Source organism: Dreissena polymorpha, chromosome 4 (genome assembly GCF_020536995.1).
Source record: "Dreissena polymorpha isolate Duluth1 chromosome 4, UMN_Dpol_1.0, whole genome shotgun sequence".
NCBI classification, from domain to species: domain Eukaryota; kingdom Metazoa; phylum Mollusca; class Bivalvia; order Myida; family Dreissenidae; genus Dreissena; species Dreissena polymorpha.
Window position 1 is genome coordinate 46,015,919 of NC_068358.1, and position 141,166 is coordinate 46,157,084.

The window sequence follows — 141,166 nt, forward strand, 5'->3', positions numbered from 1 at the left end:
TTATGACAACAGAGTCGTGCTTCCGACGCTGCCCGAAGCTAACCTTGCGTCCGCTCGTAAATGTTGGGATATCGTCGCGGGAAATACAAAGGAAAGTATTGTCCCACAAAAAGAAAAAATGAGCATTTTGTATCTCGTTAAACCAATTTTACCATATAACATCTAGCGTTAACGTATATGGCTATTGCTATAAGGAACACGGATTTTCTTTAGGTTAACTTTATTTTGCGAAGTATTTGTTGATTTTGAGTGGTTATGTATCTTAAAAGATAATTAATCTAACGTGTTTTGTCGCGCTGAGAAGTTGGGCTATCTCAGCCATGGTTTTATCCTATTACAACAAATGCTGATCTTATATGTCGCGCTGGGATTCTGAGCACAATCAACGTTAGATATAAGATTAGATAACGAATTCTAAGCCGGTAAGTCCCACTGGGATGTTGAGTTAAACCAGCATTCGCTTTCATTCAAGATATAGAGAATTATAGGTAAGTGTTGATAATTGATCAGGTTTATCATGCGAGGCTTAGAAAATAAAAAGCATGAGCCTTGGCGAGTGCTTTTTGTTTTCGTGCTGAGCATGATAAACCTGATTTAAAATCAACACTTACCTATTATTCTATTTAACCCACTTTTGTATTCAGTAAACCTTTTTATTTTAAGAAAATTAGTTTTCATGAGTGTTTGTCGTACTTTGATAATGACTGTAGTGTAACCAACGTCAGTGTATTACTCCTCGTTCCAAAAATAACCGTTGATCAAATTGTCATTTTTTTAAATCAGAATATCGTTCTGTGACAAAGAGTCGTGCGTTATTAATAACACTTTTATTCATATTGAATTGCAAATCCAAAAGTTGTATAATATCAATATAACATTTAGTTGTTATATACAAGGAACTATATTTGTATACAACGTAGCCTAACACCAAACACAATTTACTTTCGAAATTCAAACTATCAACTAGAACACGAGGTGCAAAATAGTTGCTTCTTTGTTATAATACGTGGTAATTTCGTGACGAAATAACAATAATAACTTGGATTCAAGCTAATTATACACATTTAAATTTTGAATGTGGAAAGTGGCACCAAATAATTGTGAGGCAAAGTTGTTCGAACGAGAGAAAGACATTTGCTGGTGAAGTGACTGGGTGGGGCGAACATCAAGATCAACTTGTTCAACGGTAGACAGTGGTTGTGTAGGCTGCATTTTGGCCATAGTTTCAGTGCACGAAGGTGAACACGAGGAAACTGTTGGGTTGTTACATTTACTGGACTGAGCAAGAATGTTGGAACACTTTTGCTGCTGTTCAACAGATATGATGGAATAATAGGTTATTGACTGGACATTTTTGTGCCCTGTTATGGCCATGATTTCAGTGGGTGGAATGTTTGCATTTCGAAGTTTTTGGACCAGGAATTTGCGAACTGAGTTGTTTGTTATTCTCTTGTGCTCGGGAAAGCCGACGTCTTTTGCCATGGCCTTCAGCATCTGACCTAGCTTGTTGACACCCAATTGTTGACGCAAGAACCACTGGGATGCACTGTCAATTGTGCGTTTTGCCAGGTAGAAAGGGTGCTGATCTGAAGAAAAATCAGATGGACGCATATTCGAGTACAGCCTGTAAATTAACACAGGATTTCTTGGTCCAGAAGGGCTGAACATCTTAAAAGACACTTTTCTTATGTCAGCAATGTTCTCTCCTGTGCGTGTTTTCGTTTGGCGCTCGTTTAACTCGAGATACTCCACACCATTCGAGTATACACGGAGGCGAACGTCTCCCCACATAACAAGATACAAGAATCTTTATTTTATGTCAGATATGAACAACAATAAAAGACAGCATTTAAGTTAAAGCGGATGTACTTTGTGAAATGGGATGAAAAATAATAAGAAATATTGATACATATTTTGTGTGTTTGTGTGTTAAAAAGGTTTCTTACCGCAAATTGTATTGCTCCGTTGTTCCTCGCAAGCCGAAATGAAGGCAGTTGTTCAACCAGATTGTATTTAACAAGGCCTGCGGAGACTCGGTGCCAAAGATCCCCTTCTCCCAGAGCAGATTGATGTCGGTATCACTCAGCGGATGGGCCTCCCTAGGACGGTTTCCCTTACCCTTAATTGGTGATTTATATTTCTTATACTGTTTCATTTATCTTTTCGACCATCTTTTTTTAATTAAAATTTTTTTTTAGTAATTTATATTTCGTAGGCTAACAGTATTACTGTATTATGTGACTTTTCGACTTTTATTTATTAATTGCAACTTTATGTGTCATCGTAATAGTTTTGTACAGACTACACTTGCGTATTTTTCCCCAATTTTGTCATAAATGATACGTTTTCTGCTCAATATGTTATTTTGACAATTTCTTTTAGTTATAGCCGTTCATCTCCAAGGGAGCTTGGTTCAAAACCTGTGCCATTTGACTTTTTACGGGACAACAGGAAAGTGACCAAAAACTCATCAAGAAGAGTTGGTTCTATGTGGTGGATTTCTTTTGATTCAGCTTTTGACATTAAAAACCTTTTTAATTTGTTTGTGTCAGACAAGGTCTTCGCTACAGTCTTTTTATTTTAATTATGGACAATGATATCACCAACATAATTGGGGTTAATATCTAAGAACTTTATTGTCAGGCATGTCTGGAATAGGATTTAAAGGGGATGGTATTGCTACTTGATGGTGCAGAACCAAAGTTACTACTGGGGCTAGTTTTATTCTCAGTTGTCAATTCAATCTCATTTGTAAACAAAATAGAGCGATCAAACCCATATTGTTCCTGGAACTTGCTTAGTGTTAATTCCATTGTTTCAGTTGCTTGTTGCTCATTTTCATTATTTAATTCACCCCAAATTAATGAGAAATTGGCTTTGTTAAATTCGTCCGACATTTTGAGTTGTTACAATTTCGCAGACGATTGTTTTCTTTAGTCAAAGGGGAGCAACTCGAACCGACTCCGTGAAAGGGGAGAAACAATATCAGAACCTTTTTGCAACATAGTGTTAAATTTACCTAAAACTAGAAGTTTATTGACAATAAATGACAACAAACACGATTTTTTCACTACTTTTATTTGTTTTAAGGTCATTAAGATTGACAAACATTTGAGATTGTTTTTATTATTGATGCACTTGACAATTACAGGTGACGAGGTGCGTGGGAAAAAAGTTGTCCGGCTCGGCAGTTGATGACGTCATTTCGTGCTGTTGATTATAGCCGTGCCGTTGATTGTAGACGATATTTAATAGACACGGCTTTATCAACCGAATTCGCTGTAAAAGTGGGATAAAATATATGCTGATCTGATATGTCGCGCTGGTATTCTGAGCTACAACAGAAATCACTATTAATATAAAACAAACGCTGAATTGATATATTGCGCAGGTTGCTGAGCTAAATATTAATTCGCTTTCACTAAAGATAACGAACGCTCGTCTGGTATGTCGCATTGGGATGTTAAGCTAAATCAGCATTCGTTTTCATTATAAATAACGATTGTTGATATGATATGTTGCGCTGGCATTTTAAGCTACATCAGAAATCACTAGTAATATCAAAGCGCTGAAGGCACTGACGTTGTTCGCTGTTGTCGTCCTTGATTAGCTTATGCGCATAGCACAGGCTAATCAGAGTGCACAGGCTTATCTTATTTGACGTGCTATAAGCCCCGTTTTCCCTGAAAGCAGCCAATAAGTACAGATTTCAATGATAAACACTAGACTGGCCAATGTCGACTTACAAGCTGGTATATAAACTCACTGCTAGAGGGTATATACACTCACTGCTAGAGCAGAATCGTTTGTCGTCTGCTGCAGACAGGCAGCGGTAATCGTCCCTTGCAGGGTGAGTTGTGGTTCTTACCGTACTTAAGGCTTCTAAGCGCATACTGATTTGCAAAACATGCTCTGTAAATTTAGCTGGCCGCTAACGCGACCAACTAATAAACTAATGCTGACCTGGTATGCTGCGCTCGGTTGCTGTTCTAAATCATCATTCGCTTTGACTGAAGATGACAAATGCTCATCTGGTATGTCTTGATGCCATTCATAGTTTGATCACATTCCGCTTTCACTTACGCAAACAAATGCTGGGCTGGTATGTCTCACCGGAATGCTAAACCAGATCATCATTTGGTTGAATTGATGTCGATTGCGTAAAAGTGTGGCAACTTAACGGACTAAAAAACTAACGTATGCTGCTTTGGTATGTCGATGTGTGATTTTGAGCAAGGTCAGCATTGACTTCTATACGTATAACTTATGTTGAGCTAGATCTGCATTTATCTCGTTCAATAATAACGCACACTTATCTGTAAGGTCATCCTGTGGCGCTGAGACAGCAGTGCAATCACTCATACATGTCTAGTATTGTGACGATTTGTCGCGCTGGTACGCTGAGCAAGATGAACGTTTGCCTTAATTAAGAAATTTCAATGCTGGACTGGTATGTCGTTCTGTGTGCTAAGCAAGCCAGAACAGCACTGGCTTCAACGCGCATGGATGCTCAGATATATACAATATTAGGTTAATGTCTGTGTGTACTTGTCTTAAAAGCGCACGCAGTGTAAACCTTTCTTCGCCATTCGAAAAACTATAATACGATAACAAAGTACTAAAACAAGACAAAATATTGCTACATAAATCCATTTAAGTTAAATCAACAAGCAATATATTAAACAAGCAATAAAACAAGGCTTTGTTCAAAGAGTATTTTACCACCTACACGAAAAGGCTGTCTTATGGTTAGTTTACAATATTGATACGAATGCGTAAACACGGCGGGTAATAATCTGTCAAAATGAAAAACATATGAAATAAGGCATATCTATGAAAATATCATGATATACAGAGACAATCTGTTTGAATTTAACATTTGGATACATATTGCTGACATGGAAACGTTAACCTTTTAAACATTAACCGGATAAGGTCAATCGAGCTCAAATCAAGACATGAACAAAAGGACTAACAAAACGAAAATGGAGCAAAATGTCCAAGTATTACCAGTGGGGAGTCAAGCCGGACAAATGCAGGTAAATCACGTGAATAAAACGATAGTTTTAAAGCAGTAAACAGCTTACACAGATTTCAGATGTACCTGATAAATACACACACTTTTACATGGGCACGGTTTATTCTCCCACAACGTCATTATCGTTGGCAGACTCGGACATCTTGACATCTATGTTGCAGGTTTGAAAATCGGTAAAAAAAATACTTTGTCAACTTAACCTAATTCGAAAATGTCGGTAAAAGTGTATCGGATCGACACAATAAAACAGCGGATGAACAATTTGATAAGATAATAAAAGCAATAAGAAAAATCATGTGATTTAAGTGCGAATGTGATAGACAATAAAAAAAGAAGCAGAATCGATACTTTAATCCATAAGCAATTTGCAAAGTGGCAAGGAGTCAGCAAACGTGAAAGAATCAAAATTGCAAGCAGAAATAACTAACCTCAAGTGAAAGAGTATGACGGCCAAATGTTTTTATTTTTCAAATATACCAGATGAAAAAGACGATAAATGCGATCAAAATATGTTGGAATTCATAGAAAACTGACTCTACGTGAAAAACAACGGACAAGAAAGAGAATTCGCAAGGAGTCGATGCAGGTACCGGTACCCCAAAAATTGACAAACTGTGCATAAACAAACAAGTGTATGTTTAATTGGACGTCCGTAAGAATTTCGAAAGGACTTACTGCACTTAAATGTTACGCTGGTAAGTTTGAGTTGTTTCTGTACTATCACGATATCATATAAATAAAACTTTGACAAATACAGACTCTACAAAAGATAAAAATGGGTATAGCAACCATATTCATGCATACATACTAGTTATTGCGCCAGCATAGATGACAGCGCACGAGTGTTGACATTGTGAATTATATTTAATACTTAATCGTAAAGATGTCACAACCGTAAAATCAATGGCATTGATTGCATTGTTTGGCTTTAATTAGATGATTAGAAAAGCTATTTTTTTATAGAGAATATGATGTACGGCTAAAAAATCACAAAACACATTATAGAACATGTATATATATATATATATATATATATATATATATATATATATATATATATATATATATATATATATATATATATATATATATATATATATATATATATATATATATAGGTGCACAGTATAAGGATATAGATTTAATATGGTTAAAAATTGTCTCATGTGTATGCCTGTTATCTTCGCAGAGACCAAAGAGATGTCATTAGTAAAGAATAATTCGTCCAACTTCTTGCATTGTTTATACTGTATCGATGCACTACTTAATGCAGAATTTCTTATCGTGATCGCTATAACTCTGATTATGTGTCTTCAGCCTGACAAAAATGTCCCATATCTTTTGATCTCTTAAATGTTTTGTACGCCGCTACTTCACTTGAAGCGCCTTTATGTTCTGTATCTATAGATATATGATCAATTATTAACAATAATGTGAATCAAGCCACTAAATCTGGCGCAACACCTTGTAATTTATTTGCGTGTGATGCATCTAGGAAATGTGCAGAAAAAGACATTCGCTATCATGGATCTTATTGATATAACTCTTTATCCTTCATCAACACTTAGCACGATGTGATCAACGCCGTATAATTTTTTTAAAGATATTTCATGGTTCAATTTTGTCAATTCATCAAACTGTGAACAAGCCCTTTCCCTTCTTTCATGTAATAATTGGATTGTCGCCTACTCAGATTCTCTCATTTACGTTACAGCCGAAGCTTAAAGTAAAGGACACTGTTGCCCATGAAGATGAAACCAATGGAACCAATGGCTATTACAACAAGGGCTATGACTCCAACGGCAAAGTAGTATTTGAACTATAAATAGCAAAAGCTATAAATGAACTATAAATAGTAATAGTTACATTTTAGCTATTGAGAGAAACACTAGGCTGGTATTTGTGTCGATACAAAGAAGAATATACGTGATGCATCATGTTTTCTCCAATAACGGTTTAAGTGTGTTTCAAACGGTGGATCTAGAAATCAAAAGACATGGTTGAGCACTGTATAACAAGTGTATTGTGTCTAATAGTTCAAACTGGTTGTCCGGATTTTCAGGTCAATTGTAGAATGTATTTGTAGACTAAACGAATTCATGTTAACTACAACAGTTTGTTTAAACTGTATTGTGATATGTGTGACCGCCTGTGTGTCAATAATTTATAGCCTTTTTTTTAAATTTGTTAAAAAAAGTTAAGTGACGGTTTGATAGTTTAAAGTATGGGCAACAATGTGCCTCATGGCAATGTTGCTGAAATTCTAAAAAAAAATAAGGATTTTTAATAACCTCGATAATCACTCGATGCATTTAATGTGTTGTTTATTTATTTTCATATTAATGATTCATTATTGATGGCAGTTCTATGAGGGCACAGCAATTTTATTTCACTATAAGGGTAGTGGCAAATATCGACCTCGTTCAATGACGTTCACACTTTGAAACTTTGATTTATTTCGAGTTTGTTTTAATAAAATTTAAGCTTCATAAAGTAAGATTTAGTAAGGATAACGTTTTAAAATACCTTATGCAAAACTGTAGTTGCTATTTTTTTACAATTTAGTATTTACTGACACATAACTATTGCGAATAATGATATCACGTAATTACACTTGATTTGAATTGTATATAATATATATATATATATATATTTATAATATATTTACCCTATGAGTTTCAATAAATTAATATGAAAAGTGTCCGGCATACGAACTAAGTTACTAAATTATTGTGATAGATATAAAGTTTGCTTTACTCTGTACAATATATTCGCACAAAATTGAAATATTTAACATAAGGTGAAACCTCTATAATTTTAGTTACTTTGCAATAGTGGGTGTGTACTTCAAATACACAGTTCTTTATATCCAAAGTCCATGCATTTGGCAGCCATTTACAAAGTCAAAAATAACTGATACATTTGATTTTTGGTCTGCCGTTTTATTTTAAGATGTAAAATGAAATACTTATTTATATGCATGTTTATTGCAGTGTTAAAGCGTAATTTTTATCCTCAACGTTCTGTGTGAATATTTAAAGTTCCACAGAAAAGAACCGAATTAATATGGTTGTTGTTTTAAAGATATATACATTGTAACATAGGCTGCCAAACAAGGAGCTTTAGTGGTTGCCGCCATAGACTTTGGGACAACCTACTCTGGTTGGGCGTTTTCATTCAAACATGAATACAAAAGGGATCCGCTCAAAGTTTCTGCAAAACTATGGAGTGGAGGCCAGCTAACTTCTCAAAAAGGTAAACGTTAACGTGTGTATATTTTTATCAATTTAAATCTTGGTTCTTTTTAGTTCTTTATACAATATGATATTTACAATAAGTACTTAAAGGATAGTTTCAGATTATCTGAGTTATTTCAAGTTATTTGATGTATTATTTCTAATATTGTTACTAATATGTATTGATTCTTTGTATTGATTGCTCAAATGCAGCGATCGCAATGTTTGTCGAATGTCCGAAACAGGCAATGACTTACTTTACTTTGCTAACGTACTTTTGGTTGATGAAGAAAATTTCGTTGCTAGGCTTGTCTAGCGATGTTTTTAAATATATACATGTATTTATCAATCTGATACTTTCTCTTATTAATTTTGAAATATACGCAATTATTGTACTCCAATATCAGGTAGTGTTTTGGGTTTGGTATGTAATTTGAATAAAGCATTAACTGACGATTTTAGAACATATTTATTAATTTGTTTTTGTTTTTCTTTCCGACGTATAGTATTAAGAAATAAAACTGAATGCAACACTATTTTGTCGTACAGGTCCAACATGTATTCTGATCAGACCAGACGGTGAAAGAGTTGAAGCGTTCGCGTTTGAGGCGGAAACTCGCTACAGCGATTTGAGCGTGGACAATGAACACAAGGAATGGTACTACTTCCGAAGATTCAAAATGGTCGCTATGGCAAAAGGTAAATCGTAAGAAGTAACATGTCAAAATATTGGTGTGAATCATTGGAGAAAGCTCTTGGTGCGATAACCAACTTTCAAAAGATTCCTGTAAGCTAAAAGATCCAGACACGGAGTAATGATTTACAAACGCATATCGAATTTGTAAAAAACGACTTCGAAAAAACAACGCTAAAATACAAATGACTTTATTTATTATGCAGTTCATGTAACCGTTTGTGTTCCATTTATTTTTAGTCCATTCGCAAAGACAATATGTTGGAAGACGAAAGTGGTCGAGAGCTTCCAGCGTTGACAGTGTTTTCATTGTCAATCAAGCAAGTTTTAACTGTCTAAATGATGTTTGATATACCTTATAGTAATCATACAGTATCGTTTCACCTGTATAACTATATTATATCCGTCTCCATTAATTGAAAACGTTTACAGTCCACTACATCAGCAAACATTCAGACTAACGTTTGTTCAAGATATGACTTGATCCAAATTTTAATGATATTGTCAAGAAAAACATTACTATCATGATTCGTCAAGATTAAATCTTAAATCTGGCTATTAAGTGTTTTTTTTACCAAGTTTAAAAAAAAAGAATTTTACCCCTATGACCTATGTTTACCTCACTTGAAATAAGATCAAACTGTCTAGATAGTGTCAATATAAATAGTCTGTACCATTTTAAGTAAGATTGACTTAACAATAATAATAATAATAATAATAAAATCTTTATTTAAAGAAGATAGACTTGTTAAGAAATACATCAGATGAAATTCCATAATATGCAATTTATATAATACATTTCTTATTTTCAACAAGGTCTTCTAACAAGATACAATTTACAACAAATACATCATATTTCATCTTGAGCAATAAGAACAAAACATAAAGAATCATATATGCATACATATATAATGATATATATTATAATTAAAAACAAATGACAGACATAAAACTACAATAACCATTTATGCAAGAACAGTATTTAAACATTAAACTAATGTTATTTACTAAAACAACATGAAGCATGTTCAGTTTATTTCATAAAGTGTGGAAGAAAGATAAGCTTTTAATTTTTTCTTAAATGTAATTAAATTGTTTGTTTGACGTATAGATTGGGGTAACGAATTCCAAATTGTTTTGCTAGAAAATTCAAACGATTGTTTGAAATAGTTTGTTTTGGGTATTCGCACTAGCTTTAAATCCCCCTTTTCGCAAGATCGCAAGTTATAGTGAATATTTTGTGAAGGTGTCAAAAGGTCACGTATGTATGTTGGGGTTTGATTGTGAAATGCTTTAAATACAATAACTGACATGAAATAGTGATTACGCTGTTCGAAAGTCAACCATTTTAGATCTTTAAATAGTGTTTTTGAATTAGTGTTGTACTTTTTATTTAAAATATGTGCACCACAACGCTTTTGTATTTTGACTATTCTATTAATTTCCGTTTTGGCCGCTGAACCCCAGGTAACGCATGCGTAGTCGGATATAGGTGAGATATAACCATTATAGAAGAGCTTACGCATTTCAAGGGTTAAATATGGTTTTATTCTTTGCAAAAGAAACATTCGTGATGACATTTTTGAACAAACGCTGTTAATGTGTAGTTTCCAAGATAGAGTATTGTCAATATAAAGGCCAAGAAGTTTTTGACAATTTACTGTTTTGATCACCGTATCTGAAATTTTAAGTTTTAGATCTGTCATGTTTTGAGCTTTACGTTTTGACCCTAATACCATACAAGTAGTTTTTAGTGGATTAATAATCATGTTATTAGTTTGGCACCAATCATTTACAATTGAAAGATTTGTTTGTAGCTTATTTTGAAGTGTTTGAATATTTGTTCCCACAGTGTGCAATGTTGTATCATCAGCATACATTGCAGAATCACATGTAAGATCTAGCGAAAGATCATTAACGTAAATAAGAAATAGAAGAGGTCCTAAAATAGATCCTTGGGGAACACCAGCAATGATGCTTTTACAAGTAGAGGTAGTGTTTTCTGCTTTGATAAACTGAAATCGATTGCGGAGATATGAAGAAAATAGGTCGCATGACCTATCATTAAAATGATAAAGTTTTAATTTGTGTAAAAGAACCCTATGGTCCACAAGATCAAATGCTTTTTTAAAATCCAAGAAAATTGTACCTACCAGATTTCCATTATCAATTTGTTTAAGCCATGAATCAACTATATTAATCAATGCTGTTTGACAAGAATGATATTTGCGAAAACCCGACTGGGTTTTGTTTAATAGACTTGTAGATTCTAGATATATATGCAATTGTTTAGCTATATGCTTTTCAAATATTTTAGATATAGTAGGTAAAAGTGATATTGGTCTATAATTATTGGGATCTTCTACCGATCCACCCTTATATAAAGGTATTACGTTTGCAATTTTAATCATGTCGGGAAAAGTTCCATGTGATATACAGTTATTTATAAGAGCAGTGATTGGTTGTATAATGAAATCTTTGCAAAGTTTAATAATGCTGGGTCCTATACCATCAGCCCCAGCAGATTTGTTTGAATGAAGTTGATTAATTAAAGTACTAACTTCTGATGTGGTAATAAACTGAACAGAGAAATGCTTAGACTCTAGCTTAGCATCTAGATATGTTTTTAGTGAGTGGAAATCGTGTTCAGCAAATTTAGTCTTTTTAATAAGTTTCGAGATGTCAACAAAGTGATCATTAAGTGCATTAGCTACATTTGTTTTACCAGATATTATCCGATCATCCTTCCTTATTACATTTGGCAAAATAGAGGATTCTGTGTGTTCATTTGATGCTAATTTAATAGTTTTCCAGAGCGATTTCGCACTTGTTTTGTTTTGTACCGCATTCGAAAAATATTCTTTTTTAGCCATTTTGATTGCACTGTTACATTTATTACGCCACAACTTATATTGTGGCCAATTAGATTCACGTTTATATTTATCCCTTAAAGACCTTGCTTGTTTTACGTTTTCGTTGTACCAACCAGGTTGTTGTAATCTCTTCACTTTTTTATATTTGATAGGGGCATTCTTATTAAGGACTGAGTTTAATATGTTATAAAAAACTTCAAATGCCTCATTAGCATCCTCTATTGTTTCAACCATATCAAAATTAGCATTTGCTAAGTCATTTTGAAAATTGATTTCATTAAATTTGTTAAAACATCTGTACTTAATAATTTTATGATCATCTGTTTTAACAATTTTACCTTTGACGCTTAATGTAAAAACTACTGGGTAATGGTCACTTATGCCTATTTTTGGTATGATTACCTCAGAAATGTTGTCATATTTTGAATACAAATGGTCTAATATTGATGATGAACGTTCCGTAACCCTTGTTGGAAAAGACACGTGTTGTTTTAAATTAAAATCAGTGATAAGTTTTTCCCATTTCTTATTGTTAAATATGTTTTGGCTTAAACAGTGAAAATTAAAATCCCCGGTTGAATACATATTACAATCTTCCATGTCTGCCTTATTTATCTGTAATTCAAATGAGTCAATCCAAGATTGAGGGCTATTTGGTGGGCGATAAACAAAGTTAATTAGATATGGTTTGTACTTTTCAATGTTGATTTGTAGCCAAATAGATTCAATATCGTCACTTTCTAAATCATGTCTACGTACAAAAGAGATGCTATCTTTTATATAAACTATTATACCGCCTCCAGCAGAAATAGCCCTATCACGTCTTACAATGCTGTAACCGGATATGGATATTGTATTAATCTCCGTTTTATCATTTAAAAATGTTTCACAAAAGCCTACTATATCTTAAGAACTATTTTCGTGTAAGTAAACACGAATTTCATCCAATTTAGGCAATAAATGTTGGATATTCAAATGCATAATATGCAAACCTTTATATGTAAATGGAATATAATAATCATTATTTATGTTACATTTTAAAGTAGATTGTATGTGAGATTCCATAAGAACGTTACTATCCAGGGATGATATATCGGTGTCTAAGTTATTTATTGTGCTACATTTAACATTATTCAATCTTAAGCAATGTGGTTTATGTTGATTTGTATCATCATTAGCAATAATTAAACTACACTTACATTTGTGCGAGTCACATTGGTTACATACCGACGAAAGAATGTCAAATTTATTTGTGCTATATAACGATGTAGTACGTCTGTCATCAGTAACCTATTGTCTTTTGGGTAGTCTGCAGTCACGTGTAACATGATTTTGACGTCCACAGTTCGTGCAGTGTCGACTGTTTTCATGATTGACGTGTCGACGAACGTACCGGAAGTCACGATTTTCATTATGACAATCCTGATATTCACTCCGGGTGTCCAGGTGTGCGTTCCTTAGATCATGCTGCCTGAAGAAGTTATGGTGCCCATTACGGAAGTCATGATGCCCTTTCCGGAAGTCATGATAACCGTTCCGGAAGTCACGATGCCCGTTCCTAAAGCCATGAAGCCCGTATTGGAAGTTCGGTTTAGCGCTCCGGTATTCACGATGCCCGTTTTTGAAGTCACCGTTAGAAGTTCGCCTCCGCTGATTTTGATCAAGTTGACGATGTTGTTGTTGTTGCTGCTGCATTCTTTTCTTAGTTATATGCACTACTTCATTGATTGCTGCCACAAGTGAACTTGATCCATAATTACTTGGGTGAATTCCATCAGGTCTGAATAGTCGATTCGCCAATTGTCCGTTTCCGTACACAAAACAATTATAACAATCGATCAGCTTTACCGGAAGTTCACTTGATACATCTTCTAGCATTGAGTTGAAATCGCGTACATCAACATCACGTCGAGGACTTATTTTACAAATAAATATTTCACAATTTGTTTGATCTTGAATGCATTGCGAAGTCTGCAAGATTACATCTTTGATTATTGAAATTTGCTGGCCATTCGAGACATCATTCCCACCAGCAAATATTATTATTTTTGATAAGTCAGAGATATTCATTTTTCGCAGCTTTTCACAGATATCCAGCATTGTTTTCCCTGGCAAAGTGCATATGTCCACAGATTCGCATAATCCTCGCTTATTTATGCCTCTCAAAATTGAATCTCCAATCAGTAACGTCTTCGACGTTTGTGGCGTAATGTTCGATCTATGCTCGCCTTTATTGGTTTCTTCTTCAAAATGCACAGTACTTTCTTGTATATCGGAGATCGCTTGTGGGCTAGGCTCAAGTGTCATTTGTTCGGTTTCTAGTAATGTGTCATTTTCAACGGAATCATCGGACATCCGTTTACTTGTGGCTTCTACAGAGCCATTCCTATAACCTTTGGAAAGAACACTTGGTAGGGAGTTTGCCTTAAGTATATCTCCGAGCGATTGAAATTTTTTCTGTACAGATATATTTAATTGGTCTAGTGTTTGCTTTAGGTATTGAACGTTTTCCTGTAAACAATCGCATTTGTCGTCCGTACCTCGGGAATTCGTTGTACTAATTACTTTTACACTATGGATAATGTCTTTCAACTCATTGAATCCGCGATTGGTGTTTAAGCTGTGCTCACATACATCTTTGCGCATATCACTTACAGACTTTTGAATGGTTTGAATCAAACAAAAAAGTGTTTCAAAATCAAATTCAATCCCAGTGCTCTCCGTTTGAGTACTTGCGTCAATTTTCACGTGTTGAACTTTTAACACCGATTCAAAATGTTCAGGCTGCTTGGTATTTACCATGAAATTGAAATCATTTATTTCCGGTCTCAAACAACATACATCTTTTTTCTTCAGTTTGTTTATTTGTCAACACTAGCATGCATTCCTGAAGAATTTCTTGAAATTTTGCGTTCACTTCATCGACGGTCAGGTTTTCTGATATTAATTTATTTGAAGTGAGTTGTATGATTTCTAATAAGTCACTTTCCGCAAACTGATTCACCATTTTCCCATTAACCAGACACGAACATTTTGTGTGATACAAGTTAATTGTATACACACCATTTCTTCCGGATGATAGCCTGTATTTAGTTTCCACTAAACTACCAATATTATCATACACTGGTGTTTTTTGACATTTAAATTTCAAAGTTTCAGACTGGTAAAACTCATCAGCACAGCATTTGAAAAGTTCATACATACCAGTACTAAATTCGATTTTCAGCCCACCACCAGTCACCTTGACAATCGCGTGGTCCCTTGTGGTCGCATAGAGTTTCTTTTTCATTGCATTTTCACTATTTAACTCGTAGTCTCTTGTTTCCATCGGTCCACTTGTTGTTTCAAGTCCGGATTTTTTTGTAGCGATCAACGCGCAATTCTGTATCCGTTCTGCCATGTTCAATTGGTATCAAAATGACCGCTGTCAAATACTCTATTATTTACATTAAATTTCACATTGATATCATTGTTATTTTCTGTAAAATCTTAGATAAAGCGCATAATTTAACGGAGCTTTTAAAAACTTGTTATGCCGGAAGTAACGTCATGACGTCATCGAAATATGGTTCCTTAAATGGTTAAAACATGTTTCTAATTTTGTAAATGGTATATTTCTTAAATTTTACATGGTAAATTAGTTTTTTTACCATTCTTTACCCAAATATGAACTAGGTATATTATAGACATTTTTAGGTTTAAGATTTATGCTCAAGTATTTTTCGGGTAATCAAAATATAACATACAAATGCAATGATTTTGTCTGTATTACCACTAGATTAATGAAGAATGACTTATGCAAACTATCTGAAAGACAAGTATCAGGATTGAAAGCAGACGACATTCACTGGGTTTTGACTGTGCCTGTTATCTGGAATGATTCAGCAAAACATTTTGAGACTTGCCTCTGAACAGGTATGCTGTAGACATCTAGATATAAAATTACGATACGTCCACATCTGGATAGTTTTACTCAATGACATGTATATTACGATAAGAAAAAGCTTATTCAACAAAATACAAGATTTTACAATAACATACGTTGATTACAATGCTTTCCGTTAAGTTCATGCATAAGTTTCATTCCTTCTACAATACCGTTGATTATTTGTGTATTTTAGACGTAAACCAAGCTTTACTAATATGTGTTTATCATTTAAGGCCGGGATTTCATCTGATAAACTTACCCTTGCATTAGAACCAGAGGCAGCCTCTCTTTACTGCAGACACTTGCCCGCGCAGAGAGAAGGGGAATCAAGTCTTTCGACTTTGCGAGTTGGAAAAAAATATATTGTGAATATTTTTGTGATTTTTTAAAATAAATTTGTTAAGCCTCTGACAAAATGATTTTGATTTTTTGGTAGACTGGTTCAAGTAAATAAATGTATCTGTATTTAACACTTACCTGGTAATCTATAAAGCGCATAACTGTCAACTGAGTTTTGCCTAAGTTTGAAAAAAAAAGTGGCTGAAAAACTCGACAAACATAAAATGACTTAATGAACATAATAACTATATAGTTATCATAACGCGCGTTTGTGTTTGCTGTTCACAAAAAATATATCAATTCTAAAACTACAGAAATGATGTGTTTAACACACTTTATTTTTCAAAGATTCTAACTTTTGAAATCGGTTTACAAATTTCAATTTCGCGGTTATACATAAAACAAATAAATCATTGCAGGGGGAACCATTGATATAACAGTGCATGAGGTTTGCGCAGGGGGAAACCTTAAAGAGGTCCACAAGGCTAGTGGCGGTGACTGGGGAGGAACAAAGGTGGATGAAGCGTTTTTGGACTTTCTTGGAGAGCTTACAGGTACTTGCAATATAAATTTACTTGATACTGGAAAAATTAAATGATTATTATATTTAAGATTGATTTTTAGGACATTGGTATTAACTCATATTATTTTATTGTGTGTTTATGCAGATAAATCAATTATGCAGAAATTCAAAGAAGAGAATATGGAACATTACATTGAACTTCTTCGTGACTTTGAAATCAAAACGAGAGCCGTAGATACCACAAATGGTGGTAAAATTACAATTAAAGTACCAGTATCCTTTCTTGAATGCGTGCAAGATACTACGGGACAGTCAATGAAGAACAAACTACAAACAGCAGGTTACGGAAAAAGGGTAAGCATTTTGTGATGCTGATCAAGCGTTATTTAAGACACACAATTTTTTTTTATCGGCAGCCTAAAATGACAATAGACTTAACATCGATTCTCGACTTGAATGCCATTTGAGTCCGTTGGCTGAATGACTTTGACATTTTTTCAGAAGGCACATCAACAGAGCGTTGTATGATCAATGCTAAAACTACAAATTTCAATTTTTGTATAAACCGTGTTGGTAATTTATTTTTATTAGACTATGAGACTATCAATGGTAATTGTTATGCATTAAAATATGCATCTCGTTTTCACTTGTGCTCGGAAGTTTGTAAAAACATTAATCAAAATAAAGAATGAAAATATGTTTATGTCACACTTTACCTTAGGTAAGATTAAACACGAATACGTATTTGTGTACAAGTTCTAGTAATGATAATTCTTAATATGCTTTGATTGTATTTGCTATGATACTTTTGTAATTTAAGATAACCATGGCTTCACTTGGATGCAGATATCATGTCTTCCTTCTTTACCACATCTTTATAAAAATTGTGGAGCATTTGTCTGATTTGCTTCAAAAAACCGGAATGTAAAAGCGTTGAAGACATACTGATGGTTGGAGGCTATTCGGAGTCTATGCTTCTCCATGACACCGTCAAACAGCAGTTTCCGCATGCTAAAATCCTCGTGCCACCAGAAGCAGGGCTTGCTGTTCTTAAGGGTGCAGTTATTTATGGCCATTGTCCGTCGGCGATTACAGAGCGTGTTTCAAAGTATACCTTCGGAATTAGTACAACAAGAATATTTGACGAAGAAATACATCCATGGTCTAAACGAAAGGTTTATTCCAATGGAGAAATTAGATGTGAAGATTTGTGGCCCGTTATTGTTACAGCTGGCGACAGGCTTGTCGTCGGTGAAGCACAGAACGAACAGTAATTTACCCCTGTTTTGCAGATCAGGAGTCGATGGGATTCCGATCTTTGTAACAAGTGACACAGATCCTGAATTTACAACTGATGTGGGTAGCAAACAGGTCGGCTCTGTCAATGTCCCACTTTCCGGAAGTGGCACTGATAGATCCGCAGGGGTTCAAATGATTTTTGGCGGAACCGAAATTACTGTTGAATGTGTTGAAAAAGCAACAGGTAAAATCACGCAGTTGAATATAGACTTTCTGATGTTATATTTCATAAGAAAATAACTGTTTAAAGGGTACTTTGATACCGCTTTGACCGTTTTGATATTTTCGATTTTGCGCCAGTATGAAACCCATATCCAAGAAAACCTATCTATCATTCTCGATGCTCATTCCATCCGTCCGTTCGTCATACCCTCCAGTCGTGCGACCTGTGCTCCGTGCATGCTTAATAGTTTATATTCAGATTTTTTATACTTTAAGCATCCCGTAAGGTTGAACATGCCCCTGTTGTCATTCCGCTCCTATCCTTTGTGAAGGGGTATTGAACTGTGATAAACAATTAAGTTTTATATAATGTGTCTTTGATGCGTGAGATCTTATGCTCGTACTATCCTGATTCGATAGAACTGTTATGTATTTTTATTTAGCGATGTGCGCATGTTGTCAACGATTTGTGCAGCGGTTATACGATTTGCATATTGACAACGAATTATCTCCATGTGATTATTCATAAGTCCATTTTAAGTTTTTTTCCTTACAACCTTTACCTCCCCATGGACAAAACTAATATCCCCTTCAGATATAGACAATTACAATTCATAACTTATTTACAGTATATATAGTTTCGACACCAAAGAAAGTAAAATGATTTGATCTACTTTCCTCAATGTAATAAAACAAGATGGTAAAGACGTTTGTAGAGACAAATTGAAACATTTTATATCAAACCATATACCATCTAGTACACTATGTGTCGGTTGGTATGATTTTATTCTAAATTATGATTTATACACGGGCCTTTATTTTTCCCAATAGCTGTTGCTATGGTCGGTTCCGAAAATTTACTGGTATTTTACAATTTAAGACAAAGAAGGATTTTGAAATAGCAACATATTGGTCCGAGTATTAACCTTTTCGCTAAAAGGTGGTGTATTAGGCGAATAGCCGACCATTAGGCAAGGATCGCACCTTGAATTCAAAGGTTTTGGCACAATAGTTCACCATTTTAAGTCGCGCCAAAAAGTATGGCTATCTTTAAGGTTATAGGCATGTATGACATTTGTTTTCATTTGCCATGTGTGTTAATAAAATCTGTCTGATTATTGTCTTGTCGTTCAGAAATGTTTAAAGAACTTGTTAGTTTGATTGGTTTCGCATCAAACATGTATAAAGAATAGTTTGTATTTTTTAACAGTTTCCCCTACAAATTGGAAGAGAAATGTCACACATACCGTCAAATAATATTTTTTTGTGTTCGATGTTTAATACAAACATATTTATAGGACGTACCTGTGCGATGTCGTTGTGTGTCTTTTGAAATATTATTGCAATTTGTGATGTGTTGATGATGAGAGTGTTAATGTATGTGTATCGGTTCGTCTTTTCGCCATTCCTATGTCTGTATAGCAACGATACGACATAAAATACAACGAGGTGAATACTACTTTTTAGTTTCGAATTTTTATTTTTTGTTGTCAAGTAATTTATGCATATAATCATTGTGAAATATGTATAAGAGAAAGTTAATCATATTATTTAATCCAATGTCCAATCGGGTATATACGATCTTACACACACATTAAACTTTCATCGATAAAAAACTGGAATACACTTTCCAAAGAAGTACCACATAATACACGAAGGTATTGTTTAATTCAATTGCATTTTTTTCTGATGTACAGAAAAACCCTTTTGTGCACTGTTGGGGGAAATCTACTTAAGTCTATGCAGATTCGTGCTTACGTCAAACATACACATTTTATTTACTTTTTTACAAATACACGTGTCGAAATCGATGTTTACTTATTCGATATGCATGTTTAAAAATTATTGAAGTAAACAATACTTGATTAATGGTACAATTAAGTACTAGATAGTAAATTTGAAGAATATTACTTGGCTGTGTATGTTTTTATTTGTTATTCAATATCGCATGGGATGTATGTTAAGTAGTTGCAATTTTATGTGTACATGTTCCATTTAATGATTAAATCACTTAAATGCTTGCATATTAAATTTATTCTGAAGAACAACGAAAATTAATAAATAAAAAAGCTTAGTCAAATACACGTTATTAGTTATGTACACTTACGCGCTTAAAATACAGGATGCCACTGATTCAATGTGTTCTTCAAGGTGAAAATAATAGTCATTTTATGAAGACGTGGTGTGCTTTACAGGTAAAACACACATTTAAGTGTTGTAAGAACAGTTATGCTTCACATCTCATTAACTTTTGTTACCAACTATTCGTATAACGAAAACAAATGATCTTATATTGAAGCTAGACTGTTTATCAGCAAACGTTACTGATTCAAGAATGTACCAAACGTTCGAAATGCGGCCACAATCTGGACATTTGCAACGGCTCAACGGCCCTCAAAACAGCCTGGATCGGCCAAAACACATTTATATCAACAAGATGGCGGAGAATCGAACGCTTATTCCTCTAACAAATTAACTTATATTACTTAAATTATTTACGTATAACCACCGGATTATGAACATTATTTTTCAGAAGAAGGATAAAACATATGTTTCATCACAAAGGTTTGAGAATTCGCTGGATTCATAGTAATATTTGTACAAAATGCTAGACTAATTATGCGTAACCACAAATGCATGTGCAATATGCGAAAATGGTCAAAGAATGTAGAATAATATGAATGCACTTCAGACTGAGATGACATGCTAAAATGCCTAATCATAAAACTACAGTGCAGTGTTTGCTAGTCACCTTGGTAAGTTTCAACGAAGGAAAATCGTTGAAAAGTTGTAAGGTAAGGCATTTCAAAATAAAGCGGGTCGTACAGATTTACACAAAACTTTGAAAGAATGTCACCCGCATATCATTCCTTTGAAGTTTGGGGAAAATCTGTCCACCGGATTATGAGAATATGTCGTTTAGATCAAATTATTGACGACGGGAAGCACACAATTAATAACGACGGTAAATATCGCCGGACGCCAGATACTCAACAACCACAATACATCAAAACAACAACATGCAAAACAAATTTGCAAAAAATACATACAGAAATATTATTTTTACTATGATTGCGTAAGATATTCTAGTTCTATTATAGAAATCGTCTATGTAATAACCGTTTCTCGGACTTCAAAGCGCAGTATGGGAAATTGTGTTTCACAAACACAGATCTTGTGGTCAGTTGACTGTCCAGATGGTTTACCAAATTCAGAAAATGTATTGACAATTATATAAGTCTTGTTGTTTATTTGCGATAAGCAAGAACATGTTACGTACTTTATTTGAGATTCGTACAGTAGAGATACTTGGAGTACATACTACCTACTACTACTACTTCCACCACTTCTACTACCCCTTCTCCTACAGACTTTTCTGTCGTTAAGTTTTATTAAAATGTAACTTCAGTCGAATTTATATTTTAAAATTAATCAAAATTGACGTTTACCATGATATGTGCACAGTAGATATTTATCGACTTCACTAGGAATTCCGCATATGGCCGTCGCCCAAAGAAGAATTGTTAATTGGGTTATGGGGGATACTGTGAGGTATAGATGCTGCATTCCAGACCCCTTATTTTGCAGTGCCTCGTGTGCATCTCCATGTACAACGAACCCTAGTTTAAGTCTCCAGAGACAGACCAGTTATAGGTAAGGGTAGGGAGGGGGATCGAACATTCGACCCCGGGGGTCAGGTGCCTGTTTATCACAACACGACCACGGATCAGCACGAACGACACATGCTTAATAGGTAATACGCCAGCTTAAAAGCATCATCAAATCGTTCATTAACACAAACTTTCCTCTTTGGCTGTAGATAAAAGTTATCTTCGCAATCACTCTCCAGATTTTCCGATTGTGTAGAGAAATGCACCAACTGTAGTTACGAACTCTTCCGAAAATAGTTTGTGTCGCTTTACTATTTTACAGCAAAACGGATGTCGCTATATTATGTCGAACAATTTAATTTTATTACTTCTTTTATATTTAAGCTAATATTTCAAGTATATTACATACATTTACGACGTTATGTACCCGACATCCCGCTTAAAACATTTAATCATTAACAGAGTTATTTACCGCAAAAACAACATACATTACCTTTTTACTTGTACAAGATGATATAAGGATTAATTATGCGTTTTTCTAAACCAAAAGTCAGATGTGTGCTGCCAAGTGGAAACCGACAATTAAAAAAATTCAGTTTTCTAAATATCCAAATGTGTACTGGTATTATTTACTAACAGACATGTAAAAGTTGAACTAAAACGATTATTTCAATATTTTGTATATTTTGTTCAACCAAATTGACCGAATTTAGAAACTGCTCAACGTTTACAACAATATATATCGGATATTGTCTCTCCATTATGAAATAATCAATGTGATCTTTTAATTATACGCACTATTTTACAGAAAGAAGGCAACGTATTGTTCCATAATGGAAGGATATAGTGCTACTATAGCATTCGCATATATGCTTATCAGGCGCATAATTACTGAATAATTGTACTGCTTAAAATAAGATTTTAAATGTTGTTACCGATATAGACGTTAGAAGCGAATAGAAAAAGCTATAAGATACGAAATATTTTATATACAACCGTTTTCTATCCGACAAGTTTGTTAAAAAATCCATTAATAAGTTGCCTCAATTGCGGCCCAACCGGCACGATTTAACAACGTAATTGCGACTGAAAGGCGTGAAATTTCCAATGCGAGTCACAGAAAGCTTCGCAATGAGGCGCCTTGTCCATCGAGTAAACGCCGTTTTCTCCCCCAATCATGCTTGTTTCATTTGCAGGCACGAAATCATCTGTGAAGTAACTGGCAATTGGAACCGTGGGACTACGTTTCCGAAAACACGATGGTTGGACTTCTTTTCTTAATCTTATCTCTAGCAAAGTAAGTAAACTTTTGTTATCTGTATCTAAATCGTTTGCCGTCGTTATTATTGTGTGTGAGATTTTGTAGTTACGTATTTGTGAAAGAATGGTTTAACTTACAATTCATGTACATCAGTTTAAGACAGAATTAACAGAATTAACTAATAATTTACATTGACTAACGTTTCTATCTTGTTATGTTTAACCCAAAATATTTTTCTGATATATCTAAAAATAAAATATGTTCACGAACATATAACTTAAAATATATTTCCGTCGTGTTTCTTTATTTTCTATACATGTATATAGATTTTTACACGAGAAGTTGATGCTATTTTCTTTTATATTTTACTTAACTAGTTTGTAGTTATATTTGGACCGTTATTCAAGTTAAATAACATTTCATAGAATAGTTCACAATGATTATTTTACGAACCAATAAACTTACTCGTCACACAATAATCTTTAATAACCTTTATTAGGAGAGAAATTCCTGTTTTTTAATTTGAAAAAAAAAAAGATTGAAACTTGGATCGCCACATTGAAACGGTCAATTTAAAGCATTGATGGATTAAATCGGTTGAGGGCTAGCCGATACTCATTTTTACCTAATAAAAATCAAACGCGCATCTAAATCTTCATCAAATATTCGTATGCAGATAGAAAACGTATGATAGCTCAATCGTTAGGCGTTAAGCATTTCTACAAGCACACAATTAAAATGCGTAAGTTTCTTAAGCGTCGGATATCTTTTTTAAAAGATGACATTAGTTTTAAAATTAAATATATAAGTAAATACTAATCTACTAGCATAGAACGGTCACATTTATAAATATTCTTAAATATAAAAGCTTTAAAACTATATTAAATCTATTAAAATATACATAACACGTTTTCAAAGGCGAATTAATATGATCAAAACCGTCCAATACATGTAACCTCTAATTTGTTCTTTTTTTACTATTAAACAGTTTTGCAATTTTGCTTTGTTACATGAAATTTATAACTTTTAAGTCCCTCCTCAGGGAATGAATCTTGTACACACACTACATTGACATTTAGTATTAACCTACTGTTTGTTATTGCTATAGTTTTACTTTATTATCAACTATGTGCTTGTAATATACGATTGTACTGTATTGTATTTTATATGTTATATTGTGTGTATAATTGTTTTTCGTTTGATCATGTTATGAGGAACATGTTCAAGTAACTGAATTATTATTTTGTCGTGTTATGTTCTTTATTTTTTCTGGACAATACAGTCTGCAAACGTAAACTGAGTCCGCGTACATTGTTGTTCACAATAATCTAGCTACTTCAAACTAAAATTATAAATCATTGGGAAAAGATCCTCGTGTAGCATATACTTAAAACACATATGCCCCCGAGTGATTTGAAACCTATCTAAATTATCCGAAAAAAGGTGGAAAGAAAACCCGAATCCTGACACGTAGCCATTGAGTTTGCCAAGTATATACTTGTATCATGTATACAAACATACTGATTTAGTCTTTTAATATGAAATACATTGACACATTACTAAAAATTAAACTACTTAAAATCAACAATTAGTGGAGAAAAGTTAAATAAGTAGTGTAGTATGAGTAGCAGTAGATGCATGTAACTATAGCATATGCAGTAACAAAAAAGCAGCGCTGTATTGTGATGAACTTACTCTGACGAATTATATCATGGCTATACATTTATTTCCATTCACTATTAGATGTGTTCTCTGTGAATGGCCTACGTATGCAGAAAACACAACGGAAGTACTGGACAAGCTGCTAACCAACTACCGGAAGGAGATCCGACCGGGACTGGGCGGTAAGTTACCTACACGACGCAACGAGTGTTGATTACGATGTTGTTCTTTTTTAAGTCCCTTATATTTCACGTTGTGGGTTTAGCCACGAGCATTTCCATTTGCGGTATACATTTTAACCTTATCCGCTATGTTTGAAAATAATAATGTTTTCTGCTGTCGAGAACAAATATATAAATTCGTTAGACATTTAATTTCAGAACAAAATTGAACTGTGATTCGTTTATAAGCGGGTATAAAACATGAAGAATGGCTAGATGGTAAGGCGTTGATTTTATTTTCTTGATGCCCGATGTCATCTTATGTTAGTTAGAAAACAATCACAGACGGAAGGGGAGGCGTGGAGGCTTACTCTGTCTCAATATTCTGCAGACTTGAATAACGAGATGATAATGAAGCATCAAGATGAGTATCCACAAAGAAAACACCATGCACACAACGTGATTAATACGTATAATGTCATTCAATTCATGACTTTTGTTTATGCAAAACAATGAAACGGAATGCATGTTCTTAAAACAATAGGAAATATTGAAAGAATGTCGTAACTAAAAATGATAAAATGTGCTTCCATTCATAATGATTTTGATAAAATGTTCATTATGTATGTTGCCTAATCATGTACGGTTATATTCTGACGGAAATCATCAGGGACAAAAAGTTCATGAAAATATATTAACTGACACACTGTTATTGTCATTAAGCTATTTTTTAACGATTAACCAAAACATCATGGGATTAAACAGCGGTTAAGGTATCAAGAAATTCAGAAAAGTGGGAATTAGTTGGAAACTCGTGTTTTGTTCAAGAATAGGATCGCAATCGAAACTGAATGCTGAAAATATAATTTTCCAATAAAAAGAGTTTGGTGGTTTAGCACATTGCTTTCAAAATAAGTCCTTATGGTAAATGTTATTGAACGAATATACTTTTATCCATGTATGTGCGTTATGCAAGTTGACACGGGAAATAAACATAGCTCAATGAACCGTCGAAACCAGGTACAATCTATAAAAAATCAAAAAATATGGTAAATGTTCAAATTGTTCGCTTAAATGTTTATATATTCATTTGTTTACCCATGGGGAAGAGGGTGACTATAATTATTTCCTCTATTCTTTCTTATCTTTATGTTTTTTGTTTATATTTTACTCAAAAATGAGACATGGTTTATTGCGCCTTGTGTCATACCGCAATGTCATCCTTGCGCTTGTATAGAGATCTCCAACTTTCAATTTTCGGTTTCTGGGATGGCATTATTCAATACCGTCTGATGGCTCTAGAATGTTGATAGATCATCCCCTAATTGGACAATATCCCCATTTCTTTCTCCTCAATTTCACTTACAATCTGTCTGTATCTACAGCGGTGTTCCCCAGGCTATTCGGAGAGGAAAATAATGGAAATATCGTCATTTGTGTTGAATATTGTTAACACGATAGAACGTCATTATGACTTAACTAAGTCAAATATGAAAGGACTCTTAAGGGTCAATACATATTTCTGCTGATGCTGTAACGGAGAAAGAAACATAAAACAAAGCCAATGCAATTATCAGTTGATTGGTCTACATTAAATTGATATAACCTATTTTAAAATGTTCCAAGATAATATTTACGACATTGACTAGTAAAATAAAATCAAAGCTTTTATTATCACTTACGTAGGGGCAGCGCATCAACCAGCTTTTCAGATAACGGGAACCATATTTGACCAATTTTACCAAATGTTACCATCTTATTGTAATATCAGTATAGAAACCAACGTACTTAACTATTGTATATTTACATTGTTTAATACTGTCTTGTCAGAAACTAAAGCAATTATGTCAGGCTGAGTGTTTACAGAAAGTTGTTTATATCGCCTGCATGTACCATTTACATATACCTTTTTCGTTTTGATTTTCCGTGTAGTTAAAACATCACTGGTGGACGATTTCATTTTGCAATATTTCATATACATGATTCCATTTTACGTACCATACCAATTTGTTCTGCCAACAGGAAAACCACTTGTGATAGAAACTGACATGATGATTCGGAGCATTGGTCAAATTTCAGAAAGTAACATGGTGAGATTCACCTTATATACAATTATACTATGCCTTTAATAACACATTTAAAAATAAATGTTTAAAATGTTAAATAAGATATAATGAAGCAAATTCGTATGATTAGTGCTTGCCTATAATACTGCAACCGTTTGTAAAGTGTGGCAAGTGTTTGCTTTAAAGGGATCTTTTCACGATTTGGTAAATTGACGAAATTGAAAAAAGTTGTTTCAGATTCGCAAATTTTCGTTTCAGTTATTATATTTGTGAGGAAACAGTAATACTGAACAGGTACCATGGTCTTATATAGCCATTATATGAATCTTTTGACGATTTAAAAACCTGAAAATTATAAAGCGTTGCAACGCGAAACGATTGAATACTTTGGTGAGTTCTGTTGTTGTCGTTTAATTTTGTAAAACTACGAAGATTACTTGTATAAAGTATAAAATACCTCATCCATGTATACTTGGCAGGATGGCCGAGCGGTCTAATTGGTGTTTACTAGTTTTTTACTCCAGGACTCCGGGGGTCACTGGTTCGAGCCCTGCTGCAAGATACTTTTTTTTTCTTTTTTAAAATTTTATTCTTGATTTTTTACTGAAGCTTTTTAGATCAATATAAAGCATTTAATATCAAACTTCAAAACATGCCAAAATCTGTGAAAAGGCCCCCTTAACAAACGATGATTTAACTCTAACAGCTTATCGAAGTTTCACTAAATTTGCATTACACCTCGAGGTTCGTATTTAAAGGAAATATTAGACTTTCATATACAGAGGTATTTAGAATGCAAATTAATCATATATTTTTCAGCAATATTGTGAACAAAGAAATGATTTGTCATTGTTATTGGTAGCTTGATAACAAACGTGAAACATCTGGGAACAAAACTAGGGAGACTCTTTAATATTTAATATCTCAAATTGAATGGCAAGGAATGTTCAAGCGACATAATCATAATTCCATTAACAAACACAGACAGTAAATATTTCCTCCGTATTTTTCTGCTTAAAGAAGTTGGGGTTTGTAACAATACTGCGCAATTCATGTATTCTGTTTGACCGGGGGGCGTTTTATTTGTTCGAACCAAGTCCTTATTACTTCTTTATATCAAGAACAAACAGGCAGTGCAGATTACTGTTTATCTCTTTGGACAGCTTGATTGATTAAATGACCTCGGCAAATCTTCTCTGTGATTACCATCAGTTCCCTTTAAATCCCGTTAATAGGGCTTTAGTGCTCAGGGTTTTTGTTTTAATCAACAAAACAGCACGGGGATGTCTGCGCGCACCACTAGCCTCACTCAATGTCGGCAATAAAGATCCAATTTCACATAGACGCTATTTGACCATTTGATCGACTATGCGACTTATTATATTGGTAGATACATGGGACGAGTTAATGAAGAAGCCAAATTGCGCAAGGATGGGTGATGAGTTGATCGAAGGAAAATAAACAATAAACCCGACAATGAATGTATAAAATTCGTCTCCATACAAAACTATAATTCGGACAAAAGTGTTTCTACATTTTGCAAATTGCAAACATTGATAAATTGTTTATACAAAGACCAGGTCACATTTCTCGTTTATTGGCCAGTCACATTTTAATACTGTACATATCGGTCTTCGTTAGATCAGTAATTTCCATTCATCGATAATCACAATAGGTTTTACCAGGTTCTTCTTTCTGTTTAAATATGAAAAAATTAGAAGATCTTTGGGCAAAATAACTTCATCTACATACACAAGGTTGAATTGTTGATATTAGCTCATGCATCATCAAATAGAGTTACGGCATACTTTTTTCATTTGTGTTTATATTATCCGTTACAATTTTACACGTATTCATAAGATAGTTTGCTTTCATATGAAGGACTATTCCTTCCAATGCTACTTCCGGCAGCGTTGGACAGACGAAAGACTGAAATTCAAGATTCATAATATAACGGAGGTAACGTTGAATAACCTCTTCCTGTCGCTCATCTGGAAGCCCAACACGTACTTCCTGAACGGACAAAAGTCACATCAGCACAATATCCCCAGACCGAACCTCTTCGTCCGAATACGTAACGACGGAAGGGTATATTTGTCAAGAAGGTACGTAACCATAGAAGACGGAAGAGCCTTATTGTCTTATTGCCATGTATGTGGGTCACAAGGGCTGCTGTAAGGAAATAACTTTTATCTGAGAAGAAGAACACATGCAAAATATAATTTTCTTTCAACGGGCTATGCATGCGTTTGCATCAAATAGGCATTTCCCTCATTTGCTAACTATTTTCATTATTCATACCTACCTAAGTTATCAGTATAAAATAAACCACAAATTCTGGGGAAAACGGGATTTCATGATATGTTAATCATGTGGGAATTACTCAGTTTTGTATCCAGTAGGGATAAATATAAATTTACACAGAACAAATTCCACTCTTGTCTAATATATTTCGCCTACATAGATACATTTGCATCATATTTTGCATGATACATGTCCGTGCATGAATAATCACCATTAAAAATTGATAAAACTATATAGCTACAGATTGACAAACAATTGTCCAATTTGTATCATATATTTAAATCTATTAACTGTGTACACAGCGAGCACAATGACACTCCGTGCATAGCCATACTCTGTATTATAAAATACATGATCGAGCATGGGTAATCACCATTTGAATTTATAAAACTATCAAGCGTAACAATCGTGAAAAGATGGAAGAATTGGGAATGCTACAGTTGTTTTCCATACAAGTTTTGTCAAACATACATGCCCATTGTATAAAATGACATGTGGCAATTGACAACATTCCTCGGCGCAACATATTTACAATTTAATTATGTCAGAAATTCCAGCGAAATCAAATGAAGTCGTATTAAAATGTTTGCTGCGTAAACATTTTTGTTTAACGCTATCTGGATGTATTTTTAAAATGTATGATCGTGTAACGAAATTGAAATTTTACTCCATATCTTAATAATGATATATGACGTTTAGATTAACTTGTATTGATTGTATATAAAATCTTAAAATCTAAAACAAATATCATATATGCTTTGAACCAAACGTTTCAACCTATAAAATACTTTCTGATCGCATACGTGCATGCCTCTGTCCACAGACTGACGGTGAAGGCAGCCTGTCCGATGCGGCTGGGCCTCTATCCCATGGACAAGCCTGTGTGCCCTCTCGTGCTCGGAAGCTGTACGTAGACGCAAACTGTGGCTGTTTTAAAGTTTACGATGAACTCAATTGCATCGTGAGCCTTGGGCTTATAGAAAAAACTTTCCAGGTCATTGACAAAGTGGGATTCAAACTCATGACTCATCGGTTGGATACAATAATTCCACTTCAACACTAGTACAGAACTGCTGCATTAAAATTCTGATTTAAATCCGAAAAGAAAATCGTTTAAATGAAGTCTTCAACCTCTATGAAACCCAGTTTTGTTGTATAATACTTTCTCTATTTTTCACCCCATAGACAAGAATTGGAATCCTTTAGATTTCGGAATATGTACTCTTACACATTCTGTTGTCCATCGTATGCTCTTAACCAAAGTTAAAAGACATCCCACAACGAGAAAGAAGTGTTTGTGTACACATATTTATTGCATATGCTTTGATTGCTTTAGGTTAATTTAGGATGAAGCTGAAATAAAATAATAAAGTTTATCCGACACCTGTACTCAGACACAACCTAGTGCTGTGCTAAAGGCGGAAATAATGCGTATGACCGCTTGGCCAATGCGAGTATACCTTTTGAACAGCTATGGCCTAAATTCTTTTTAAATTACAACTGGTCGGATGAAATAAAATATCCTATAACCTAATGTTATATTTACCATTCGTATAATGTTTCTATAAAAATGGTGATGTAACATTAATTACAATAGGTGTACACTTTCATTTAAATCTTTCACATTTGACAGTAAAAGCTACTGTTAAATAAACACTTCTCATCATCAGCTATTTACTCAAAATACTTGCAAAAGCCCTCCTGTGTATTTTTATCACGCAATAAGTAAGAATAGAACGTTTTATTTAAAATTACGATTATGCTAAAATGTACAAATGTTTTACATATTTACCGTTGCTCTGTTTAGTAGTAAAATTGCAGTTGAATTGAAACCAATTATCTTGTATTGCAAACTTATTTTAATCTTGATGCTATGTAGTTATTTCTAAACGCTAACATATTTTGTGAATAAATCTCGGCTAAACGTAAGTTTTTTGGTGTCTTGAACTCGGGTTGAATCTCAAATGATATTCTTGACATTAACTTCCAAAGGCGGTGACCCCAGTGTTTATTAATTGGTGTTTAATTCATGCCTTGTGATTTTGTCCTGTGTAAAGGTATATGCAAATCGGTCACTTTTCTTTAATAAAGGACGTCATACTGGTGTATTAAAGTTGTTTCAATTGGTGTTTCACTTCGTTTGTCGGAGGATAGTCAAGTGCAGTCTAATAAGCCAGCAAAATCATTTATGTTAATGTTTTTTGTATAGTGTAAACCTATACAAAATGTACGGCGTCCATACTGTTGATACATGGTATTGGTTTGCTTGCAGATGGCTACACGAAGGACGACGTATTGTACATGTGGAAATACGGCAACAACGTCTCCGTCGAGTTGATGAGAGACGTACGTCTAGCCCAGTTTGACATCATTGACGTCACCACGAGTAATAACACGGAGGCTACACCATTCGGTATTTCATATTGCATGAATGGATATCATACGGTTACTTTAGAAGTATGGTCTATCACACGTTTTAATCACTGATGATTATCAATGGTGCTTTCTCAAATACTATATTCGCCATATAATTATATAATAATATACCATACCATAGTATTACTACTATATAATCATTATACTTGTTGTATTGAGTATTCTATCAAACGTTGTATCGCCGAACCTTTTACAAAAAATATGAAATAAGTTTCTCGTGACATTCACAGACCCTGAAGACGAGAATATTCGATAAACCTTCTTCACTTAACTTACAGGGGAATTCTCCATTTTGAAAGTGTACATTTACTTTGAGCGCCGTATTGGGTTCTTCATCCTGCAGATTTACCTCCCTTGTTCCATGATCACGTGCCTCTCCTGGGTCACGTTCTGGATAAACAGGGATGCCGCGCCTGCACGCGTTCTTCTAGGTAATCCTGAAGGAACTTGGCAGATTGCCAAAAAAATCAAAATTCTATAAGAAATTTAAATCAATTAATTGTGTACACTGCCAGCACAATGTCACTTCAGGCATAGCTATACTGTGTATTGTAAAATACATTTTTGTGCATGGGTAATCGCCATTTGAAAACTATTACGTTACAGATTGACCGACAATTTTCGTTTTTTATCAGACATTTAAATCAATTAGCTGTGTACACTGCCAGCACAATGACTACCCATGCATAGCCGCCATACTCTGTATTATAAAATACATGTCCGTGCATGAATAATCACCATTAAAAATTGATAAAACTATATAGCTACAGATTGACAAACAATTGTCCAATTTGTATCATATATTTAAATCTATTAACTGTGTACACATCGAGCACAATGACACTCCGTGCATAGCCATACTCTGTATTATAAAATACATGATCGAGCATGGGTAATCACCATTTGAATTTATAAAACTATCAAGCGTAACAATCGTGAAAAGATGGAAGAATTGGGAATGCTACAGTTGTTTTCCATACAAGTTTTGTCAAACATACATGCCCATTGTATAAAATGACAGTTTGAATGGATCAGAGGTGGTGGCGTAAGCTTTTTTAATCCAGACAGCCCGGTCCGGTCACCAACATTTAAAAGCATCTGTGGATCGAATTATTTCTTGTTGGTATATCTACGCCCTTTAATTAATTTCATCTGTTAAGGTAATGCGCTTAATGACAATTTTTTAACAAATGCAGAACTCTGGAAAAAAAACTGTAACATGCATTTTGTATTACATGTTATGTTTCAACATAATTAGTATAACAATATTGTGACGGCCAAATACGAAACAACCCACTTAATGCTATGTTTTTGTATATTCATTGGAAAGCATAAAATTTTTCTCAGAGTGTATCGGAGTATCATCTGTTATTACTTTTGGTTGAACGCGCCTGTGGTTATAACGTCACCCCAATTCGCTTCGACTTGATTGACTTCGCTCTTAAAGATGTGAAATAATGTTCCAGCATGGAATCTTAAGCCGAATGCATGTTCAATATTAATTTTCTGTGAGAAATTGGAAACAAATACTGCCGTCATATTAGGCAGTCTCTCTCTTTGTGATTTATGAGTTTCATTTAGTAAGATCTTAGAGGAAGTTAATCGGCTAGTTCAAATACTGTCTTCAAGCGGATGCGAAAGCTGTTAGAAAACAACTCTTGACATTTTACATAAATATGCTTAATATTTGCATCTAAAATTGTAGTTTATAGACAGAATCTTTATAGTTTGCCTTAGTTTTCCATAAACATGCTAATGCAATTATGTTCTTGTAAGATACATTATTAACTACCCATTTGCCCTTTATCCTAACTGAGATATAATATATATAGCACTACAAATTGTAAAAATGGGTGACTGCAATATACATTAATTATACTAAGTATAAAATCTAATGATTTTAATCGTTCACATGTGAAAATGACAGCATTAACTTGTTTAAATGATACAATGACACTAAACACAAGCATTTAGATTTTACATGGGGTATATTAAATAATACTTATCAATTATATTATTATATTATATTATATATACAGATATAGTAAGTGATTTTAATCCGCTTGCTGTATGGAAATTCGCGTTATCGGCTCACCCTACATAACAAACCTCGAATAAAATACAATTCCAGAATAAAATCACCTACATCGAACAGTTAACTTATTTTCTAACTTGGCAGCGTACTTGACTGTTTTCTAAGACTTGAAAACTTTCATTCATAAATTATAGTCAATTGTTCACTGTAATCATCTTAAGGCGTCACCACGATTCTTGCGACGGCCGGTATAGGAATGACGGTGCGGGAGGGCCTGCCGCGCGTCTCCTACGCGACCGCCCTCGATACATACCTGAATGTCTGTATCGTCTTCGAGATGGCCGCCATGATCGAGTACGCTGCCGTCAACTACTTCACCAAGGTGCTGCCGCTAGAGGGCGGCGCGGACAGTGATGAGGAGGCGGAGGCCGGGCCGCAGGTCGGAAAACACCCGGACACGGAAGAACAGGGCGTCCTGCATCAAACTGAGGTAAATGTATGTATTTGTATCAAAACATTGCTCAACGGTTTCATAGGTCTCGTGTAGACAAACTGTATTCACAGCTCGGTTGTCGTAAGATTGATCTCCCGTTATTGCTTTTAATGACGACACGCATTTCGTAAGGAACATTTAGCCAAGCTGTAGATCTACTTGTGTATGCTCAACTGAAGGCGATCAAAGATCAAGGGTCGCATCTCGAATGGGCTATCAACAAGTTGTAGCTAGAGCTTCACTTAAGGCCTTTAGGTGTATATTCCAGTGCACAATGGCCTGTCTATCGCGTCAGTTCTAGAAACAAATGCCGGTAGATCAGTATTCAAGACAAGTTTAGTCTTTATAAACACGAAGTGAACTTTATATATGCACATATTTTAGTACGAGTAGTTATACAAGTTACTGTATACTGCTTAAACCATACTTATGATAATACAATTATTACACAAACAGTTCCTACCCACTGTTATGCAGGTATAAAATATAGGTTGCTTTAAATATTTTCAGAGCAATGACAACGGTTCTACGGACAAACCAACGATCAGCACACAGAGTGCGAAAACGTCCTTCAAACTGCGCACTACGGATTCTTGTCGAAAGAATAGGCGGCGGCGCAGGACCAGGTTCGGAACGATGCTGCTGTATTGTCTGACCGGAGACCTAAAGTATAGGTCAGCTCTTAGAGGGAAAGGAAACGCGCAAGCCGGGAATGCAGTTAGCGACATCGACGTGTGGTGCAGATACGTTTTCCCCGGAACGTTTTTGTTCTTTAATATTTCTTATTGGATTGCTTATCTGTTCATATTTTGATAACCGTTCGCCATTTATATAGTTTGATGACTTATTATAACGACAGTTATGATGTGATCTTACGACTTTAATTTAGGTATGTGCGTGTGTGTTGTATTGCTCGGCTGAACAGATGTTATCATATGATCAATGCGAGTTGATAACTTGTTAGTCATATATTAACTATTAGTAATAATTTTTTCAATCTGTATATCAATAAACAAATAAATGTACAAATATATTGCACACATCTGGTAATTGTATTATATTCATTCGTAATGGAAGCGTCCTGAGCAGTGCGTACATCAAACGCTTATGAGTATATTACAAACTTAATGAAGTTAATGAGGTCCTTCCTTCCGCGGCTGGGGCGGCATTAAGTGTGGACACAAGGTGTGTCCTAGCACTTCTTCCTAAATTATTTGTTTCACCAACTATTCTACTGACACTAAGTTAATTTTGATGTCGTTTTGTGCTAAGAAGAGCGCGATAGAGTACCCGGAAGTAAACCTTATCTGGTATAGTGATCACCAACCAAAGTTCGGGAGCGTGGATCGAATCCTTGTTGCCATGATGAGAAACGTGTGTACCACCCATTGCGCTTATCGGAGAGTCCAGGGCGAACAGTTTTAAGTGGACTATTATAACATAACTTCTTAACACGAGCATCATATATTCAGTGTGAATAAAGCACATCTAAGTACAGCAGCACCTAGCCGAGCCTAGTGGATAGCGAGCAAGTACATGTATTTCAAAGTAGAGGGCGTGTCTTAATATCGATTCAAAGTACTGCATCTTGAAATGGGGACGGGGGCTAATAGTTTTATCAGTGACGTGATAACACATTTTGGGTCAGCGTTTTCAGCGTTATTGCATAATAAAAATTACTTTAGCCAATAATTAACATTAGCGGCTTATATTGTAACATATTCTCACAACAATGTAACAGTATCTTTTCACACGTTAATCTTGAAACAGTTAATGAAAATTATATGTAAAACATGTTGCTTTTGTATGTATATAAAGGCCACACTTCCATAACTTAGTAAAAGTAAGTAGTTTGGTAAGCAAGCTTTTAGCGCAGACATAATGCTTGCACGGACAAAATGTCAAGAAAATTAAAGAATACACAGGACCACCCTTTGTGTTTGTTTAAAACAATGTTATATTGCAAACTCATGTCTGTTGATTGTAAGGTAAAACGAGTATGTTTGATTTTTGCACTAGTTTCAGTACAGGTTGAACTTTAGCCACACGATAACGCATTTCAGGAATAGAAAACAATAAACTTCCGCATAGAGTTAAGTCAGGCCGTCATTAATATCGTGTCTGGTTTTCAGAATAAATAGTCCATATTTCTGTTTTATCTTTTCGTTCTTTTACACAGATATTTCTTACACGTTTCTTTGAACATTTTATCAACGAGGTGAACGCTAGCATTGGATATATACTCCTTCAAACGTAAACATCTTTATTCCGTTGTAGACGATAGGATATCGAAACTGAGCGTATATCTCACAAATCGAATATCTTCGGCTGGATAAAATTTACAATTTTATACAATGTCAAAATAATTTATATGTTCATAAATGCTAGTATTTGGAATTGTTTTAAAATGCAAAACTAAAATCATTAAATGAATATTTATTTTTAAAACAAATCGCACAAGCAGACATTCATGTTAAATAAAATTTAAAATTGTTAGACACAGAGGAAGAAATTAAAAAAGCGATCTTGATCTACTTATTTAGACACAAAAAGGACAACGAGTGGACCTTTGAATAAAATTGATATATCGTAAAAATACTATTAATTTGTTTAAACTAACCCGACCGACCTTATTTTGTGCCGACCGGTCTGTTACATTCCAAGTGCGTTTTCGTTGATATTTACATCATTAGATCATATTTATGGAGTTTGTGATCATTATTACTACATTTGATCATTTCCGCCCAAAAATCCATCAATTACAAAATTAACTTAATATGTTAGTGGAAACAAAGGACTTTAATCTAGGCCTATAAATGGTTAAAGCAGAAACCAGTCGACAAATTATTATATGAATTCGGCGGTAATTTACTTCCGCCTAGAGAAGTGTGTAAGTCATCTTATTTACATGTAAAGGGTAGCCTTGCTTTAAACATGGTAAGTTATACATTTTGTTTTATATTTGTTAATTATTATTATAAACATATCGCATGTACCATTTGACAAACATATTGTTTTATTTGATTTAAAACGATTTTAAACGCGTGTTACAAGCATTCTTTTAAACAAGCCTTAAATACACACAACATTATTGGAAATCGAAACGAAAAGAATAAACAGCTTTATAATGACATTTAAATCACAAGTTTGCGTGTGTTAGTCTTTTGATATTCATAATTGTGAACTTCTTGTTCAAATGGTAGATATCATTGATTTAAAAATTAACTCAGAATTAACGTTGAAATTCGGTTAAAGATACACTAAAATCGAAACTGACATTTCTCTGTCTCCGAATGTTAATGAGAAAATGAAGTGAAACAGCTGCCAACACCAACAATAATATAAAATTTCGTTGTAGGAACGAAATGATATCGTCTTTTGACCGGTTTATATAATGCCTGAATCATGAAATGCAATTTGATGTTACTTTCCGCTGAAACTAAACCGAAACTGAAAAAGTACAGTGCTATAAAAAAAATGTTTGCATTGAAAAGCTTATTTATGTTAATATTTGATTACTTATAAATGACGCACATTCTCAATTGTATTTTGCTTATTGTGAACTGAGGCTTTCTAAATGCTTTATGCCGAATGGTTACCCTAACAATATATAAGGTTATCCTACAAATTAAGTTTTGCTTTTCAAATTAGTATCGAAATATGTGTTTGCATCATATATTAATGACACGCTCATAGATAAGATATCTGACATTTCTTCAAACCTGTAGAAGACTCAATATACTATATCGTTTTGAACGGAATACGTGATTAACTTGAAGCGTCTCTGTTGTTTTCTTGTAATTATTTTACCACCGCTGGTTCACTTATATGGGTTAAACATATATAACGCCTCATTTCTATACGACGGAAAAGCAAGCAATACAGGAACCAGCCTATGGATTAACATGCCTTGGGTTCGAATTTGGAAATAATAATATTTGTTAAACTTTCATTTTTTAAGGTTGTATGCTTACACTTTGTATTATTACCCTGCTATACGTCAAGTGAAGACATCGAATGACATACTCTAAAATATAATAAAAAGTGTATCAGGGGTGTAAAATTTTGCCAAAATCAACTCGCCCTGCTTGTAAAAGCAGGTCGCCAATACTGATTTTGCTGTCGCCCTGCATTTTTCACAGCAAATATGTATAAATAATATTAGTGTTAAACTATACAATTGTTTACTTGACAAACTATTCTAATTATGTTTGTGAACATTAACCGAAAGTTGACTTGTGTAAATAAACAATATGACCACAAATAACCAAGTTTTTTTCCTTTTATTCACCCATTGCCCTATAATCATTCAAGCACGGTCTCAGAAACATTTTGTGGCACAATAAAAATAAGCATGATTTTCTGAGACAGACTTAAATTCTTACAAGATTCGGTAAGTCAAAATTGTCACTTTATTTTCATTAAAACTATCCAGTTTGAAACGTATACCTGACGTTTTCTGTTTGACTGCTCGTATTTTTTGTTCTCGTTTGCGTTTGTTTATTTTGTCAGATGTTGGTGTGTCTTTATTATCCTTAAAATTCGATCCTAAAAAGTTTAGAATGTCGATTTGTTTATACGCATTTTTGCGGGAATATAAACGGTGTCACGATAAACATTACCCCACGCGCTTTTCAGACTGGTGACTGTTCTAGCATAAAGCGCAGCATAAATATCGTTATAAATTGACCGCACAGTCTGTTAACATGACAGCCAGACTAGCACCTGTTACTTAATCAAAGCACTGGCTGATCTTGTTATGCGGTCGCCCGGTCAGGCGAGTATTTTGGGATTCCTTTCGCCCAATGCTAAGATACAGTCGCCAATGCGAGCGGGCGACCGCTATTTTACACCCCTGTGTATACCTGTCCATGTCAGTCTTTATAATGTTTAGTCTTTGCCCAGATGAATTCATATACATGAAGTGTATATAGCTTTTTTGTTGTGCTTTGTGTTTTTATTCCAAAGGCTGCGAAAGGAGAAGCTCTAGTGGTTGCAGCTATAGATTTTGGGACGACCTACTCAGGTTGGGCGTTTTCATTTAAACATGAATACGAAAGAGATCCGACCTAAAGTGTTTGCAAAAACATGGAGCGGAGGCCAGCTTACATCATTAAAAGGTTAATAACATTTAATGATTCCTCAAAATATGCAACATCATATTAATTTTACGAATAAATCCAGATATATGTATGTAATTATTTCACTAAATATACCAAACGCCTAGGATTGACCTGGTTGTTATTCCCGAGCATTTTGAAAACCAGAAATAAGCACCGAAGTAAAGACAATATGTTTTCTTCGGCTTTTGTATTTAACGAAGTTAATTGTATTACATTCATGTCGCAAAGGTCCCACGTGCGTTCTCATAAGACCTGACGGAAAGACCCTTGAAGCATTTGGGTACGAGGCGGAAACTCGCTACAGTGAATTGAGTGAGGACGATCAACACAAGAAATGGTACTACTTCCGAAGATTCAAAATGTCACTGTGGAAGAAGGTACTCGTTTGTGTGTATAGACATGAATTATATATACACAGCAATATAAGGGAAGACTAGACAAATAGAAGATATGAACGTGCTTACTTTATATTCTGCCCGATCTGAGGTAATCGAAAAAATAACAAATACTAAATGTTTAATTGGATACATTTTTAAAACAATAGCCTTTCACGGCTACAATAGTTTTGAAAATATGCGTGTTTAGCTAGCTTGTGCACATTTACCTAGGGTAAGCTTATGTGATACGATAAGTGTCTCTATACTTTGCATTTAAACGTATTCGTTCCAGTTCGCTGCATAGGAAGGTCTCTAGGGCTGAAAAATGGATTGAAAAAAAACTTGGTCAAAACTGGACACCAAGTGTTTACATGACTTATAAAAGACAGATAAAGTTAATTACTTTCAAAATCTTCCTTTAAACAAACAGATTGTTCACTCTGCTTATTGGTTTAATTGTATACAAACTTTATAAAATTTTATATTGCAAAATTAAAAATATTGTTTTGAAGTTTTGATCTATCAAACAACAAGGCCCAGTGGTTATGTATTTTGTTCAGATCGTGCCGCTGGATAAAAACTTACCATACCCCAGATGCATAGTGATATATGCAGTTTAGTTTAAAATTTTCTCAAAATATTTTGCATGTGAACGATCAATATCTAACTTAACCCTCTTATGTATGCTTAAAGCCCATTCATAAAGATACCGTGTTAGAAGACGAGTGTGGTCGAGAGCTGCCAGCGTTGACGGTGTTTTCTCTGTCAATCAGGCATGTTGAATGTGTGTTGTTGCTTCTTATTAAAATAGTTGAGTATTTAATATAGGACAAAATCAAATGCAAACCGCAACCAAAACGTTCATAATGTGTTTAACAGTTAAATGGATATAATCAGTGTACATGCATTATTTGATAATCATCATATTTCATTAATATCTTGCAACAATCGTTGTTTCGAATCATATGGTTACAAGCACATGCACTCACGCAATATGTTATATGCCATATGTTGATTTAATTTCTTGCTTTATGTTACATGTACATTGGCTAAAAATATGTCAGTTTTCTAGCATTTGTTTAAATATTTCAAACTATTGTTTCTTTTCATTATTGAATTGAAATCGAAATATATTCGGCTAAATTGTCATAGAACACTCATAAGATGTTCCATTTTTTATATCCGGAATCCGATAAAAAAAAATCTTTGCATATAGATAAGCCAAAACCGGAAGCGTGCGATACGCGTTTGCAAGATTTGCGTTTAAGTTTTAAATGTGTCATAATTTCTAAATCTCTTGAGTAATTAACATGAACATAACACACATATTTCTTAACGGGTCCCCTACCAAACATGGGTATGTCTTTAAGATGTATAAGTTATTTCACACATGTGTACAGATTCATGAAGGATGATTTGTCGAAAATATCTGGAAGCCGGGTAGACGGATTGAAAGAAGATGACATTCACTGGGTTTTAACCGTGCCTGCTATTTGGAATGATTCAGCAAAACAGTTCATGAGATTAAGCTGCTGAGAAGGTATGTTTTGGAACACGTGGACATGAAATAACGAATCATTACATCATTCAAAAATAATTTTGCTGATGTGTAATACGCATTCCCAGATTTAAATTGTGAGCTATGCGATATTTCTACACCGTTTGTTTTCAAGGCGTTCCATTAGATTAATGCCCATTATGTTAATTACCTTTATGAAATGACTCAATCGCTGTTGCTTATATTTAACTCGAATTCAACGGTTTTTGATAACCCAATTTTGTATGGCACACCTTTGTTGAAAGTTTAGATGTAGAAAGCTGGGTGACCAAATATATCATTTTGTGTCAGTTGGGCCAAAGCAAGGTTAAGAGTCCCTAAAAAATAAAAAACTTCTTTTTACGCAATAACTTAGACAAGGCATTATATAATAAGCTGATTTCTTCTTGTAGTTAGCTTACATGCAGTCCTTGCTTGATATTGCAATTAGGGCCATTTTGGTGAAGGTATTGCTTCTAACAATGAAAATAACGGGATTGCTATTAAACTCGATAAAGGATGGATGTTTTTAGCATATGTACAGACATATCTTGTCTCATGGTTAATGCTCTTAAAAAAGAAATAGTAACGGTGTTCGCTATTTAACTCGCTAAAGCATAGATATAATGAGGTATCATATTTTGTATATTATTGCATGCTACTCAATGGTCACTGTAACTGAAATAGAAAAACATATAGGATGGTTTTTTTTTAATCGCTATTTGGTTAAATGTAAGTGTTATTGTTATTTAGATATATTTTGTGTAGGCATATCACATGAAGACCGAGCATTTAGAGCAGCAGTTAGCCTCCAGGTCAATATCACTGTTACGTTAAATAGCCAAAAATATACTACCAACAACCTGAGTTAGGAAAAGTATTGCTCTGACATTATGAGCACAATAACTTTATATGATATTTTGCGGGTTCTGTTTAGAAGCTTTATTGAAGACGTAGCTTACAAATGCAGTGTGAATAACATTTACGCGTAAATTTTGATAAAACGTTGAAAACCTTGACATCTTCACTTGTCAGTAATTTAATTAACTGCAATCTAAATATTAATTGTTTAATAATGGTAAGCTCTGTTGGCGTTTTCAGGCTGGAATCTCTGCTGACAAGCTTTCACTTGCACTTGAACCAGAGGCAGCGTCCGTGTACTGCAGACATCTTCATGTACAGAAAGATGGGGAATCCGGTCTTTCAACACTTAAAGCGGGGAAGAGATATTTAGTATTAGATGCAGGAGGTGCGATAGTCTTATAAGTGTGTTAACAATCTTGTGATTGTTACTTTCAATTTTTTGCTTTTTGTATGCGTTATGGACAGGAAGGAAAAGCCAATCTCTCTAAGAAAACTAAGGCAAACTATAAAGATTCTGTCTATAAACTACAATTTTAGATGTTCCATAGATCAAAGGTCTAATCATTTGGGTGAGGTGGTGACGCGAAGTCCGTTTCCACATTCTTTCCTGAGTACCATTTACACTTTTAGAATGCGTGATGTTTTAGAAGAGATGAAGAAGCCATTAACTGTTAATGCCAATAGGTCGATTACCAAAACGTACAGGTATTTTTTCATGCGAATCGTTTTCAAATGATATTTCTAGAATGTTATGACCGACGACATCTGAATCGGCGTATTGACTACTTGAAAAATATAAACGGCTTGTTAAATAGAAATGATTTTCACCTTGAACGAATTTGTTTGCACGTGCTATTTGAAGAACGCGTTTATGACCCTCTTTCATAGTTTTACAAATCACTCTAATCCGCGGATTACCATAGCTTAAAACGGATTTTCAAAGAGTGAACTTTAAATAACGCTTCTCTGTACGCCTAGATTGATATTGCCTATGTAAAATCGTTTAGTGGTCCTCAAGAAAATTTGATTAAATAATGTTCCTGCCGTCAAAACTGGCCACGACCCTTGGGAGAACATGTTTAAATAAACTTTCCTCAAACTGGCATTGAGGTTATTTATAATCACGACCCTTAAGTGAAATGGTCACGACTGGAATTAACAATTTTAAAAAGGTTTATTTTATGAACACTTCCAAGTTTGTATCAGAAAGCACAACGTTGACAACCTTGATGTGACATAAGAGAGTTGTATTTTAATTATTTGTAAACTCATGCCCCCACTTAATTGAATACTATAATGTTAACTCTCTTCTAAAAAAGACCAGGCGAAAAAATATAATGTATGGCTTTTAACTTCATATAGAGGTTAGGTATTTAGTGTGTTCAGATCACATCCTTGGTCCGATATCTGACCATTCCCAGTGCTGGTATTGAAATGGTTGGTGTGGGAGGAAGGTAAAACTTATTATCAAAATAAGTATAATATGAAACAACAAGGCCCACATCTTTAACGTTAAGTATATACAATCAAAGTATGGTCATTTACAAAGTTTTTTTAAAATCGAAACTAGCAAGGCCCTAGTCGTTGCATTTTTAATATGGACTCTAAGTATAATTAATTTAAAGATCATTGTTCTAATTAACTACAAAACTCATAGATTTTATTGTTATAATGTTACATTGTATATGATCTTTACTACAGGTGCCACTTGTGTTAGTTTAGTCTACAAATAAACACATTCTCTACACTATCTTAGTGATTACTTACATGCAATGTTTAAAACAAAGATACGGCAGTATCCAACATAATTCATGAGCTCCCTACCAGTCTGGTGGAAACCGCCACCCAGTATAAATGAGCATTACGTTCATACTAAGTATGCGTATATCTTAAACAATTATATTCAGGTGGAACAATTGACATAACAATTCACCAAGTATGCGCAGGAGGTAACCTCAAAGAGATCCACAGGGCAAGTGGCGGCGACTGGGGAGGAACGATGGTTGACGAAGCATTCATGGACTTTCTTGGCATGATAACAGGTGCATAAATGCAATATTCTATGTCGTCGTGTGCCAAACAATATGTTCAATAACATATTAACAACAAATTACAGTTGTATAAATCTGTAGATTGCACAATGTGTTTTACCTCCAGATAAAAAAGCTGTGCAGAGATTTAAGGATGAGAGTATGGAAGACTACATCGAACTTCTCCGTGATTTTGAAATTAAAAAGAGAGCTTTAGATAATACCAAGGACGGCAAGGTAACCATCAAAATACCAGTATCACTCTCCGATCTTGCGAAAGATGTAACAGGAATGTTGCTGCAAGATACATTACACAAGACACGTTATGGAAAACAGGTTTGTATTATTAACCAAGTAGTCAAATTGCTTGTAAAAAGATAAATACAATTGTGCTAATTACTTGTATTTGTTTTTCATTCTTGAAGACTATTGTTGTGTATGGAATTGAACTATTTTAGGTGAGCGTTGCTGCAGGGGGTAAACTTCGTGTTGATGCAGATGTAATGCGATCTTTCTTCAGTTCGTCTATGTCCAAGATAGTCGACCATGTGTCTGGTTTGCTTCAAAAACCTGAATGTTCAGGTGTTGAAGCTATTCTGATGGTTGGAGGATATTCGGAGTCGTTGCTTCTGCAGGAAACCACGAAAAAGCAGTTCCCGACGCTGAAAATCATCGTTCCAACGGATGCCGGCCTAGCAGTTCTAAAAGGAGCTGTCATATATGGCCATTGCCCATCGGCTATTACCGAACGCGTCTCCAAATACACATACGGTATAGAAGTAGCAGACATGTTTATCATAGGGGAACACCCTTTGTCGAAACGAACAGTATACGAAGACGGTTCAACTCGTTGTAAAGAAATTTTCTCAAAGCTCGTGGAGGCAGGAGATAAGCTTATCGTGGATGAAGCGCAGAATGAAAAGTCTTATTCACCAATTTATGATCAGCAGAAGTCTTTGGCGTTTCCAATTTATGTCACAAGTGACAGAAATCCAAAATATACAACTGATATTGGATGCAAACAGATTGGCTCTGTTGAGGTCCCTCTAGCCGGAAGTGGAACTGAAAGGGCGGTTACGGTCCGTATGATTTTTGGAGGGACGGAAATAACTGTAGAATGTGAGGAAGAATCTACCGGTAGAATTACACGGTTGATTATTGATTTTCTGATGTAATTCCTAATACAAGCGGACTAATATCTGCTGGATTATTTTCTTCTTTCATTGAAAGAGTTTGTGAATTTGCGAGCGAATCGCCTACCGTTAAAACATCAACAGCCACCAAAATGCAATACATTTCTGGAGTTTTGTTTGAGTGGTTTCTTAAACATCTTTTTATACTTAAAATGCGCTGGTGAAATGGGAAATCACATACTTGAGATACTTAATAAGTTCCATGATTAATGACACCCATTATCTCTATTCATGCTAAAATATGCCGCAAAAATATGGACGTTGACTAACAGTTTTGTTTTCTGAGAGGTTATATTATTTGAATATTGTCATTTTCTATTTAAATTTACAATTTATTTGTACAAAAAAGTATGAAGTCGCGTGTATAACATTTATGCTTTAAACATATTTAAAGCTTGTAATGACAAAATTGAAAAAAGTTGTTTCAGATTCGCAAATTTTCGTTTTAGTTATGATATTTGTAAGGAAACAGTAATACTGAACATTTACCATGGTCTAATATAGCCATTATATGCATCTTTTGACGATTTTAAAACCTAAAAATTATAAAGCGTTGCAACGCGAAACGATTGAATAATTTGGAGAGTTCTGTTTTTGTCGTTAAATTTTGTGAAACTACGAAGATTGCTTATATAAGGTATAAAATACTTCACGTATATGTACTCGGCGGAATAGCTCAGTAGGCTAAAGCGTTTTTACTTCAGGACTCTGGCCGGACTCCAGGGGTCACTGGTTCGAAACCTGGTCCGGGCAATATTCTTTTCCTTTTTTTAATTTTATTCTTGATTTTTTACTGGAGCTTTTACGATCCAATGTTTACATTTATCGAAATAAAGCATTTAATGAATAAGTTAAAAAATGCCAAAATCTGTGAAAAGGCCCCTTTAAAGCTTGTGTAATCTGAAATTTTCTTGTAATTTGTGATTTGTTTTGTCAGGTTTAATTATTATTCTCATTTTAGCGAATCACTTTCTGCACATTTGGTGTATATTACCATGGTTCTCGCAGAGATTTTAATATGCATCTCACTTGTTCATTTTGTGTTATTTTTACATTTTTTTACAATAACAATCTTTTATGGAGTTGATTGATTAAAAAAATCAAATAAATAATCAAAAATGTGTACTCATTTTAACCTATTTTTTTTCGCAATTTTAAACTTAAAGTCTGAAAGTGTTTGGTCTAATTGAAACGCTCGAGTCCGTTTCAGGTATTGAACAATAACGTTAAGAAAGCTCCCATATAGGCATAACCACTACGCCACCACAACCTTTGTGCTTACTACAGCTAAGTTAACTAGATCTTCGCATTTTCTCTTTCGGTGTAACTTAACTGTGCTGATTCCACGTGAAATGTTGATATTCAGCCGCAATGGTTCTTGGGGATATTCACAAAGCTTTTTTTAAAAAACTGACACAAAAATTACATTGGAATCATTGATCAACTGGTATATTGATTAAGAACAAAACCATCGGATAGTTTGGCTTTTACTATCTTGGTTTATCAATTAAAAGATTCATTATGAATACTGTCAAAGAACTATTTGTTTCTAATTGCCCAACATATGTTAAATATATATGCTGAACGTCATTAAAAAGAAGTAAATAAGTCAACTTTTCATGCCATATACTTTAAATCAATGATGAAATATTACAAGATTTAATGAACTATATCATCATTTTATCATTCGATGTTTTACATTTATTTAGTTACTTCATTTCGATACAGCGATTACTTGAGTGGAAATGAAGTAGCCTACAATGTTTGAGATTAACATGTCAAAGGTCAATGTCATGAAATTGGCACAATAGCTATAGAATGGGTTAACCTATGACCATAAATATAGCTGTGCAGGATACTGGAAATAAAAAATGTGACTATTGGTTGTTATGTCAACAGATGAAAAAATAAGGTCCGATGGGCTTGTAACATGAACATTGCTTTCTCGCAATATCAAGAAAATACTTCGCATTAGTTTTATGTTTGTGGTTAGTATACTGTTTGAACTTTAGATAGACTCGCATATATACTGTTAAAAGAATTAAGCGTATCTATCATGTCCGTAAATCCTAGCATCAAAGGAATCAGGACAAGTAATAACAAGCTCGACGCTTTCATGTCTTATAAGACTGATGTACTCAAGAAGTCAAGGCTCGTTTCAGTCGAGACAGAGTAACCTTTATTGTTAACGATATCTGTAAATGTGAAAGTCTAGTATTTAAAAATAACCAATGAAATTGTCTCCGAGGTCTTAGGTTGTTTCCAGATCGCCATTGCATACCTTACATGATAAGAACGAACTTCTTCAAAACAAGGTGCATGACCTGGACAATCCAGTATTGCTCCTTGAGAAATGTGAAGACAATTCAAACAGTACAGTGAGTACAACTGTTGGTGTTTACCTTGCGTTACCGAACGCATATCATTTACGTCGTTGTCACCTACAGCTTCACAAAAATAGTTTCTGGAATACCTTGAATGAAAATCAACAATATACTGAGACGACCAAATCCATCAAAACCACCAACAGAATGCCTCGATATCGCCTCTATAGAAACATCGAATTCGCGACCTGCACAAGGCGCTGATTTGTGGATTAAATAGTTCGTATTTTACTACATGTGTCATTTTTACAGCCTTCCATGACTTTCTGTGAATGCTAAACTAACTATTTATTTGTCTTGTCTAATTCAGTTTTGTGTCTCACTGTTTTGCTGATTGTCCCTCGCCATAATTAACACCCCTGTACGTGGATAATCCAAACTGAGTTGGATAATTTAAACTGAAGAACAAAATGTAGGCCGAAACTGAAAATGAAACTGAAAGGTAGGTTATTATTGTATCATTTCTACTAATTTAGCAACTATTAGGACGTAATTTCTCTACTAGTGTGATAATGAATGTCTGATACACACATGCGATTTGAGTTTTGCAATGATTTAATAGTTTTCTAGTAAAAAACGAGAAATTTGTCTTCGGAAAATGCTAATTTTCATGAAATGCGACATATGTGTTGAATTAGTTTTTCTCCTACAGGCGCACTTATAGGTACACTGTATTTTTATTTCATAAAAATATTGCCAATCAAGAAAAGAACAAAATAATAAATTTCCATACGTCGGTGGGAGGATTATTGTTTTCACTCTTTAATTGATCCAGCGCAAATACTTTAATCTGATTAACCCTGCCAATTGTCACGCAAAAGACTGTCAACAGTTTGAACACTGTGGAAATACATAACTCGCCACCGACACAACGTCCACTTCTGCAAAGTAACAATGCCATCGCGCCTAACTACAAACATGGGATGGGGCGTGAGAATCCAAAAAAGGTCGTAAGGATGGAGAATAGATATTGGATGTTATGTTCCGGTTAGAACTTACATGATTCTCGCCCCATCAGACACACTTGGAATTATGAGATGCAAGTGAAAATAATACGACAACCTATGTTCTTTAGGAAAGCACGTGCTCACGTAGTCCGTAACATGTACGAAATGACAAAAAAACAGTTGTTCAAACTTACCACAAATGAACTTGATAGTTCCTGGAAAGATAACGACACATCTAGATTATCCTTTAGTATGCATGTCAATGACCAAAAGCCAAGGTAAAAATTGTGTATTGGGTGTATTTGATTAAATATAATATGTTTATCAGATATGATAATGGCGCTAGTTTTAGTTAATTTTGCAATTTCGGAAAGCTATGCAAATAAGCTCAACGAAACAGTATTAAGCATAGTATTGGTTAATTTAGTAGTTAAACATTTGCAAATATCCTATACGAATTAGCCCTCCCGATGGCGATTTTATGCGCAGAAGCTCAGACGCCCATTTGTAAATCAACCGTAATACATCTTTTTTTAAAAATGTGTTTAAGCTTTGGTTACAACATCCTTTCTTAAAGGTAATTGCAATTGTATAAAACATTTTTTCGCAGATATTTTGCAGCGATTTCTTCTTAACCTTGAAAGGAGTGTGTTATTCATCGACGTTTTAATGGTAAATAATTTATTAATAAAATCTTGCATACATACTTTATTTAGCACATATAGATATAATGTATTGGTATTGTTTCAATTATTAACTTTAATTTCAAGTACATCAAATGGAATGCTTAATTTGCAGATGGATAAATTCGTAATTTATTTACCACCCGGTTTAAGCTGAATCAGTTCAATTTCATTAAAAGCGTATATAAACTTGATACACGTTGCACAAATAAATGCCTCTCAACAAAACGTGTTTTTTTTTGCAAACATTGCGAGAACCAATTCGATTTAATGGTGAAAATTAAAACCCAAACACTGCTATTTACATGCTTTAATTTTTTTCGGACGAGCACTTTCGTTGTTGAATAATATACGTTTGATGTCGAGAAGTGATAAGGCCAATCACACAAATAACATACAATGTTATTGAAAACTCATAGTACTAAACTTTCAGTCAAGGATGAATGTGGAAGTAATTTTTTTTAATAAACACCCGCGAAAGCCTCATAGATCCCTAAACATTATTAAATCAATCAGTTAACCGTTAATTGCATTGTTATCTTACAAGGGTTTGACCGAATTAAGAAACGGAGTAGATGTTATTGTAACCTTCTGAGATAGCAGTCTCGGTGCAGTTTAAAAAGTTTGATAACCAGCCGCGACAGCCTCATCTAACACGAACAATCTCTAGACTAAATTAAACCAATAAGTTAACCGTTAATTGCATTGTTGCCATACAAGGGTTTGACCGAATTCAGAAAGGGAGTAAATGTGCTTGATACTTTCTGAGAAAGAAGTCTCGGTGCAGAATGGAGGAAACCTTTTATTTTACAATGGAAGGTTATAGTGCTACAATAGTTGCACTTTAACAATGGCTTATATCCGCAACAGGCGCACCATTACTGAATATTTGTAATTGATTAAATTTGATGGAAAATGTAGGTCAGCAGCAAATAGAAAACAATACCCGCTAATGGCTATTTTCACATATTAATCATATTTATAAGTTTGGTAAAAAAACAAACCCCACCAATAAGTTGCCACAATTGCGGCCTTATTGACACGATTTAACAATATAATTGCGACAGAAAGGCGTGAAATTTCCAATGCGAGTCACAGAAAGCCTCGCAATGAGGCACCATGTCCCTCGAGTAAACGCCGTTTTCTCCCCCAATCGTGCTTGTTTCATTTGCAGGCACGAAATCATCTGTGAAGTGACTGGCAATTGGAACCGTAGGGACTACGTTTCCGAAAAACAGGATGGTTGGACTTCTTTTCTTAATCTTATCTCTATTAAAGTAAGTAAACTTTCGTTTTGTTTGGTTTTATCTAAATCGTGTGTGTCATTCTTTATCATTGTATTTGAGCTTTTGTAGTTACGTATTTATGTAAGAATACTTTGACCAACAATTAACATACATCTGTTTAAGACAGAATGAACAGAATACCGGTAAACTTATAATTGACGTTGACCTCAATACACGTTTTTACTTTGTTATTTTTAACCCAAAAGATTTAGGTTTTAGTTTTTGTTTCTGATATATATAAAAAGAAAATATGTTCACGAACATATAATTTTAAAGAATATTTCCGTCATGTTTCCTTAACTTGTATACATGTATATAGATTTTTACACGAGAACTTGTTTCTATTATCTTTTATATTTTTACTTAACTAGTTCGTAGTTATATGTTCAGCTTAAATAACAGTTCATGGAATAGTTCAATGATTATATTACGAACTGATACTTGTTTCTTGTTTCTTATCATTATTTAATATGAAAGAAATAAGTTATGCCATTATGGTAATGACCGTGGTGTTTTATATGATTTTGTATGTTTTAATGTTAACGTACGTTCACGGAAATATTGTAATCGACAACAACACAAAATGTTACTGTTATTCTACCACTTGAAACTGAAAAATATTAATAGTATGTCATACCAAAGAAATAAAGCTTCATTTGTGGCGGCTTACATTAATCAAGTTTGCTCTATATATAATAAAAACAAATTATTCATATCGCAATAGTTCGACTCATATGTCTGCGCCTTTGAAACGTTTATCTAGCAGTTGACTAAGATGAATATGTGTTTTGCTTACATACATAGAACTTTTCTTTCACCTTACCAATTACCTCATTCACTGTGCACATCCATTTGGGTCACATAAATTCTTATACAATTTAAATGATGGAAAATCAGTCCAACAAGCTTTGACTATTTCTCACATGAAATATGAACAGCTAATTTTCCGTATATTTTAATGCAGTGATACAATGCACCATTTTGATATGTGTAACACAAACTTAACAAATGCTACAACTTAAACCCAATATTATAGACTGACAGTTGTGTTGTATTAGGAAATATAAGACGAAAATAATAACCAATAAATAGTTAAGTTTTGGGGAAATTAAATTATACATGTATATAATTGAATGAATAAATTGTATAATGAAATATTTTTGAAATTAATATGAATTGCATTATCCTTCATTATCGGTCAACATTGATTGATACATACAAGTTAAATTGTCCTTGGTCGAATAACTCCTGTTTTGAAATTTGCAGTAACCTGTTCCTGGTTTATTCGTATGATTATGCACAAAGAAAGTTACATTCGAATGAGTTGTATTGAGTAAGATATGTGATTACTTTCGGGGTATTACCGTGAAATATTTGTATCAGCAAAGTGGTACAATTTATCGTTTTTATTTGATGAAACGATTTGGATCATTTGGTAAACTTAACCGTCACAGAATAACCTTCCATGAACTTTATTAGACAATTCATTTTTGTTCTTTAATAAAAAGATTGAAACTGGGATCACCACCTTGAAACGGTCGATGAAAAGCATTAGTGGATTTAACCGATTGTGACCCAGCCGAAACTCCTTTTTACCCCATAATTAATCACAAATCAAGCGCGCGTCTAAATCTTCATCATATGTACGTATGCAGACAGACAATGTATGATTGCCCAAACGTGACGCGTTAATCGAATTCCACAAACACACAACTGAAGTGCGTGTCGTAAGAGTCGGAAATCTTTTTCAAAGATTATGACATTATTTTTAAAGTTAGATATTTAGGTAAAAATATGTATATATTAGAATAGAACTGTTACATTTATAAATATTCTTAAATATAAACGCTTTAAAATTATATTGAATCCATTAAAATATACATAACATGTTTTCAAAGGCGAACAAATATTATCAAAATCGTCCAACAACTACTTATTTTTTTTTACTATTAAACAAATATGCAATTTTATTTGCTACTGGTCAGTTTAAAGCATTTAAGTCCTTACCTCAGGGAATAAACCTTGTTTCTACACTACATTAACATTTTGTTTATATATCTACTGTTTGATATCATTATAGACTTACTTTATTATCAAATATCGGCTTGTACAATACTCCTTAATACACTGGGTATATATGTACATATTTTATACGTTATCGTGTGTATATAATTGTTTTCGTTTAATTATGTCATTAAGAACATGTATATATGTTCAAGAAACTGAATTGGCATTGTAATGTGTTATGTTCTTTAGTTTTTCTGGACCATCATGTCTTTGAACTTAAACACCGCGTTGATTTTTGTTCACAATACAATTTTAAACTATTATCATAAATCATGTGGAATACACCTCGTGTGGTACATACCAAAACACATTTGCCCAAAATTGATTTGAATTAAATCTAAATTATCCCAAATAAGGTGAAAAGAAAACCCGAATCCTGACACGTAGGCATTGAGTTGGTCAATAATATACTTGTATCATGTATACATTCATACTGATTTAGTCTTCAAATCTGATATACATCAACACATAACTAAAAATTTAAATACATAAAATACAGCAATAAGTGGAGATAAGTTTAATAAGTAGTGTAATATGAGTAGCACTAGATGCATGTTACTATAGCATATGTAGTAACAAAAAGGCAGCATTGTATTATTATGAACTTACCCTCACGAATTGTATTATCGCAATACATATATTTCCATTCACAATTAGAAGTGTTCTCTGTGAATGGTCTACGTATGCAGACAACACAACGGAAGTACTGGACAAGCTGCTAACCAACTATCGGAAGGAATTCCGACCGGGACTGGGCGGTAAGTTGCTTACACGACGCAACGAGTGTTGATTACGATGTTGTTCTTTTTAAGTCCCATGTACTTTCACGTTGTGGGTTTAGCCACGAGCATTTCCATTTGCGGTATACATTTTAACCTTATCCGCTATGTTTGAAAATAATTAAGTTTTCTGTTGTAAGTTTTCTGTTGTCGAGAACAAATATATAAAATCGTTAGACATTTAATTTCAGAACAAAATTACACTGTGATTCGTTTATAAGGGGGTATAATACATGAAGAATGGCAAGATGGCAAGGCGTTGATTTTATTTTCTTGATGCCCGATTTAATTGTATGTTATTTGGAAAACAATTACAGAGGAAACGGGATGCGTGGATGCTTACTCTGTCTCAATATGCTACAGACTTGAATAACGAGAGGATAATTAAGCATACAGCACAATGTGATTAATTTGTATACGCCTTAAAACATGGTTCAGCCGAAATGTAAGAAAATTCCTGACTGGTGTTTATGCAAAATAATAAAACGTAATGCATGTTTCAAAAACATAGGAAATATTGAAAGAATGACGTCATTAAAAATGATAAAACGTGCTTCCATTAATAATGATTTTGATATGAAGTTCATTATGTATGTGACGTAATCATGTACGGTTATATTCTGAAGGACATCATCTGGGACAACAAGTTTCTAAATATGTGTTAACAGACACACTGTAATTGTCACTAAGCTACATTTGACGATTAACTAAAATACCATGGGATTTAACAGCAGTAAAGGTATCAAGTATTTGCAGAAAAGTTGGAATCATATTTGTTCATAGGATCGCAACCGAAACTGAAAGCTGAAATAGGATTACCCGATAAAAGTATTTTGTGGTTTAGAACATTGCTTGCAAAATTAGTCCAATTGTTAAATGTTATTGAAAGAATATACTTCTTGCAATCTATGTGCGTTGTGCAAGTTAAAACGGGAAACAACATACTATTAGATCAATGAACCGTCGAAACTAGGTACGATCTATGAAAATAAAACCAAATCTGTTTATATTTTGATTCAGAAATGAGACATAGTTAATTGCGCCTTGTTCCATACCGCGATGTCATCCTTGCGCTTGTATAGAGATCTCAGACTTTCAATTTTCGGTTTCTGAGATGGCATTATTCAATACTGTCTGATGGCTCTAGAATGTTGATAGATCATCCCCTAATTGGACAATATCCCCATTTCTTTCTCCTCAATTTCACTTACAGTCTGTCTGTATCTACAGCGGTGTTCCCCAGGCTATTCGGAGAGGAAAATAATGGAAATATCTTCAATTGTGTTGAATATTGTTTACACGATAGAACGTCATTATGACTGAACTAAGTCAAATATGAAAGGGACTCTTAAGGGTCAACAAATATTTCTGCTGATGCTGTAAAGGGGAAAGAAAGAAACATAAAACAAAAATTAGTCAATTATGAGTTGATTAGTCTTCATTAAATTTGTATAACCTATTTAAAATGCTCAAAGAGGATATTCACGACATTGACCAGTAAAAAAATAATTCAAAGCTATTATTATCACTTACCGTCGGAGCTGCGAATCAACCAGCTTGTCGGATAACGGGAACCAAATTTTACCAATTTTACATAATTGCACCATCTGCTTGTAATATCAGTTTAAACCCAACGTACTGAAATTAAGTATATATTCATTGTTTAATACAGTCTTGTCTCAATGTCTGATTTGAAATCAATAAGGACAGGCGTTGTGTTTGAAGAATGATGTTTATATCGCCTGCATGTACCATTTACATATACTTGTTTTCGTTTTGACTTTTAGTATAATTAAAAACATCACTGGTAGATGATTTCATTTTGCAATATTTTATACACAGCAACTGTGCACCAGTGTATGTTTTTGTTACATGATTCCATTTTCGTAATATACCAATTTTTTTTGCCAACAGGAAAACCACTTGTGATAGAAACTGACATGATGATTCGGAGCATTGGTCAAATTTCAGAAAGTAACATGGTAAGATACACCTTATATACAATTCTTCTGTGCCTTTAATATATGTTTTTAAATAAATGTTTAAAATGTTAAATAAGTTAATGAAGCGAATACATATGATTATAGCTTTCAAATATTACTACAACCGTTTAAAAAGTGTGTAACGTGTTTGCTCTAACAAACGATGCTTAAATACTAATATAGTTTAACGAACATGCAAAAGTGAATTATCGACAATGTACGTCCACAGTTAACTAACTTTGTTTACATCTCGAGGCTCGCATGTAGACGAACGATTTTACTTTCATATACACATGTATTCAGAATTCAAATCAAACGGTCAATCATATATTTTCTAGCAACCGTGAACGCAGAACTGATTTGTTATTATTATTGAAAGCTTGTTCACAAATGTGAAACATCTGGGAACAAAACTAGGAATACTTTCTTCCATATTAAATGTCTCAAATTGAATGGCAAGGAATTTTCAAGCGACAGAATCATAATGCCATTAACAAACACAGGCAGTAAATATTTCCTTCGTATTTTTCTACTTAAAGTAGCAGGGGTTTGTCACAATACTGCGTAATTCATGTATTTTGTTTTACTGTGAGGCTTTATATTTGTTCGCACCAAGCCCTTATTACTTCTTTATATCAAGAACAAACAGGCATTGCAGATTACTGTTTATCTCTTTGGACAGCTTGATTGATTAAATGACCTCGGCAAATCTTCTCTGTGATTACCATCAGTTCCCTTCAAATCCCGTTAATGGGGCTTTGGTGCTCAGGGTTTTGTTTTAATCAACAAAACAGCACGGGGATGTCTGCGCGCACAACTAGCCTCACTCAATGTAGGCAATAAAGATCCAATTTAACATAGACGCTATTTGACCATTTGATCGACTATGCGACTTATTATATTGGCAGATACATCGGACAAGTTAATGAAGTAGCCAAATTGCGCAAGGGTGGATGATGAGTTCATCGAAGGAAAATAAACAATAAAACCGACAAAGAATGTATTATCCATACTAAAATATCATAAGAACAAAAGTGTTTCTACATTGTGCACATCATATTGCAAACTTTGATCAATTGTTTATATAAAGACCAAATAACGTGTCTCGTTTAGTGGGCATTAACATTTTAATACATTGTAATACTGTTCATATCCGTATTCGTTAAATCAGTAATTTCCATTCATCGATAATCACAATAGGTTTTATCAGGGGCTTCCTTCTGTTTATTATGAAAAATGAGAAGTTTTTTGGGCAAAATAACTTCATTTACACACGGTTGAAGTGTTAATATTAGCTCACGCATCATCCATTTGCGTCACGACATACTTTTCTCATTTGTATTAATATTATCAGTTAAAATTTAACACGTATTCATACAAATAGTTTGCTTTCATATGAAGGACTATTCCTTCCAATGCTACTTCCGGCAGCGTTGGACAGACGAGAGACTGAAATTCAAGATTCATAACATAACGGAGGTAACGTTGAACAACCTCTTCTTGTCGCTCATCTGGAAGCCCAACACTTACTTCCTGAACGGACAGAAGTCACATCAGCACAATATCCCCAGACCGAACCTCTTTGTCCGAATACGTAACGATGGAAGGGTATATTTGTCTAGAAGGTACGTAACCATAGAAGACGGAAGAGCCTTATTACCTAATAATCACGTTTGTGGGTAATAAGGCTTGCTGTAAAGAAATATTTTCAATATCTAAGAAGAATAAAATGTTAAAATTACAATTTAAACGGGTTATGCATGAGTTCAAATAGGTATTTCCCTAAATTGCTCACTATGGCATAATTCATACCTACCTTAGTTTTCAGTATTAAATTAACCACAAAGTCTGAGGAAAACGGGATTTTGTATGGAAAGACAACATTCCTCGGCGCAACATATTTAAAATTTAATTATGTCTGAGTAACAGTGTCCGAACTTTCGCGAAATCAAACGAAGACGTATTAAAATGTTTGCTGCGGTTACATTTTTGTTTAAATCTATCAGGATGTATTTTTTTTAAGTATGATCGTGTAATAGCATTGCATTTTATCTCATATCTTACATATAAAATAACATGTATAGATCAACATGTTACGATTTTATATAAAATCTTAAAATCTAAAAAAATATCATGTACTTTGATCCACACAGTACAACCTATGAAATAATTTCTGATCACATGCGAGCATGCCTCTGCCCGCAGACTGACGGTGAAGGCAGCCTGTCCGATGCGGCTGGGCCTCTATCCCATGGACAAGCCTGTGTGCCCTCTCGTGCTCGGCAGCTGTACGTAGACGCAAACTGTGGATGTTTTAAAGTGTATGATTAACTCCATTAATTGTATCGTGAGCCTTGGGCTTTGAGAGAAACTTTCAAGTTCATTACCGAAGCGGGAATCAAACTGTTGACTTATCGGTTCCTAGGTGGACACAATAATTCCACTACAGCACTATTGCAAGACTGTTGCATTAAACTCTTATTTAATTCCGAAAAGAAAATCGTCTAAATGAAGTCTTCATCCTCTATGAAACTCATGTATTTTGTTGTATAATTCTTTCTCTAGTTTTCATCCCACAGACAAGAATTGGAATCCTTGAGATTTCGGAATATGCACTCATGCACACACTTGTGTCCATCGTATACTTTATACCAAAGTTTAAAGACGTCCCGCAACAAGAAACAAGTGTGTGTGTACAAATATATATTGCAGACGCATTGGTGGCTTTATTAAATTTAGGATGTAGGTTAAGTGTATGCGACACCTATGCAGGGTGCAGGATCACGTGACTTTGTTGAGTTATCCCAATTAAACGTTATTTGATGTGTCGCACCGGTAAATGCTGTTTTTTTTTCCAAATAACTTTATAAAAGTCCTTTTTCAGGATTTTCAACTTTATAGTGCATTAAATACAGTGTTTTATGCTAATTATGGCATTGTAAAATACATCATAATATCTTTATTTAAAGGGGCCTTTTCACAGATTTTGGCATTTTTTTAACTTATTCATTAAATGCTTTATATTGATAAATGTAAACATTGGATCGTAAAAGCTCCAGTAAAAAATCAAGAATAAAATTTAAAAAAGGAAAAGAACATTGCCCGGAGCAGGTTTCGAACCAGTGACCCCTGGAGTCCTGCCAGAGTCCTGAAGTAAAAACGCTTTAACCTACTGAGCTATTCCGCCGTGTACACATTCTTGACGTATTTTATACCTTATATAAGCAATCTTCGTAGTTTCACAAAATTTAACGGCAAAAACAGAACTCTCCAAATAATTCAATCGTTTCGCGTTGCAACGCTTTATAATTTTTAGGTTTCAAAATCGTCAAAAGATGCATATAATGGCTATATTAGAGCATGGAAAATGTTCAGTATTACTGTTTCCTCACAAATATCATAACTAAAACGAAAATGTGCAAATCTGAAACAACTTTTTTCAATTTTGTCAATTTACCAAAGCGTTAAAAGATCCCTTTAATAAGACTGTGTTCTTGTTCAAAAGTGCCAAGTACACTGCACGACTATGCGTCACGCAAGGTGACATTTTGTCACCGATTTCAGGCGTATTCAAGGATTTATTCTTATACCTTAAGATATCGGCACAAACTGCAACAAAAACTGTCTTTTATGCACTAAAGATTTTTGCAAATGTACTTTTTCAATAACTTGAGATATTTGCAAAAATAAAGTTCTTAACGGTGTGTCTACATTTTGTGTAGCCCGTGTATTACCCCCTGAAAGCCCCGATGATTCTGCACCCCCAGACACAGACACAACCTAGTGCTGTGCAAAAGGCGGAAATAATGTGTATGGCCGCTTGGCCAATGCGAGTATACCTTTTGAACAGCTATGGACTAAATTCTTTTTAAATTACAACTGGTCGGGTGTAATAACATTTCCTATAACCTAATGTTATATTTACCATTCGTATATAATGTTTCTATAAACAGTGGACTTGTAACATAAATTACAATATGATGTGTACACTAGTGTTTACATCTTTCACATTTGACTGTCAAAGCTACTGTAAAATAAACACTTCTCATCATCAACTATTTACTCAAAATACTTGAAAAAGCCCTCGTGTGTATTTTTTAAAACGCAATAAGTAAGAATCTAAAGTTTTATTTAAAATTTCGATTGCGTTAAAGGTACATATGTTTACATATTAACCGTTGCTATGTTTAGTAGTAAAATTGCAATTGAGTTCAAACAAATTGTCTTGTATTACAAAATAATTTAAACCTTGATATTATGTGGTTAGTTCTAAACGCTAAAATAATTTGTGAATAAATCTCGGCTAAAAATGTACATGTTGGTGTCTTGAAATCGGGTTAAATCTCAAATGACATTCTTGACATTTACTTGTCAAAGGCGGTGACCCCAGTGTTTATTGATTTTTTGTCCTGTGTTCAAGTATATGCAAATCGGTCACATTTCTGTGATAAAGGACGTCATACTGGCGACAGGAATGAATTAAAGTTGTTTCACTTCGTGTGTTGTTGGAAAGTCAAGTGCAGTCTAAGAAACCAGCCAAAGCACTCATGTTAATGTTTTTGGCATCCGGGGTTTTTCTGCCTATTTTGGGAAAAGTAGTCTGACCAAATTGGGAATTTTTAATCCACAAAATTAGCCATTTTGGGACTTTTTGCTTCGATGAAACGGGTCATTTGGGAAAAAATTGTGAATATATCATGCTTAAATAATTCAGTAGTTTAACAAATAATTTTGTATTTTTTTGTTATTTTGTCTTCTTTATATAAACAGATGCAATATTGGGCATGTTCAACGTTTTTTTTAAGTACTGCAGTTTTGTTTTTCAGTTACAGTTATACTCTGAGAAAAGAACTGAACAGTCGAAACCTTATAGCAGATATTTTTGACCAAACAAACACTGGTTAGTCACACAATTTATAAGACACTTCATTCTTTAAAAAAAATAAATTTTTTTTAGGAAATAGGGAATTTTTTTATAGTTTTGGTTTGGGATCGGGTCCGTTTGGTTTGGGAGTGCCTCCGTTTTCCGGCGGCGCAGACAGTGCTGAAAAACCCCTGGGCATAGTGTATACCAATACAAAATGTACGGCGTCCATACTGTTGATACATGGTATTGGTTTACTTGCAGATGGCTACACGACGGACGACGTTTTGTACATGTGGAAATACGGCAACAACGTCTCCGTCGAGTTGATGAAAGACGTACGTCTGGCCCAGTTTGACACCATTGACGTCACCACGAGTAATAACACGGAGACTACACCATTCGGTATTTCATATTGCATGAATGGATATCATACGGTTACTTTAGAAGATTGGCCTATCACACGTTTTAATCACTGATGAGTATCAATGGTGCTTTGTCAAATAGTATATACGCCATATAATTTTATTCACATAACTTAAGTTCAACATAACTTCAATTCTAAATGTATCATTATACTTGTTTTGTATTGAGTATACTATTAAACGTTGTATCGCCGAACATTTTACATATAATATGTAATTAGTTTCTCGTGACATTCACAGACCCTGAAGACGAGAATATTCGATAAACTATCTTCACCTTACTTACAGGTGAATTCTCAATTTTGAAAGTGTACATCTACTTTGAGCGCCGTATTGGATTCTTCATCCTGCAGATTTACCTCCCTTGTTCCATGATCACGTGCCTCTCCTGGGTCTCGTTTTGGATAAACAGGGATGCCGCGCCAGCTCGTGTTCTTCTAGGTAATAGGAACTTGGCAGATTGACAAACAATTTTCATTTTTATCAGATATTTAAATCAATTAACTTGTACACAGCGAGAACAATGACACTTCAGGCATAGCCATACTCTACATAATAAAATACATGATCGAGCATGGGTTATCACCATTTGATATTGATTAAACGATAACGTTACAGATTGACCAACAATTTTCATTTTTGTATCAGAAATTTAAATCAATAAAATGTTTACACAGCGAGCACAATGACACTTCAGGCATAGCCATATCTACATTATAAAATACATGATCGTGCATGGGTAATCACCATTTAAAATTGATAAAACTGTATAGTTACAGATGACAAACAACTTTCCTTTTTATATATATAAAAAATTTATTAACTGTGTATACAGTGAGCACATTGACACTTCAGGTATAGCCATACACTGTATTCTAAAATACACGATCGTGTATGGTAATCACCATTCGAAATTGATAAAACTATCAAGCGTGACAATCGTGTAACGATGGAAGAATTGGGAATGTTTCAGTTGATTTCCTTAAAACTTTTGTCAAACATACATGCCCATTGTGTAAAATGACAATAGGAATGGATAAGAGTCGGTGGCGTAAGCTTTTTTAATCCAGACAGCCCGCTTCGGGCAACATTTAAAAGCCTATGTAGATCAAAGTATTTACTTGTTGTTATATGTACACCCTTTCATTAATTTCATCGTTTAAGGTAATGCGCTTAATGACGTTTTTCAACAACTGCAGAACTCTGGGGAAAAAAACGTTAACATGCATTTTGTATTACATGTTATGTTTCAACATAATTAGTATAACAATATTGTAACGGCCAAATACGAAACAATCCTCTTAATGCTATGTATTTGTATATTCATTGGAAAGCATACAATTATGCTCAGAGAGTATCAGAGTATCATCTGTTATTACTTTTGGTTGAACGACTCTGTGGTTATAACGTCACCCCAATTCGCCTCGGTTTGATTGACTTCGCTCTCAAAGATGGGAAATAATGTTCCAGCATGGAATCTTAAGACGAATGCATGTTCAATATTCATTTTCTGTGAGAAATTGGAAACAAATACTCCCGTCATATTAGGCAGTCTCTCTCTTTGTGATTTATGAGTTTTATTTAGAAAGATCTTTGAGGAAGTTAATCGGCTTGTTCAAATATTGTCTTCAAGCGGATGTGAAAGCTGTTAGAAAACAACTCTTGGCATTTTACATTAATATGCTTAATATGTGCATCTAAATTGGTGTTTATAGACAGCATCTTATAGTTTGCCTTAATTTTCCATAAACATGCTAATGCAATTATGTTATTGTAAGATACATTATTAACTAACAATTGCTCTTTATCCTAACTGAGATATAATTTATATAGCAGTACAAATTGTACAAATGGGTTACTGCAATATACATTAATTATACTAAGTATAAAATATCATGATTTTAATCGTTCATATATGAAAATGACAACATAAACCTGTTTAAATGATGCCATGATACTAAACACAAGCATTTAGATTTTGCATGGGCTATATGTAATAATACTAACCAATTTCGTTGATGAAAACACAACTATATAATAATACATTATACAGATAAATTATAACAACCCTCGAATAAAATACAATGCCTGAATAAAATGTCTTTCACCGAACAGTTTACTTATCTACATACATGTACCAGGCAGCGTACTTGACTGTATGCGTCTACAGGCGTCAACACGATTCTGGTGACGCAAGTATACCGACGCCAGAATAACTCGCAGTCTCATCTGGTTTTATGATGTTTGCTGCTCATCAGTATCTTATGGGTGAACATGTACTTGAAAACTTTAGTCTATTAAGAAAAGTAAATGGTTCTTTGTAATCATATTAAGGCGTCACCACGATTCTTGCGACGGCCGGTATAGGAATGACGGTGCGGGAGGGCCTGCCGCGTGTCTCTTACGCGACCGCGCTCGATACGTACTTGAATGTCTGCATCGTCTACGAGATGGCTGCAATGATCGAGTACGCTGCCGTCAACTACTTCACCAAGGTGCTGCCGCTAGAGGGCGGCGCGGACAGCGATGAGGAGGCGGAGGCCGGGCCGCAAGCGGGAAAACCCCCGGACACGGAAGCACAGGGCGTCCTGCATCAAACTGAGGTACATGTATGTATGTGTATCAAAAAAATTGCTCAGGGGGTTCATTGGTCTTGTGCAGACAGACTGTAGGTTGCCGTAAGATTGATCTCTCGTTATCGCTATAATGACGACACGCATTTCGTAAGGAACAATTAGCCACGGCTGACGGCAATCAAAGATCAATGGTCGCATCTCCAATTGTTATCACAAAGTTGCAGCAAGCGCTTCTCGTAAGACCTTAAGGTGGATATTCCAGTGCACAATCGCCTGTCTATCGCGTCAGTTCTAGAACAAAATGTAATAGATCGGTATTTAAGACAGATATAGTCTTTGTAAACACAAAGTAAACTTAAGATATGCACATATTTTAGTAATAGTAGTTATACTAGCTATTGCACACTGCTTAAGCCATACTAATGATAACACAAATAGTACACAAACAGTTCCTACCCACAGTGTACCCCCTGCAGGTATCAAACAATACGTTACTTCAATCCTTTTCCACGTGAAAGCAAAGTGAAAATGGATATGTGCAAACAGCATAAAACCATAACAGCCTGCGAGTAACTCGCAGTCTGTTCAGGTTTATGCTGTTTGCTGCTCATCAGTATCTAAGGTTTGGAGATGAAGCCTTTCAAACTTGAATCTAGTAAGAAAGGTCTTTAATTAAAGTTAATTTTATATAGGACTACAAATGCGTCAAATACGTATCTTAGTGTTAAAGGATTTAATACGAACTTTCCAGAGCCATGACAACGGTTCTACGGAAAAACCAACGATTAGCACACAGTGTGCGAAAACGTCCTTCAAACTGCGCACTGTGGATTCTTGTCGAAAGAATAGGCGGCGACGCAGGACCAGGTTCGGAGCGATGTTACTGTATTGTCTGACCGGAGACCTCAAGTATAGGTCAGCTCTAAGAGGGAAAGGAAACGCGCAAGCCGGGAATGCAGTTAGCGACATCGACGTGTGGTGCAGATACGTTTTCCCCGGAACGTTTTTGTTGTTTAACATTTCTTATTGGATTTCTTATCTGTTCATATTTTGATAACCGTTCGCCCTTTATATAGTTTGATGACTTATTATCAAGACAGCTATGAAACGATCTTCAATACAGGCCTGTGCGTGTGTGTCGTATTTTTCCGCTTAACGCGGCGTTTTTATTAAATAAAATGCGACTCTATGTTTTATATATAAGAAAATATTCGTACATAATAGCGGTGTTTTATTTCATCCTAAGACATTAATGTCGGGCGTGTCTAGGCGACCATACAATTTGCCAAGCGGTAGTTTAAAATTATATCATTTACTCCGTTATATTCATTACGAACAAATATACACATTTACTTAGGCTTTTGAAATGTTGTAATAAAATCGTAATTTCATTGGGCAAATAAATCACGACTAATCCAAAACTATTTTCGGATATAAAGTACGAATTGTATACAATTTAAAGAAATCGTAGATATTAGAATCATAATTAAATATAAAGACTGGTTATCAAATCGTAGTTAGTCGTAGATATAAGAGTCATAATTAAAGATATAGACTGGTTATCAAATCGTAGTTAGTCGTAGATATTAGAGTCATAATTAAAGATATAGACTGGTTATCAAATCGTAGTTAGTCGTAGATATTAGAGTCATAATTAAAGATATAGACTAGTTTTTAAATCGTAGTAAGTAAAAGAAGGAGACTCAACGCGTGGGATAATGTGCTTTATGTACACTATAATATCTATTAGCAATAGATTTAGCCATCTTTACTAATGTGAATAGCACGATATTAAATTCTGAAAACGATCATAAATAAGTCAAGGCGCTGAAAGTAGTAAGTAAATAGATACTTAATATCATCCCGAATTGTGCTATCTGAAATGATATGTTTGGGAACATACGTAATCTGCACACAAAGCTCCCCGGATTTAAGCAATTGACCCGTTGAAAATAACAACACGCTTCAATTAAACGCGACAAACACTACATTTAAGTTTAACGTCGTTGTCGTTGCTATAAAGAAAATCTCCCAACCTTTCTTAATAAATATCATTGTAATGTGGATGACCCAGTTGCGCAAAATGATTTGATATCAATTAACAATGGAATCGGTGGGAATAATATATTTAAACAAAATAAAAAATTGCGCTTTGTCAGGCATTGTCAAGGCTGACTTGTGATAATAGCCGCTTCGATGAATTTTGCTTGTAATCACTAATCAATACTATTTTTCCAGTTTTGACAATAATATGCAAAACGTATAGTTGCATTGTATAAAATAATATCGTGCATATGACTCAATCCGCTCGTAACTTAAAAGGACCTTTGCACAGAATTAGGCATGTGTTGAAGTGCGTCATTACATGCTTTAAATCTATAAATATATACATTGGAAATAAATAGCTCCAGTAAGGAAACAAGAAAAAGAATTTTTAAAAAGAAAAGCAGTACTCCTCAACTGGGCTCGAATCACTGAACCTTGGAGTAAAAGTCTTACACTTAAACAACTCGTCCATCCGTTCTAGTGCATTAAGTTGTGTATTTTATACGGTATATAAGTTAACCACGTAGTGTCACAAAATATAACGATAAGAGCAGAACGCTTTAAATAATCAATCGTTTTCGCGTTTGTAACGCTTGATCAATATAAGGTTTTTAAACCGTGAAAAGATTTGTTAGCAAACAGAAAGAAAAATCATAGGTTACCAGTGTCGTTTTTTTTTTCAAAAGTTTAAAGTGATTTAGCACGATTAAATCAAACAGATAAAACAATTGTCAAAGCAGCTTTAAACATTCATCAGACCATAAAGATACGTAAATTATAAATGTTATAGTCCACCATTAATAGTCAGATGTTAATTGCCGTATATTTATATGATTGATGCCCACATGAAATAATCATTTCGTAATAAATAAGTCTTATATCTTGAATATCATGGTGTTGTTTAAATTCGAATCGTCTATATCAAATTTGGTGTAATGGAAACGATATAATAAAATCAAATATTAAAACCGTTGATCTCATTTTTAAGCCGGCTCTCTTATTTGTACACGCATATTATTATTTAACCAAAGTCCCGAAATTCCATTTGAATTACACATACCGCGGTACAATATTCACTTGCACACAATCGTTACTTCAATTGTCACATTTCAAACGACAAATAAAACACTTGTTGAGATTTTATTGAATATTTAATCGACGAGTCGGTACATTGTGTAACGTCGCCGTGGGCAATTCCATCTTTCACATCGTCAGCCTTGTTCTCGATTCATTCAAGGGAGGCAACTGATACAAGATTTAATATCGGAAATTTGAAAAGGGTTGAACATTAAAGTAGTGACAAAAGTATACTACAATACCGACAAATGAGAAAGCAGTCGTAAAAATGGCACTTGCAACCATAAAATACAGTTTTTAAATGTTTCATAAATGATATGTATAATATGTAGGTGTTTTGACACAGTGCGAATATAAAATATTGCCATTGTTTTAAATGCTTTTCCAAGTGTCGCGTGTTCACCTTCATGATGAGTGATATTTGTCAATGCCGATTAATGTAAAAAACATAGCACATATTTAAAGCAAGACTTAATTTTATCCTTATAATATAAACAAGCCAGATCGTTTTATCGTATGGCTCATCTTGACTTAATATGAATTACCTTTCCTTCGCCATGGGTTGTTTGATACATTATTCAGTAGTTTGCTAGATCATTCATTGACCATATTTAATGGAAGTTACGTTATAACAGAAGTAACAAGAGCCACTGTAAATACCCATATGATTGACTCCGATAGTTGAATTGTACTGGACGATTAGATAATTTCAATTAATAGTTCAGTCAGCGATCATTATGCCACGGCTGCGCATATCAAACTTTCAGCAGTTATCAGTAAAGCGATAAACACGCATGTTCCGTTGTACAAACGAGCTAATTGCCAACGATAATATTATTTTATAGACGTCGAAAAGTGATGTTTTTATATAAATGATAAGTGTAGATGCTAATGTTTTATTCACGAACACACCTTTAGAACTGATGAAATTATATATTCCGTTAGAAATCTCTACGGAGGGTCCTAATGAAAAAACTCGGCACAACTCTCTAATACGTACATTTGCGCGTAAACGGGACATAACTGAAGCTTTTGCTATAAAAAAGCGTCTGCCAACAACTGGGCTGAATACAAATACAGAGTTAACAATGTGATTTAACCAGCAAAGGAACACATAAACGTCAACATTGAAACTTTACTAAATGGTTCACAATAAACAAAGTTCAACATACTGCATGCTGTTTCCACATCAATTTCGAACACAACATCGTATGGTGTTTTTTTCTGAATAATTATGGATATGGTCGCGCTACCCCTGCACTGTCACACATCGACACATTCAATATATCTCGCATAACTAATTTCTTATCCAGAACATATTCAATTTCGAAATATATTTGGTATAAATTGTTAGCACGTTTATATTTTGAAATATTATCAAATTGTTGTTGTTGTTTTTCGTGTTAAACATGTCAACTTCGAAATTCAATAAAGAGCTTCCGCGAAATGAAACTAACCTGTACGGTGATGTAATACCTCAATAATTGACACACGCGGTGATATTTAGCACGCGCGGTTCATGTTATAACATAGTGACCGGACAATGTTTTTTATTGGTTTTACTGTATTTTGCGAACCCTAACCGTTCATATTTAAACGAAAAAATACACATTTATGTGAGGTAAAAATGCTTTTGGTTATGGACCGTTGCGGTCAATCCTTCTAGAGTGAATGTGTGAAGAGATATTGCGTGATAGTAAGTCAGCCGTTGAAAACCTTAAGGGCATTAACGGGATTGTTCAAATACACTTCCAATACGCTTATCGATGAGGAATTTGTGTCACGACATTTCTGACATCAAAATGTGACATCATTGCTCGGTTTGACATTCCGTCACCGAATACTTATTCGGTGGACTCACCGCGCTCGCGCCTCACGGGTGACTGGGCCGATCGATGAATGGGCTTCAAATAAACCGTTTCGCACGTAATACCAACAATCATGTGCTACCTTCGTCGTTACCGACAATTGGCATACTAAGCTCCTAACTGACAATCATAATAAACGTGTGCTAACTTGAGGCTTGTTTTATTTAGCTCGATGTATTCTTGTTGAAACGTTCACAGCGCCGATCTCCTTGATGTTCGAGAAAGAGTAATAGTTCGGATGCTTTCGATGAATGGCTATATGAGAAGTAAACTGCGGGAATTTAAAAAGTAAAGGGAATACGTAAAGGAAGAGAGGGAATTACGAGTCCCGGTTAATGCAACTTTTTATGACCTCATACAGAAATGAAAAGGAAACTTTGTTTGATAATAATCAGCTCATAAAAGGTAAGTTGTTGCCTTTATTGTCATTATCTTTTGTATTGTAATTACAAAGACGGTTCACTGACGGTATCTAACAGATCTTTTAAACAGTGAAATAATGTTCTTTATTTCTTAAGCTTAATTAAAAAACTGTTTGCAGATCGTTTTTCTCAATTTGCTTGCGGGAATGTTTAGAAAAAATTTAATCAACAACTGGAAAGAACTTTAAATGACAAACCTTGCGTCGAATTTCTCAGGCAATTTACACAAAACATTTATTTTCAAATTCAAGCAATAATAAACAACAATATCATAAAATAATCTTGTTAAAGACGTGATAATAGAGAAGAAGTATTGGATAATAGTGAAGTTTGCTGATTTGCAAGATATTTACCAATAACAGTTTGCCAATAACTACCGTTAAGTAGGCATACTTGCTATAAACAACAATTAATGTAATTTGAGATTAAATAAGGGCATCTTTTATATTGCATTTTAATCCTATCAAGTACATACTTGTTCTGAGTGACACAATATAATGATTTTGGAAATTATCGACAATAGAATTCAGGACAACTCTTTGTGAAAGCGTGTGCGTGCGTGCTTGTGTGCGCCTGAGAGTGCGTCTTAGTGTTCGTCAGCGTAGTGTACGTTTGTTCGTTCGTGTGAGGGCGTGCGTTTATTAGTCATATTGCCATAGCTTGCATATGGAATATCAACGGTTACACATATTTAAGTTTATTTTTATTGGAGTTTGCAGAACTAAGCATATCAGGTAAAACATAATTTTAAGAATATATTCTTTCCACATATTTTGATATGTATTGACGTTTGTCAGTAAATGCTTTATATTGATAAATGTAAACATTACATCTAAAAAGCTCAAGTAAAAGACAAGAATAAAATTAAAAAAGAAAAACAGTAACCCTTATCTGGGCTTGAATCACTGGCCCCTGAAGTAAGTCTAACGCTTAAACCACTCGACCAGCCGTGCTCATACTATTATAAATATATTTTATACTTTATATAAGCAATGCTCGTAGTGTCACAAAATATAACGACACTAACATAACTCGCCAAATTATTCAATCGTGTTGCGTTGCAACGCTTTATAATTTTCAGGTTTTTAAATCGTCAAAAGATGCATATAATGGATATTTTAGAGCATGGTAAATGTTTAGTACCGTAATTACTCTATATTTTGGACACTCTATGTTTTCGGACACCCTCTTTTTTAGCAAAAATATTTTTTTTGTGACTATTAATTTTCCGACATACGGGTTTTCGTCCATAATTAATGTCTCTTAGTTTTTTGACAGTATATTTTACCGCGCTTTCTACAGACTTCGGCCCTGGTTGCGCTTATCTCGTGTCACTTCGATCATGGATTTTTACGACCGGATTAAGGTCATAAAACCTAGCAGATGCATGCCTGAGGACTACTTTACTTTTACTTTTTGGTTCTATAATATTATTTCAGCCAAGAGTTAGCAAAGCTGTGAAGTTGCATTTATTTTTTAAGCAGGAAAAGAAGAGTTAATCACACACAAAAAACAACATTTTTTTTATTCTAATATAATTAAGAATATATTGTATATTACCCTTAAAAATATACCTAACTGGAGCGAAGATGTACTCTAAAAGGGAAATAACTATTGCGGGGTGTTAGGACAAACCCCTCGAAGCGATTACATCCCCAAACGCTATCCACTGCCGTGACAAAAAGTAGTTTGTGTATCAATTTTGCGGCGTAACTATCTAATTAATATTTTGACCTTACACGATCTTTCGTATAGTCCAATAAAATCTTAAGAAAAACTTCCCGTCAGTAGGGCCGAATGAATAGATTAAATTAAAAAGAAATGCACAAACTAGAAAACGTGCCGAATTTTAGCTCATGCACATGTGTTATAATTTAATTAATCTTTTGGGGGCAGTAAAACGTACAAACCTTCTAGCCCTTTATTTGCTAAAACGAAAACGCTGTAAACTGCGTGTTCAGATTAAAAGTACATGTACGTTGTTCTCCAAGAATAGGCTAGGTGGACACAACAGTTATACACTCAACTCTCGAAAGCAATTGCGCCCATTAATAGTTTGCACATTGCCAGCACCAGAGGCAGGAGTATGTACTTAAACGCTATATTATATTATTAAGCAATCACTATCATATTGGATTATATGCTCTAGTCTATTTTAAATCATATAAGTGTTCCTCCCCCCCCCCCACACACACACACGCACACACGGCCGTTAAGGAGAGGGGAACCACCTCATTTTTAGTTGCAATAATTAACAATCTAACGCTAGTTCCCTGGTGGCGCTAAGGACCATGCGATTGAAAATAAACGGGGAATTCCACAGGATATCTAATACAAAATTTATTCAATGCTTATAAGATGAAACAGTTGCATTCAAGCAAGTAGTTGAGGAAAAGGACCAGCAGGCATTCCCTTTAATACCATTCTCTCCTTTGTTAAACGATGCCCGTATCTTCTGTGGTCTTAGATCTTTCTTTAAAATAGCCCGGATAGAATGCAGCAATTAAATATCTATTCTATTCATCAGTACGTAAATAATTGACCGGTATTAAAATAATCCTCTTAAGGGACTGCATACGGACGCCTTGTACATACAGCATTGACACAAGGCAATCGCTTCACGACTTGATTTGAAAGGATAGGACAATTTAGGGATTACAAAGTTGTTATCCCCACGCTTTTTGAAAAGCGTGTGGATATTGGAGTTATCTCCGCCGTCCGTCTGTCTGTCCGTCCGTCCTGGCCACTATCTCCTCCTACACTATAAGCACTAGAACCTTGAAACTTACACACATGGTAGCTATGAGCATATGTGCGACCCTGCACTATTTGGAATTTTGATCAGACCCCTGGGTAAAAGTTATGGGGGTTGGGGTGGGGCCGGGTCAGAGATTTTTACTCATTTTTTTATTTTATGTACTTTAACATTGGTCATAACTTTTGCAATATTGAAGATAGCAACTTGATATTTGGCATGCATGTGTATCTCGTGTAGCTGCACATTTGAAAAGTCAAGGTCATCCTTTAAGGTCAAAGGTCAAAAATACAAATCCAAGGGAAGTAATAAGCTTTAAAGGGAGGTAATTAATGAACCTGCAAAATGATTTTTTTAATAAATCAAAGTTGCGCAGTAGGGGACATTATGTTTCTGACAGACACATCTCTTGTTTTATGTTATTTTACATTAACTTCTTTATTTATACAGCGATTTACTTCCAATTGATACTTAACATCTCTTATGACAATACGGTCAATCTCAACTATGCATTGCCCCATTACCAACCCTGGGGCGCCCCCCTGGGTCAAACATGCGGTGTGGGGATACGCGTCGGCCTCTGCCGTGCCATTTTTAGTTTATAATATTATGGTAAGTGTAAACGTGCGAGTTCAAATAATCAACAACAACTTTGTTTTCAACGAAATGCTACTATACAGAGAGCAGAAAACCATTTATAAACTATACATTGTGTTTTTCGTGCTTTTATATAGTCGTTTGTGATTGCTACTACTGCTATCGATTAGAGCTCATGATCGAATCGTTCCTTTAACTTCGAACTTTAAATTCATCAATTGTACTAATAGGTTAATACAGTTCAATTGCATTGTCGGTTAAGGCACTTCTTAAAAGAAGCCCATGTTTTCATAGTTATCATGCAATGTACTCCGGGTACGCAAAATACGCTTTAAGGCACACGGTTATACTCCGGTGTACTAATTAGTTTATGTTCCGTAACCAGATTAAATTGTAGGAAACTTAAGATTTTTTGGGGTTCTAAGTAGTACATGAGTCGACAACGGTCAATTGAGCGTCGATAAAAATGTGTACATGTACTTATGAACTTGTTAATCCCGTAAACTTTTACAGCCTAATTGTTCAGAGCTTCAAAGTCTCGTTAAAGGGTCGTACACAGACTCGTTTGAGGAAGTCATATTCCTATACAGTTACTTAAAATGGTTTTCATATGTTATTTCCTTCTTTTTCCAGAACTTTCGTCGTCTCAGAAGCAAAGATGGTACGAACAAAAATAATTCAGACGACGCTCCTCTTGAAGTAAAAAGAAACATAGAATAAAACTACTCTTGTAAGCTTACTAAACATCAATCCAGTCAAATCATCGGTCACATTACTGGTCATCTTTGAGTCTTTTACCTGACCGGTCCGCCTTTACCGATTATCTCATCGATCAAGCCCACAGCATTTCAGTTTCCACTGACAATGAAAGCTCGTGTAGTGGCTGCGAGTGCGACACAGTGCTTGCAGAAGGTCCGGCGGAAATTATTGGTAAAGTTAGCGATTATTTGCTTCTTATCGATGGCGCTGTACGGGGTCGCGTTCAAATATATCGACATGACCATCACGCATAAATTCCAGCCGCTAAACATGCACGGGTATGATACTGAACACGGAAAGGTGGAAAGGTACAAAGTATTGACGACAGGCGAATCCAGTGAACGAGTGGAGGTTCTTATGAACGTTACGCGAAACGGGAATGCATTTACTAACAAATCAATGTCAGGTCTTCAATATGTCAATAGATCAATCGCAGTCCATGATTCGATACCCAACAGTTTTAATGCAGTCATAGTCGAAACCAATAACGCACATCAAAATGAAAGTAATACATATGTTAATAATTTGACTGTCCAATCAGAGATTACACTAAATAGTTTCAATAAAACTTTCGATGTCGCTGATTCACTTGCAAACAGATTTAATACAGGAATTGTTAAAAACACCCAATCACCCCAAAACGAAACGCAAACGGACGCAAACGTTATTCCAACAGACCAAAGTGTCCCTAAAGCAGAACGCCTGGTTCGTATGCCGATGGCGGATATATCGCAGACAGGGAACAAACTAACAGATATGGTCAATACAACGCAAGCACCCCAAAACGATAGGCAAACAGACGCCATACCGCAATTTATTCCAGACCGGAGTGTCCCCAAGGCAGAACGCCTGGTTTCTATGAGGATGTCGGATATATCACAGCTAGCGAGCAAACTTCCAGGCGTCTTGACTAATCTACAACCCCTCGGTCCGGGTATAAAGGAGAGCCCAGAGTTTCCGGGGATGCCGGACCCCTGCGCAGGGCCCAAGCGGATGACGGGTGTGGAAGACATCCTCTGTATGGTAAGGCTTACAGTATATTTGTTTTTTGTTTAATGTCTCGATAGTAGAAAATCTATTGAGTTTGTCTCTTAACACACAAAACTGGATGAATCCCCCTTTATTTGTTTTAAGATTGGTCCACAGATGTTCATATACAATGAAGTCATACAAAACCAAACAGTGAGGCGTATTGAATCAGCGAACAATTCACCAATCATTTCATTGTTTTATAAGTACATGTACTAGTCACGCTATTTTTTGCTTTATGAAATCTTAATACCTTATTTTGCAAAACATATACGCGTCACGACATATTTGTTCATTATGCACGAACGCCAACACTATTTCGCCATATGTAGATTCGCCAGTCCTTCTTTTCAATGTGTGCACTTGTCACTTGCCATGAATTCGAAGTACATTATATGAGTCGCGTTCTGAGAAAACAAGGCGTAATGCATGTGCGTAAAGTGTCGTCCGAGATAAGCCTGTGCAGTCCGCACAGGCTAATCAGGGACGACACTTTCCGCGTTTATGGTATTTTTAGTTTCAAGAAAGTCCCTCCTTACCGAAAATCAAGTTTAGGCGGAAAGTGTCGTTCCTGATTAGCCTGTGCAGACTGCACAGGCTAATCTGGGACGACACTTTGCGCACATGCATTATGCCCAGTTTTCTCAGAACGCGACTCATAATATCATCAAAGCATATTTTGGAAATCGTGGTATAGTTATGCTGTAGGTTGCAATACGCATCGTGACCTCTTAGTTTTCAAAATGCTCAACCGACCACTCCCTCACAACCGCCTCTATACCCGTAGCCAGGAGGGGTGCGTTGGTTTTTTTGTCAGTCACTGAGTATGGTCAATGAAAGTGAATGCTCTATAACTTCAGTCTCTAAATACAAATAAAAGTCACCAGAATGCAGGATTTTAAGTTTCATTTTAATTTTTAATTTTCTAGGGGAAGGACATTCTCTCACGCACCTACCCCCTTCGCCACTTCGTTGCTCTATAACACTCGTTGATGGGAAAATTTGCACCCCCTTTTCAAAACCCTGGCTACGGGCCTGACCTAACACCTTTATTATTTTTCATTATGGTCTATTGGCAATAACAATAACTGTACCCTTGCATCATCCTTTATTTTGAAGTATGTACTTTGCAGAAACCCCCGACATTCCTGCCGGATTATAAGAACCCCTGCTGGCATGATGACAACACGTTCCGCTGCCTTCCATACTTCCACCTGATCGGGATGTGCAAGAGCGCAACTTCCGACTTATTCAAGCGTCTGCACATGCATCCGGATATCATTCCAAACAGGGGCATTTTTGGGAAAGAAATCTGGTACTGGTCGTGGCGGCGATTTGAAACAAGTAAGTTATGATCGCATTTTCGAGTGGAAAGTATGCAAACAGCAGTAAATTTTATATAGTAAAGCAGTATTGAAATGCAAATTTCAGTAAAACAAAAAGCCATGAGCCAATAACATGTCGTTTTAATGCGATTTATTGGTACGGGAATGTTGCTTTTACGACACGCTTATTTTCATTACAACTTACATGATTTAATCCCGAAACATAATACATGTATTATCCGCATGCCATTGTGAAGTGTCCTATTAGGCTATGTATGTTTTATGCAATATTAAACGCCATAAAATGCTCACCTATTTAAGACCAATTTTCACTACTAATGTTTACACAAATAAAACGAAGCACTTATACATGGATATGCCCTAAGCTAAAACGTTCGTAATTTATTGTTTCTCACCCCTTTTTTCACGTGGTTTACAGCGGGTAAATTCGGCAAGTTCAAGATGGGAATGACCTTAAAAGAGTTTACAAACCATTTCTTTACTACCAAACTGCAGACCACAGATACCAATGGCAAACACAAAAAAATCACTGGTTTGTTTGTAAATTATTTTATCTTGCATTTTATCACTCATTTTGTTTATGCTCGTTCATAATCTATATAAAATAATCTATCATGTCATACCACCAATGCATTTATAACATTTTACATCAACTTTATGGTTCTCGACGTCGTATATAAATGGTGTTTTCCATACCACAACGAACCAAAAATACAATTATGTATTTTTATACATTATATTGATTTGCAATTAACTTAGGAATTTTCTAGCTTTTGAAAAACCTAACTAATTTTTTAGTACAAACAAACCTTATACATATTATTGTGTTACAAATTCACATACTTTATCAACCGTTATTATTTTTGCGAAATAGTGGGTAATATGAGTCAGCGTTAAGTAAACATACGAATTATAAAGTGGTGTTTTTTTATCAAAGTAATGCAGATCCGGATTACAAGCATTCATGCATTCTTCATTTCCCACGTGTATCTAGGTAACGGTGATCCAATGGACTTTTGGGACCGCTTCCGGGAGAGCAACCTGCCGCAAAACACGCCCGGCGCCGACGAGCTGCTCTGGACGACGCCATACGCCGTCCGCCACGTCTACCCGAACGTCAAGCTGCTACTCATGCTACGGGATCCCGTCGACAGGTAACGTCATCGAGGGTTACAGTAATTTTAAAGATATGACAGATGTTGGCCTTTTTTGAAGCTCATCCTTAAATGTTTTATTTGACAAATGTAAACAAAGGAAAATAATAACGATTATTGACCATTTCATTCGCAATGACCACCTTATTACACATTTGCATCCGACTTTTCAGGTTGTATTCTCACTATTTCCATGGTCGCTACGGCAAATCGGCACACTCCTTCCATGACCATGTGGTAATTTCCATTGAACGATGGAAGGCATGCACGAGCTCCCATAGCATTCGTCACTGCATTTACGATCAGCCCTTTAGCAAAACGCTGCCGGTAAGCTCAGTATGTTAACACATAGAAAAACAAGAGATGTGTTTGTCAGAAACACAATGCTCCATATTGCGCCGCTTGGAAATAAAATTTCAATATATCATTTGGCAGGTTAAGAAATTATCTCCCGTTTAAAGCTTATAACTTCCCTTAGATTGTATTTTTTGACTTTTGACACGGAAGGATGACATTGACCTTGACCATTCACAACTCAAAAAGTGCAGCTCCATGAGATACACATGCATGCCAAATATCGAGTTGCTATCTTCAATATGGCAAAAGTTATGTCCAATCTTAAAGTTTTTGGAGGGACTGACGGACGGACGGACAGACAGTTCAAATGCTATATGCCACCCTACCGGGGGCATAAATATGGATCCACCATCTCTGACAATTTAGTAAAATGCTACATAAGTATAATTATTTAGATTTTTTATGAATCTTCAATTCTTATTGTATAAAATGATGGCGGAATAAAACCTAGTACACGGAAGAACATGTATTCGTTATTCCGTTGACAGAGCTCCTTCTCTGGCGACGACGTACATACAGCTTTTTACATAAATGGGCATTTTTATATATTGTTTACAGTGACAAATAATAAAAAAGGTTTACCAACGTCTGATTAAAATCATATGTAATAGTAAATATCGTTTACATGGATCGTCACCAAGGCATTCATAGTGACGTGAAGGATTTGATAAGCTATAAAAAAAGTCAGATCTTCGCACGGGCGTGAAGAAAGCGCGCGGAAATGTTTTCAAATTGTTTTGTCTTGGCTTCTTGCAGGCGCCGATCTTTACGAGCTTCTACATCGTGCACCTGTTGGAGTGGCTTAAGGCGTTTCCGCGGGAGCAGATCTTGATTTTCCGGAACGAGGATTACACGGTGGACATAAAGGGCACCATGACGGACATATTCCGCTTTTTAGACGTCGGTGAGTGTTCGATTGTAGTACACACCGGTGCAAAAAGGCAATAATAATAATAGAGTCCGTCAGACAATAGTCCAAACATGTTATTTAGTTTTAGAGGTGCACTGGAGAGGTCTCTTACTTACGACCGAGAGGCACTGCCTTGATTATCAGTCGCGTGTGTTCTCAGGATCTTCCTTAAAGGGACCTTTTCACAGATTTGGCATGTATTGAAGTTTGTCATTATATGCTTTATATTGATGAATGTAAACATTGGATCTAAAAAGCTTGGCAAAGAAACACAAGAATAAAATTAAAAAAAGAAAAAAGTAACCCTCAACTGGGCTCAAACAACTGACCCGTGGAGTAAAAGTCTGGCGCTTAGACTACTCGGCCATCCTTGCTCATCAGATGAATAATGTATTTTAAACTTTTTAAAAACAATCCTCGTAGTGCCACAAAATATAACGACAACAACAGAACTCTCCAAATTATTCATTCGTTTCGCGTTGCAACGCTTTATAATTTTCAGGTTTTTGAATCGTCAATAGATGCATATAATGTATATTTTAGAGCGTGGTAAATGTAAAGTATTACTGTTTACTCATAAATATCATAACTACAACGAAAATTTGCGAATCTGAAACACTTTTTGTTAATCGTGTCAGTTAACCAAAACGTGAAAAGGTCCCATTTAGTCACAAAGTACTCGTTCTTTAAAAAAAAACGTACTAATACTCGAGATTGTAAAAGCCCACGGCTTTCGATACAATCGAACAAAAATACTTTCTTGAATAAGTCTGACCGACAACTGGATACTAATTCGTCTGTTAATACTCGGTTCTGTATGCAGACAGACACATCAATATAAGTATTACCCTCATATATAAGTCTGGATGGAGAGGAACATACTAGACGTCTGTTTAGTTAAAACTTCATTCAAACATATAGATATATGAGAAACGCGTTCTTGTAATACAGGACTCATTGCATGTGCTTAAATCGTCGTCTAAGATTATTGTATGCAGATCGCACAGGCTTATCAGGGACGACACTTATTGCATGTGCTTAAAGTGTCGTCTAAGATAATTGTATGCAGATCGCACAGGCTTATCTGGGACGACACTTATTGCATGTGCTTAAAGTGTCGTCTAAGATAATTGTATGCAGATCGCACAGGCTTATCAGGGACGACACTTATTGCATGTGATTAAAGTGTCGTCTAAGATAATTGTATGCAGTCCGCACAGGCTAATCAGGGACGACACTTTCCGGTTTTATGGAAAAAAAAATATAGCAAGTCTTTTCTTCACGAAAAGCCATCTAATAATAAAGTGTCGGCCTGTGCGGTCTGCTTATCAGTGATTATTACAATGTGATACTTTGCACGTGTTATTAAAAAAATTAAATAGTTCCCATTGTGTTAACAATTTAAAAACCAATACTAGTAACTCTGAAATGAAATGCCACTTTCTTTGAAATCGGTCTCTAGCATTTGCAACTTTAAAAGCGACTCCGTTTAAATTGACCATTTTAGAGGTCCCCAACGACCACGTTCTCACGCAGATGGCAAACATGGCCCCTTTCTTCGAGTCAATTAAGCGGAAGTCGGCCGGGCCCATGCTACCGGAAACCAAGCGCCTCCTGGTGGAGCTCTATCGGCCCTACAACGAGCAGCTCGCGGCTTTCCTCGGGGACGAGAGATTCGCATGGCGCGACGCATCTTTTGCCACCGCATAGACCACCGTCAGCATTACTCGTTGTATACTTCGCTGAATCACAGTGGGATAAAGTCGGTATAGCTTTTGGGATACGATTTATATGTAAGGCATGGGTTTCAGTCAGCATATCTCCCGATGATCTATACACGTTGATAGCGGGGGTTTATTCAAAATTAAATAATGGTACATTTCCAACGCCTCGTTGGATACATTATTTCATAGTATACCGTTCATACACCGTAAACATCGTTTGCATGTGTACAAGTACATAGAATATGCATGAGATCTCGAATAATAAATGCCAATAGAACGGTTCTATAAATGAACGTGACTGTGGTAAAAAACCTCTCCCGGCGTCATTAGTGTTCCGGAAATTACGATCGTGCTTGTGGCTGTTATTGACTGTGATAAATAATTCAGAGACTGACTGTGATAATTTAAGGGATAATTTAGGGGTACATAGCTATGTGTATAGTGAAACTAGATATGTGGGACATAATTGATACCAATGTGTTGTGTTTATGGCAAGCAGTTACTACATTTGATGGGTCAACGAAACATATTCGAAGTGTTGACCAAAAAAAGTCAAATACAATAGTTTGGTACTGCACCATCGCTACACAGAGGCCGTTGGTCCAGTAGTTGGGCTGTATTTTTACGTTTTGTATTTTCCAACATTTCGAAATTAATTTCACAATGATTGTTTTAACTGTGTTTTATTGGTATAGGGCCGTGAATTGAATAAATTGACATTTGACTGTGTAAACTGTGTAAACACACAAATTTCGCACTCTTGGAAAACCGGGCTAAATGCATGTTCGTAAAGTCGCGTCCTAGATTATCGTCTGCAGTCCGCACGGACTAATCGTGTACGAAACTTTCCGCATAGACTCGCTTTCGTTTAATATAAATCCTTTAAGCAAAAACAAATATAAAAGCGGAAAGTTTCGTGCCTGGTTCTTGGAAATACATTAATGGCCCTGCTGGTACTCGATTCAATGGAAAGATATGTGATACTTATGAACTGTACTTAGTATTAATGCTGGTATTCTCTATTAACGTATTTGCATAATAGAAGGCGATTCCAGTTTTATGAAAATTATTGTGTTGTTGCGTTTCATAAGGAGACGAAAAGTTTGCATGCATTATTTGTGCTAGTCAGATATAATATACATGTATTGCCTGCCGAATTTGTTATTTGTGTTCTACATTGATGAAAGTACTCTAAATCTAATGTTCTTTTTAAAACGTTCGTATTTTAAACGTGAATCGGATCTATTTTATGTTTTAACAGTTTGAATGTTGCACTCTCTGTCGTACTTTGGTACATGCTGCACGTTTGCAATGTCACACGCGTTAGTATCGCTCGCATTTATTGGTCCGCTATACAGTCACACACGGTTCATTGATTTCATAAGTGGACAAGATAGCTCCATACCATACTGTTCGAATGCGCAGGCTTGTCTGGATCCACCCTGGCCGTTTATGACATAAGACCCATTATCGCATGACAAGGATCATATCGCCCCTTGGTGCAAAAAGGTACAATGTGACATTGAAATTAAAAGGCACATGGTACCTTTTTGCACCAATAGGTCGATATGTTGTTGTATTCAAATTACATTTTTTTAACGTTAGACTATTTTTATCAGGAAGTTACATGTCCTTAAATATCGTTATTGTAGTTTTGTTTATCTTGCAATATATGTTTTCAAAGATACTGCAATGAAATGCTATTCTTATTTCGCATACATGTTGAAGTTGCTTGTACACATGTTTATTTATGTATTAACATATATGAAATGGCATTTGAAATGATCTCAACATTATAATAATAAAGGTGCATATTTACATGGTTTGCATGTTATTAATTTACGTAATGTGCGTTAATGCGTTTGTTTTCAGTCATGCTTTGGATACAGTTTACACGGCCGTTAATCACGCGCGCCACCTCTTTTCTTGAGATGCATAAATAAATGAGCCAATGCTACTTCCGAGGTGGCGCTCAGATCCGCATGTTTTGAAAGTTAACGGATTATTTTACAGGATGATTAGGTTTTATATGTTTTTCAACATAATTCGCATGATTTATAAAAATCGGCCAATGTAATGCGATTCAGCGATTATACATTCATACAAAGATGTACAAAAACATACAATCACAACCCATTTGGAAACGTGAGGACCTTTATAAGTTGTGGCATGGTAGAATTCGTAAAAGCAAATCGATGTCTTTTGCCTGTGCGACGAGCAAATTCCCAGCCAATTCTACTTCGGAAGTAGCATTGGCTCATTTATTAATGCATATCAAAAACGATGTGGCTCGCGTGATTAACGGCCGTGGTTTAGCTGATAATACGTATATGATTACTCAAAACGCAAAACCGAGAGCATTTCTCAATTCCGCAGCACTGCTTGTGTATGGTATAAACCAAGTTGTCTTAATATTTGTATGCGTAACTGAGTAAACTCTGGGGGGTTTCAGCTCATGTACTTGTGGCATTAATGTAGAACTGACCTCAATCAAGAGTTTATGTATTAACATTCCAATTGATATGACCTCAAGTTTTTGTCAATAAGCGAATATTAAAGTTGCCCGAGTTGATTCACAACAATTCGGTTATCTCAACAGACCAGAATTAATCAGTATTCGTCAGATATATTCTAAAGCTTACTGATTTTCTCAAAAATTGTGCCTAAAAATGCCAAAAGCATAAAAAAAAGAAACCTAATCATGTACATAACGGAATCCTCGAGACTATTATTAACGCTCATTGGGTCATTGTCGACCTGAAATGGCTATAAGTCGACCGGGTGTGACTAGAAGCCGATTCATGTCACCCTGGGGTGACTTCAAGCCGATTCTAGTCACCCGGTCGGCTTGAAGTCACCCCATGTTTACATGAATCGGCTTTAAGTCATGTAGGGTGACATGAAACGGCTTTTCGTCGCCCCCAGCTGAATTCAAGCCATTTCAGGTCGACAATGACCCAATGCGCTACCATCATTGGGTCATTGACGACCTGAAATGGCTTGAAGTCACCCGGGGGTGACTAGAAGCCGATTCATGTCATCCTGGGGTGACTTCAAGCCGATTCTAGTTATCCGGTCGGCTTGAAGTCAACCCAGGGTGACATGAATAGGCTTGAAGTCACCCTAGGGTGACAAGAATCGGCTTTAGTCACCCCCGAATGACTTCAAGCCATTTCAGGTTGACGATGACCCAATGAGCATTATTAGCCTGTGACTTATGCACAATTGGGTCACGTGAGAACCAGTCTCACGGGATTTCCAGTTTCGCGCATTTAAACACAAAGAAGAATTACTAAATAACACAAGCAATTTACAAACGAATTATGTCGACGGATAGCCCTAGCAAAGGATTATAATACATGTTTTTGTCTTAATGGATAAACGATGATCATTGTGTATTAAATATCATGTTCGTAAAAAGTTAGAATGCACGCTGATTGCATAAAAACGATTTCTCAGATCAGAGCGAACTTAATAAGGCCATTTTTTTGGATTGAAAACAAAAGAAGTTTTTATCAAGCTTGATGAAAATTTATTGAAATATGTCGAGTAATAAGCATAGATATTGACTAAAAATCACGCTGCAAAAACATAACGCTACTATGTCCTGTCTGTTTGCTTGTCCCATTGTAAACGGGTAATGACATGATTATTATTCATTCATGGCGTTGTAAACAATGATGCAATGGTCACGTGGTTTTACATGTGACCCGCGCGTGTTTAAATATAGATTATTTCTGTACATGCACTGAAATTCAAAAGCCCTATCTTTGTACTGAATTTGGGCATTTCTTGACCGATATTCACAAAAGAATTTGCACATCCGACATAAATACAAACACATTTTGACTCATAATCACTATTTGCGACACATAAAATAAATGGGAAAACATACCAACATCAACCCGGGCAGCTTTTATGTGACACAACTGCATATAACTATAGAACGTTGTTTGTACCTGTGGCTAGCTGAGCTCCGGATATTGTCTATTTACACATTGAAGTGTCGACGCAAAAAGAAATTGATCTACTTAACAGTAACGTTTATAGTCAGCAAGAAATATAGTCTTTTAGGGTTATATTAGTTACGCAATGAGAAAATGGGTCTTATGCAATACTCGACCAGCGTAGCTCCTGGCTTGACAGCGCAATTGCAAAGTCTAGCCAGGATCTACCCTGTACAATTTTATCCGATATAAACACCAATTAAGGAATATAGGGGTACCTTATATATTAATATATATAAATACGTCATTTATTTAACGTCTTATACAAGGAAATATATAGCGAAGTTAATTGCGAGGTATATAAAATTTCAATTTCAGACGTGATTGTGGTTTTCGATTTAAGACCTTATTGTGACATTTGATTGCATTACCTCCCCTACAACCCCCTAATAGTAATTAAAGGTGCCTAGAACGCGGGGTTGTATACAGGCCCCGTTTTTTATATTGAGCTCGTAAGTATAGTCTGAAAACTACCGAGACCGCGTAAGTGGCACTATGTATAAGTATATATATATATATATATATATATATATATATATATATATATATATATATATTTGCCGTCATACGGCATACATTCACATGTACACTACGTTTAAATGGGCCAGAATGTGTTTTCACTGTTATAATTTTAATTTATTATGCTTGTATAAAAACTCGCCATTATTGCATAACTACTACTTTTTCTTCATCATACTGAGGGGTTGTTAATTACGAGTTTATATGACAGATTTTTATAGATAAAAACATGGTTCCATTTTGGGAAAATAAGTTTTCGGATGTATGCTAACAGACATAAAAATATGTCCATATGTTCCAGTAGGCTTTTAAGTTTGCCTTTAAGCAGATTTGCACACATGCCTGCTTGTCTAGTTCATTTGATGTTTGCGTATAAACTTTTAACATAAAAGGCACACGAAACATTTTAACGCATACGGACAGTTTTAACTGTTTTAACTTTTGATGGATCATGAGACAAGTTTTCGTCATTTCAACAAAAAAGTTGTTTCGCCAGATTTATGTATTGAGATATTTAACAAGTAATATGCTATTATGTGGATATTTTGGTTTGTAACAACTTGTTTTCAGCTACATTCCGGTACATTAATGTCTGTGGTTTTTTTTTCGGAAGAAATGGGATTCATATCAAAAGATTGTGTCATTTTTTTTATTCAATTATGCTATGGAAATACAAAACAGCGTACGAAACAATCGTGTTGTTTTGTTCTCTCTTCTTTATTATTCCGTTATACTATATGCGTTCACATTCCGGTTAACGCCTAATTATTTGTTAGTAAACACCATAGCTGCAGTGAACGTCAATATCGAATCCCTTGTAGCTGATGTCTTCCGTTAGCGCAACGTTCCAATGATTTAGGCCACAAAATCCATGTGACCAATTCGGACAAATCCAACAGTTAAATGCGCATGATTCCCTCTGGTATTGAAACATGCATTTATATATTAAAGCAATCAGGTGTAATTAATTATTCATAACTGTCATCATCATCATCATCATCATCATCATCATCATCATCATCATCATCATCATCATCATCATCATCATCATCATCATCATCATCATCATCATCATCAATCCCTTGACCGGTTGGTCGATGGGGGAAATGAGGGACGACGATACAGAAATCTTCCTCCAGTCTGGTTCGTTGTGTGCTGCTGAAAGTAATGCATTCATACATGATGTCCACTTTTACATTATCCATCCAGTTTTTCTTCTGGCGGCCTCGACGTCGATCTCCCTCAAGCGTACCCTGGAGGACAGTCTTGCACAGAGAGTCGTGTCTATTGACGTGTCAAAACCAAGCTAACTTTCTTCGTTTGACGGTCGCCAGTAGGGGCTCTTGTAGACCAAAAAGTGTTGCAGTCTTGTTTGGACGTACTCGTTGGTCGTGTGCTCCGTATATGAGATGAGGTGCAGCCTTTGTACACATTTATGTTCAATGTCTGAATCCTGCGTTCTGCGTCCGCGTGAAGCGTCCAGGTCTCGTAGCCGTAGAGCAAGGTGGGGACTACGAGGGACTTAAGAGCCTGTACTTGGTGATAGCTGTACTAGCAGATAGAACTGCTTGCCAACAACCTGCTCAATCTGGCCATCGGTGCAGTCGCCATGGAAATTCTTATTCGGACCTCAGAGGTACTAGTACTATCCTGTTACAAGGTTGCGCCCAAGTACTTGAAGCCGGTTACTTCTTCAAGCTTCTCGCCGTTCATGGTGATGTCTGAGCTGGTGTTGGTCGTGCTGTTCACCATGATCTTGACTTCTCAATGCTGACCTACATCCCGTATGCTCTTGCTATGTCTTAGAGTTTGTTGGTGAAATCTTGAAGTTCACTATTGGTGCCATCCATGAGGTCAAGGCCATCAGCGAATCTCAAGTTGGAAATGGGTCTTCCACCGATAGAGATAGAGGTGGTCCTGGAGGGTCTCCTGTATTATGTTCTCAGGGAAAAGTTAAACAGGACGATAGAGAGAGCAGACATCCCTGACGGACACCCACCGATGTCCTGAAGAAGCCCCCCCCCCTGCTCTCCGTAGAGAAGTACTGCGCTGCTGGCGTTTTCGTAGAGTTCTTTATTGTCTTGCACCATCCCTTCGTCAATGATGAAATCCTCACATAACATGCCATAAGCAATCATGCCGCACGCGGTCAAAAGCTCTCTTAAAGTCCATGAAGTTGTGGAAGAGTTCACGTTGGCATTGCATTTGTTTCTTAATGATGATTCTGAAGTTGAAGATCTGTTCCACTGTAATACGCCCAGCTCTGAATCCAGCTGCTCTTCGGCCAGCAGTTCCTCAGCCTTACTTTTCAATCGATTAGAGATGATGCGTTGCATGACTGTGCTGGGCTGACTGATTAGGCTGATGGTGCGTTGAGGTTGCCCTTTTCTTATCAGTGACTGGGTCCACTCCTAAGCCACCTTTACTCTAGATTTTTTTGCATAGTGTCGTCAAAGCTGCAGTCGTTGCAACTCCTACTTGCTTAATCAGCTCAGAAGGGACATTGTCCGTTCCCGGAGATTTTCTTGCCTTAAGATTACGCACTAACTCTTCCACCTCTGCCTTAAGTATGGGCGGACTTTCGTCGACCGCTTCTGGTCTGGGATCGTTCTGAAGTAGACTGGAGTCCGGTTGAAGCGGATAGTTTTGAGGTCACTGCGGTACATGTGTATCCACTCCATCTGATAAGAACAGCGGCATTCTCGGTAAGGATTTTCCCGTTAGCGTCTCATATAGTACTGGCCTTGGGCGGACTTGTCTTCGTGAGGGTCTTTAGGGTGCTGTAGGCCTTCTTACAGCGGCTTGCGGTCATCTCTTTGTCGATGATGATTAATTTTTCTTCACTCCATTCCTGATTTGCCTTTTCATCTTCTTCCTTACCTCCCTGTTCGCGTTCTGGTAATTTGCCCTATAATCCAGGCAGGTGTACTTCTCATGAATCAGCTCTCTTCTTTTGGAACATAGGTTCATGATGTCGGTCGTCACGCATGGCTTGTTCTTCCGTCTCTCTCTCCCAAGCACTTCTTCGGCCGATGACAGTAGGGCATCCTTGATGTTGTTGCTAATGGTGTTGATGTTATTGTCTAAGATGTGCAGGGCTGCAAACTTGCGATCTATCTGTGATTGAAATACCTATGTTATCACTGGATCTTTCAATTTCTCAAATCTAACGCGAATTTGTGTGTGATTGGCTTGCTCTTTACCTTCAGCTTGGTGGTGATAAGCACCAAGTCATGGTCACTGCCGATGTCTGCGCCAGGAAACGTTTTTGTGTTCGCCTTGTTAATGCTGGTCTTGAACCGTTGCGGCGCCAGTATGAAATCGATCTGATTTTGTACTTGCCCGCTTGGAGAGTGCCAGGTCGCTTTTCTAGACGGTTTGTGTGGGTGCAGCGTGTTGGAAAGGTAGAGTTTGTTGTTTCTGGCGAACTCAATAAGTCAAAAAACCTTTTTCGTTTGTCTCTCCTAAAGCAAGTCTACCTACTGTTCTTGATCAGTCCTGCTATGTGTCTGATCCAACATAAGCGTTCGATTCGCCTTGGACAACGAGGCTGTCTTTATTTGGGACTTTTATTGATGCGCTCAAATTCTTCATAGAACTGTCAAATATCCTCGTCTTTGTAGTCAGCTGTTGGTGCTAAGACCTGAATTATTGTGATGTTGTGTAGAGAAGCTGATAAACGGATGGAAATGAGTCTGCTCTAAACAAGGGTGTAACTCATTTCGCTGTTGATTACCTCCTTCCTAACGATGAAAGCAACGCCGTGGCGATGTATATAATCCTCACCGCGGAACCATATCTTATGCCCTTTATCTATTTATGTTTCTCCGAATCCTAGCCACCTAATCTCGGCTAGTCCGATGATGTCCCAGCGGTAGCGCTTCAGCTCGTGCGTCAGTTCATGGACCTTGCAACACGCATTGTTGTTCCCTTTGTCGCCGACTTGATCGATGGATTAGCTCCTGTAGCCAACTTGTCGCATCAACCCTGGAGACTGGCGGTGGAGTGTGCAGTCGTTGTTATTCCGGGCGCCGCCCGATCCGGCTTTGTAATCCCTTGATTTTTTTTGCCCATGTCATTTCCTTTCATTCGACTGAAAGCAATATTGGCGGCGCCCGTCTCCTCTCAAATAATTTGCACCTGGTCGTACGAGTCGTGTCCACTCGCTTCGTTTTACCCACCAACAGAAGCGGGTACCAGACTGTGGTTGGGTATACAGTATCGAACCAGAAGTAAGAGTTAAAGGTCAGGTGAGAACCGGTTGTGCCCGACTACCCGAGAGAACTGCTGCCAAGCGATAAAGTACCAACTCTACGCTGAACCCCTGTGCATCTAGCTATTTTGGAAAGTATGTCGACATATGACATAACATTAAACAAAACTTGTAATTTAAAAGGAATATAAAGTAATACATTTGAATCCGCACAGTATTTTTGAACAAGGGCTGTCAGAAGACAGCGCGCGCGCTCGACTTTTCGAGTGCTTGACACTTTAATGGGGAAATTGTTCATATTCAATAAGGTCAAGGTAATAAAGTCATATTCTTACTGAAAAGGACCATTATTGAAACATATTGATCGCTAATGTTTTTAAAGAAGTGGTACATTATAAACGATTCTGAGTTCAGGTATATTTTCCACAATCTATTGAACATTTGTAAAGACATAACACAAACTAATAAGATTATATTTCAAGTTTGATGGCAATAGCTTTGGTGGGATGGTTGGACGGTCTTTCAAAAATAAAATAATAAAATTCAATATTTGTGTTTTTTTACCATGTTTAAAAAAATCTTTTTGTGAGAGGGGGAATAATGTGGGTTTGTGGCATTTATTAGAATAGATTTTTAAAAATAAGAAGAAAACAAAGTAAAAAAATCAAAAAAATCGGGGGGGGGGGGATTCTCTGGTGGGGACTGGGGGATGGTTTGGGTGGAGGCCATTGTGGTATGTAAGGAAAGTGTGTTAAGTGTTATATGAACTGTGTTCGTGAAACGCAATGCCCCCTACTGCGCCACTTTGAAGCCATATATTTGACCTTTGACCTTGAAGGATGACCTTAACCTTTCACCACTCAAAATGTGCAGCTCCATGAGATACGCATACACGCCCCAAATATTGAGTTGCTATCTTCAATATTGCAAAATTTTACCTTTGACCTTGACCTTTCACCTTGAATGATGACCTTGACCTTTCACCACTCAAAATGTGCAGCTCCATGAGATACGCATGCATGCCAAATATCGAGTTGCTATCTTTAATATTGCAAAATGTTACCTTTGACCTTGACCTTGGACCTTGAAGGATGACCTGGACCTTTCACCACTCAAAATGTGCAGCTCAATGAGATACACATGCATGCCAAAAAATAAATGCATGCCAAATATCAAGTTGCTATCTTTACTGCAAAAGTTATGACCAATATTTAAGTTTTTTGACGGACGGACAGACGCCATATATTTGATCTTTGACCTTGAATGATGACCTTGACCTTTCACCACTCAAAATGTGCAGCTCTATGAGATACGCATGCACGGAAAATATCGAGTTGCTATCTTCATTATTGAAAAATTTACCTTTGACCTTGACCTTTGACTGGGAAGGATGACCTTGACCTTTCACCCTTCAAAATGTGCAGCTCCATGAGATACACATGCATGCTAAATATCAAGTTGCTATCATCAATATTGCAAAAGTTATGTCAAATTTTAAAGTTTTTGGACGGACAGACAGACGCCATTTATTTGACCTTTGACCTTGAAGGACGACCTTGACCTTTCACCACTCAAAATGTGCAGCTCCATGAGATACACATGCATGCCAAATATCAAGTTGCTATCTACAATATTCAAAAATTTGACCTTTGGCCTTGATCTTTAACCTTGAAGGATGACCTTGACCTTAACCTTTTACCACTTAAAATGTGCAGCTCCATGAGATACACATGCATTCCAAATATCAAGTTGCTATCTGCAATATTGCAAAAGTTATGACCAATTTAATAGTTTTCGGACGGACGGACAGACGCCATATATTTGACCTTTGACCTTGAATAACGACCTTGACCTTGACCTTTCACCACTCAAAATGTGCATCTCTATGAGATACACATCCATGGCAAATATCAAGTTGCTTTCTTCAATATTGCAAAAGTTATGGCCAATGTTAAAGTTTTCGGACGGACGCACAGACTGACGGACAGTTAAACTGCCAACGGAGGCATTAAAAAAGGAAACAAAAAATAATTGAAAAAAAATTGGGGGGGGGGGATTCTGGGGTAGGGCCTGGGGTATGGTATTGGGTGGAATACATTGTGGTATGTCAGGTAAGTGTTGTTTTGTCAAAGTATGAATCAAATCTGATCCTAAATAAAGAAATTATTGCAATTTTAGCAAAATTTATTTATTTGACCTTGAAATTCAAGGTCTTTCAAAGGTCAAGGTCAAATTCAAATTGCCAGGTACATTACCCTCATGATATTAAGAAAGTATTTGAAGTCTGAAAGCAATAGCCTTGATAATTTAGAGATAAAGTGCATATAAACACAAAATTTAACAAAATATTCAAAGTTAAAAAAGTGCAATAATTCCATCAAAATGCCAACCAGAATTTTTCAATTTGTCCTGTAAAGTCCCCTTATGATAGTTAGCGAGTGTTCCAAGTCTGAAAGCAATGCTATGATACTTTAGGAGTAAAATGGACCAAAACACAAAACGTAACAAAATGTTCAATTTTCTAAGTATAAAAGGGGCCATAACTCTGTCAGCATGCCAGTCATAGTTACATAACTTTGCCTGCACAGTCCCCTTATGATAGTTAGTAAGTGTTGCAAGTATGAAAGCAATAGCTTTGATACTTTAGAAATAAAATGGACCTAAACACAAAACTTGACCAAATTTTCAATTTTCTAAGAATTAAAAGGGACATAACTCTAAAAGTAATGCTGACAGAGTTATGCAACTTGACATACACAATTGTCTTGTTGCCATAAAGAAGTTTTCCAAGATTTAGTTAATTATCTTTAATAGTATTAAAGTTATTTGACTTTATAAAAATCTTTCTCCTACGCCGACGGCGACGCCGGGGCGAGTAGTATAGCTCTCATTTTTCTTCGAAAAGTCGAGCTAAAAACAAACCTATCAACTGTTCAGAATTCGCATATGCGTATTTTGCTAACATTGTGTGTTGGACATCGAATAAAAAAACATGTGCGTATTTGATTTAGACATTACAGTGCGTATTGTGAGAAGATGGGTATTCACGTGTGTGTAAAGTGCGTATGATTGAACATCACAGGCGATGATATAGAGGATATTTGTTGGATTTGGTAGAATATCGATTTTATTTCATGAGTGATCATAGAAAATTATATTTTCGCGAGTTTCGCAGCTACGAGTGAAAGTGGCGCAGCCACGACTGAAACCATATTTTTCTATGATCACGAGTGGAATAAAACCGATATTCCACCATATCCAACACATTTTCTTTTTATTTTATGCTGATGATTATTTTTTGTATTTTTGCCATTCCGGACAATATATTTCCCCCTTGGGCGCCACATGTATGTTCATGGGAAGCTTATCCGTATGCTTTTATAAACATTCAATGCATAGTAATCGCCCTTGGTAACATTGGCGGGGTCTCAATGGAAAAACCAAAGATATCTAAAAATAGTTCCTTTCAAAAATTAAAAAATATCGATAATTTTCACTGTTATTTGTTCACTGTTTGTAACAGTGAAATATCAGTTTTAATTCACGGGAATTTCTCTGTAAACAATCGGAAAGCATAAAATAAAATGCGTGCATGCGTCGATTTTCACGTGTGTATATTGTGCGTTTATGGGTCGGTATTCACAGTTGCGAATTGTGCCCATATGTGTCGGATATTATAGGTGTATATTGTACAAGCATGGGTCGGTCATCACAGTTGCGTATTGTGCGTATATTGGTCAGACTTCACATTATACATATTTCGCGTATATTATGTGTACATCGTAGCTGCATATTGTACGTTTAAGGTTCGGACATCACAGGTGCGTATTGTGCATAAACGGTATTACGTAGTGTTAGTTTATGGGTCGATTGAAATTGAGTTTTATAGATTTTCCCCGCTAACAGTACTGAAATTATTTTTAAATTCATGTAAACATTACCAATTATTCAATTCATAATAGAAAGTCGGTCAAGGCAGGTAAGAATACAACTGTGAGTGAACCAAACACGCACACAAATGAACTACCGGTAGCACTCCTGATAGATGAACGCACACATTTCAAAGCTACATTGTTATTTAATATGACAATATTGTTTACGAAGATTAACTAAGGATGATGCCAACTATGGTGCACGTGTTAATCAGCAACTGAAGCTACTGGTCGTCTTTGTGACATACCCTTTATAATTATATGTTTAGGATATCTGATAAATAGAAATATGAACTCTTCTTTTAAACAAACAAGTCGCACGAATAAGTCGGTCAAAACTACGCACCGAAATGTCCTTAAACAGGGAAATAGTTTTTAAAAAAAACTTCAAATATAACTTATGAAAACAACTCTGGTTGGGTTTATCAAGATTGACTTTGTTGTACGCCCATTTACCCGATCACGATTGTGATTATAAATAGACGTGATTCAGCGAGACCACTGTTCTATAAATCGGACAATACAATCTACACCGACAGAGGACATATTCCCGATTTGAAAGTAGGCCGTATTTCTTTAACGTTAAGAATACTGGATTTATACGTTTTATACTGAAATTGCTAAGCTCATAAACATGTGCATTTAAACTTTTCCGAACGAAGTCAAATAGAATAAGTTCGTGTAAAAATATATATATATATATATATAATAATAATAATGTTTTGTATTATTGACAAATTTCATAAAATAAATTACTTACAAATCTGTAATCTTTGGAGCATAATCAAGTGCATTCGGCGTGGTATAAACTCGGGACCTCTCGAAGCAAGGGCTTCCGCATGGCACCTTCACCACGCAAGCATCTGACTTTAAAGCAGTACTTTAATCGCTATGTTGGTAATACATGACATAAGTTTATTTGCAGTATAGACTTTATACAGTATATATCGTCTCGCAGTCAGTTGCGTGTTTTGCGGTCGAAAATATTGCCGGATATTCATGTTTAAATTTATAAATATTAAGCATTTAATGAAAAACTTCAATACATGCCGAAACCTGTGAAAATGCCCATTTCAGCGGGATCGGTGTTTGTTAATTAATCTGTGTTGATAAATTATTACGTTTGAAGGAACTGATCAATCAAGCAGTTTTGGCGTAATCTGGAAAGTCACGCCATTCAGATGTCAAACATGGTATAGAATACAGTTATGTGCGGGCTTGAACCATTTGGAGATTTTACAATGTCTGACAACGTAATTGCTACATTTACCAACTATTGCGTTCAAAATATATTGTAAGTAGTTTGAAAAATTGCTAGAATTCATTTTATACAGAAATTTTTATTCATGTTTGTGTCTTTGTTGACTTATCAGATTCATATCCTCGTTCATTACAAAGATGAGAATAAACGTTTCTCAAAATTTGATTTTATAAACGAAATGTATATTTTCGCGATAGCTTTTCTATCGAGCATTATTTAAAATCAACGCACGAAATGTTTTTTTTTTATAAATGATATGCACGCATGCCATATACAGTTATTGGGAATACACAAAGTTCAATCTTTATTTACAGTAATAATGGTTACATCACTGATCTGAATAGTCCATGGTGGATGAAATACTCATCAATTTTGCGAGTTATAAGAATTGAATCGGATATTGAGGAGTTAAAGCACACTAACTATTTATCAGCCCAGTTGCACATTTGATCAAAGTCTGATTGCAATATATCTGCAGTTTCTTTTGGCGAATGAATAACTATGAAAAGACTGTTTTCATCAGCAAACAACTGTGTGTGAGCGTGTAAGTCACTGATAATGTCATTATATACGCTCAAAACATACGTAACTTTAAAATATACCCTTGATGGACACCAGCGGATTTTTTAGGAGTTGAACGCGCTCCCGGTAATATTACTTTTTTGCGATCGGATATATAATTATACAAAAAGGTAATAAAAACCGTCGATTGACTGCTTGTTGGAGTTTGTATAAAACACGTTTGTCCCATACTTTATCAAAACCTTTAATTATATGAAAAAATACGACTCTGACCTTCAGGTCATTGTAAAGTGCTCTGCAAAATATATTATGTAACGTGCATGCCTACTAACAATCAAATCAACATGCATGAACACAGATTGGATCACATTTCATGAAGAAAATAAAAATGTGTTTATGTAATATTCTCTCAAATACCTTCTTAGAAGTATTTAGCAGTGATATAGGTTGATAATTAAACGCTGAGGCTGGATCACCCTTTTTATCTCACCTGAGCACAACGTGCTCATGGTGAGCTTTTGTGATCGCGTTTTGTCCGTCGTGCGTCGTGCGCCGTCAACATATGCCTTGTTAACTCTCTAGAGGCCACATTTATTGACCAATCTTCATGAAATTTGGTCAGAAGATTGGTCTCAATGATATCTTGGATTAGTTCGAAAATGGTGACGTTTGCTTGACAAACATGGCTGCCAAGGGGCGGGGCATTTTTTCTTATATGGCTATATATGGCTATAGTAAAATCATGTTAACACTCTAGAGGCCAGATTTATTGTCTGATCTTCATGAAACTTGGTCAGAAGATTCATTCCAATAATATCTTGGACGAGTTCGAAAATGATGCCGGTTGGTTGAAAAACATGGCCACCAGGGGGCGGGGCTTTTTACGTTATATGGCTATAGTAAAACCTTGTTAACACTCTAGAGGCCACATTTATTTTCCGATCTTCATGAAACTTGGTCAGAAGATTTGTCCCAATGATATCTTGGATGAGTTTGAAAATGATAACATTTGCTTGAAAAACATGGTTGCCAAGGGGCGGGGCATTTTTCCGTATATGGCTATATATGGCTATAGTAAAATCTTGTTAACACTCTAGCGGCCACATTTATTGTCCAATCTTCATGAAATTTGGTCAGAAGATTCATTCCAATAAAATCTTGGGCGAGTTCAGAAATAATATCCTTTGGTTGAAAAACATGGCCGCCAGGGTGCGGGGCATATATGGCTTTAGTAAAACATTGTTAACACTCTAGAGGCCACATTTTTTGTCCAATCTTCATGAAATTTGGTCAGAAGATTGGTCTCAATGATATCTTGGATGAGTTTGAAAATAATTATGATTGCTTGAAAAACATGGCTTTCAAGGGGCGGGGCATTTTTCGTTATATGGCTATAGTAAAATCTTGTTAACACTCTTGCGGCCACATTTTACTGTCCGATCATCATGAAACTTGGTCAGAAGTTTCATCCCAATAATATCTTGAAAGAGTTCAAAAATGATGCCGGTTGGTTGAAAAACATGGCTGCCAGGGGGCGGGGCATTTTTCCTTATATGGCTATAGTCAAACCTTGTATACACTCTAGAGGCCACATTTATTTTCCGATCTTCATCATACTTGGTCAGAAGATTTGTCCCAATAATATCTAGTTATCTCAGGTGAGCGACTTTGGGCCTTTCAGGCCCTCTTGTTGGAAATCGTGCACGCATTTGTAATTTTCCAACAAGAAGGCTTTTGCAAATATGTAGACACTGGTTAAAAAAAGTGTTGGTTAATTGATGCATTGCCTTTGTGAGGAGTCGTTAAAATATTTCATTAGGCTCGGATGCTTTTCCTACCTTGAGCCATTTAATAGAGTATATAACGCGTATTTTTAGATGCGTATGAAGGGACTTTAATCAGCAAATATTAACACATGGCTATAATAAGCGAAATATACATGTACTGAAATTTAATTGCTACCGCATTGATTCTTTGAAGTTTGTAGTTTTCACAACTTACTCGCCATAATGATTCAATATTGCTCACCATTTGTTTTGAACTTTTCATAAGTAACTATTGTTTACAGTAAAAATGTCTGAGGATGATGCCCCACATTGTCTTTAATGTACTGAATTAATTACCGTTTATATAACAAAACTGGTTAAACTGTAATTATGATATCTACAAACGCTTACCTCATTGACCGACGTCAATCAAAATTAATAGTCGCCAGTTAACCCCGATCTCATACGCATTCTGGGAACCGATTGAACGGAAAAAACTGTTTGGCGACTAGAAAGAAACCTGTGAATTTCTCGTGACGCGTCATTGTCAGCACGCATGACTGTAATGTGTCTTGTCAAATTTACATCGTCTGCCCGGGTATTCGCCAACGAAACAACTTTGAGCCTAATTGACCAGTGCACCGTGGCAATTGAGACCTAAATGTGCACTGGCAGTAAAATTAACGACAATGCATGTCTGGTTGCCCTTAAAAGGACAAGGTAACACTGTCTGCCAAGGGAGTGCTGAAAATTAAAAAAAATACCTTCTTCCCGCTTCTCGCGCGCTTCGCCGCTTGCCGGGCCTCTACTTACGCCACAAAGCCGTCAACCCGAATCCCAGAACGGTTTCCCCAGCACGTTGAGCGTACTTGGTACCGCCGTCCTGGGACACTTCCATTATCTTCATTGTACCACCCCCTCGAAATCCTGACCTGTATCCTTGCCAATAGGTCCGCCCTGCCCGTCCTCTACGCTGTCAACTCCGCACGCATGCTATCTTTTTTGTTTGGTTAAGATCAACTTGTCTAAATCTGTGTTATTTTCGTGATTATGTCGTTAATGTGAAATCAAAGCGCTGAAGGCATTGAAGTTGTTCGCTATTGCATAATCTCATAAGCAAGTCATTTGTTAAAATAAGGGTATAGCTTTTAAAAGTGCAAGTTTGAAATGAGCACACCCGATTCAAATATGTATAGATTTGATAAATTTATAAAGTTTGTGCACTGTTAATCATCCTATTTATGTTATAAAGATAACTTAGACAAAATTAAGACATAATGTCCCTTTTTTGACGTTCTGAAAGCATAGAACAAATTATCAAAATGGTTTAATGAGAACCAGTTATACAATTTTTAATCACCATCATATTCAATGAATATTGTTGGAATATTGATTACCTATCACGCTAAGAATACAATTTCATGATGGAAATTCCCTTTACACAACTTTTTTCTACAACATATACTAATTAAAAATATACAATAAGATAATTGATGAAAATAAATAAAAAAAGAAATCTGTGAGAAATACATTTTATTCATGAATTAGGTAGTCATAACGACAGCGCTGTGGACCCGGACTTTGATGCTGAAGCATTTTTTGTTAACCAAGCAGTCCACAAAAAGATCAACCGATTTCGGACCTTAACATCGGTATAGAACACTCAAGCGCTTTTTAGTCGTAGCTCTTTTACCCCAGCTTTTCACTTTAAATGACCTTAACATAACGCCAGCAGACACGAATAAAAACATGCGAATATTTTATAGGCTGATTCGAGAGAATAAGCTTGAACTTTGGATTCATCACTGTGTCTGTGCGCACCGTAAAGGAAGCAATACTGTTCACTGTGAGGAATTCTTGCCTACTCTATACACAAATTGTGGCCTAAGTTACAATTACGCGTTAAAATCCATCTCGCAGAATTTCCGTGTATTGACTCGGTCACTTAATCGTCAGGGGAAGGCCTAATTGACTATCGAAAGCATGGTGCCATTTACAATGCTCAATGATATTTTAAAAGACCCGCGTCATGCGAAAAAGGGTCTTATGCCATATTGCGCAGCTATAACCCATACGGCCTGCGCATCCATCAGTCTGGTCAGGAGACTGTGCATAAAAACCAACTTAATCGTATAATATTGCGTTGTTATCACCCGTGCAATTGAGAAGACATGAGAGATCGCCGCTACCTGTTGAGAACAATAGAATGTTTCCCAGACATAGCAAATTTAATCCCGCTGTATTAGCAAGCACTATCAACGCGGTCACGAAACAGATGCGTGATAGTGTATTGGACTTTTGATATCCCTTCATACTTGTTAATCAGCAGTAGTTCTCTTTTCCCTTATAAACTAATTGCCTCAGATTTTGAATGACCTTTGCTGCTCAAAAATAACTAGCGATTAAGACGCAGTAAGTACTGGAATATTTTCACAATTCATAAAAATTATGTTCCCTAACATGTACAATTCAAAAATTGATTATTGATTTTTTTATATACATGCTCCGTTAAAACATATTCCATTTAACACGATATTCACACTATGTAACCATTTGTTTATGAATATAGTGGAAGAACTGAAACCTCTGGAATAAATGATAGAACTCTTTCTCGGCGCGCATGCGGCAGTTATCATGTTTAAAGTACCTAACTGGCTTGCAAAACATGGTAAAATATGACCCTTGTTGCTAATACGTTCACTTGAGAGCGCGCGCAATGCATTTGGTAGTAATAGCGATACTAACGGGCCTGGTTTAAACACCATTAAATCTATATAATGTACTTATCGGTATGTATTCAAACAAATAATCACCCACACAAACGATGCACTCAAATAATAAAAAGCGGCAAACTGATGACCGCCGACATGAACCAATCAGTCGAAAGTAACACACACTAAAAACAAATCAGTCATAAATAAACATATAATGGTGGTTATGTTATGATAATAATACTAATAATGGTGGTGGTGGCAGTAAGGAGAATAATAATAATACTGATGATGATGGTGTCGATATCGATGATGGTGATGATAATGATGATTACCAGTGAACATTAAGGTCCCATTGGCCACCACGTACTTGTGTATTTGTATTTAAAAAATAAAAAATATTTTTTCGGCGAAAACCCGGGTAGCCGGGGTTAATTAAACCTACTTTGGCTAAACATTTAATATTTTCCACTGATCGGTCACAGGGGCAGATCAGCACATAAGGTAGTCGTGAAGACTCATCGATGACCTGTTAATATTTTGAAAACTTTATGTCACAATACCCCGGTATAAAGTTTCTACGGATATGGCAATTTATAAACTTCGAACAGGAATTATGAATTTCAATATTCAAAATATTGAAACAATTAAACGATGCAGTACATTAATGAAAAGAATGCACACATTCTTATAATTAAAAAACAATTTGTACATGTGTACAATAGGACTTGTTTCTTAGGTCATGTTGATGGTTACATTTTGAAGCATGCTATTTGTGCAAATTTTTAAAGGGCTGCAAGTGGGACACTCTAATTGGTGAATCCAATCCTGCCTGGGTGTTAAGGGTGTTCAGGTATATTGTCAACAAATATTTTAGTGCTTATTTATACGTGATATTCTTTACAGAATAATATTCACGAGTGCAATTCAATAATATATTTACATTTAAGTATATTAAGACACCGATTTTCGGGAACATAGTCAGTGCCTATAGGTAGATTTCTATGTCTTATACAATGAACAAAATGTTTTCTAAACGTTCCGTTAATCATATTTAGCCTGATGCAATGTCCTATGTGACATATTGTGTAGTTAAAACACCACGCGGACATTTACGGCAAGTAGCGTCATGTTTGAATTGTCTGAGTAAATATCGGTAAATGTTTTTTTAGAAGGACCTTTTTTAATCAATGTCATCTGCAAAATCCGGGCATGTTGATATATAATCAATCAACACTCATGACTGAAGGAGTGTTTGTTTTGTTAAAAATAGCCCAGTATAGTTTTAAAGACACGATTCTGTTGTGAACACATGACCAATTTTAAACCTAATAGCTGTATGACAACCGCGTAGAAACAAAGTCGGCACGTGATAATACCCGTATTGAATTCCGCTTCGTTATAAGCTAAGCGTACCAAGGCCTGCCCGTCATAAGTAGGTTGATTTTATACATGATGGGAAAAATAATTTGCGATAATTTAATTTCTTAACTGTTGGTAGGATCGGAATAAATTTTTGATGGTAGTTAAAGGTGTGACTTAAGTATATTTCTGAATTTAATCAACTAGACTGCATTGTTCACACAGTTAAATGGATATAATAAGGATCGTCAGTTATAGATGAATGGATTTTAATCTCTTTGATGCATGTATGTTTTATTTAAACACATATTTTGTACGTGTAACTTGCTTTAATTTTAGAATAATTTAAATAATGTATGATTTGAAATTGCTTACAAACATTTGCTTCATATTTTGGGTTTAATATTGAAAACGTAATAAATTGGATTAAAAGCGACAGTTAATTACAGTCGATCCGTGTTACATTAAAGTAGCCGTGGCCGAAAAAAACAATGTAACAATCAATAAAATAGAACATTTAAATGTTACTTATTAAAAATATTGTAATGAACACAGGGCGAAAAAAAGTTTGTTTGTGACCGAAGGAACACACTTGTCAGTTTTTTGTTAAAGTCCCCGTTCGCCGAACAGATCGTTGTTTTGCATATAAATAGCGAGAAATAAACTTTACATACATTCATTGAAATATATTTTTTATCAAGGGTGACATCGAAAACCTGGTCAAAATCGGGTTTGAATCGATAAAATAATATATTAATGATCATAAATACATGCAATAGGCGAAAATCATTGCAGCGTCACGAGTTATGCAAATTATATCTATATTTTAGCTTTCGCTAAACATTATTAGCATGTTGAAGATAAATACATAGATTTAGTAAAAACGTAGCGTTGCAACTCAGTTTCCGTCTGTAACAGATGTATTTGCATGTGTTCTTACCTTCTCTCCGCTAAATTCGCCCGTATCCGCCATTTGTTTGTTTAGGTTTGAATTAATGTTTCGAATCATGAATATTAATTAGGTCGTTTTCGTACTTTACCGTACTCAAAGTCTTATAAATATACATTTGATATGTATATTGATAAGTCTTTGCCGTACTCGACCCCAAAATAAAAATCGCTATGTTTTTTTTCAACCGCTTTCAACCGGATTTTCAGTGATATCCCCAATAAAAACACGTTTTTATACGATTCTGCCCATATATATTTCCGCGAACGGGAATTTAAACTCTGTGTAATGGTGATTATAATTTAAGCGTTTTTATTAGACTGTTGGGCGTTAATTTTATAAATGGAATCAGTTTTATATATATTGATAGTTGATTGATGTAATAATTAATTCAAGGACGTCCTTTTTGTAGTTGTAAATCTAAAATAATGACATGAGTGGGCAACCATTGTTAGGTACAATCTTGTAGCTAGTTTCTTTATACCAAAGTACTGTAAATAAATTTATAGGTTTTACGTTATGTCTTGGCAAGTTTAAAAATAGATAGACGTCAGCCACTGCATTGCTGAATGTCTATGAACAGTTTACAATATGGGTTGTTACATTTTAGAACAAACTGTAAACTTATCACGCGATATTTTGAATTTTAGTCCAAATTTTGATTTAAACACAACGTGTTTGGCTTGATTCGAAAATAAGGTGCTCTTGTGTTTCAAATACGTACCGGCAACTTCTTGTGTTACAAATAATTGTTTAAAACGACTGGTCCAATTTATTGGACGGGCAAATATATTTTGTAGCCCAGCAGTAATTTATTATTAAAACATAGCTTTTCATTCGTGATATTTCCTTCAAAATAATTAAGTATCAAGTTCGACATTCTTTCATACAAGCATCTAATTATCTCATAAATGTTCACTCATCTTTGAACACAATACCTGTGGAATAAGTCTTTCTATCAGCATGTTGTTGATCACTACGATCCATAATCATATTTCAGTTTAGGCGTATTTGACGGATTATAAAAGCATTTTTTACTTAATGAATTAATCGCAAAAAAACGTTTTAGGACCACAGTACAGAGAGTAGTATACTTTTCATAAATTGTGAATTTCTTTATGTGTATATTTAATGTGTGTATGTATTTCTAGTTTATTCTTAGGTGTATTCTTGCTCTAAACGTTCATGTATATCGTCATATAAACTTCGAAATATAAATCAGCCTTTATCTGAGAAAACTGGGCGTAATTCATGGGCGTGAAGTGTCATTACATGCATTAAGCCCGATTTTATCAGATCGCGACTCATGTAAATATCAATCGTTGTGCCCAAGCCAATTAATATGCGTACATGTTCTTGCATTTTTGAAAAGTCTGCTAATTTAAACAGCCTCACTGTTCCGAATGTAAACTTTAATGGCCCATCAAAGGGTTAGATTAAAGGCTCAGAGTAAACAATTACATTATTTATTACAATAACCTCAAGTCATATTTTATATTTTTCCAGAATTGTTATCGTCGCAAACTACCTATCATTTGTCTGACCATCTGACCTACTCCGATCAGCTCATTGATTTAGCCTTCGAAACTTGCAGTCTCCATTTACAATGGATGCTACTGGAGCCACAATGCGCCCTTATCAGGAATCGATGGCTGCAATGTGCTTCCGAAACATACGGCTTACGGTAGTCGCCAAGTTCACGTTTATTTGCTTGGTATTGGTGTCACTATTCGGAATTGCGTTCAAATACGACGCAGTGGTCGGCATTCAGACCTACCGGCCGATGAACATTCAAGGCGTGGTGGTTGTGTTCCGATCATTGAAGACTGAAGAATTCGCTAAAAGTATATCAGTACTATTAAATGTTACGCGAAACAATAATAATTTTACTAACCAATCGGTGGTTGAACAGCCAGACTACAATAAAAGCATCGATTTAGCTGATTCGCAAGCAAACGGTTATAAAACAGTAATGTTAAAAACCACTGAGTCGCATCCAAAGAAAAAGCTTACAGAAGACGTGACAAAAGTTAATCAAACGGACCGGAATTTTCTTTACATTGATCCCCGAGTTACTCTGATTATGGCGGAAATCTTGCGGATAGGGTCCAAGCTTCCGGGAAACCTGACAAGTCTGCAGACACTCGCATCGAGGGTGAAGGAGAGCCCAGAGTTTCCGGGGATGCCGGACCCCTGCGTAGGCCCCGACCGGATAACGGGTGTGGAGGACATCCTCTGTATGGTAAGGAGAGGATTATGTTTCTTTTATAGAACCCCACCTACCCTTACAAGTCCATATCGAACTCTTATATTGAGGTCAATCAATTAACCACAAAAGAATGTGGTATCATTGCAATATCAACCGCCCCTAAAATATTTTACATACATAAACTGCCGTCGCTCCTTACTTTGCAAAATGTACAAACACAGACCTTGATTTTTAAAAACGTCAACTCGTCAAGCCATACTTTGTAAAAATGATGTCAATATAACACTCATCACCTCCCCCTTTCTTATTTGGAAAAATATTCACTCGTCAATCATATTTTTTCAATACTTACTACATATATATTCATCCAAATCGTACTTTTCAGAAACCCCCAAGGTTCCTAGCGGATTACAAGAACCCCTGCTGGCAAGATGATGCCGAATTCCGCTGCCTCCCATACTTCCACCTGATAGGCGTATGCAAGAGCGGAACGTCCGACTTATTTAATCGTTTGTTCATGCACCCGGATATCATTCCGAACAGGGGCATTGGGAATAAAGAAACCTGGTACTGGTCGTGGAGGCGACTTGACATATGTAAGTCACGATAGAGATTTTTAGATGTAATATTAAACACTTTGAAAATAACATTAGTTTATAACATTTATTAATGCTACAGTACATTAAGATCGTCTTCAAGTGCGTTTTCTCTTTTAAATTTATTTAAAGATTTCAATATTGAGCATTACATATTTCTGAGCAAATTAAATTTTGTTTTAATGCGATGTATGAGTATGATAAAATAAAGCGTATTAGTTAGTGTTTTTCCCAGGAGGGCAAAGGGGCATGGCGCATTACTTTCAAAAGGGCATTTTAGCGCGCAGTTTAGGCAAAAAAAGGGCAAAAACGTTCCCTGAATACCTGAATTACGGGGAAACATGTAATCGCATCAAAATAAGTTGTGGAAAAAAAAATTAAACAAGCACATTTAATGGTAATAGATGTATTTAACTTACTATAATTTATATTAATATATTACCTTGCAATGTACATTTAAGTTCCAGGCTGTTTCAATAAACTGTACAGCACGACAAACATAATAAAGCAATATATGCATATGAATCTGATTATACACAGATCCACTAACATATAAATGAAACCATGTTTGTCTTATCCCATTTTCTAACAATAATCTCGACATATGTTTCATTGCGAGTAAATTAATCGCTAACAATATGCAAACACTCGTTTCTGTGACATGCATCCACGAGGTAGATTACAAATAAATAAAAAATATTGTTGCAATTAAAAAAATTTTTATGCATCGTTGATTATCACAGACATTTTATTAATTCCTTCTTAATGATAATCTCCATCGTTAATTCGATCGTTTACGACGTTATTTGCCATTTTTGCCGAGTCACAATCTGTATAGTCCGCCAGCCACAGGTGCGCATAGCAACGTTAAATCGTATACGCGATTCGCATGTTAAATTAGTATTGTCTCTAATTATTTCAATAATTAGATCTAATTATCTTATAAAGAATAATTTGTTTGTGATTTTAAATGTAATAATGCGTAAAAATATATGTTTTGATATAACGAATAATGCATGCAATGCACAATTGCAACGAGAATAGCATCGAGTTTTTCATCAAAAGTCTCCGAAGTTATGATTTTTTCGTAAAGGAGTACAATTGCCGAGCGAAAAGTGCGCTTGGTATAACATAGCCTCCGGCATTATTGATTTGACACGGGGTTATTCACGATGACTAATTCACAGCTTTGGAGCAGTCAAAAAGACCTACCTATTAATCGAAACTGTTATAGATTAAATCTGCTCAATTAATATAGTCGATTAGACGTGACGTCTCTCGAGTAAATCAAGCCGATCGGAGCGTCACAGGCAATCAAGGAAGCTGATTTTGCGGACCAAGTTAGATCGTAAGGCAATAAAGATTTATCGATATAGTGGACCGTTTCCACGACTCTATGTTACTGTGCAATAAAAATAATATGTTAAACATTTCCATGAAATATAAGATACCCATATTCCATTGAAACGTACTTTAGAAATTTTCAAAACGAAATAAATACATCAGCATGTATTACCGGGGAAGTCGTAAATGAGTTCATGCAGCCAAATGTCACTATGCCTCTATACACAAATATGTCAATTCGAGTAAGTACTATCACTTACAATTGCATATCCCATAATTTAGTGTTTGTTAACCCCAGAATCATTTGATTTACAGTGGAAATAAACGGCACTTTCAACCAGGGAATGACATTGAAGGATTTTACTAATACGTTCGTGTCTTCCGGACTTCAAGCCACAGGTGCAAAAGGCAAACATAACAAAATTACTGGTTCGTTCATTGATTTGTTTGCATGCGCATTAGTTCAGGGATTTACTCGTTCACTCATTCATTTATTCAAATAAACTAGTTCCATATGTCATTCATCAATTCAGCCATTCATTAATGTGCTTGTTGCAGTCATTCAGTTAATAATTTATTCATTCGTCCTTAAACCACAACAAAATGTTTCATTTATACCTGTAATATTCCATTTCCGAAATCGGACATAAGTAACTTGTAAAAAACCTTCATTGCAAAAAAACTTAAAATTTACAATGGCATCAAATACTAAAAGTGTTACACATATAAGACTAATCGCTTTTCCATTTAATAGATAATGGTTTTCACGCATGCTTTCCGTGTGCCTCTAGGTCACGGTGATCCCATGGACTTCTGGGACCGCTTCCTAGAAAGAAACACGCCGCAGAACACACCCGGCGCCGACGAGCTACTCTGGACGACACCATATGCCGTCCGCCACGTCAACCCGAACATCAAGCTACTACTCATGCTGCGGGATCCCGTCGAAAGGTAGCATTGTTTGGAGGGAGCCCTCTAATCAGTTTAGGCATGATCATAAAATCCCCAGAGTGAAACATGTTTCCGGTCCTTAGCGGTCATAGACGCGATAATTATTTGTTAAAGCAATTGAAATTTACATATATTAAGAATGTTATCTTTAATACCCGACTTTTTCGACTTTTAATTGACCGCTCCTCGGACATTGACATACCACTGTAACGAACAGAAAACTCACTATTTACGTCTTGTAACTATTACTCGACCAGGTGATGCCAGACCAGTTTCCCCTAAATGCACAATGTTATTCAATGCACGGTCGCCACCTATATGCCTTATGATAAAGTATTGGCTTTGAATGTCTTTTCAATGCACAAACATCTTTGATGTTCATGTATGTATTAATCCTACATCCAATCAAGCTCATTGCGTGTTCACCCAAATACAAAATCTTCTTGGATATTATTAAATTGATATTCAAATTTATTTATTTAAAGATATGTATGACAAGTTTTAACACAATTAATTGACGGTGCCAACCCTATGACGGAATGTTATCCGAATTTTCAGGTTGTTCTCTCACTATATTCATTTGGGCTACGGTACCTCGGCACAGTCTTTCCATGAACACGTGGTGATTTCCATCGAACGATGGAATAACTGCACTAACTCGCATACCATTCGTCACTGCATTTACGATCAGCCCTTGAGCAAAAATCTTCCGGTAAGACAATTTTTACCACGCTAATAAATTTTGGCCAATGTCTCCAGAATATTTAGCTTAATGCTTAAATACTATACATCTATTATTGAAATATGTGTTTTTTTCTTATTTTATTTAAATAATGACAAGTAACTGACTTGAACGCTTGTGTATGAATCGATATCTTTACATCGGGATATTTTCTTTCTAACATCGGAAATACCGGTACTCGTTTCGTAGCTGTTGTCTTAGCTGCTAGATTGGAGATAAAATAAATGTTATGCCAACAATACGCATTTAAAAAATAAACATAGAGCGAAATAATAAAGAAAGCGCGTGAAAATAATTGTTAATAAAGTTTCGACGATTTATCATGCAGGCCCCGATCTTCACGAGCTTCTACATCGTGCACCTGTTGGAGTGGCTAAAGGTATTTCCCCGGGAGCAGATCTTGATTTTCCGGAACGAGGATTACACGGTGGACATTAAGGGCACCCTCACGGAAATCTTCCGCTTCTTAGACGTCGGTGAGTGTTCGAGTGTGGTTCACACCGATGCAAAACATTGTCGTAAAGATGTTTATCTAAAATGTTATTTTCATAGTTTTAAGTACAGCCGAGGTAACCACAACCTGCACGGTGTGGTAACAAACATCAAAACTTACCCGCTCCGGTAATGGGGTTTGCCCCGGACGATTAAGTGACCAGTCGGACAGCCTGTATTCACATGATCAAAACTTGTGTTTTTAGTCTTCATAAGCGTGTCGACATGCATTTAAATGAATACATGAACTGTGGTTGCTTATTATGGCGAATTGTTTTCGGCGTGGCTTTCTACCCCAGGTTTTGACCTCTCTCACCTGCGTTATTGTCCAATGAAATCTTGAGAAATTTCCTGCCTTTGGGAACGAATGAATACAAAAAAAATAAATAAAAGGACTTAAGATCCAACCATTCGATCTGAACGCACTTGTTGGAATGCCTGTGGACAGTTAAGTGGGATGACACCTTGTATGTTATGGAAAGAAAGATGCCTACCAACCCAACTGGACATGGTGTGAACTGCGTAGAAATTGACTGTCGTGCTATTTATTGATTACACATACAACTTAAGAACGCCTTTATGACGCCAAACAAATGAATATTTTTTGGAAACTCCCAATGAAAAATATGAGGTGTTTATCTTATCTGTAACAGCTGTACATTTATTTTTTCTGATAGATGATCGTTATTTTACCCAAAGGACAATATGTTCACATGTGTTATTTACGCTAGAACGTACTGACGTACATATTGTAGTGGGATTGTTGTGGCATAAAATGTCGTAAAATAACGCAAATAATTTATGTACATATATATTAAAGGATAATAACTGACGGTTAAGCAATTGATATTGAAGACCATTTAAAAAAAGTTCTTAAATAGTCCCGTAAAAAGTTCCCTTCACTTACCCATTTTGAAACCAAGTCAAACTCGGTGAAATAGTTATCTTGACTGGTCGTCTTAATAATCGACCATGTGTAAATTTCAGACGTTCCGAACGACAGCGTTGTCGCCAATATGACAAACATGGCGCCCTTCTACGTGTCGGAAAGGCGGAAGTCGGCCGGGCAAATACTTCCGGAAACAAAGCGCCTTCTGGTAGAGCTCTATCGGCCTTACAATGAGCAGCTCGCGGCGTTCCTTGGGGACACGAGATACGCGTGGCACGACGCTTCGTTTGCCACCGTATAGACTGTGAAATAGTACAGTATAAACTGTGAAACAGTACATTCACTATAGCTTACGGAATGACATTTTCCGTTGGATATTATTCATACGCCACGTGGGACGCAGCCATCATAGCTCATGTGGTACTATTTATATTGGGTATTTTCCATATGCCGCTTGAGATAACCCATGAGAGACTGTCATACAGTGTGATACAATCGGCATAGCCCTCGGAATACTACCCATACACCGCGACGGATACTGTCAGCATAGCTCGAATCCCGAGTGGGATATAGTCGACAAGGCTCGATGTCTGCTTATCATACGCCGCTTAGAACACGTTCTGCTTAGCACGTGGGGGACAATCCTTACACTGAGCGGGATTCACTTGGTATAGCTCTTGTTATGGTATCCACATGCCACAAGGGATACAGTCGGTATGATACATGGGAAACTAGTCATATAACGCGTGGAAACTAGTCGAAATAGTCGTATGATACTATGCTTAAATCTAGTGGAAAACGGTTTATATCACTCGACAGATTTCATCAGTGATGCCTATGAAATTGTTATTGGAAAATTATATAAAACAAACTACCTTGTTAACAAAGAAAAACCTTTGTTGTTCTAGTGCTGACCTACTTAACATCGATCAGAAAAATAAAAAAAACATTCTAACCGTGCTTGCCGTTGCATTATGCAAAAACTAACTGTCCAAAGCTATGGAAAATTGAAAGCTTTGTTTACACTAAATTTCAACTAACTGACATTTTAAGATGAGTAATTTCAGTGGTCCAATTACGAATCCTTGTATATACAATGAAAATTTCATTCATAAATTATGTCAATACCAAGTAGTTTAACAACTTACACAAGTTATGTAGCGTGTTATATCTTAAATGACGTAGAAATTAACAAGAAGTTAATTTGCCTATTGCAAAAGAAATTCATTTCTTGCATCTTGAAAAGACCAATGAAAATGCTGTTAATTGATGAAGTTAAACATGTTAAAGTATATATATTATATATTATATATATATATATTATATTATATATATATATATATATATATATATATGATAGTGATTTTTTTTTCAGAAAAGTTGATTGGTTGTTATAATAGGATTATTAATCATTCAAAATGATGTTGTCACTAAAGATACAAAACTTAACCGAATTTGTCATTTTGAAGAGAAAAGTCGTGCTTCTTTTAAAAAAAACAATCACTATAATCGTTTTTTGTATATTGTAAAATTTCTGAAGACATTCACTCGCTTTTGCGGCCATATTTTCGAACGCTACGACAGCCCTCGAACATTCGTAACTTTTACATGGGAACTTACGCATTCGTAGCTGGTGGTTGCGTACACATGTTAGTCGTACTCGGTCAGCACGTTTGGAAATCGTTCCTGAATGCCTGAATAGGCTACCATTATTCGCCAGTTTGCTATATTTGCTCTTTTGAAATCAATTTTATTCCGAAAATCAATGTGCTAAAATGTGCCATTTACAATTCGCAATGATATTTTGAAAGGCCGGCGTCATGCGTCAATGGGTCTTTTGCAATATGGCGCAGCTATAGCCCACCCAGCCTGCGCATCTCTCAGTCTGGTCAGGAGACACATATTTATACCATTAAACCTTGAGTGATTGTATAGCGGACATCATCGCCTCTGACCAGACTGTGCAAACGCATAGGCCGGGCTTGAGTTACGCTGGCCGAAACGCTATAAGACCCATGGTTGCATTAAGCGTCTTTGAAAGTGTCATTTGAATGTGTCGAAAGAAAACTGCGTGTTTTATATTAACATACGATATGTTTCGATGGTGAAGAAATAAACTAATAATAAGCCATGTGAGAACACATAATATTATGATTTATCTCCATTGGTATATTTTTTCTACTCATACTAATGTGTGGTTTGACTATAATAACTAACATCTTATTGGGCGAGTGTACGACTAAAAAGTGAAAAACAAGTTAAACGTTGGTTTTTAATTTAATTATTTCGAAACGTACATTTCAAATTTTATTTCAAAGTAAGCATTTCACCGAATACCTTTTTTAAAAATATTTTTTTTTTTATATTTCGTAATTTTTACATTCGGTTTAAGCGATTAAAAAGCATTTTTGTCGTTCTCTATAGTATACCTATAGCTGATAAACTCATGTTCAACGTTTTATAAATTGAGAACTGTGAATATACCAGGTAAACCAACTTTACCTTATACTATTGCGTTGTTATCACCCGTTCAGTTGAGAGTACAGGAGAGATCGCCGTTGCCTGCTGAGAACAAAAGAACGTTTCAAAGACATATCAAATTTAACCCCGCTGCAATAGCAAGCAGTATCAACGAGGTTACACAACAGACGCGTGATAGTGTATTGGACTATCGATATCCTTTCATACTTGTAAATCAGCAGTAGTTTTATTTTCCCTTATCTACTAATAATAGTAGAGGAACTGGAACCTCTGGCATAAATTATATAACTCTTTCTCTGCGCGGATGCGGCAGTTATCAGGTTTATATAACCTAACAAAACTGGCTTGCAAAACGTGGTACTAACCTTATAGTTATATTAGTTGTTCGCCATATTTACAGACCATTTCTACAAAACAAAATTGTAAATATTATTTACAACAGCAATCTCACTTATTTTAACTAAAACAAGCATATGAAAAGCAAATATCGTTTCGTCTCTTCATTCTCTTTGAATATACTTTTTAAAGCTCTCTATGCGTAGAAATTTGCATCCGCTCATTGTCAAACGACATCTTATACGACACTGAGCAATCATTTGGAAAAATGAGGTCATATTCCCGTTAATTGTTTATATCTACAGTACTAAGACGATACCAAATAAAGTCTTATTACATGTAGAATTTAACATGTTGTACACGTGTGACAGGTAAACACTTCAATATTTTCATACACATGAGACGGAAGCTTACACTTTACATCGCATAAATGTACAAAATGTTGTGCAATATTTGTTCAAAGCAGTTGCGAGATTTGCAAGATTGATCGATCAACAGAGGAACAACTTTTTGCAATGATCGGAAGTAATGTACGATTCAGGTAACTGCGAGCGGTATACGCAACCCTACTTTTTACTAAATTCATTTATCTGAATGGCAGGCGTAGGTATCAGAATCAATTGCTAACGATCAGTGTGTAGGTTCCTTCACCACATCTTGAACCTCTAATTTAAGATAAATCTACAAATAAGCAGCTTTTACTAAATCGTTAATAGCAAGTTTTCTTTAACCAAATGATGTTAATAACATGTTCACATTCATGTTCGCATTTTAATAAAACAAATAAACATTTAAAGTTCACTATTTGCACTTGTGCCATCAACAATATACTCAAACCATAACACCCATAAACTTGTACTTTAAAAAAGTGTAGTTAAATCATAAGATTTTAAATGTAATAATTATAAATAAGACGAAAGTTTGCAAGAGCTGCATTAAACAGACATCCACACCTAGCCAGTCACAACATACCAAAACATAAAAATGTCATATTAAATTAAAAACAACAAAAACAGAAGAAAAGAAGCAAAACAATCGTCAAACAGGGAGGAACAGTGAGTCATCTAGTTATGTTGGCAATACATTCTGATATGCAAACAAACTATTTGGCATTACGTTTGTAAGGCCATAAAAACCTTCACAAGCTTTTTCTTTATTGTTTTTATTCATTTTTATGTAAAACGCAAAACGACAAATCCCTAACAACACATCATATGGACTGTTGAGGAAAGTGAATAATTGTATTAACTCACATTTGCATCATGAGCAAAACAATAAATCACTTATTTTAGCCAAACAAACATAGTATAAAAATATATTAAGTAAAGACTAACTATTGAACATACATTACACACAATGTAACGATGTTAACAATTATTTTTACCGTCAAACTGATGTTTTGCCAACATTGTGTTTATTCTATCCTTCTCTATATCTCATCCCCGTCAAATAAACATCTTTCGGAATCAATTATCCGCGCATATAAATGACAAAACAAAAAAAAGCATTTTTTTCGAGCTATACCATCGAATATACAAGTAGCATGCATAATACCAACACAAACCGTATTTTTCGAAACAAAAAATATTTCGTTGTAGTAAGGAATGCTGTTTTTCTTGTCTGAGTATACTGTACACATTCATTGAAAATTGTCATTTTTGACAATGCTGCTTCAGCGAAACAGCTCGTCAGAGTTATCATACCATACAAAAATTCTTCACAATGGCGACCTATGTAAAAGACCGAGCCAGTCTGATTGAGTTAGCTAAATTTTCTCAATCGGCATACATAGCTGATGATCATTGATAAAGGTTAAGGCAGCTTGGTTCCCGCCTTCTTTTAAATTTATCGAGAGGTTCGGGACAGGTACCAGACACGATACTGACAGGTGGCACTTCAAACGCTGTGAAAACCCCAAATGTAGTTATTTTTAGATTTGATCGAGAATGTAAAACCCGCCTCCCAGTTTCGCTGAATGGGTCAAGTTCCACACCACTCTCTTACACTGCCGTTCATTACATTCACGTTGAGGCACAAACGACAACTCTGCTAGGAGAATGTTTCCCCACGGGTACTACTTCCCCGTACCCCCAAATTTTGTTTCGTACCCAAAAGTTATCTTACCCTATTTTTTTCGTACCCAATTTTTTTCGCACCCAAATTTTTTTTCGTACCCACATTTTTTTTCGTACCCATTTTTCTTCGTCAATTTTTTTTCGTACCCAATTTTGTTGTAGTATCCAAATTTTATTTCGTACCCACATTTTTATCGTACCCACATTTTTGGGGGGCATAATTTTGTCTAACCCAACATGTTCGTACCCAATTTTTTTCGTACCAACAAACACAATTGTGGTGATGTAGATAAACTTAAATTGATGCTTTTATATTCATGCTTATCAAAAGCATCTTCACACCAGTACTGTCAGTACTGTGATTGTCAAACTGCAAACAAGGCCCTTTATTATTGCCAGATAACAATCACTCGAGTCGTCTTACAGTTGAAATTGGAAAATACTAGTATATGTCACGATACCCCGGTATAAAGTTTCTACGGATATGGCAATTAATCAACTTCGCACAGGAATTATGAATTTCAATTCTCAAACTATTGAAAAAATTAAACGTTGAAGTACATTAATGAAAAGAATGCACACATTCTTATATGAAAAATTCGATTTGTACAAAATGACTTGTTTGTAAGGTCATTTTGATGATAACAGTTTGAGGCATGCATATACGTGCAGTTTTTTTTAAGAGCTGCTTGTGTGAAACTCTAATCTGTGAATCCAATCCTGCTCGGGTGTTTAGTGCATATTTATACATGCTATTAATTACATGCACATGTTTCACGAGTGCATTTCAATAATATATTTACATTTTAGTATAATAAGAAACCGATTTTGGGCGACACATACTCCGTGCCTATAAATGGATTTTTATTTCTTTTATACAATGAACAACAGATTTTCTGAACGTTCCGTAAATCATATTAAGCCTGATGCAATGTCCTCTGTGATGTATAGTGTAGTTTAAGTACCACGCGGACATTTAAGCGAAGTAGGCCGGTAGCGTCATGTTTGAATTGTCTGAGTAAATATCGGTTAATGTGTTTTCAGAAGGCCCTCTTTTAAGCAATGTCATCTGCAAAACCCGCCCACGTTGATATATAATAAATCAGCACTCATTACTGAAGGATTGGTAGTTTTGTTAGTTTTCAAGACACGATTCTCTTGTGAACGCATGACCAAGTTTGAGCCTAACACCTTTTTGACTTCAGTGTAGATGTAGTCGGCACGTGATAATACCCGTATTGAAATTCGCATCGTTATAAGCTTTGCGTACTAAGGCCTGTCGGTCATTAGTAGGTTGATTTTATACATGATGGGAAAAGTAATTTGCAATAATTTATTTTCTTAATTGTTGTTAGGATCGGAATAAACGTTTGATGGTAATTAAAGGTTTGACTTATATCTATTTCTAAATCTTATCAACTAGACTGCATTGTTCACGCAGTTAAATGGATATAAGGATCGTTAGTTACAGATAGATGTATTTCAATCTCTTTGATGCATGTATGTTTAATTAAAACACAAATTGTATTGTGTAACTGGTTTTAATTTTCAAATAGTTTTAATGCATTATTAGAAATTGCTGATAAATATTTGCTTCATATTTTGGGTTTAATCTAGGAAACGTACTGGTCATGTACGTAATTCCGGACACTTTTGGGACTATTTAAGAAAAATCTTTAATGTTAGGCAACTGGTTGAAACTAAACTTCACATATATAATCCTGGGTTCAAAACTCACCTAGCATGAAAATTTAAATAGAATTAGATCAGTGAATGTTACTTAATGAACAGAAAATGATGACATGTAAACTATCCATTTTCGTAGGTTAAATGTACCTAAAAAATCGGCCACTTTTCAGTTTGATATGCAGATAAAATTACAAAGCAATATCTTTTGACAAATGTCCTCATTTTCAGAGTATTAATCAATGTTTATACTATTTTTTTTTTTTTTTAATTTAAAATAAATGCGAAATTATTATACCAGTTACTCCCCCTACCTATTTTAATAAATATAAACAATGGAAAACTGCTATTTCATAAAAAATATTTGTTTTTAATGTGTTAAATAAAAAATTTCAAACATAGCCAAAAAAGTAAACACATTTTGTTTGAAAAGTTGACTTCAGTGTTGATTATTAGTAAACGCTTATATATAATATTAAAACATGTAATCTAGTAATATTCTTTTAAAGGGAGGTAATTCATATATTAAAATTTTTTATTTTATGCTTTCCGGTGGTTTATAGAGAAATATCAGTGAATTAAAACTGATAATTTCACTGTTTCAAACAATGAAAATTATCAGTGAAAATTATCGATAATTTTCACTGTTTATGTTAAATGACGTCATTTTTTTGACGAAATGACGTCATGTTCCCAACGAAATTCTTTAGTTAAACTCTTTAACAATGTATATAAACTGTGAAATAAAGCATAAAATAAAAAGAAAATTTGTTGGATTCGATGGATTATCGATTTTAATTCACTCGTGATCATAGAAAATATATATTTTCACTCGTGGCTGCGCCACTCGTGAAAATATTATTTTCTATGATCACTCGTGAATTAAAATCGATAATCTACCGAATCCAACAAATATCCTCTATATATTTAGGTTCTGATTTGTATGTTTTGAATATAAGTTTTTGTACACTTAATTGGTAAAACTTTAATTAAAGTTTATAAGATAAAATAAAAATAATTTTATCAAATATATTGTTTCTTATATGATTATAATTGTTGCAACTAATGATGACATCACTTTCCCCATGAGCCAAATATTTCCTGCTATATTTGTGACATTTTAACACAATAGTTTACAGTGATATGGTTCTTACATTTGCAAAATATTGAGAGTGGGGATGGTTTTCATGTTGATTTTTCTAAATAAAAACAAAATATGTGCGTTAAGATCATGAAAATGATTTTACACAGGTGGCCGATTTTTTACGTACAGGCCGGAATTACGTACATGACCAGTAATAAAATTGGATTAAAAGCGACAGTTATTACAGTCGAACCGTGTTATCTTTAAGAAGCCGGGGCCGAAAAAAGTAATGTAGCAATTAATAAAAAAGAAATTGTCTATGTTCCTTATTAAAACTATTGTAAAGAACACAATGCGAAAAAGGTGTGTTTGTGACCGAAGGTACACAATTGTTACGTTTTTGTTTAACTCTGTGTAATGGTGATTATAATTGAAGCGTTTTTTTATTAGACGGTTGGACTTTAATTTAATAAATGGAATCAACTGTTGATATATTGATAGTTTATTGATGTGATACTTAATTTAAAGACGTCCTTTTTGTAGTTTTGAAACTAAAATTATAACATGTGTGGGCAACCATTTTAAGGTACAAGCTAGTTGCTTTATACCAAAGAACTGTAAATAACTTCATAGATTTAAGGTCATACCTTGGCTTGTTTGAAAGTAGAAATGCATCTTTGACGTAAGCCACTGCATTGCGAAATGTCTATGGACAGTTTATGATATGGGTTATTACATAGAAAAACATGCTTTAAATTTATCACGCGATACTTTGAATTTTAGTCCAAATTTTTATTTAAACACAACGTGTTTTGCTGAATTCTAAAATAAGGTGCGCGTGTGTTTCAAATACTAACCGGCAACTTCTTGTGTCACAAAGAATTGTTTAAAAACGATTGGTCCAATTTATTGGACGAGCAAATATATTTTGTAGCCCGACAGTATTAATTATAAAAATCTATCTATTTATTCGTGATATTTCCAGAAAAATAATTAAGTATCAAGTTCGAAACAGGTTCTAAAAGGAATTTTTGCTTAATGAGGTAATCGCAAAAAAAACAAGTTTTAGCACCACAGTACACATAGTAGTATACTTGTCATTAACTGTGAATTGCGTTATGTGTATATTTAATGTCTGGTTTATTCTTACGTTAAAGCTTGCTCTAAGCGTTCATGTATATCGTCATATAAACTTCGAAATATAAATCAGCCTTTCTCTGAGAAAACCGGGCGTAATTCATTGGCGTGAAGTGTCATCACATGCATTAAGCCCGGTTTTCCCAATGAGCGACTCATTTTATATCAATCGTTGTGCCCAGGTCAATTAATATGCGTACATGTTCTTGCTTTTTTGAAAAGTCTGCTTAGTTTAACAGCTTCACTGTTCCGAATGTCAACTTTAATGGCCCGTCAAAGGCTTGGACTAAAGGCTCAGATTAAACAATTACATTATTAATAACAATAACCTCAAGTCATATTATATTTTTTGCAGAATTGTAATCGTCGCAAACTTCCTATCATTTTTCTGACCATCTGGCCGGTTGACCTATTCCGATCAGCTCTTTGGTTCAGCCTTTGAAACTTGCAATCTCCATTAACAATGGAGGCTACTGGAGCCATAATGCGCCCTTATCAGGTTTCGATGGCTGCAATGTGCTTTCGGAACATACGGGTTACGGTTGTCGCCAAGTTCACGTTTATTTGCTTGGTATTGGTGTCACTATTCGGAAATGCTTTCAAATACGACGCAGTGGTCGTCATACAAACCTACCGGCCGGTCAACATTCAAGGGCAAGAGACTGAAAATGGCGTGACGGCTCTGTTCCGATCATTGAAGACTGACGAATTCGCTAAAAGTATATCAGTGCTATTAAAAGTTACGCGAAACAATAAGACATTTGCTTACCAATCGGTGGATGAACAGCCAAAGTTCAATAAAAGCATCGATGTAGTTAATTCGAAAGCCAACGGTTTTAAAACAGTAATGGTTAAAACCTTTGAGTCGCATCCAAATAAAAAGATCACAGAATACGTGACACAAGTTAAACAAACGGACAGGAATGTTCTAAACACTGATCACCGTGTTACTCTGACAATGGCGGAAATCTTGCGGATAGGGTCCAACCTTCCGGGAAACCTGACGAGTCTGCAGCCACTCGCATCGGGGGTAAAGGAGAGCCCAGAGTTTCCGGGGATGCCGGATCCATGCATAGGCCCCAACCGTTTAACGGGTGTGGAGGACATCCTCTGTATGGTAAGGAGTGCATTATGTTTGTTTTATATTACCTCATGTGTCATAATAAGTCTCTACCTAAATCATAAATTGAGTTTACCAGTTAATTACAAAAGGATGTATTATCATTGCAAAATCAACCGCCCATCCAATTTTTTGCAATATTTACATACATGTATATTGATCTAAATCGTACTTTGCAGAAACCCCCGAAGTTCCTACCGGATTATAAGAACCCTTGTTGGCATGATGGCAACACGTTCCGCTGCCTTCCATACTTCCACCTGATCGGGATTTGCAAAAGCGCAACTTCCGACGTATTCAAGCGTTTGTTCATGCACCCGGATATCATTCCGAACAGAGGCGTTGGGAATAAAGAAACCTGGTACTGGTCGTGGAGGCGACTTGACATATGTAAGTCACGATATAGATTTTTAGATGTAATATTAAACACATTGAAGATAATTTAAGTTTATTACATTTATAAATGCTACAGTACATTAAGATCGTGTTCAAACGCATTTATCTTTTAAATTTATTTAAAGATTTCAATATTGAGCATCAACTATTTCTGAGCAAATGAAATTTTGTTTTAAAGCGATAGAGCGATATAAGTATGATAAAAAAAAGCGTATTAATGGACCGTTTGCATGACTTGTTACTGTACATAAAAAATAATATGTTAAACATTTCCTTGAAATATAATATAATCATATTCCATTGAAACGTACTTTAGAAATGTTCAATACGAAATTAAATACATCAATATGTATTACCGGGGTACTCGTAAATGAGTTCATGCAGCCAAATGTCACTATGCCTCTATACACAAAAATGTCAATTCGAGTAAGTACTATCACTTCAAATTGCATAAATGCATAACCCATAATTTAGTGTTTGTTAATTCCAGAATTATTTGGTTTACAGTGAAAATAAACGGCACTCTCAACCAAGGAATGACATTGAAGGATTTTACTAATAAGTTCCGGTCTTCCGGACTTCAAGCCACAGATGCCAAAGGCAAACATAACAAAATTACTGGTTCGTTCATTTATTTGTTTGTGTGTGCGTTATTTCACGGATTCACTCGTTCATTTATTCAAATAAAGTAGTTTCATATCTCATCTATCCATTCATCCATTCATTAATTCACTTGTTGCAGTCATTCAGGTAACAATTTATTAATTCGTCCTAAAACCACAACAAAATGTTTCATTTATACCTGATATGTTCCTTTTCCGAAATCGGACACAGGTAACTTGTAAAAAACCTTCATTGCAAAAAAAACCTTAAAGGGGCATTTTCACGTTTTGGTTAATTGACAAAATTGAAAGAATTGTTTCAGATTCGCACATTTTCGCTTTAGTTATTATATTTGTGAGAAAAAAGCAATACTAAACATTTACCATGCTCTAAAATAGCCATTATATGCATCTTTTGACGATTTAAAAACCTGAAAAATATCAAGCGTTGAAACGCGAAACGATTGAATAATTTGGAGAGTTCGTGAAGCAACGACGAGTGCTTATATAAGGTATATAATACTTGTATATTAGTGTTAGCACGGATGGCCGAGTGGTTTAAGTGGTAGACTTTTGACTCCAAGACACCAGGGGGTTAGTGGTTCGAGCCCTGTTGAGGTTTACTCTTTGTTTCTTTTTATAATTTTATTCTTGATATTTACTGGACCTTTTTAGATCCAATGGTAACATTTATCAAAATAAGGCATTTAATGACAAACTTCAAAACATGCCAAAATCTGTGAAAAGGCCCCTTTAAAGGGGCCTTATGACAGATTTTGGCAGGTATTGAAGTTTGTCATTAAATGCTTTATAAACATTGGATCTAAAAAGCTCCAGTAAAAAACACAAGAATACAATTAAAAAAAGAAAAGAATAAGAAATCCTCAACTGGGCTCGAACCACTGACGCCTGAAGTTGTGGAGTAAAAGTCTACCACTTAGACCACTCGGCAATCCGTGCTCATACAATGAGGGATATATTTTATACTTTATATAAGCAATCCTCGTTGTTTCACAAATATAATGACAACAACAGAACTTTCCAAATTATTCAATTGTTGTATACGCTGTATAATTATCAGGTTTTTTAATCGTCAAAAGATGCATATTTTAGAGCATGATAGATATACATTATTACTGTTCCCTCACTAATATCATAACTAAAATGAAAATTTGCGAATCTGAAACAACTTTTTTAAATTTTGTCAATTTACCAAAACGTGAAAAGGCCCTTTTAAAGTTCGCAATGGCAATAAATACTAAAAGTGTTACACATAAAAGACTAATCGCTTTTCCATTCAATAGATACAAGTTTTCACGGATGCTTTCATGTGCCTCTAGGTCACGGTGATCCCATGGACTTCTGGGACCGCTTCGAAGATAGAAACACTCCGCAGAACATACCCGGCGCCGACGAGCTACTCTGGACGACACCGTATGCCGTCCGCCACGTCAACCCGAACATCAAGCTACTACTCATGCTGCGGGATCCCGTCGAAAGGTAACGTTGTTTGGAGGGAGCCCTCTAATCAGTTTAGGCATGAGCATGAAATCCCGAGAGTGCAACATTTGTCCGGTCCTTAGACGCGATAATTATTGGTTAAGGCCATTGAAATTTACATATATTAAGAAAGTTATGTGTAATACCCGACTTGTTCGACTTGAAATTAACCGCTCCTGTAACATACCACTGTAACGGCCGGAAAACTCACTATTTACGTATTGTAACTATTACTCGACCAGTGATGTCATACCAGTTTCCCTGAGATTCTCAATGGTATGCAATGCAAGGTCGCCATATATATGCTTATGATAAAATATTGGCTTTGAATGTCTTTTCAATGCACATACATCTTTGGTGTACATGTATGTATTAATCCTACGTCCAATTAAGCTCATTGTCTGTTTAATACGTTTTCACCTAAAAACAAAATCTGTTTGGATATTATTAAATTGATGTTCACATTTATTATTATTATTTAAAGATATGTATGACAAGTTGAATCCCAATTAATTGACGGTGCCAACCCTTTGACGGAATTTTATCCGAATTTTCAGGTTGTTCTCTCACTATATTCATTTGCACTACGGTACCTCGGCACAGACTTTCCATGAACACGTGGTGATTTCCATCGAACGATGGAATAACTGCACTAACTCGCATACCATTCGTCACTGCATTTACGATCAGCCCTTGTTCAAAAAACTTCCGGTAAGACAATTTAAACCTCGCTAAAAAAAATTTGGCAAGTTTCTCTCGAATATTTAGTTCAATGCTAAAATACTATACATGTATTATTGAAATATGCGTTATTTTTTATTTCTTATTTTATTTAAATAATAACAGGTAACTGACTTGAACGCTTGTGTATGAATAGATATCTTTACACCTGGATATTTTCTTTCTATCGGAAATACCGGTACTCGTTTCGTAGCTGTTGTCTTAGCTGCTTGACTGGAGTTAAAATATTTGTTATGCCAGCAATACGCATTTAAAAAATGAACATAGAACGCAAGTAAAAAAGAAAGCGCGCGAAAATGATTGTGAATAAAGTTTCGACGATTTATAATGCAGGCCCCAATCTTTACGAGCTTCTACATCGTGCACCTGTTGGAGTGGCTAAAGGTGTTTCCCCGGGAACAGATTTTGATTTTTCGGAACGAGGATTACACGGTGGACAAGAAGGGCACACTCACGAACATCTTCCGCTTCTTAGACGTCGGTGAGTGTTCGAGTGTGATTCACACCGGGGCAAAACATTGACGTAAAAATGTTAATCTAAAAGGTTATTTTTATAGTCTAAAGTACAGCCGAGGTAACCACAACCTGTCCGGTATGGAGACCATCGTCAAAACGAACCCGCTCCGGTAATGGGGATTGAACCCGAGTTTACTAAGCGAGATGCGCATGTATCAAGCACTGCGCTAATCGGAAAGCCTGTACTCACATGATAAAACTAGTGTTTTTAGTCAGTATAAGTCTGCGGGACACTGTGCATTAAAATGAATACCTGCATTGTGGTTGCTTCTTATGGCGAATTGTTTTCGGCGTAGCTTTCTACTCCAGGTTTTGACCTCTCTCGACCTTCGTTATTTCCAATGAAATCTTGAGAAATTTCCTGCATGTGGGAACGAATGAATACTATAAAAACTGCGCGAAAGTGACAACGTGCAATCTACAAAAAAAATCATTTACATCAACATATAATTTAAATTACTTTTTACCTCGGGAGTGTATCATAAACAAAATTATAATTTCTGCATCGGCTGTTTCGAAAAGTATACTGAATCAACATTTCGTTTTGCAACGATGTAAAATGGAAGTTCTGCGTTTAACTATTTTATCTCTTATAAAAAGAACATGCGGTTACATCAAAAACACACTTCACAATCAAATACAGACTGTGTGTATATTTCGGTATATTTTGCACATGTTGTTGTAGATCGATACATGCACAAATCAAGTTTGAGGAAATTGCCGTTAGCCATGATTTGAACGTTAACGAAAATTCGTTTTGTTTGTGTTTTTTTTTTATAAAAATATAAACGGACTAAACACCCAAACATTCGATCTGAACGCACTTGTAGAAATGCTTGTGGGAAGAATAGTGAGGTGACATCTTGAAAGTTATTGAAAGAAATATGCCTTCCTACCCAACCGTTCATTGTGTGATGTGCGTAGATATACACTTTCGTGCTATATATTGATTACACATACAACTTATAAACGCCATTATGACGTTAAACCACGAATGACGAAAAAAGAAAAGTTTTAGAATACCGTATTTTTTACAATTATTAGTTTATATTGATTAAAATATCACGACTGGTATATAACATTACTTTTAAAAAAGTTGTTAAGTTTTCATATTTGCATATATTCGGTAATAACATTTTACAGGGTATGTGTACCAGGTAACTATAAATAACACAAGTAGATTGATCATCATCGTCACGTGGTAAACCCAGGAATGCAAATTGTGCATTGTCGGACCGTATTTGGTACAAAAACGAATATGGTACAAGTTTGTACCATATTCGGCCGAATATGGTACAACTGTCTAATTGTACCATATACGTATCTGCAGTTTTGGGGTAAAATGCCTGACCGAATATGGTACAAACTTGTACCATATTCGGATGAAAAAAGTACCACATTCGTTCCGAATATGATACACACTCATCATCGTAATCATCATCATCATCATCATCGTTATCTCATCATCATCATCATCATCATCGTTATCTCATCATCATCATCATCATCATCATCATCATCATCATCATCATCATCATCACATCAATTATCAACACCCCAATGATCATCATCGTTGTTATCTTTACCAACACCACCATCATCATCACCATCAAAACCAACATCATCATATCCATTATCATGATCGTAATGGTGATCACAAAAGTTTTTTTTGTGATGATAATGACAGCGATGTTTTCGGTCGATAATGAGGATGTTGTGATGATGATGACGACGATGAGAATATCATCATCATCATCGGCCAATAAACATCGCCATCATCATCATCACAAATATTTTGTTATCATCATCATCATTATCATCATCGTCGGCCGATAAACATCGCCGTCATCATCATCTAAAAACTTATCATCATCATTATAACCATCATCATCGTCCGATAAACATCGCTGTCATCATCATCCCAAAACGTTTGTTATCATCATCATCATCATCATTATCATCATCATCATCATCATCACCACAATCATCAAACCCCAATCATCATAACCACTGTCATCATCATCACCACCACCATCATCATCACAATTTTTTTACCATCATCATCATCACAAATGTTTTGTCATCATCATCATCACATATTCATTTTACATTTTGTATTTTATAATTTGTTTCATTCAAGAGATTCAACAAACTTGTACTTTTTTCATTTATTGGTATACTGACAGGATTTTTCAAAGTAATATTGAAGAACATAGAACAGCATTTAAATTTTAATCCAACTGTAGCATTTTGACAAGACATAATATACATATATACATTCATTTTAGTAGCAGCCAAAATATCCCAAATGTGCTTCGTAAAAAGTTACCAGTAAATGAGCAAATGACAACAAATTTCCGGTAGAAGAACATAATCATCAATCACAAAAATAACATAACAGGTTTCCAAACACCGATATACATGTATATTTCACCTGTAATGTCTGTACATGACATCTATGATATCATACCAACCGATTCCACTAACACGCAAACGCAGCCATGCGTTTGCCCATTTTGGCCCCTTGATGATTTCTTTTATTGCCGAAATAAGACCGCTGTTTCTGCCCGCTCTTGTTAATAGGAAACGAACGCTAACAGGATTTCTGTTACTAGTATCTAGTCCAATATCCGGCCGAATGTAAATTCTAGGTGTTTGCAAACTCATTGACCTTATTAAATCTCTAAAGGGTTTGCCGACCTTCGCCAACACAAACTGGATTGACGGGTTTGATTGTATGCAGAACTTAAAAATTTCAACTTGAATGTGAAGTGGTAACATCAGAAATGGAAAAGTCGTTCGCTTCTGTGCCCTCCTATTGTTTATCATATCTTGAAGCTCTTTCAGGGCTGAACACACAGAGACGTCACCGTTGTCGCCAGAGTCACCGTTGTCGCCGGAGTCACCGTTGTCGCCAGACGCAGCGTTGTCGCCGGAGTCACCGTTGTCGCCGGAGTCACCGTTGTCGCTGGAGTCACCGTTGTCGCCGGAGTCACCGTTGTCGCAAGAGTCACCGTTGTCGCCAGACGCAGCGTTGTCGCCAGATGCAGTGTTGTCGCCAGACGCAGCGTTGTCGCCGGAGTCACCGTTGTCGCCAGACGCAGCGGTGTCGCCGGAGTCACCGTTGTCGCCAGAGTCACCGTTGTCGCCAGACGCAGCGTTGTCGCCTGACGCAGCGTTGTCGCCAGACGCAGCGCTGTCGCCAGAGTCACCGTTGTCATACGACTGTTCTAAGCGTGATATTATGTCCTTGTACACGCGTTGATTGATACGGATACTAACGTAATGCATGCCAAATCCTTCTGGGAAATACCCCAATGCAATTGTTCCAACATCACCATCGAACTTTCCATCTGCTGACACAATTGATGAGTGTTCTAGTCCTCGGGTAGAAACTACCAGGCACTGCAAATTATATTCTCTCATAAGTGCAATGAGCGTGAGGTTGTCGCCGTATGTCCCATTCTTAGACATATTCTTAACGTATTCATCAAATGTTTCATCATAGACAAAAGTTTCATAGAAATATCTGTTTTCTACAATGTGATGGACTGCTTCCTTACGTAAAGCATCTACGTCTTTGTATATACCAATTTTACCAAGTTGATGCGATATAGCAGCAAATTGACAATTTCCATCCGGATTTGGGTCCATGGCAATATTCACCCCATCCAACAACTGCAGATTTTCATGGTGTGTTAAAACATGATAGTACTTAGTTCTGTGATTTTGTTTCTCTGAGCGGTTCTGTTTTAATGAATGTTTTTTAATTTTTCGTTGTTTCTCTAACGCAACAGTTAGGCTAGTCATGTTTTCGACCCCAACCGATTTGCTTACGAATCCAAGTTCGGGTTTGTTCGGTACTTGAAATGACACGATATAAACACCATTTCGTTTTACTTTTTCTACCTTGCCTTCGATAACATATCTTTTGGTTGGCACCCTGGATTTTCGAAAGGGATAGCGAATTAATACTGTCTCTCCTACTTTGTACTTGCTTGGGGAAGTTGCGTTTTTCAACAGCGACCTGTAAGCCTTTTTATTTGCTCGCCGTATGGTTTTCTTTATTTCACGAGAACTATGACGTTCTTTGGTAAAAACATGACTTCTTCCGTAGTAGGCTTCAAAGGGCGTGAGACCCCCAAGAACTCGTTTGAAACTTGTGTTTATGGCATAGGCTAAATCTTGAAGCCCTTCGACCCAGTTAAATCCACGTTTACTTTTTGTTGCAAATAGAATCTTGGCCTTTATAACACTGTTTGACCTTTCACACTTGCCCTGTGATTGAGGATGATACGGCCTACTATTGATCATTTTGATGTTGTACTTGTTCAACAAAAGTTTCATACTAGGGCCTTTAAATTCCAGTCCGTTGTCACATTGGATGATGTCAGGGGCAAGGTTAACCATCAACACGTCCTCTAATGCCTTTGCAACTTCACGCGAACTCTTCGTTTTCAGGGGTTTTGGCATAACGTACCTAGAATAAACGTCCACGACTTGTAGAATATAACTGTATGTGGACCCCTTGTAGCTAACACTTTGATTTTTCATGTTAATTATGTCAATCTGCCATCTTTTGCCTGGTTCCTCTTCTGTAATTGTCTTTGGCTTTGGCTTGTTTGTAAATCTCGGATACTTCTCATGGTAATACTTGCTATTGTACAGTATTTCAAGGATAGCTTGTTCCGAGAACCCCGTGTAATTTACTTTCAGTTTGTTGTAAATAACCCTTGCTCCACATCCTTTGTTTTCCATGAACATCTTCTCAACAAATCTAGGAAGATCTTCTTTCACAAGGACTTGCTTTCCGCCACACAATAAAGAACCCCGGTCACCAAGCTCGAAGTCCTTACGTTTTCTAATCATGGCCAAACAATTATTCTCTTCAGGTGTCCGTTTCTTCACAGGGACATCGAACGATCCGTTTAAACATCTGACAATAATGTCGTACTTCGACCTGGGCAAGCACCCTAATTGCTTCCTTTTTCTCCTAATTGCTTCCTTCATCTGAAATAATATAATAAGTTATTATACATTTATACTTCATTAGTTAATAGAGCTTGTATTGAACACCGCGTGTCGAAAACGAATGTCTCACGACATGAGCTGAGCTAAAATCACTCGTCTGATAGCTCCGCTAAAATTTACAATCCGAACTTCCGGGCAATATGCGCAATGAAAGTAGCAAGTACTTCATGTAAAGTTTCATTGAAATCCAACCGAATTCAAATTCAGGGGAAAAATAGCGGGCAAACTTATGGCGGTCAACGGACAAACGGTCTGTAGAAACCAATGCTACGTGGATGGAAGGGATATAAAGAAGGGGCCCTGGGGGCCTAGGTCGCTCACCAGAAGTCACGACTAGGCAGGGTTCGAAGGTCAAAGACCTATAAACTCCATAAAATTTAAAATGTTCAAATCTACAGATTACAGGAGCTCGATCTGATTTTGGTGGAAAATACACTTTCGAAAAAATGACTGTAGCTTAAATATTTTAGCAGTTTAGGAGTTACGCACCCGGAAGGAATGCCACGGACAATTGGATAGACGGACGGACAACTGCAAATGCACTCTGAGGGGGGGGGGGGCATAAAACATAAAAATCAATGCATGTTAAAACATCAATGCATATTAAGACAACTGAAAATTAAAATTATGTACAGTACTTACTGTCAAGAATTCTTTTGAAGTTTGAAGAAAGTTTGGATTTGAATTCTTTCTAGTCGAAAATCACAACTTTTCTTGCCGACCGCCAAGTCAAATATGGTTACTGACTTCTGAGTAAGACTCGTGTGCAAAATTCCCGCCTTTTTAAAGCGGCACGTTATCAAAGAAAAAATCGGAAACTTCAAAGCTTTGTCGGCTTCTCAGCAATATGACGTCGGAACGACAAATCAACTTTACAAAGTAATGTTTAGGAATACAGTCACACCTGTCTAAAGCAGCCAGTCAAACATCCTTATTTTTGGAGAGATATATTCATTTAAAAGAGCTCAAAATCTCTTAAATCGGATTTTGGTGAAAATACACTTTCGAAAAAAAAAGTTTTAAAAATTTGAAAATTGCTATTAATGATCTCCACGAAAGTATCTGGCCCGCCCGGGAATCGAACCCAGGCCGCCTGCGTGCCAATCTGACGCGCAACCGACTGAGCTAGCCGGCGAAACAGTTACACAACCAGCAAAATCCATGTAAAGTGTGGTTAGGTGATGATGATGATGATGATGATGATGATGATGATACTTTTGTCACTTCCAATATTAGGTTAATACAACGTATTTGAGTTTGAAAAAAAGTTTACACATCGGCAGACTATTTCATTTATTAAGAAATACATAATTTATGTACCATTTACGTAGGCCATTTTCATTTTTATGAGTTTTTTTGGTATGTACCAAATACGTTTTGGCGAGCATAGAAAAACTTATTCCAACCGAATATGGTACAATGTTTGAACCATATTCGGTCGAAAATTGTACCATCTTCGGTCCGAGTATGGTACATTTGTACCATATTCGGCCGAATATGGTACAAATGTACCATATTCGTTTTTGTACCAAATACGGTCCGACAGTGCATGCGTAGTGAATTGTATATATAGAGAATACTAGGTTAGCGTTGAATACAGAGAAGTTTATGTTGCGAGGCTTAGAACGCCGGAAGCGCGAGCCTTGGCGAGCGCTTTCGGTGTTCGAGCCGAGCAACATAAACTTCTCTGTATTCAACGCTAATCCTAGTATTCTATTTATCCCATTTGATTTTTTCAACGTGACATTTAACATAAATAGATCTAATAACCTTAACAATAATTTTAATTCAGTCATAAAAGCGCTTAAAATCTGACAAATGTAACCATGCGTAGTGATATACATGTATTTGTTCTGGTACGCAAAATAGTCTTTAAAAAATTCACACACAAACTGTAAAACAAGTAAAAATATCACCATATGCCTACATTCAATTTTACGCAGTATGCGAATTTTAACACATTACGACCGCGAAAAGAAGATTTTACTTTACTATAATTCATTTTATTTTCGAAAGAAAATGATCAAAATCCAATATGGCGGCGATTGCTCCTGACAAAATGCTGTCGATGTCAACATACATGTACACCATCGACGACCTAGTTCTGGCTACCATAACTTTAAATGTCGCTTTTTATGATTTTTGACTGACGCGACTTTGTACAGGTCTGTCAATACTAAATAAACTGTACGCTGAAGTTTCTTTAGCTATGGAAGACCTTGACAATTTTGACAACAGACAATTGCAGCGACTGACAGTTTATTTGACAAAATACAGGGCAATACGTTTTCCGACTTCGGACGACGAATTTAAGGACGCGCATAACGTGTTTTTATATAATGTTATGGGTATGCCGTGTGTGATCCGATGCATCAATGGCGCCCATGTTAAAATCATTTCCCCAAGAACAGGGAACGACAAAAGTACAAACAAAAATCAAAACACGTAAGAACTAGTATCTTACCTTTAATAATCCTTTAAAATCCATCTAATAATCCATTTAACTCAATAATTGACGATATTGCATCTAGGGTCTTTAATAATTATTTTAGCATAGTTAAATAAAGACCCTTATGCCATTCTATCACTTTATTCAAATGAGTTTATGAACGCGATAAACTTTCTTTTTCGTCACACGCTACGTCATGTACTCTACATTACTGCTGTTCAAATGAACCGGAGCAGTTTATCTAATAATAGCCGTTGGTCAACTCGGTTGCATTTGCAGATTTCTGCAAACATAATTATGTTTAAACTTGCACAATGTTTTATATATCTATGGTAAATGCCCTTATTGTACGAGAAAATAATTTAATATATAAATACACAAAGAATGGAAAACATTCCAGTACACAACAGATAAATGAGTAGAAAATACCCGTGTACAAAATGGGACGTTCCAAATTCCAGTGTGGTGCTATTTTGACCATCTTATACTTTACACAGCTCTATGCCTAACGTGAATTAAATAGGAAAGCAAACATAGCAGAGTATTCATGAACTGTGCGATATGTGTATGGCTTGTTGTACATTCTGAATATTTAAGTTAAATGTCAAAAGTATATGCTTTGGTTATAAACAATGCACATTACACGAAATAAGGAAAATGTGATCAATTGACAATTCAGATATGTCGACATACAGTACATCGAGGGCTGAACGGAAAACTGCAGTATCTCCTTCTTAATATAATATGAGTTACAACAGTCTTCCGTTCACCCCTCGACATGTAGAAAACATGTGAAGTAAGTCGCGTTTATAATAAATCGTCAAAAAAATGGGGAAAATGACGCAATAAGTTTGTCATTTTATGACGCCATCAATCAGCTGATTCATTATACGGATGGCGAAAAATTATGTCATATGACTAGATTTAAAGGTTGAAGGTCGTATAATTTTGAAGCTTAAGTTTTGTCGACTGTGTTTCTTATGAAAAATCATTCAGTGGTAAAGTAAATATAAATAAAAAAAGAACAAAACAAAAATCGTGTAATTTTATATTTTATTTCAACATTTCTTTTGGTGAATATGTTATATATATATATTTCTGCAAAATATGCACATTTTCTTCTAATGGGTGACCTTATAATTCGATCAATGAACCAAACAATATCGACCAAATTTTAGCGCATATCGCATGACGTCATTTAAAAAGTAGTCCGTGCACGCGACAGGTATATTCCACAGTGTTGAATACAAGCAAGTATATTCCACAACGTGTTATACCGTCAATGTCGCGGTGAAAATGGGATAAATTGTATAAACTGACGAATCCTCTTGCGTTATTTATAGTGTGTATATCGTTATGTCACCTATTTTCGCGATGTACTTATTACCGAATATACTGAAGATATGAATTTTTTTCAAGTAATGTAATATTCCAGTCGTGATATTTTAATCAATATAAACTAATAATTGTAAAATAATATTTTAGAACTTTTCATTTTTCGTCATTCGTGGCTGACGTTCCCTTTAAGAACTGCTTTTAAAAACTCCCAATGAAAAATATGAGATATTTATCTTATTTGTGAAGGCTGTACATTTATTTATTTGTTGAAAATTCATCGTTATTTTACACAAAGGACAATATGTTCACATGTGTGATTTATACTGGCACGTATTGACGTACATATTGTAGTGCGATTGTCGTAGCATAAAATGTCGTAAAATAACGTAAATAATTTATGTACATATATATTGAATGAGAATAGCTGACGGTTAAGCGATTGATATTGAAGACCCTTATAAAAAAAAGTTCTTAAATAATCCCGTAAAAATTTCCTTTCAATAACCCATTTTGAAACCAAAGTCAAAATCTGCGAACTAGTTATCTTGACTGGTCGTCTTGAAAATCGGCCATGTTTAAATTTACTATTTCAGGCATCCCGAGCGACAGCGTTGTCGCCAATATGACAGACATGGCGCCCTTCTTCGTGTCGGAGAGGCGGAAGTCGGCCGGGCAAATATTTCCGGAAACAAAGCGCCTTCTGGTAGAGCTCTATCGGCCATACAATGAGCAGCTCGCGGCGTTCCTCGGGGACGAGAGATACGCGTGGCGCGACGCTTCGTTTGCCTCCATATAGACTGTGAAATATAGTATCCGTATAGCACGTGGCGCACAGTCGGTAAAGCACGTTGGGTATTAACTATATACCGCAATGAATACATTCAGCATAGCTCGTGGGATACTTTCCATACACCGCGTGGGATGAAATCAGCATATCCATATTCGACTTAAGATACATTCACTATAGCTCACCATATACCGCGCGGTATACGGTCGACATTTTCCGTTGGATATTATCCATACGCCACGTGGGACGCAGCCATCATAGCTCCTGTGATACTATGTATATTGTCTATTTTCCATATGCCGCTTGAGATAACGTCGGCATTGCCCATGTGCGACTGTCATACACCGATTGGGGTACAATACCCATACACCGCGACGGATACTGTCAGCATAGCTCGTATAACTAGTGGGATATAGTCGACAAGGCTCGATTGATACTATCCATACGCCGCTTGGAATGCGTTCTGCTTAGCAAGTGTCGGACAATCCTTACACTCAGCGGGATACACTCGGTATAGCTCTTGTTATGGTACCCATATGCCACAAGGGATACAGTCGGTATGGTTTATGGGAAACTAGTCATATAACGCGTGAGCTCTAGTCGACATAGTCGTAAGATACTACGCTTAAATCGAATGGGAAACGGTTTATATCACTCGCCGGATTTCATCAGTGATGCCTATGAAATGGTTATTGGAAAATTCGTAGATATTGCGTTGCTTTTGTATTGTATATGTGCATTCATTCATCTCGAAGACGCTGCAAGGATCTATAAAATACTTTGGGGCTTTTACTCAAATCATCTATTGCAATATTTATATATTCGTGTGTGACATTGTTGGCAATATTCATACCTTCACGTATACAGATTGATAGTTTTGTGCGTTAGACAGACAATCTACTATGAATTATAAAATCGAATATTCTGTGTAAATAAATAAAGTTTCGTTATACGTATTTTCGGACCGACGGTTGTGCTATCCAAGAATACCATGCACACGACCAAAACCACAAACTCAGTTAGACTCACCATTGTTATCAAAGTAAAATAGTTCGAGTCGACTATTATTTTCTAAAGATAAATATTATACACTACATGACGTTTAATGAATTTTGTTGGCTGGGTTTGCTTATGTATGAAGATACTGTCATTGACCCAGAAGTTCAATCTGATGCATGTTCAATACTAAACACAATTTTTGCAAATACCGCGAAAACATGTACACCAAACTGTCAAAATGCATTGATCATTTTAATAAACTTAATATTTTATATTAGAAAGTACCAATCTACCAAAACCATTTGATTGGTCTCAGTCACTATATGTGCAGGGACCTGTGTTTTTGATAAATGCCAGCATATGTTTTATACCAAATCTATGACGTTGAAAAACAAGTTTGCCTTTATTGGGACTCGATACCGCAAAGACCTATAAAATACATGTATTCTATAGGTCTTTGGATACCGGGATCTCTAGGAGCAAAAGCTAACTCGTTACCACTAGACGACTCAGACACTCGATACTATAACGTGTTAAACCGCAATATTAAAAATACCAGTATTTTCCGAATTATCAACCAAAAGCATTACAGTATGAATTGATTGTTGATTGATTGCAATAAATGTATTTTTTTAACAAAAGGACCCTAAAGTGTTAAACCTAAAAAGGACAATTAATGTTAAGTTACGACAAGGGAAACAAAAACATTCTTCCTAGGTATCTTATCATTCCATTCGTCGAATTTTTATATTTGAATAAGTAACACAAATATTAGTGTTTGAAATACACAGTTCGTAATGTTCTGTTTCAATTCAATGCTAAATCTTATTATCGATTTGATCGATAGCGGCCACAGGAATGAATCAAACGTTTGATATGTGTATATAGACAATCACTTATTTAAATGTGCTAAGTAGCTGCTCCAAAATGATAAACACACTTATTTCATCAACTTAATGCCGTAAGAGGTCCATTGTGCCGATTTGGCGCACATTTCGTGGTCCAATTTATCATACTATTTCATTAAATTTCTATGTTAAACGAAAGCTCAAGTGAAAAATTTGATTAAAGTTAGTTAAAAGAATAATAATTTATGTTGTCGGACACTTTGCAATATTATGTGTACATTTTTTGCTTTGCGGTTTGTTTATAATAAACTTACCCTTAAAAAATGTACATTTTGTAGATCAATATTTTCTTCAAAGTTTTAACCGATTGTTCCAAATGAAAATATTCTCATTTCTGGTCTTACAAGCGATTCATAACTTTTTATGTTGACAGTACATATTGTTGAGCCCAAAACAGTGTTAATGTACATTGTATGTGTTGTTGTATGCCTAGTCAGCGTGATAGACCATTTACTCAATTCTCAATTTCTTATGCATTTTAGGATATTGATTCATGTACATTACGTTTGTATTGTTTTATGTGTGCTATGTCATATGTTTTACAAACACGCGCATTTTAGAGGTGTATCGGTATATGGTATGTGCGACCCCGTCGCTTGCTTACTATACAATTATCTATTTTATGAACAGTTTAGACATTTTATACAGTAAAATTACCTAAAATATGTTATTTGTAATCTAACACTATATTATTGTTGTTTAAAATCAATTGCAAAGGAAATGCATAGTTTATGATAGGTATTAGTATCAACCATATTTAAGCGCGTTGCACATGATTGTTTACTATACACATACTGTTATTGAGCTTTACGTGGCCCTTAAAGGGACTGTCAACCACGACGACGAAGAAAAGAAAAGGTGTAAAATACCGTATGTTTTTACTATTATAAGTTTATATTGATTAAAATATCACGACTGGTATATTACATTACTTGAAAAAAGTTGTTAAGTTTTCATATTTTAAGTATATTTGGTAATAAATTTTACTGTGTGTGTTTACCAGGTAACTGCCAGCTAACTATAAATAACGCCAGTAGATTGATCATCGTCTTCACGTAGTTAACGCAGGAATGCAAATTGTGCATGCGTAGTGAATTGTATATATCTAATATATATAAAATAATCAATCTACTTGCGTTAGTTATGCGTGTATATCGTTATGTCACCTATTTTCGCGATGTACTTTCTATTTCACATCGCGAAACTTTATTACCAAATATACTGAAAATATTAACTTTTTTTCAAGTAAAGTGATATACCAGTCGTGATATTTTAATCAGTATAAACTGATAATTGTACACAATTGTGTTGAGGTCATTTCGAGCCTCAAATGTTATTTCGTGAGGACCGTAAGTGTGTCCCAGCTTTCGTACCTAATTAACTTTACTAGAGCTACGAAAGTTGTGATGACTTTTTAATGAAAGCTGCAATTTCCAGCTATTTAGCTATTTTACTGCAAGATATTCAATTTGGGATGGTCTTTCGCTGTGGGAAACCGCACCTGCTCGGTATAACGACTACTCACCAGACTCGAAAGTGCCGGATCGAGCATAAAATCGGGTCGCCTAAGTGGGAAACGCGTGTATCAACCACTGCGCGAACAGCTTGCTTTTTCATGATTAATTTACCGGTATATACTGTACATACGTAGCTACAGTAGCCATTATCTATTTTATCATGGATATTCGATCTTCGGATTTCTACACTTTGATGCTTAACAATTAGAGATAAATAATTGTATCGTTATTACTTAAGTTTCATCTATCTAGGCATACATTAATATGCATCGGACGTGTATTAAAGTAAGGCCAGGAAAATGCTTGGATGGTTCACAGGTGGTTAGCTTGTGGCTGTGCTATTAATTAGTGAAAACATCATTTTGAATGATAAATAATCATATTATAACGAAAAATTAAATTTTATGAAAAAACAGTTCACTATAAAATATATATATAACAAGGTATGCAACTCAAAACCAACCCAAAATGGGATGCATCGCTTTGAACAGCCATATCTTCATCAATTGTGCAGCGATTTTCACGATCTCGGTCTTATTCAAGAAATGTATATGTCTTGCAATAATTTTACAAATGCTGGGTCAACTTTTAAGAAATATCACGATACACAACTCGCGTGACCCAGTTGACATTGATCATGCAAATTACTATGATTCTTACTTTTTCGAATTGATGTACACTGTATAGTTAAACTTAAATACACTTATAAAATATCATTCCAGGATGTCAGCCACGACCACTGCTTTACTTGTCTCCTTCTGTTCTATGCATAGTAGTGCACAAATGCGTCCGTTCAAGGGGTTTAAAGTCTTAATAATGTATCTTTTGTATGTTCCTTCGATTGTCTAATTTCCCAATTTTATGTTCCAAATACGTCTCTAACGACCACACACTTTGTTCATATTGGAGTTCTTTTATTTTCCTGTTTCTATGCGTAGAATTTTTAACATACGTTTTAAATCTCTAGGATTGTGTCATGTACTTAAGATTTCAATTACGAGCCCATGGTATTATCTACTTCACTTAATATCGCTCTCCTTTAAAATACCACGGATTACTGTTAATTCATTTATTTTTAATTTAAGATGTTTTAACATACCCCACGTGTATAGCGTCTAGAAAAAAGGCCTTGGCAAACAGCGTCGACCCAGATGAAACGCCGCATGATGCGGCGTCTCATCAGGGTCTGCGCTGTTTGCTTAAAAAAATTTCTGTAAGAAATTTTCTAAATATAGAAATAAATATACTAGACATCCCTAATTTTGGAAATAAATTGATCCAATTTAGAAGGATGGGAGAGTCAACTAGGCATAAATGGGTTAACCACAGTTTTAGCGACTGGTTTGTACCACGCATATAGGAGTTCACGTTGAACATTGTCCTCAATCTGTCGTGGAAGAATGAGGAGATCATCGCTAAGCTGCAGAGTCTCAAGGTCGCCTTCGAGTACCTGGACTTCGACTCCCAGAATATGGACAAGGTCTGGGTACCGGACATCTACTTCCCCAACGAGAAGATGGCCGCCATTCACAACATCATGATGGATAACAGGATGTTACGTCTGTACAGGGACGGCACCATTACATACATGGTCAGGTAGGTGGGAATGAGTTGCTGGGGGTCAAGAGAAGCGTGGTTGTATGAAACGCATGTAGAAGGACAGCGCCCGCGACATATATACTGAGATAAGGCGTGATAGGATTCGCATTTGCAAGGGGACTTAAATGGGCCATAGGGTATACGTATTTATTGTAGTAGTAGTAGTAGTAGTATTAGTAGTAGTAGTAGTAGTAGTTGTTGTTGTTTTTGTGTGTTTTTTATCCGGTGAAAACAGCATCAGGAAATGCGATGTATGATAGATCAGATTAAGTGCGAGTTTTGTACATGTGGTTATTATTATGTATTGTTAAGACGTGAACTGTGACAAACATGGTTAGGGCATTCGTGGGTGTGAGTTCGTTCCTAGTAATATAGGAGGTTGTGGGTTTTTCTGTTATTTCACGGAATGCATTTCAAAATGCATAGCTAAGTATTATTCCAGCTCCATGATTCATGATAGAGTGCCAAACTCTGATTCTAATAATGGATATGTTTACAGAAATGTTATAACAGCAAATCAATAAGCACGAAAACTGTCTGGTTTTTGGCCTCGCTTAACTTTAAAGATAATCACAATTCACGTTCCGACACTGAACCCATGTGTATAGCTGACGTGAACGTAATGACACAATCAGCGACCTGTTGTCGTCCAAACACTAATCGAATTTACTTTAGGCTGACTATCCTGAGGCAAATAGAACAGTAAAATGACGTATACGACTACAGTCGCTGATTCTGTCTGGTAATCCACATATATTTATGGATTTATTGTTTAACTTACTGAGAATTGTAGCTGGTCGATTTAGCAATGATTACGAACGCATTTTTGTACTAATATTTCAGAAAAGGAAATGGTAGCCAGATATTCAATAGTGTTGCAGTGAATAATTGAACCATGTTACTTCAATCTAATTTTTTCATGTGTATTTTGTTTATACATTGTTGGAGTGTTTTTTCGTGGAATCAAATTGCAATTGGCATTATCTTGCATAACAATTGTTGAACATACATAAATTTTGGCATAATTTTGACGAATATACGTGCTCGATATATATTTTTTTCTTTTTTCTAAACTATGTTACATATACATTACTTGGACAGATTTTTGAGTTTATATACAACACATGGTTCTTTAAGACTTTGTGCTCGCCAATTCTGTTCTAGGGTGTCGTATTCTGAGAAAACTGGGCATAATGCAAGTGCGTAAAGTGTCATCCCAGATTAGCCTACGCAGTCCGCACAGGCTTATCAGGGACGACACTTTCCGCTTTAATGGTATTTTTCGTTTAAAGGAAGTCTCTTTTTACCGAAAATCTAGTTTAAGCGGAAAGTGTCGTCCCTGATTAGCCTGTGCGGACTGCACAGGCTAATCTGGGACGACACTTTACGCACATGAATTATGCCCAGTTTTCTCAGAACAATACACAATTCTGTTCCAGGGTATCAGTGACGTTGAGCTGTAGAATGGACCTCAGGAAATACCCCATCGACAAGCAGATATGCTCCATCATGATAGAGAGCTGTAAGTGGATTGCTTACTAGCATTGTATGAAAACCATTGTCGCTCTAAAACCCATACAGAATGAGTAGAAAATCGCGAACCCGAGCAAAATATAATTTACATATGTATCATTTTAAGTGAAAAATATTCTGTCAAATGTAAGAATAGAAGCTACTTTCGCATTTCACATTGTTATCGACCTTCCAAAACGAGACTCCAACATATTTGTACATTGGTCAATAAAACGGGCAGAGCTAAATGAAAGCGCCCCATCCCCTCCTTAAAAAATAATGCAATGAGGATTTATTGAACGGTTATTTTAAATTACGTATCTGTACTAGTGTACCAAATTTGGATTAGCTTTTTCTATTCCCTGTTTTTATATTTAGTTGCTTACGCTGTATTTGTATTCAAGTCCAAATGACAACCAATAATGTATTTGAAAAGATATTCATAGTCTGTTATAATTATTTAAGCGCACGATACTCAAAACACGTTAACAAGTAATCTTAACAAGCTACTAGTTCCCATTTCTGTATTTGTATTAACAAATTTCACCATGACCGAGCGATAAGCCAATATATAACTATACATGACTGGAAAGGTGGTTTCATAAGCTTACAAAAAAACTGCATTTGAAAAAATTCTATACGGTGTAACTCAAAATAATTACCTTAGAACATATGAACCGGTTTTGACAGCTACCGGCACTGCCATTTGAAGGCAAAAACCATGCCCTACTATTGAGGCTGGCAACCACTAACATACAAAGAAATGCACAAATCAGGCCTTTTGCCCTGTGACTTACACATGTACCTTTAAACTGACACCTAAACTCTTCATTTCAGATACATTTTTAAAATCTTATGCACCAGGACCTGCATCATATGTACTTAGTAGCAAACCGACTGCATGTAACCCCCCAAATTCCACTTCCGTTTAGGATAATGTAACCTTAATAAAATTATTGAATGTATGTGCTTAAACATTGTATATACTATGTTTGGTTGTTGTCATAATAATCAACCCATGTATGCCTAGTGGACTCTCCCATCCTTCTAAATTGGATCAATTCATTTCCAAAATTAGGGATGTCTAGTATATTTATTTCTTTACATGTATTTAGAATATTTCATACAGAAATTTATTTAAGCAAACAGCGAAGACCCTGATGAGACGCCGCATGATGCGGCGTTTCATCTGGGTCTACGCTGTTTGCCAATGCCTTTTTTCTAGACGCTAGGCATACATGGGTTTATATTATTGAATAAGCTTAACACGATGTATTTAGCATGATCACAATCCTGTTTGTTCGAGGAACGTCTGCGTCTAAATATATACATGCGTGTGAGCGTTGATTCGCGTTGATATATGAGTCAAATATAATTATATACATGTAATCCCGGACATCACATTTGCAGACAATTTAATCGTCAGCTCAAAGCTAGCGTACCATCCGAAAGCGTGAGGAAATTCGTTCTCATGTTATATATTACCTCTTGCAGATGTGTTTCTGATGAAACTTTTAAATACGATCATGAAAAACTATACATCTATAACATAGCACTACCGTGTGTAAATTGTGTTCATGTGTTATATCGCTGAATACGTGAGTATATGGGAAATAATTCAACATCAAAACTTCAATGAAACGTTTGTGCTGTTTAAAGAAAATATAAAATGCTACATATCAGACGCGCTCTATGAAAACCAAGCGTCATGCATCTGCGTAAAGTGTCTTCGCAGATTTACATGTGCAGTCAACACAGGCTTATCAGGGATGACACTTTACACCTTAACTGAATTGTCCTAAAGAAGAGATTTCCTTTTAATAAAAGTTTCATAATATGGTATATTTTTGTGCCTGTGCACTTGATAATCTGGAACGATATTTTACCCACGTTCACAGAGCCCGGTTTGCCCAGAGCACGAGTCATATGTATCATGTATTATGTGAGAGACGTGGGAGTAATACACGCGGTATTGTATTATAGAGGTGAATAAAAATGGTAAATAAATTCCTTTATTCAAAAGTCACTTGATGAAAGACGAATCTTCAAACATAAATCTTCACATATATACATAAAAAACGTAAAAAGATATCAAAAAATACTAGTAGGTTCGAATAACAACGGTTTTCTAACGGAATTCGCTCAAATAAAGCAGATTAATGTTAGGAATAATTCATTCAGGTATACTGGCGGTAAAATTCTTTAGCGTACGATTGCCTGCCTATTGTGTAAAATAGGTACACCGAAAAAAAAACTGCCAGTTTGTTGAGAAGCAGTTTCAACGCTTAATCTTTGAGATCTTACTTGTTACGTCAGTGTGTACGATTAATCGATAGGTGTGGTAATCGCGGAGAGGAGCGGAAAACGGTCCCCCTACTGAATCATTAAAATGAGCCTCGCTTAGGGGAAACCGGATATGATACATGTGCGTAAAGTGTCGTGCCCAGATTAAACTGTGCAGTCCGCACAGGCTTCTCCGGGAAGACATTTTTCATTTATGTGTTATTTTTCGTTTAGATAAACTCTTCTTAGCGAAAATCTCGTTAGGTGGAAAGTTTCGTCCCTTATTTTCCTGTGCGGACTGCACAGGCTAATCTGGGACGACACTTTACGCACCTGCAGTAAGAACCGTTTTCCCAGAAAGCGACTCAATATAAAAAAAAAATCCATCGGTTTCGAGTCGGCTACTCGGCAGACAAGCTGGTACTTCACTGGAACTAGGCCGGTGAGTTTCCGGCCGTGAAGACGGACAACGTGAAAGAACTACGCCAGTTCCGCATGGTGCACACAGACTGGACCAATTTCACGCACACGCACAACATCACAGGTGCGTATAGTGCGTGTGTAGGTCGGTTATCATACGGCTCTATTCACATGGCAAATGTATCATTTACTAACATTAACATTTTAATGAGACCATAACTAAGTAAAAATTAAATAACCCGTTTGATAAGATAAAACAAGAATTTCAGAGATTAATTGTTTGGTTGTATGCTTATACTTTTTTTTAAATAAAACAGACCTGACGAGAATACCAAGAATGTTACAAGTGTTCATCTGCAACTTGAGCAAGTTTTCTCAATGTAGTATATCAGTATTCACAACATTAAAATCTGATTAATGCGAAGATCTAAAATCGAAAAAAGGAATTGTTCAATATACGACTCATTTCGGTAAAAAAAAGGTCGCCTTAAAAGGCGTGTCCTTCATTATTCGCATCTAAATATGTTCAAGCGGTGATATACGAAATCTTGCATTACTAAAACGCTTAGTGTTTTACTGTTTTTCGTAGTCCCAAAAGCTACTTGTGCGATCGAGGCACACTGATATGGTTACCCTACTTGTGCGATCGAAGTACACTGCGCTGTACAGATATGTTTAACGTGTCACGATTTCTTATGGATTAAACGTCTTCAGTACCCGAACCGATCACGATTCAACTTATTTATAGAAAAACATATGACATTGAATCATTTAGACCACGCCTGATATACAGACCACATTGAAATAAATCTCGTGAGTGAATTTTATAGGTCTTACTTCCGTACCATATATGAGTATTGGTGTAACATTGAAATATTTATGACGTGTATTCAACGACCTTT

At 35.7% G+C, this 141,166-nt stretch overlaps 3 protein-coding genes and 1 pseudogene across 8 annotated transcripts; all 4 read left to right on the forward strand.

Annotated features, from left to right (window-relative positions):
* Positions 1-8,030: 8,030 nt before the first annotated feature.
* On the forward strand, positions 8,031-64,372 carry LOC127879812 (gamma-aminobutyric acid receptor subunit alpha-6-like). 6 transcript variants are annotated; one of them, XM_052426863.1, is made up of 12 exons: positions 8,031-8,293; positions 8,824-8,973; positions 22,900-23,000; positions 24,708-24,808; positions 26,810-26,877; positions 28,735-28,958; positions 29,981-30,063; positions 31,430-31,570; positions 31,872-32,024; positions 33,850-34,118; positions 34,632-34,747; positions 64,106-64,372. In XM_052426863.1, the coding sequence occupies exons 3-12, from the start codon at positions 22,963-22,965 to the stop codon at positions 64,290-64,292; spliced, it is 1,380 nt and encodes a 459-aa protein (XP_052282823.1). In that variant the 5' UTR covers positions 8,031-8,293; positions 8,824-8,973; positions 22,900-22,962; the 3' UTR covers positions 64,293-64,372. The 6 variants fall into 6 exon arrangements, with proteins under 6 accessions (XP_052282823.1, XP_052282824.1, XP_052282825.1 ...); XM_052426864.1 differs by lacking the exons at positions 33,850-34,118; positions 34,632-34,747 and adding an exon at positions 62,997-63,265 and having other exon boundaries at positions 63,990-64,372; XM_052426865.1 differs by lacking the exons at positions 31,430-31,570; positions 31,872-32,024; positions 33,850-34,118; positions 34,632-34,747 and adding exons at positions 60,502-60,642; positions 60,951-61,103; positions 62,997-63,265 and having other exon boundaries at positions 63,990-64,372.
* LOC127879810 (heat shock 70 kDa protein 12A-like) lies at positions 36,531-45,641 on the forward strand (annotated as a pseudogene).
* An 11,586-nt stretch (positions 64,373-75,958) lies between the features above and the next one.
* On the forward strand, positions 75,959-81,040 carry LOC127879814 (carbohydrate sulfotransferase 15-like). The gene is made up of 4 exons (XM_052426870.1): positions 75,959-76,291; positions 76,465-76,618; positions 77,405-77,552; positions 79,066-81,040. Exons 1-4 carry the CDS (start codon positions 76,077-76,079, stop codon positions 79,266-79,268), a joined length of 720 nt encoding a protein of 239 aa, XP_052282830.1. The 5' UTR covers positions 75,959-76,076; the 3' UTR covers positions 79,269-81,040.
* Positions 81,041-102,130: 21,090 nt separating this feature from the next.
* Positions 102,131-108,688, forward strand: LOC127878395 (carbohydrate sulfotransferase 15-like). Its single transcript, XM_052424921.1, has 7 exons — positions 102,131-102,766; positions 103,119-103,329; positions 104,989-105,102; positions 105,465-105,624; positions 106,183-106,336; positions 106,695-106,842; positions 107,846-108,688. The coding sequence occupies exons 1-7, from the start codon at positions 102,131-102,133 to the stop codon at positions 108,046-108,048; spliced, it is 1,626 nt and encodes a 541-aa protein (XP_052280881.1). The 3' UTR covers positions 108,049-108,688.
* The last annotated feature ends 32,478 nt before the right edge of the window (positions 108,689-141,166 follow it).

Bases quoted from the DNA above. Each gene is read 5' to 3' on its own strand.
- LOC127878395 (XM_052424921.1), top strand. From the start codon at position 102,131: ATGGATGCTACTGGAGCCACAATGCGCCCTTATCAGGAATCGATGGCT. The intron at 103,330-104,988 runs GTAAGTCACGAT...TTTGATTTACAG, and splicing joins GTGGAGGCGACTTGACATAT to TGGAAATAAACGGCACTTTC. The intron at 106,843-107,845 runs GTGAGTGTTCGA...TGTAAATTTCAG, and splicing joins CTTCCGCTTCTTAGACGTCG to ACGTTCCGAACGACAGCGTT.
- LOC127879814 (XM_052426870.1), top strand. From the start codon at position 76,077: ATGCAGATCCGGATTACAAGCATTCATGCATTCTTCATTTCCCACGTG. The intron at 76,292-76,464 runs GTAACGTCATCG...CCGACTTTTCAG, and splicing joins CTACGGGATCCCGTCGACAG to GTTGTATTCTCACTATTTCC. The intron at 76,619-77,404 runs GTAAGCTCAGTA...GGCTTCTTGCAG, and splicing joins CCTTTAGCAAAACGCTGCCG to GCGCCGATCTTTACGAGCTT.
- LOC127879812 (XM_052426863.1), top strand. From the start codon at position 22,963: ATGGTTGGACTTCTTTTCTTAATCTTATCTCTAGCAAA. The intron at 23,001-24,707 runs GTAAGTAAACTT...ATTCACTATTAG, and splicing joins TTAATCTTATCTCTAGCAAA to ATGTGTTCTCTGTGAATGGC. The intron at 34,119-34,631 runs GTAAATGTATGT...AAATATTTTCAG, and splicing joins GCGTCCTGCATCAAACTGAG to AGCAATGACAACGGTTCTAC.